The following is a 144179-nucleotide window of genomic DNA, read 5'->3' on the forward strand; positions in this document are numbered from 1 at the left end:
GGCCAGGCAGCTGTACACCTCGCTGAAGAGAATACTTCCTTGTCGAACTGCTCCAAGATGTTCTGTATTTCATAATAGTGGACGAGCTCAATAGTAGAATCTCCCACTTCTTCGCAATATCTGCTTTCCGTTTTGCGCCACGCTTTTCCACTCACTGTCTCAACTTCACCTCCCCTCCGATCAGGAATATTTGTCACTTTTTCTTATGGCTTAGCCATAATTAAGGTTTGGCAAAGACTCATCCAGACTCAAAACGTTAGCTCCCTTCTCTCTCTGCAGATGCTGTCAGACCTGCTGAGGTTGTCCAGTATTTTCTGTTTTTTGTTGGCCACAAGTAGGTTTGGCACGTCCTCTCACAGGTAGGTTGAATATTCGAATTACAGTGAAATTGCAATGCGACAGACTTATGACGATGTTAGTCTAATCCCGAGTTAACAGTGGGCATTGTTCTATGGGATTTGCTATTCTGCCGCAGGAATGGTTGATGACTTCAACTTAACCAGAATTTTCTGTCATCTGAGTCTGACTCATTGCAATTTCACTCTAATTTGATTCTTATTTTCTAAATGGGGAAATGCTTAGGAAATCAGAAGCACAAAGGGACTAAGGAGTCCTTGTTCAAGATTCTCTTAAGGTGAACGGGCAGGTTCAGTCGGCAGTTAGGAAGGCAAACCGCAATGTTAGCATTCATGTCAAGAGGGCTAGAGTACAAGAGCAGGGATGTACTTCTGAGGCTGTATAAGGCTCTGGCAGACCCCGTTTGGAGTATTGTGAGCAGTTTTGGGTCCTGTATCTAAGGAATGATGTGCTGGCCTTGGAAAGGGTTCCAGAGGAGGTTCACAAGAATGATCCCTGGAATGAAGAGCTTGTCGTATGAGGAATGGTTGAGGACTCTGGGTCTGGAATAGAGTGGATGTGGAGCGGGTGTTTCCATTGGTGGGAAAAACTGGAACCAGAGGGCACAATCTCAGACTAAAGGGACGATCCTTTAAAACGGAGATGAGGAGGAATTCTTTCAGCCAGAGGGTGGTGAATCTGTGGAACTCTTTGCCGCAGAAGGTTGTGGAGGCCAAATCACTGAGTGTCTTTAAGACAGAGATTGATAGGTACTTGATTAATAAGGGGATCAGCGGTTACGGGGAGAAGGCAGGAGAATGGGGATGAGGAAAATATCAGCCATGATTGAATGGCGAAGCAGACTCGATGGGACAAATGGCCTAATTCTGCTCTTATTTCTTATGGTCTTAATTAGTTTATCGAGGTGTTTCCAGTTTTTGCGATAGTCAGGACATGTCCTGGGAATACGGGATAGATAATGCGATATCAAAACAAAAATGTGGCAAATACTCAGTAGGCCAGGCAGCATCTGTGGTGAGAAATAGAGTTCACATTTCGGATTCAGATGAACTTTCATTGGTGTGGATGATTATAGATAATGTGTTGACAGCCGGCTCCATTGTTCCATCGAACCTTCAGTGCTGGCACATATTATCTACTAATCTAACTGCAATGCGATTAATTTTCATCAAACACAAAACAAATTGTAACATCACCTCCTCCCCACCCCAGTGTCTGTGAGGAATTGTCTTTCAGCTGACAACGGTCGATGTCAGCACAAAGTAGTCCGGAACCAGCCCAGTTTGTGTGGCTGGGTGAGTGTAACACGCACCTTATTAACCTCACACTATCACCCAAGAGCACAAAGGTATAAGTACAGTACACAAACAACCCCACTTCAGACACTGCGTCCCAAATAGTCCGCCTTACAGCGGCCCCAACTTCTTCTCTCTGATGAAGGCCTCTGTCTGCTCCAGCGTATCGGAGAAGTGATCGTTTGAGTCCATGGTGACCCACAGCCTCGCTGGGTACACCACCCCAAATCGCACACGCCCTGGCTGTAGGAAACAGCCTTCGCCCTGTGGGAGTCCCTCGCCTCTTCGCCAGCTCAGTCCCAATGTCTTGATATATCCGCACAGTGTGCCCGCCCCAGTCGAAACTCCGAATCCTCTTCACCCAATCCTGGACCCTCTCCTTCCGTTGGAAACTGTGAAAACACATAATCACCACCCACGGTGTTTTTTTGCCGGGACGCCCGGTGAGTTCTGCCCAGCTCCGGAATGGGGAGAACATCACATCCCCTCCCACCGAACGGAGAAAACATTTCTGAAAAGTGCTGGGTCGGCTACGAGCCCTCCCAACCCCCCGGCAGCCCCTCCATCCTGAGGTTTAACCGCCTTGACCAGTTCTACAGATTGTCCAACTTCAGCCTCAGGCCCTTATTGATATCTGCCACCATCAGCAACTCGGCCTCCTGCGAGGCAAGCTGTTCCTCGTGCTGTGACAGGGCCTCCTCCACACCCTTCAATGTCTCACCCTGCGCTTTGACCACCTTCGAGGACTTCACCAACAGCTCCCGAATCAGGCCCAAAGCTTCCTCGACAGTGGCTTTAAAGGATTCACCTTGCCCTTCCGCTCAAACTGCCAATCCATTTGCTTGTCAAACGTCTCCAGCTCCTGCACCATCACTACCGCCAACATCTAAAGTCATGGGTGCGGCGGCCATCTTCCCTCCTTCACCTTCCTTCGACAGGCTACCCTCCTGAGATTTCTTTGAAGCGAGCTACTTTTTCGACGTTTTCAACATGACTCCGTCGAGGAACAAACGGCCGTTTGGTCATCAAAACCCCATCGTGTAAAAGAGAACGAATACAAAGTTCCGGCCAGGAGCCACGTTTCGTGCATCGTGCTCCTACTTGATCTCCCCGGAAGTCTCCGAATGGCTTTTTTTAAATAACAAATGGCAATAGTTTCATGGTCAGTGTTAGATTTTTTGTTTAATTCCAGATTTTTATTGAACTCAAATTTCACCATCTGCCATAGTGGGGTTTGAACCCAGGCCACCGAGCGTTATGCATGATCTCTAGATTGCCAGTCTAGTGACAATACCACAATGCCACCGACTCCCAAGGCTCCAAAGATGTGTCTGAAGATGTGGCCACAAACCGGCCTCCCAAACTCCAAGAATGGTGTGAAGTACAGGTACCTGTCCATTCATTGCACACTGACAAATCATTGTGGGCCTGAAGGAATGCTAAACTTCGGGGTACGTTTTTCAGATGAAATAAAATGAAATGAAAATGGCTTATTGTCACGAGTCGGCTTCAATGAAGTTACTGTGAAAAGCCCCTAGACGCCACATTCCGGCACCTGTTCGGGGAGGCTGGTATGGGAATTGAACCGTGTTGCTGGCCTGTTAAACTGAGGCCTCCTCTGCCCTCTTCATTGCACTGGAAAAAGTGCATACGGCAGTTAGATTATCTGGTGAATTCTAAAACTGCAGCTTTTGGGAGTTTGCTGTGTGCATGGTAATGCCATTGAATGTTGAGAGGACGTGTCTAGGTTCTCTCTTGTTGGAGATGGTCATTGCCTGGAACGTGTGTGGCGCACATGGTCCTTGCCACTCACTGGACCAAGTCTGAACATTGTTTTGCTTATGCTGCATATGGGCATGGACTGCTTCAACTTGTGAGGGGTCGCAAATGGTACCAAAGACTCTGCAACCATCAGTGTATATCCTCACTTTTGTCCTTAAGATAGCGGGAAGGTCATTATTGAAGCAGCTGAAGTTGTTTCAGCCAAGGACACTACATTGCGGAATCCCTGCAATGAAGTGCTGGGGCTAAAATTATTCGCCTCCGGCCACCACAGCCATCTTCCTTTGTGCTAAGTAGGCCTCCAACGAGCGGAGAGTTTTCTCCAAATCCCCCGGTTTTTCTGGGGTTCCTGGATGCCGCACTTGGTCAAATGCTGCTTCGATGTCAAGACCAGTTATTCACATCTCGCCTCTGAGCTCAGTATTCAGGCAAAACACAACTGAGCGTCAGTGAGCAGGTTATTGCTGAATAAGTGCCGCTTGATAGTGCTATCAACATCACCTAACATCACTTTGATAATGATTGACAGTAGGCTGGTGGGATGGTAACTGGCCGGGTTCGATTTGCCCTGCTCCTTGTGTACAGGATATAGCTGGGAAATTTTCCACATTGAGGGGCAGATGCCAGTTTTGCAGCTGTACTGGAAACAACTTGGCTATGGGCACGGCTAGTTCTGGAGCGCAAGTCTTCAACACCACAATGGGCCCATGGTCTTTGCAGTATCCAGCTATTTCTTGATATCAAGTGGAGGGAATCAGATTGACTGAGATGCTGGGAATCTCGGCACATCTGGCTGAAGATGGTTGCAAATTCATCCGTTTTGGCTTCTGCGCTGATGTGTTGAACTCCCCCACTGTTCACTGCAGCCTGGGGGCTGGAGATACTCTCTGAAGATTCTGTTTCAAGCACAGTTTGCTGCTGCCATAAATGTTGTATCATAGACTTGGATCAAATGTTTCCCTCTGTGCACCATCTCTGAGGGAAAAGCTAAAAATATTCTGGGAGCATCTCATCCTGATAAATTGGAATTCCAGAGATGAGCTGAGAGTGAATGCCCTCGATATCAAGGCAGCAGTTGACCGGGCGCGACATTAAGGAAGGTCTTGGTAGTGCAGTGGGTAACATCCCTCCCTCGGGGTTCAAGTCCCACTTCAGAAGTCGCTGGCCATGAAACGTACGTTCATAAAGTGGCCAAACAGATTGATTTATCAGCTGTAAACTCTTCAATATGCCTGCTGGCTGGTGGTTAGAGTGGGAGAGTTTCCTGGTTAGCTGTGCTGAAGACGGTAATGGCAAACCACTTCAGTACATTGCCAGGCACAATCATGGAACAATCCAATGGAAATCTATAGCCACAATGCCTTTTGAGAGCCTGGCACAGGAAGGAAGAGTGACCAAGGAGGCCTAGAAAAATTGAGGTCAACGGTTTCTACTAATTATAGTCATACCAAACACAAAGGAAGGTGGTTGTGGTTGTTGGAAGCCAATTTTTTTTTTTAATGCCTCCATTATAATTTCAACCTCTTAGACCATCAGACAAAGGAGCACAATTAGGCCACTCGGCCCATCGAGTCTGCTCCGCATTCAATCATGGCTGATATTTTTCTCATCCCCATTCTCCTGCCTTCTCCCCATAACCCCTGATCCCCTTATTAATCAAGAACCTATCTATCTCTATTTTAAGGACATTCAGTGATTTGGCCTCCACAGCCTTCTGCGGCAAAGAGTTCCACAGATTCACCACCCTCTGGCTGATGAAATTCCTCCTCATCTCTGTTTTAAATGATCGTCCCTTTAGTCTGAGATTATGTCTGCTGGTTTTAGCTTTTCCTTCAAGTGGAAACATCCTCTCCACGTCCACTCTATCCAGGCCTTGCAGTATCCTGTAAGTTTCAATAATATCCCCCCTCATCCTTCTAAAACTCCAAGGAGTACAGATCCAGAGTCCTCAACCATTCCTCACACGACAAGCTCTTCATTCCAGGGATCATTTCAAGCCCATCAGATACCCCGTTGTATCATGTAGATTTCTTCATCACCCTCCCACTGCAGTTGCCCTTTTTAACAGGGATGCCTTATGAGGAGGAAGATGGCGCCCCCCCCCCCCCCCCCCGTGCGTCGCACGTGCTGCGAGGGCTGGAAGATGGCCGCCCCCACTCGAGCACGAGGCTGATGACGCGTCTGCAGGGGGCGGAGTCGGCAGACACGCTGCCACACTGCGGGGTCTGCGGGCCTGTGAGTCTGAGGATCGGGCCTGTGAGTTTGAGTTCTTAGGCCTGGCCAGGCAAACTTTGGCGAAATGTTCTTTTCTTCTGCAGCTGCTGCAGTTGGCGTTGCGGGCCGGGCAGTGCTGTCGGGGGGGGGTTGAGACTAGCCGCAAAAACAGCAGGGTAGACTCCCATGATGGGCGGGCGGCCGCGCAGCACAGGCCTGGGGTAATCTTTGGTCGGGGGCCACCTAAAAAATCTAATCAAAACTTAGAAGAAACTTCTTCACTCGAGATTGATGATAATGTGGAACTTGCTACTAATTAGTGATAATGTGGAACTTGCAACCATTGGCAATAACAAAGCAAATGGTATCGGGGGAAGCTGCTTCAACGTCAGAGAGAGAGGGGATTGGCAGGCTGTGCAGATAGTTAATAAGGGAGGATGAGTGGAGGATAAGTACTGGCATAGACTGGTTGGGCCAGTGTTTTTTAAACTTTTCTTCCCTGGACCCACTTTTGCCAGCCTGCTGACCTCCGCAGCCCATGGCGGCCGATCTTCATGACCCACGGCAGCCAACCTTCGTGACCCATGGCGGTCGACCTTCGCGACCTATGACGGTGAGCTTAGCAACCCCCGTTGGCCGATGTTCACAATCCACGCCACCGACATGCCATGTTTGCTTACCTTTCATGCGAATGTGGAGCCTGCTTGGTCCTCTCGATCTCACTTGAATCATGTTCACAGGAGGAGAGGGCAATGTGTACATCAGGCTTCAGCCAGCTCCTTTGTGAAAACGGAAAATCTAACGTCGCATGAGTAGGTCATTGTGAAGGGCAATAGCAACAAAATGCTTGTTTTACTCAGCACTGGACACTCCTGGGAAATGCTACTCGAGAATGCTGACAGCCTTGTAGGTTTTTGGTGTATTTTTAATGTGGTTTAGTTACTGCAGTGTAAGTCTTTTTTAATTTGGAGTCAGCTGTAAGTTAATAACTGACTCTGGGGTCTCATCCTCAAAAGGAATTTTTCACCCACCACTTCTCTTTCAAAATCTTAAAATTCTCCTCTCATTTGCCAGTACTTCCCTGCATATAACACAGATGGGCTTTGCATCTTTATTTGCATTGGCACAATTGACTAAACTATACCTGAAGAAATCATCTTTATACTGCTTTGTTCCCAAGTTAAGTTTTTTCTTTGTAGGCTGTGATCCAGAGGCCCTGGAGCTCTGTACAGAGCTAACACTAGCACTGTTCTGTCCTACCCTGGACTCTCCTGATCAGCTCTCTCCAGCAGATTCAGTTGTGAGTTCATGGCCAGAAGATAAACTGTCAATTTGCATCTCTGGCTGTTTCTTGTAAGAAAGTTATTAATCTTCAAAGTCCTCTGGCCTTGCTTGCCAGCAGCTAAGAAATGGAAGTAGATGTCCTCTGTGATTTAGCACCAAAAGCAGGTCCATACAGGGCCCTTGACATCACGTGTACGTACAGGGCGCGCTGACCTGCTCACTGCTGCTGCTTCTGGCCGGAAGATTGCACACAGCCCCATTTCTTCTCATTTGAAAGGTGGCAGCGGCTGCCATTCTCAATAAAAATGGTGGTAATAGCCGTTGGGCGCTTCTCCCGCGATTGGGACCATCACTGGAACACCGCGACCGATCGCCCCTCGACCCTCCCAACACCCGCAGGTTGTGAACCAAACTTTGAAAACCCTGGGTTAGGCCACATGGTCTGTTTTGGTGCTGCATATTATACGTGCAAAGGAATGAGTGCGATGGAATACTCTCAACTTGCCTGGAGGAGTGCAGCTTCAGCAGCACTCAAGAAGCTCATCACCAACTAGGACAAAGTGGTCCACTTGATTGGCGCCATAAACATTCACTCCCTCCACTACCGATGCACAGGGTCACCAGCGTGTACCATCGACAAGATGCACAGCAGCAACTCACTTTCAACAGTACCTTCCAAACCTGTGACCTCTACCACCTAGGGGGACAAAGGCAACAGACAAATGGGAATGCCATCACCTCCAAGTTCCCATCTAAGCCACACACCATCCTGACTTGGAACTCTATCATTGCTCCTTCACTGTTTCTGGGTCAAAATCTTGGAACTTGCTCTCTAACAGCACTGTGGATGTACCTACACCAGATGGGCTGAAACAGTTCAAGAAGACAGCTCACCGCTATCTTCTCAAGGGCAACTGGGGATGGGCAATATAATATCCTGGGAGATGGGTGACTATCACGTTGATTGATGAATAATGGTTCATTAAGTAAACTTCTATATACAGGCATGAGCTAAAAGGCGACCATGTTCCAAGACTTCTAACTCCTAACTGACTGGAATCTGTGCTCCGCCCCCAGGGTTCAGATTCTCTGTCCTCATTGGCTGGTTGGGTCACATGACCTTCCGGGGGCTCGCCCCCTTAAAGGGGCATGCTACCACAGGCAACAAATGCTGTTCTTGTCAGTGATAATAATCTTTATTATTGTCACAAGTAGGCTTACATTAACACTGCAATGAAGTTACTGTGAAAATGCCCAAATCCCTGAGAGAACACAAAAGGAAAACATCACCGCTTTGCTGGCCTTGCCTGTTGTGTAGATTTTAGCCTGTTCCATTAAGGGGGCTGGATTGTAAATATGAGGGAGAATCCTCCGCACTGCCCTCACTTTCTGAGGCAATGCATGGGAGGCGCAGTCCATTTTGACATTTCAATCTCTAGTCCTCAGCTGAGGCTTTCTATCTCACAAGAACATTATTCATTTAAATCAGGAAACTAATATCTGTATTGTAATCACTCTTAAATGCTGCATAGCATGATGTTGCTCATAGTAATAAGATTGAAGTCTGATCATTTTCAATCTAGTGGATAGGTTGCCATGGAGACAAGTGTCCTAACCGACAACAGCTGATCTGTGAGGAGGTCACCAAAAGATTAAATTTGCAATGTAGTCACCATAAAATTATGAAAATGTAATCTGTATTTGAATACTAGTAAAGAAAGCAGTCCAATGTACTTCAGAAAAATGCAAATCATTCATTTGCTTCTGTAGCACATTGGAAAAATTGGCCAATGATTCAAGATCAAGTTTGTAATTTAAATACACAATGGGTTTCCTCAGAGATAATCTGCATCCTTAATGAAGTTGTTGAGAGGATATGCCTCAGAGTCGTACAGCAGCATTATTACAAAACTGGCTCAATTATCATCTGTTAGCCACTTGCGTGAGCTTGTGGACTATACCCCAGCGTAGGTCAATAACCAGGAGAGACAAGAGATACATGGGATGGGGAACGGTGCAAGAGTCCCACACTCTTGCTCTTCCCCTGCAGACCTTCAATGTTTTTCCCTTCACGCATTTATCTAACTCCTGCCACTCTTTGTCAAGCAACGCATTCCCAGAACAAAGCCCGTCACTGTGTAAAACAATTTCCCCTTTCATTTGTTTGACAATTATTTTAAATCTGTGCCATCGGGTTATTGACCTTCCCACCGATAGAAACTGTTCATTCCTATTTACTCCAGCAAAACCCCTCTTAATTTTGAACACCTCTATTAAATCTCTCTTTAAGCTTCTCTGATCTAGAGAAAACCATCCCAACTTCTCTAGTTGGGTCACATTGTTCTTGAGGAGTGGAACCAATGTAGGAGACATCCTGTAAACTCTGAGCAAACTCGAGAAGTGTCAATTTACATCATGCCGCCACAGGGAGCACATGTTGGTTCTCCTTTTTAAAATATTTTTATTTTATTTATTTTACTAAGTTAGAGTACCCAATTATTTTTTTTCCAATCAAGGGACAATTTAGTGTGACCAATCCACCTACCCTGCACATCTTTGGGTTGTGAGGGTCAGACCCACGCAGACACGGGGAGAATGTGCAAACTCCACATGGACAGATGAGTGTTGGTTTTCAGCATGCGCCAATCCTCTGTCTACCCTGAGCCAAACCCGTGAGAAAATGCACCAACCAATTCTGATCTCTCTTCGCGTCTGCTTGTAGCACAATGCGAGGTAAACGGGGTCCCCATCTGAGCTTTCCAAAGTTCAATAGGTCACATCTGGAGGAAATTCAGCCTCCTACCTCACAATGCATCTTGAGCAATGCCATGGGAGTTCCACTAACATATTTATAATTCCAAAATTGGACTTTTTTTTTAAATTTAGAGTGCCCAATTCACCTTTTCTAATTAAAGGGAAATTTAGCGTGGCCATCTTTGGGTTGTGGGGGCGAGACCCAGGAAACACGGGGAGAGAATGTGCAAACTCCACACGGACAGCGACCCAGAGCCGGGATCGAACCTAGGACCTCGGCACCATGAGGCAGCAGTGCTAACCACGGCACCACCATACGGCCCCAAAATTGGACTTTAGGTGTGGAAGTAACGGTTACCAGATGGATTTCAAATATTGCAATTCGATAGTTTTGATTGTATAGAAAACATGAGATTATGTCAGAAATGTGTGCTGATGTTACTTGAGAACTTTTTTATAAATCTAAAAATCATTCTGTTTTGAATTGTTGGCAATTTAAGATGTCACTGATTTATTTATGAGCAGTGTGTATTGATATGTATATACCTATATATCCACATATATCTTATTTTCTCCAAATATATACTTTATTCATATTTGTAAGTCTATTACAGAACATTCTAATCTGAATACTCCATAAAATGCAACAAAATCCAATTTCACTCCTGACAGCATGTTCCAATTTGAGGTGCTCAATATTCCTCATATATCTTCTAATCCATTTCAAGGTTCTGACCTGTCACAATACACGGTGTGTAATTGGATGAGTACCTTCATAGCTCCAGTCCTTTAAGATGTCACTTACTCTGCAGAGATGGGGAGCTGTATGCAAGGAGGTGCCTCGCCTGACTTAAGGTGGCATTGTCTTCACTCTGAATGTGTCCTATTGATATTCATGGATCCCTTCTCCAGCAAAAAAAAAGTTTGGCATCATTCCTCTAAAGGTTTAGACAGAATAAATAAAGTGAAACTGTTCCCAATAGCAGAAAGGCCGATACCAGGCAGCAACCTGTTTAAAGTTATTTGCAAAAGAACCAGAGGTGACATTCTTTTATGCTGCACTTTAGCCTCTGGAATGCATTTGCTGATAGGGTGGTGGATGCAGATTTAATAGGAGCTTTCAAAAGAAGATCTAATAGAAAGTTGAAGGAGAAATTCATTTACAGGGATATAGGGAAAGAGAGGAATGGGACTAAGTGGATTGCTCTTTGAAAGAGCCAGTGTCAAATGGCCTCTTGCTGTAATAATCTATGATTCCATGGGCAGCATGATAGCACAGTGGTTAGCACTGTTACTTCACAGCGCCAGGGTCCCAGGTTCGATTCCCGGATTGGATCTCTGTCTGTGCGGAGTCTGCACGTTCTCCCCATGTCTGCGTGGGTTTCCTCCGGGTGCTCTGGTTTCCTCCCACAAGTCCCAAAAGACGTACTGTTAGGTGAATTGGACATTCTGAATTCTTCCTCTGTGTACCCAAACAGGAATGTGGCGACTGGGGGCTTTTCACAGTAACTTCATTGCAGTGTTAATGTAACCCTACATGTGACAATAATAAAGATTATTATTATTTTTATGATCACCACACCACCTTTCAATTTTCCCTGTTCCTTCTCCGCTTTCTCCTGAACAGGAAAACTGTTGCTCAGATATGGTGACTAGGATAACAAAGAACAAAGAACAAAGAAAAGTACAGCACAGGAACAGACCCTTCGGCCCTCCAAACCCGTGCCGACCATGTTTCCCGACTAAACTACAACCTTCTACACTTCCTGGGTCCGTATCCCTCTATTCCCATCCTATTCATGTATTTGTCAAGATGCCCTTTAAATGCCACTATCGTCCCTGCTTCCACCACCTCCTCCGGCAGCGAGTTCCAGGCACCCACTACCCTCTGTGTAAAAAAACTTGCCTTGTACGTCTACTCTAAACCTTGCCCCTCGCACCTCAAACCTATGCCCCCTAGTAATTGACCCCTCTACCCTGGGAAAAAGTCTCTGACTTTCCACTCTGTCTATGCCCCTCATAATTTTGTAGACCTCCATCAGGTCGCCCCTCAACCTCCGTCGTTCCAGTGAGAACAAACCGAGTTTATTCAAACACTCCTCATAGCTAATGCCCTCCACACCAGGCAACATCCTGGTAAATCTCTTCTGCACCCTCTCTAAAGCCTCCACATCCTTCTGGTAGTATGGCGACCAGAATTGAACACTATACTCCAAGTGTGGCCTAACTAAGGTTCTATACAGCTGCAACATGACTTGCCAATTCTTATGCTCAATGCCCCGACCAATGAAGGCAAGCATGCCGTATGCCTTCTTGACTACCTTCTCCACTTGTGTTGCCCCTTTCAGTGACCTGTGGACCTGTACACCTAGATCTCTCGGACTTTCAACACTCTTGGGGGTTCTACCATTCACTGTATATTCCCATCCTGCATTAGACCTTCCAAAATGCATTACCTCACATTTGTCCGGATTAAACTCCATCTGCCATCTCTCCGCCCAAGTCTCCAAACGAACTAAATCCTGTTGTATCTTCTGACAGTCCTCATCGCTATCCGCAATTCCACCAACCTTTGTGTCGTCTGCAAACTTACTAATCAGACCAGTTACATTTTCCTTCAAATCATTTATATGTACTATGAACAGCAAAGGTCCCAGCACTGATCCCTGCGGAACACTAGTCACAGCCCTCCAATTAGAAAAGCACCCTTCAATTGCTACTCTCTGCCTTCTATGACCTAGCCAGTTCTGTATCCACCTTGCCAGCTCACCCCTGATCCCATCTGACTTCACCTTTTGTACCAGTCTACCATGAGGGACCTTGTCAAAGGCCTTACTGAAGTCCATATAGACAACATCCACTGCCCTACCTGCATCAATCATCTTTGTGACCTCTTCGAAAAACTCTATCAAGTTAGTGAGACACGACCTCTCCTTCACAAAACCATGCTGCCTCACACTAATACGTCCATTTGCTTCCAAATGGGAGTAGATCCTGTCTCAAAGAATTCTCTCCAGTAATTTCCCTACCACTGATGTAAGGCTCACCGGCCTGTAGTTCCCTGGATTATCCTTGCTACCCTTCTTAAACAAAGGAACAACATTGGCTATTCTCCAGTCCTCCAGGACATCATCTGAAGACAGTGAGGATTCAAAGATTTTTGTCAAGGCCTCAGCAATTTCCTCTCTAGCTGAACTAAATTACTAATGTACATGAGGTAGCAGAGGGCAACAGTGTGCAGCAGCTACTAGAAACATTGCAATAACTCATCACGGCTCCTTTAAATTTAATTTCTTGCCTGCACCCATAAAGGAAATTTCCTTCCTCATCACTGCCTATGAAAGTCACAGCTGTTTGTTGGTATTTTTGAATCACGGTGTTAGTAACTTTGTGATCACACGACATGTATTTACTCGTGTCTGTTGCTCTATTTTGACCTAAATGGTCCAAGACTAGAGAGGGGGGAAATTCAGTAAGGTTTCCTGCTCCTTTTTTCATTTATTCATTCAAAGCATTGACCAGCATTAATTGCCCATCCCTATTTTCCCTTGAGTAGGTGGTGGTGAGCTGGCCTTCTTGAACCGTGGCAGCCCATGTGGTGCAGGTACATCCACTGTGCTGTTAGGGAGGGAGTTCCAGGATTTGGGCTCAGCAACAGTGAAGGAACGGCCGGGTAACGCCAAGTGGTGGGGAGCCTACATTGCCTCATGGTTGCACCCTGCCCTGAATATCAGATAGACAGGAGATGCTGGGATCCTTGTCCCTCGAGCACAGGTTAAGGGGCGATTTGTTGGAGGTGTTCAAAATCACTAAGCATTTTAATAGGGTAACTGCAGTAGAATTTACTCTCTGGCGCAATTCTATCCGACTTTGGCGTAACATGCGCAAAGTATCACGTAGTTCTGATCAGAAATTACTTCAGCGATTTTCTGTGACTTTTTGCCCTTGTTTAAAAAACCTCACACTGGAAGCTGGGCCCTACCCCAGGGTGAATTAATCACCATTTGGAGTTAAGCTGATTCTGGGGGCCCGATAACACCGTCGTTTATGGCAAGGGGCGGGATTAAACACTTAGCCCCAGGATCAGAGAATCCCGCCCCTTGTTCCTCACTTGTTCTGCAGTTATGACACTTGAAAATCACCGAGACTCTTTGGGCAGAAAAATAATTGACTTCTAAACACCTTCTCCATTCCACTCCTGACCTCAGCCTTGTAGATGGTGAATAGGTTTTGGGGATTCAGGAGGTGAGTAACTGCAGGAGGCCTAGCCTTTGACCTCCCTAGTAGCCACAGTATTTATATAGCTAGTTCAGTTTCTGGTCAATGGTAATCCCAGAATGTTGATAGCTAGGTATGCATTGATGGTGAATGTCAAGGGGTGTGGTCGATTTAGGACTCCTTGACCCGAAGGGCTAATCTTACTGATTAAGCCACCAGAGGAAGGAAAACTATCTTCCTGCAAGACACAGAATCAACTCTCACTGGGGAAGATTACTGACCGCGAGGTTGACCGCATCAGGGCCACATTTGTCAGGACCAGTAGTGGACTCACCCATGCGATTCCTGGCCCAGAGGACTGGAGAATCATGCGGGCCCAGAGAATATGGTGCCCGACCCATTAAGTGGATGCAAAAATTCCTAATAGGAAGGCTTCAGTTGGGGCAGCACGGTGGCGCAGTGGTTAGCACTGCAATCTCACAGCACTGAGGTCCCAGGTTCGATCCCGGCTCTGGGTCACTGTCCGTATGGAGTTTGCACATTCTCCCCGTGTTTGCGTGGGTTTCACCCCCAGAGCCCAAAGATGTGCAGGGTAGGTGGATTGAACACGCTAAATTGCCCCTTAATTGGAAAAAATGAATTGGGTACTCTAAGTTTTTTTTAAAAAGGAAGGCTTCAGTTTTTGTTTGTAATTTTTTATGGAATTGACTACTTTGTTCCAGTATAGCAGCTGGAGAATGTTTTTTTTAAAATGAGGTTTTCATTGCTGAGATTGTAGGATGTTCTAAACATTGTCTAACCCCTGCTGTGTTTGGAATTACTTGGGCCCTGGGTGTTAATAAGAATGTGCCCCATTTTCCAGCACTGGCATTGATCTGCAATGAACAGAAAAATATCTTCAGTACAGATGGAGAATGGCTAGTGAATGGCTGGCACATGTAGTACAAAGGCACTGCACTCCACGATAGAACCGCACATCACAGCAGGCCATTTGGCCCACTGTGCCTATATTGTCTCTTTGAAAGAGCTTTCCAATCAGCTTCACTCCATTTACTCTTCTGCAACCCTGTAAATGTCTCCCTTTCTTATGGACATTCTGTTTCTGTTTGAAAGTTACTATTGAATCTGCTTCCACTACCATTCCAAATTGTTACCACTCACTGTGTCAATTATTGTTTCCATATGTCCCCTCTGGATATTTTACCAATTATTTGAAATGGGTGTACTCTGGTTACTGTCCTTCCTGCCAATGGAACCATTATGGCACGCAATGGGGCTTACTTGGGAGAAAGTGCAGAGGTATTTAATATACCACAGCTTGGTTTTCTGTGTTCGTTCTGAGTTACCAAATTCTATTGTTTCAGAATATTTTTTTAAAATATTTTTATTCAAATTTTCAATATTTTAAAATTTTTACAAAGAATAAACACAAACCCAACACTAACTCCCCCCCCCCCCCCAAATTGCCTCCCCAACGACTTGATGGCAACCAGATCCCCAAATTGTAGGATACACACACCCATCTTTTGTGGATACCCTCATCTGCCACCCACCCCAGTGCAAATTTCACCTTCTGCAAGTATAGGAACGCCATTAGATTCCCCAGCCACGCTGAGGCACAGTGGGGAAAGAAGCTGACCTCCACCCCAAGAGGACCCGCATGCGAGCAATCAATGAGGCGAAGGCTGAGACATCTGTCCCCGCACCCCGCCTGCAACTCCAGCAGGTCTAACACCCCGAGTATGGCCTCTAGCGGACCAAGCTCCAAATCTACATGTAGGATCTCTGACACGGTGCTAAAAAGCGACGCCCAAACTTTATCCAACTTTGGAGAGAACAAAACATATGAACATGATTAGCTGAGCCCCTCCCGCACCATTCACAGCTACCCTCCACTCTCTCAAACAGCCGGCTCATCTTCGCCTTCACTAAGTGCGCCCTGCACACCTCTTTTAATTGAATCAACCCCAGCAGCACGCGCGAGGTTGAAGCATTAACCCTCCCACAATCCCTCCTCCAAAGCCATCCCCACTTCCTCCTCTCGCTTGGCCTTAATCCCTTCCATGGACACCTTATCTTCCTCCATGATCACATCGTGAATCACCAAAATGACCCCACCCTCCAGCCCCATCACCGACAGCACCTCTTCCAGCAACTGGAAAGTTCGGGAAGACCTTTCTCGCGAAGATCCACACCTGCATGTATCTGAAGCCCTCCTCACGTTGGAGCCCAAACTTCACCACCAACTCCTCCAATCTTGCGAACCGCCCCTCCAAAATCAAATCCTTCATCTCCTTCACCCCGCTCTCCTCCCATCCATCCTCTCTGGCTCAAACCCATGGTTCCCTCTTATCAGCATCACCCTCGAGCCCATCCCCAACTTAAAATGCCGTCGGACTTGCCTCCAAATCTTCAGCATGGCTGCCACCGCAGGACTCATCGATTACCTCCCTGGGGCAAGTGGCAGCGGCGTTGTTGCCAGCTCCCACAATCCCGACCCCTTGCAGGATGTTTCAGAATAATTAAATGGCTTACTTTCTTAAATTTTATTCCTTTCTTAGCGTTACAAATCTAACGTGCAGATGGGCAGGACAAGCCCTTATTCCATCCCCTTGCTTGCTCAAATAAAATATTCCAATTCATGGTTCCCACTAGACCAAAGATGACAAGAACAGGCATTGCACTTGATTACATGCTTGACCTTAGCCATAAGGCCAAGAAGGCCATAAGGCCATAGGGCAGCAAGGTAGCATAGTGGTTACCACTGTTGCTTCACAGCTCCAGGGTCCCAGGTTCGATTCCCGGCTTGGGTCACTGTCTGTGTGTAGTCTGCACATTCTCCCCGTGTGTGCGTGGGTTTCCTCCGGGTGCTCCGGTTTCCTCCAAAAGTCCAAAGATGTGCAGGTTAGGTGGATTGGCGTGCTAAATTGCCCTGTGTCCAAAATTGCCCTTCGTGTTGAGTGGAGTTACTGGGTTATGGGGATAGGGTGGAGGTCTGGGTTTGGGTAGGGTGCTCTTTCCAAGAGCCGGTGCAGACTCGATGGGCCGAATGGCCTCCTTCTGCACTGTAAATTCTATCAATCTACGAACGAAATGATTTATAATTAAGTGACCATTGCCCTGTCACCCTTCTTTCATGTCATGCATTTATTTCTGTTAGTGGCCATCAGCTGGCATCCTATCCCAGATACCTTGGTGTCATGTGTCACAGTGCATCTCAGAGATTTCAGGGACACATGGGGTTTTGCAACTCAAATCATCACCATATTTGTTTAGCATATCAACACCTATGAGTTCCACATTCAGTTTTCCTGGAGAATATGGGGATAGAGCTGTGGAGTGGGCCTAGGTAGGATGCTCTTTCAGAGGGTGGGTGCGGTCTCAAAGGGTCAAATGGCCTCCTTCTGCACTGTAGGAATTCTGCGATTCTCCAGTGCCTCAATATCCTTCAAATGGAGGACGGAACTGTTCATGGTACTCTCAGAGTGGTCTAAGAGTTCACATATGTGGACATTAGTCAAGGACAGAAGTCCACGCAATGGACTATTCTGCTGGCGTTCACTGTTTAGGCCCCAGCTCCCTGCATCCTTACTTCCTGTTTAGTCATCCTAGTCATATTTAAATATCAGACCTGCCGTGTCTTGGTGATCCTTTCTTGCTTCTTTATTGAAAATCATTGTTCAAACATGCTTGATGTGTTATTGTGGTAGTATGACTAGGGGTATTACGGTACCTGGGAGTGTGAGCTGCCATTGGTGCAGAGGGCTCGCTGCCCATTGGCCCAAGTATTGTGTGCTTCTTATCCCTATTGGCTAAGAGGAAGGTAGCTCCACCTACGAGGCAGGGTATAAGAACCCGTGTTCCCCTGCAGCCAGGCCATTTCCTGTATGTCTGCTGCCGGGCTCACTTCTTGCTAATTAAAGCCTTACGTTTCGTGTCCATTGATTGTGCATCAGTTATGTCCTTCATTAAATGTTTTTAAGATAAAGATGGATAGTTTTTTGAAGAATAAAGGGTATGGTGTTCGGGCCGGAAAGTGGAGCTGAGTCCAAAAAGGATCAGCCATAATCTCATTGAATGGTGGAGCAGGCTCGAGGGGCCAGATGGCCTACTCCTGCTCCTAGTTCTTATGTTCTTATGTCAAACACTGAGATAACCAACAACACCAACAGCCTCTGACACTGAACTAGTCATATTGGCGGAATTAAATCCAGGTGGAAAATAACAAAAATTGCTGGAAAATCTTTGCAGGTAAGGCAGCATCTGTAGGGAGAGAAAAGAGCTCATGTTACGAGTCCAATGACTCTTTGTCAAAGCTAACAGACAGAGAATGTGGGAAATATTTATATTGTGGAGTGAGAATGAAAGATGAGTCATACCCACAGAAACCCAGGGAAACGGGGTGCTAATAGTCACAGAAACCAAGGGGAAAGAGTGTTAATGGCAGTCCCCAGAGAGAACAAAAGGTGTGAAAGGCCAAACAGCAGAGAAACTAACATCAGAGGGTAAACAGTGACAGATGTAGATGTGGGGGGAGGGGTAGGGGGAAGCGAAGGGGTATGGAAAGGTGGATAAGATGGGGGGGGGGGGGTTATTATATATTAAGAAAGAGAAGAAAGAAATGGGAAAAGACAGTTAAAAATAAATGGGATGAAAACAAACGGGTCAAGGTGGGGTAGAGCTGATCATCTGAAGTTGTTGAATTCGATGTTGAGACTGGAAGGCTGTAGTGTGCCTAACCGGAAGATGAGATGTTGTTCCTCCAGTTTGCGTTGCGCTTCACTGGAACATTGCAGCAGGCCAAGGACAGACATGTGGGCGGGGGAGCAGGGTCTCTTGTTAAAATGGCAATCAACGGGAAGGTCAGGGTTCTGAATGCGCACAGAGCGAAGGTGCTCAGCAAAGCGATCACCCAGTCTGCATTTGGTCTCTCCGATATAGAGGAGACCACATTGGGAGCAGGTGGAAAATATATGTGAAACGACTTTACAATATCGAAAAATTTAGTAAGGGGATAGGGGCTGGAGTTCCATTCCCCAGCTTTCAATTAAATGAAGATTGGGTTTATGAATAGGGTGTGAACCTTTACAACTGAAGGTTGTAGTCTTAGTTCCCACTACTGAAGTTGGAGCATAGAATTGAGGCTGCCACTCCTAGTGAGGGAGTGCTACACTGGAGATGTATTTCAAGCAGAGGTCCTGTCTGCTTCTGCAGTTGAATGTAAAAGATGCCATGGCGCTAACTGAAGAACAGGGGAGATGCCCTGCCCCATATTTTCTCCTCAATCAACACCATCAAAACAAAGCCACTGGTCATTGATCTGATTCCTACCTGTTTTAGCACAAATCGGCAGTTGTGTTTAATAAGCTGCAACAGTAATGACTGTGAAGTGCTCTGGGATGACATGAGAATGAAGCTATATTAAAATAATTTCTAAAATTACTTACGAGATTAAGAGTGAATAAAATATTTATTTTAAAACAGGAAAATTTTTATTTGTATCAAAAATGGCACAGTGGTTAGCACTGCTGCCTCTCAGGGGCAGGAACCTGTGTTCAATTCCGGCTTCGGGTGACTGCCTGTGTGGAGTTTGCACGTTCTCCCCGTGTCTGCGTGGGTTTCCTCCGAGTGGTCCGGTTTTCCTCCCACAGTCCTCCCATGGATTGCTCATGCTGAATTGCCCCATATTGTCCAAAGGCTAGGTGGGATTACAGGGATAGGGCTGGGGAGTGGATCTAGGTGGGTCAGAGGGTCGGTGCAGACTCGATGGGCCAAATGGCCTCCTTCTGCACTGTAGGAATTCTGTGATTCTCCACTGCCTCAATACCCTTCATATAATATGGAGACCAGAACTGTTGACAGTACTGTGAGGTGGTCTAACCAGGAGTTCACATATGTGGACATTAGTGAAGGACAGAAGTCCAAGTAATGGAATATTCTGCTGACGTTCCTGTCTTGGTATGCTCTTGGCGTAGCATAAGCGGCTTCCTTGATGTTCACTCTGGCAAAGGAAGGTTCAGACTTGGAGATAACTTCAACACGTTTATTAAACTATTTACAATTCTCCTACTCGGGTTCGCCTCTACTTTTAATCCTTCTATAGCTACTCAGACTGACAGACCAGTCTGCTACAATCCACGTGGTGGGAGTGTGGTGAATGCAATTCACGCTGTATTGTATTGTGTCCTTGTGGGCTCTGTCTGTGAGCCGTTGCGCGGCTCTGCCCACAGGGGGAGATGAGGAGCTTGTACAGGGCTCCACCCTCGGCTCCACCCATGGTGTCTCCCACTACTGGAAGTATAAAGTGCTGCAGCCATGTGAGCCTGCCCTCAGTTCTTCTGGGCGCAGGCAGGCTCAGTTGTAAGTCTATTAGAACCACAGTTTACTTCCAATCGTGTCTCGAGTGAATTGATGGTCACATCAGGGAGTGATGTTGAATCAACCCTGTGTCTGTACTCACTGAGTGTCTCCACTGGAAAGAGGAAGATCATGTGTACTGTATCCTTTATATATGGGTTGGTGTAATGCCCCCCTGTGGTAATTTCACCTGTGTGTGTATCGTGAATGCCCATTGGTCGTGTCCTATCTTACTGACCTATTGGTTGTGTGTCTGTGTGTCATGTCTCTGGCGCTCCCCCTAGTGTCCCGCTAGACTACATGTACTTACATTAACCCCTTGTGTATCTACAGTAATGCATATCACCACAGTTCCCTACCTAGGCCCCATCAGTGTAGAATGGCCTCTCGGCTCCCTGTCTCCTAACTTGCCCAAGTTACTCTCATGCATCACCCTGGTGCTCAGTCTTACATTAGCTCCCGGCTCCCTCAAATTCTCCTCTTGTGTTTATATCCTTTTTTGGGCCTGCTCCATCCTCTCCTCCAACACTGAACTCTCAGAGAAATCTGTCTTCCCCCTATGTTGCATGCTCCAACACTTTTCCCTCATTACTGGTGGCTATGCGTTCCCCAAATTTAAGACCCTCCTAAATAATAAAATTCCTCTTGGACCAGACTTTTAATTCCTCTCCTGACATCTCGGTAGCCCAGCGGTTAGCACTGTTACATCACAGCTCCAAGGGTCCTGAGTTCGATTCCTGGCTTGGGTCACTGTCTGTGTGGAGTCTGCATGTTCTCCCGTGTCTGCATGGGTTTCCTCTGGGTGCTCCGGTTTCCTTCCAGTCCAAAGATGTGCAGTTAGGTGGATTGGCCATGATAAATTGCCCTTAGTGTCCAAAGAAAAGGTTAGGTGGGGTCACTGGGATATGGTAGAGGAGTGGGCCTAAGTAGGGTGCTCCTTCTGCACTGTAAATTCTGTGATCTACTTTGGCCCGGTGCTTATTTATGTTCGCTAACACTTTATGAAGCATCTTGTTTTCTACGTTAAAGGCGCGATGTAAATGAATTGTTCCAGATGAGCGACTGGAAAGTATTTGTTGCTTTTGGAATTGTACTTTCTGAAGATGGGCACAGAAAACTTTAATGGGAAAATATCAAGCCAACTCTCATTTTTTTAACGGCGGTCTACATTGTGAAATCCAAGTTGCCCAATTCAATTATTTTTGGTATTACAATTTCACTTTGATGCAACATTTATGTTGGTTTACTGGCTAATAGGGCTGGTTTAGCTCACTCGGCTAAATCGCTGGCTTTTAAAGCAGACCAAGCAGGCCAGCAGCACGGTCCGTTCCCGAACAGGTGCCAGAATGTGGCGACTAGGGGCTTTTCACAATAACTTCACTGAAGCCTACTCGTGACAATAAGCGATTATCATTTTCATTTTTTCATAATACAATATTTTACTGCACAAAAGGGACTTTGAATTTTCAGTAGACTATACACGTTTGATGGAAATATCAACCAACAGGAGGGGCTAAAAACGTGACTACCTAAAAGGTTTTAACGACCAGTGAGCAAATATTGCAGTTTTAGAGGAAGCTTTAAATGCAGAGTAGGAAGGACTTGCAAATGAAAAATGCATGAGACATTTGGCTTCCTTCTCTGGTGAGAATTCAGTGTCTAACACCTAACTTAAATGGAAATTAAACAGCTGCTCAACCAATAGCAGCAATGCTTATTTGAATCTACTTAGTGCAGACACCATTCTGAAACTAATATGAAATGCAGAGGGGAAAATAGGCAGGCAAATTAGATTGAGCAGTTGGTTTCTTACCCTTGAAGGTGCGTTGCCTTCTTTGTATGACATCTTGTATGGACTCTAATACTTTTTAATGGATGATTTTGTGCACCGCTAATTAAGAGTATCGGCTCCTGGATCGGGGCCAGGACTCCTGCCAGTCCATAATGGTTAGCACCGTTGCTTCACAGCACCAGGGTACCAGGTTCCCGGCTTGGGTCACTGTCTGGGCGGAGTCAGCACATTCTCCCAGTGTTTGTATGGGTCTCCTCCAGGTGCTCCGGTTTCCTCCCACAAGTCCCGAAAGACGTGGCTGTTAGGTGAATTGGACATACTGAATTCTCCCTCTGTGAACCTGAACAGGTGCCGGGGTGTGGCAACCAGGGGATTTTCACAGTAACTTCATTGCAGTGTTAATATAAGCCCACTTGTGACAATAAAGATTATTATTATTGAGGAGGTTGCGCTAGGGATACTTCCATGGGGTGAGGTGTTTTTGTGAGGTGTCCCTGATTTTTTTTAATTGAAGAAAGAACAAGTTACAGTGTGTTCCTACAGATGATTGTCAGTGAGGATTACAGTAGGGATAAAGACGATAGCATTCAAATTCGGACATAAACCTGTTTGGTATCAGCTGACAACTACTCTTATTATTTATCGATCCCCTTTCTCACAATCCACTGTTTGTGTTACTCATTGTGAGGCAAATCAATGGAAGTTGTACAGGACATGGTCGAAGTGGGGTGTCACAGCAGCACAGTGGTTAGCACTACTGCCTCACAACACCAGGAACCCGGGTTCAAGTCCCACTTCGGGTGACTGAGTGGAGTTTGCATTCTCCCCGTGTCTGCGTGGGTTTCCTCCCAGTCCAAAGAGTTCCAGGTTAGGCGGATGGGCTATGTAGAAATTGCCCCTTAAGTGGCCAGAGCTATGGGGATAGGGCAGGAGAGTGGGCCTAAGTAGGGCACTCATTCAGAGGGTCGGTGCAGACTCGATGGGCCAAGAGATTATTGTTGTTGCACCACGCCACCATGTTCTCTATCTCTCTCCTGTACACTATCTCATCGTTTTCAAGATCCGACCCACTGCGGTCATGTCATCAGCAAATGTGTCGATGGAGTTGGAGCCAAATTGTGTCATAGTTGTGTGTGAATAGAGTATAGTAGGGGGGCTAAGTACAAAGCCTTGTGGGGCACCAGTATTGAGGACCATTGTAGAGGCGGCGTTGTTATTTATCCTTACTGATTGTGGTCTGTGGGTCAGGAAGTGGAGGGTCCAGTTGCAGAGTGAAGAGCCAAGCCCTGTGGTTTGGAGTTTTGATATGAGCTTGGCTGGGATTATGGTGTTGAAGGCGGAGCTGTAGTCAATGAATAGATGTCTGACGTAGGAGTCCTTGTTGTCGAGATGCTCCAGGGATGAGCGTAGGGCTAGAGAGATAACCTCTGCTGTGGACTGGTTGTGGCGGTATGCAAATTGCAATGGATCAAGGCATTCTGGGAGTATGAAGTCGATGTGTCTCATGACTAACCTCTTGAAGCATTTCATAATGATAGATGCCAAGGCCACCGGACTTTAGTTGTTGAGGCACATTGCCTGGATCTTCTTTGGCACCAGTATGATGGTGGCAACCCACGCAGACAAGACACAGGGAGAATGTGCAAACTCCAGAGTCGTCCAATCGAACCCAATTTCTGGCATTTGAGTCAGTAGTGCCGAGCACTGTTCCACCATGACATTTAAATTTATTTAAAATAATGGAAATCATGTTCTCGCTGGCGCAAATCCTGTTATGGCCCTCTTGCGAGATTAGCAGGCTGAACAGGATTTGCGCATGCATCAAACGGGTCTGAATATCTGCGCCCACTGTCTTTGCAATTTGACGTTAAACCAAAATCCTGAGACACTATTTTGAAGAATACCTGGGAAGTACCCAGGCTATTAATTTTATCCCTCAATCAACATTGGTTATCTCACTGCTGCTTGACGGAGCTTGCTCTGCAGAAATTGGTTCCTACATCACAACAGTTATTGTGTCGAAAATACTTTGTTTTTAAAAAATTTTAGAGTACCCAATTAATTTTTTCCAATTAAGGGTCAATGTAGCGTGGCCAATCCGCCTAGCCTGCACATCTTTGGGTTGTGGGGGCGAAACCCACGCAAACACGGGGAGAATGTGCAAACTCCACATGGACAGTGACCCAGAGCCGGGATCAAACCTGGGACCTCGGCGCCGTGAGGCTGCAGGGCTAGCCACTGCGCCACCGTGCTGCCCAAAAGTACTTTATTGGCTGTAAAGAACTTTGGGAGATTATGTTTCAATTTCTTTGAATATAAACTAAATATAATAATAATCTTTATTATTGTCACAAGTAGGCTTACATTAACACTGCAGTGAAGTTACTGTGAAAAGCCCCTAGTCGCCACACTCAGGCGCCTGTTTGGGTACACAGAGGGAGAATTCAGAATGTCCAATTCATCAAACAGCATGTCATTTAGAACTTGTGGGAGGAAACCCACACAGACGCAGAGAGAGCATGCAGACTCCGCACAGACAGTGGCCCAAGCCGGAAATCGAACCCGGGTCCCTGGAGCTGTGAAGCAACAGTGCTAACCACTGTGCTGCCGTGCCACCACCTATGCGTTGCCAGGTTCCATAGTTTAGGTTAAACATGGCACCCTCAAGTCGAATGCCTGTTAATGTTGAGGGGACTAGATAACCTGGAATATTCTGCTTAGAGCACAGGAGGGTCCAGGAGAGATGGAATAGCTGCATTCAAACTTATCAAGAGCTTTAATAGAGCAAATAAGGCAAACCAGCCTCCTTTGACAGGAGGGTCAAAAGCCAGGATTAAGATAATTAGCAAAGGATCCAGTGTGGGGAAGAGAAGAAGTTCATCATGATCCAAAAAAAAATGCACAGCTTGAAAGAATAGTGGAAGCTGATATCGTTGTAACTTTCAAGAGGGAAGTGGATGTACCCTTGAACAGGATAAATAAATGCAGGACTGTGGGGAAAGAGCAAGGGTGTGGGACTAAATTGGATAACTCTTTCAAGGACACATGGGAAGGATGGTGTTGGATGTAGAATTCTTTCAGCTTCCCTATAAACTGTGGGGCTAACCCCTTGATCTTGCCCTAGTTTCCAAAAGAGAACATGTTTACTGAACCAGACAGAACCTGTTGCGGTGGAATAAGCAAATGTTAATCTGGAACTTTTATTTGGTCACGTTTCTCCTTCAACACTCTATACAAATGTACATCATTAAAAAGACTCTGAGCAGTCAATCAGGTCCAACAATCAATACAAAACAAAAGGAAATGATTTGAATATCAATGAACTGAACATAAACACTCTCGGACTGTGATTGAACAGATAACGTAGGAATCAACCAGTCTGAAGACTCGACAGAGGTAGGGCAATAATTCGGAAACTTGAAACGCATGCCTTAAGTTGCAGTTAGCCAGGTCACTTGCATTACTTTGTCCTGCGCTGCAATTGGATGGATATTGATCAATTTGCAACATGCTCACAAATGAAATGAGGGACACTTTGAACCGACCGAAAATCAACTGGAAATATTTTGGGTGCCTGTGAATTCTGCTCCCTATTGGGTTGCTATGATGAAGCTGTTATGAAATATTACAAAGCCTTTGGCCACTTAACTGCTGGCGGGGGGGGGGGGGGGGGCAGGTGCTTAAATCTTGGTCCCATCGACCGAGAGGACAGGGATTATCTAGTTGACACGGAGGAATGACAAGACTCTGGCCAATAAATGCTGGCCTTTCCGTGACACTCCTATCACATGAATATTTTTTTAAATCAAAGAAAATGCATCGTTTGTCTATTAAATACGTTATTTGGTACAGCTTAGATGCAATATTAAAAACAATTTACGTTTTAAATAATTTCATTACCCTCGTTCTAGAGTATGCAGATGTAATGTTTATCCAACTAAAGCACACCTGTTTGACTTTACATTGAGTCTCAGATTCAAGAAGATGGGCAGCATTGCATGATGCTGGGATAGGTGTAGATGTGCGAGTTAGGCGGAGTAGGAACCTCAGACACGTGACTGGATTCACTTGTAGCTAAGCAGTATCCTAATATTTACATTGAATACACGGAGAAACATCAGACTTTGCCATTCATCTTTCTACCAAGTGCTATTGGCTGGAGGTTTGTTCTCAGCAGAAGAGATAGTCTTAGCTTCAGCAGAGGTTAAAAGAAGCAGCAAAGGCACATTAGGATGTCCCAAAGGCACAAAAGCTGTTTTGTGAATACAAGTCCCTTTCCTTCATTCAGTTTCAGAAAACGCTTTGTACCTTGAACATCCCAACTTTTTTAAAAAAGAGACAAACTTGTATTCGTCATTCGGTTAGGAGTAACTTTTCTTAAAGAAACGCCTAATTCCGGGAAGAAAAATGACCCACAATTCGGTGGCAACAGCAACCTGCAATGTGCAGTGTTATCTTGGACCACACACGCAGCAGGGGTCAAATCAAAACAATGGAGTACTAGATCTGCAAAGCTCTTGCCATTCCTTCACAGGAAGTTTCTAAGTAACAAGAGCTTCAGTGATGTGACATTTTAAGCCTGAAGTAGGGAAATCATTGAATGAAAAACAATGCAGAACCCTTCTGTCAGGCTGTGATAACCTATCTGCAAGACTGGTGCTTATGTGCGCCAGAATGATTTCCAAGAATGATATGGCAACAGTTTAAAGGAATGCAGGGCGCTAGAACTTTTTCAAATTTCGAGCAGCTGGCAATAATTCAAGCTGCGACGGTTTTGTGACACTTGGAATTGTACCAGGGCAGTGATGTCGCAAGTCCAAGTTCCTGCCCCCATCTTCTGCCGCCTCCTCCCCAACATGAGCTGCTCAGTGTCTCTCTTGTCCGTCGGCAGCGACGGGAGCTGGCAGCTGAAGGCTGGGCCTTTGATTTGCGTTCTGCTCCCAATCGCAGGGTCCTCAGAAACGGAGCCCGGATCAACAGCAAGTGTCAATTCCCTGAGACGAGAGCGCGTTACCACAATCCTAGCTCTGCATTATGCTGCGACTCAAGGCACTGTTTCAGCATTAATAATTGTCCCTGCCTTCTGAGGTTCCAGATTTCATTGTGTGAGGCCATTTCTTAATCAAAAATCCATCATGGTCAATAGCAGCATTGTATTGAGCGATCGAATAGGCCAGATTCTAATTGATTCAGAGGTTTCTACTGGTCATTTGGGGACCATCTTCCACAATTCTAAAATTTAGTCCCGTTTGTGAAAATTACAAATCGATGGCTTAATTTCTTACAGACGATGGAAAACCTCAGCCCATTTCCCCTCTTATATCCATGTTAAATGGCTTCCTCATTACCTCTTAGAAATGAGAACTCTGGCAGTGTGAGCTTGGCTCAGTCGGAAGCACCAATTACTGAGTCAGAAGGTTGTGGGTTCAAGCCTCAGCCCAGGTCTTTGGCTTACAGTGGAAGGGAATCCCAAAGGGTCGGTATTATCCTAAAGCAGGCTTGCCATCTCCACCTGGCATTACTGGAGGATAGTACAGGCAAGACCAGGAATAAAGCCGCATTGATTCATACAAATCATCAGAACCGCAAATGTACAACTTAACACCTCAAAATCATAGGCGTGCATGAAAATAAATATATATTATTGCATTTGCTACTAGCTCGGACTTCAGAAAGGGACAAGGCGGGTTAGAACAGGACCAAAAACATCAAAGTTACGCAATGCGAGGAGTAGACTCCAGATAAAACATAAATAACCGAGGTATCCAAAAAAAAACTGTGGTCCGCATGGGAATTTAACCTGGAAAATGAAGAGTTTGGCAGATTTTTATCCCCCAAAGGATCAGTGAGGATTCGAGCACTGTCTCCCCCGCCTCTCACTGTGTTGCAAGTCAAGGTCCCTCAATTGTCAATTCGCCCTCCTCCAACCACAGCAGCTCCTGCTGTGCCCTCCTGTGAATCCGGCGGAGCCGCAGGATGTACAAGACGATGGCCAACAGGACCACAAAGAAACAGGCAAAGAACAGGTAGTGGTTGTAGACGAAAGAGACCCGCAGCCAGCTGGAATGATTTGCTTTGCCGGATTCCCGCTGGAGATCCCTGTCATTGGGGAATGGTCGGGTGGGAGGGGAAGAAAAAACAAAGTTATTTTTTTTTCCCCGCGAAAGAATATTGTACGTTTTTCCTTTGCCCTGCAACATTCAGCACAACGAGAGAGAGAGAAGGGAAGACAAGCAAAGAGGATGAGCGGGAAGAGGGGGAACGACAGAGAAGGGGAGCTGGAAAAGAGGGCATCAGAGGATGGGCGAGGAAAAAAGAGAGAACAAGAGAAGGGACATGCAAGGTTAGAGATTAAAAGTGAATAGGTTCTCCATGCGGCAGGAGGTTTGCTCCGTCAGTTTGCTAATCAAAATTATTATCCCAAGGATACAGCGATGCATAATGGGCCAGATGTTGCCAGCAGCCATTCCTTATAAAGTTACAATTGCCCACAGACCTTTCACTAGGCTCTAGCATTGTAGGTTTCTACCTGACAACTGCCCATACAGCACAGTGGCCTCTTAACCGCAGCATCTCATTGGGCACCTGGGACCTTGGCCAACAAGGCAAGCAATTGTAACGCCTTAATGAATCAGACTGAAGAATCATTAATGAGCAGAGCAGAATGTGAACCAGTGAATGTCTGTTGGAATAGTGAATTCAATGTCAAATTAGTGTCAGAAAACAAAATAAAGAGAGGGAAAGAAAAATTGCATTAGAAACCGATATAAATATAAATCAAACAAAAAGGCTCTTCAAAATCTCCAATAATTATTAAAATTTAGGGGATTGAGACTCCATGCTTGCAAAATGTAACTTTCAGTGCCAGAGAGGTTGCTTGGCGTTAAAAGGGAACTTCCACTGAATGGACAAGTCCAACATTTGCTGGCGAGTTTAGTCTGCATCTAAGAGATTAAGTGCAGTAACTTCACTGTATTTCAATGGTGAATCTCATGCTGTTTTTTGAAAGTGCATGATACCTTGGGACACAAAGGTCCTGATTTACACAGTTAATAGCATATGCACGGTCACCGGAAGTTGCTGTTTGATTTTTATGTACAAAATAGTGAAAGTCACTCGCCCCCATGTTATTTTTACTGCAAACCCCAGCCCTTAACGGTACAGCATGCGCACAATAGCATTGCAATTCCCAAATTCAGGCTTCTCAAAGCCACGCTGAGTTTCACCCTTCATTATTTTGTTGATGCAATGAGGCCACATACCTAAGAGGTAGAAAACGAGTTTTATAAAGAATTGCTCCCAGCGTCCATTGTACTTCCTTGTCGTAGACGAGTTGGGCTGTCTTCAGGTTGGAATAGTTGGTTGGAAAGTTAAAACCACTGTGCAATACCTCATGCAACCATGCAGACTTAAAACACTGATATCTGGAAGGTTAGAGAAGGACAGACAATGAAATGCCATAATAAGCTGCACACCGCGCCCTCCCTCCCACCCCCCCCCCCCCCCCCCCCCCCCACCACCACCCTCCAAACAACATTTGCATTGATGCTGTGGCTTTAGTGGAGTAAAACATACCATGATTCAGTAAGAAGATATGTGGTTTTTTTTATCACAAAAGTGCTATCAAGCAGAGTTTGACACGCAAGGAAATATTGAGAACAGGTGAGTAAAGGCTTGATCAAAGAGATAGGGTTTAAGGAGTTTCCCAAGGAGGCGAGAGGGGTTTAGAAGGAATTCCAATGCCTCAAGAAACAACAGACAAATGGACTGTAATGCTCTCAACACTAGGTGTGACAAGCTGATCATTTTATTTGTCTAATTATCTCCACTGTCCCACTTGTAATTATTGAACTTCACAATCTATTGTACGGTCTGTTTAAGGAACAACAGTGACTACACTTCAAAGATGTGGCACGGAGGCACAGTGGTTAGGACTGCTGCCTCACAGATCCAGGGACCTGGGTTCAATTTTGGCCTTGGGTGACTTTGCGGAGTCTGCACGTTCTCCCCGTGTCTGCGTGGGTTTCCTCCGGGTGCTCCGGTTTCCTCCCACGATCCAAAGATGTATGGGTTGGGTGAATGCTAAATTGCCCGAAAGGTTAGGTGGGGTTGCGGGGGATAGGACGGGGGAGTAGTCCTGGGTGGGGTGCTCTTCCAAAGGGTCAGTGCAGACTCAATGGGCCAAAGGTCTCCTTCTGCACTGTGGGGATTCTACTGTGCTTCATTAGCTCTGCAGCGTTTGAAACATACTAAGGCTGTGGAGGGTGCAATGTAAGTGCAAATTCTTCCTTTAAAAAGAAGTTTGGTGTCTACGACGATTTGATTAATCTCAGCTCCCCTCCCTCTCTTTCTAACCTTGGTGGACCATAAGACATAGGAGCAGCAGTATGCCATTCAGCCCATTGAGTTTGCTCTGCCATTCAATGAGATCATGACTAATCATATGTGATAATCCTCAACTCCACTTCCCACCTTATCCCCATAACCCTTAATTCCCTTGCAGCTTAAATAATTGTCGGTTTCAGCCTTGAACACATTCGCCAACCAAAATACTACTGTTTTCTGCGGTAAAGAATTCCACGCGTTTGCTACCCTCCGAGAGAAGAAATTCCTCATCCCGGTCCTAAATGGGCATCTCCTTACTCTGAGATTATGCCCTCTCATCCGAGGGTGTGATTCAACCAAAGCACTGTCATTTTGGGTGAATTTGGCATTTCTTGTCACCTTTTTGGGTGAGGTCCACAGCAATCTTCAACCACACTTCGGAATTTTTAGGGCCTTGGATAGTTCTACCTGGTCAAGCTCACACTTAATTTTTTTTCAACACTGGGGAGTTGAACTCGTTGGTCTCCCACACCACCCCACTCCCCCCTAAGTGAGGTTACCCTGCTGTGAGGTTGCTGATGACCCCCTCCCTTTTCAGGCCTCCCCATCTCCCCTTTTGGATCCCCCTCTATCAGGACCCCCACCATTCACATGCCCAATCTTTATTAGGCCCTTTCATACCCGCCCTTCACCATCCCCACCCTCATCAGGGGCTGGTTTAGCTCACTCAGCTAAATCGCTGGCTTTTAAAGCAGACCAAGCAGGCCAGCAGCACGGTTCGATTCTCGTACCAGCCTCCCCAGACAGGCGACGGAATGTGGCGACTAGGGGCTTTTCACAGTAACTTCATTGAAGCCTACTCGTGACAATAAGCGATTTTCATTTTTTCATTTCATCAGGGGCATGGTGCAACTCAGACCCAGACCCTTGGCAGTGCCACCCTGGCAGTGGCCTTGCCAGCCTGGCTGTGCCATCCGGCAGCGCTAAGGTGCCATGCTGGCAATGCCAAGGTGCCAAGAGAAAGCTCTGCCCTGTCCACAATCACTCAGGGTCTCCAGAGGCCTGGGTGATCTCCCAGCCATTAGGCCTGTCCCACGCCGGATTCAGGTCTCGCTGGTGAGGTCGTTAATTCCTTGGAGAATACGGCGCAAACATATTCAAATGAGCCGTATAGGTCAGTTAAATACATTAATCTACATCTTGAGAGGTCCGGATGAATCTCACAAGACGTCTCAAGCGTCAAGAATCTTCCAAGATTCTCTTGCAAGATTTTTTTTTTTTTAAATGTAGAGTATCTAAATCATTTTTTCCCCCCCATTTAAGGGACAATTCCTTGTGGCCAACCCACCTACCCTGCACATCTTTTAGGGTTGTGGGGGATGAGAACCACGCAGACTCGGGAGAACGTGCAAGCTCCACACGGACAGTGACCCGGGGCCGGGATCGAACCCGGGCCCTCGACGCGTGAGGCAGCAGCGCTAACCACTTTCTCGCGAGATTCATCAACCTCGTTGCGCCACCAGGTCGGGCATGATGAGGTTGTTAAATCACGCCCCTAGGGTAAACAACCTCTCAGCATCGACCCTGTCAATACCCCCGAGAATCTTATGTGTCTCAATAAAGTCACCTGACATTCGTCCGAGCTCCAATGATACAGGCCCAACCTACTCAACCCTTCCTCATAAGGAAATTCCCCCATACCCGGGATCAAACTCGTGATTCTTCTCTGGAAAGCCTCCAATGCCAGTATATCTCTCCTTAGATAAGGGCGCTAAAAATGTGGGGCCTTGATCCATAATTTTTATTTTTTTTTTAAATTTGATACTCAAGATTCCTCTTGCAATTTGCTCCGTGCAAACTTCAAAATATTCCATTCAGTTAATAATTGTTATTTCCTGCCATCTATCTGATTGCATCAATTAGAACAGAACGCTCTAGCAAAGAAACAAATGCTGCAGCAATGTCGCTCTGCAAATGAGTCATCAAGTTTCATCTTAATCTCCTGTGTAGATGGTTACTGCACAAAAGCAGAGCATTCAGCCCATGTCGAGCCTTATCGCTTGTTAAATCACTTCAAGGCACTTCTACAACACAGGGCAGTGACTTGCAATCTTGGGAGATGTGGCAGCGATTCAGTGCCAGCAGCCATTAGATGACTCACCATTGCAGTGTATACTGATTGAGAGCGGAAGTTGGCTAGGACACTGGATGGAGTGCCTGGGGACCTTCTAAACTAATCAGGCAGACAAGACTTCAGTTTCAAGTCACATCAAAATAACAGCCCCCGCAACAGTGAGAGTTACAGCAGGCTGGCTGAGATCAGGGATTCGGTTTGGAGAATTTTGGACCCAAACCATCACCCTTCCATCAGTTTGGAGAGTTAGCTGTTAATTCACGGCTGATTTGGCTGAAAAAAATACAATGCGCTTCTCAAAAAAAACCAGCAAATTAATAAAATCGGTCCTCGAACCTCCCACAAAGAACCAGCTTATTTTACTGGTGCAGCATACGCAAGGCAGGGGCTATACAAACATTCAGGAGAACAAGTCCACAGTCTGAGGATAAAAGGAAGAAGCCAGGACCTTCCCAGGAGGCTAGTGCACGATTGAATGGTCACCTTGTCCAGAGCCTGTGAGAGCCTCTGTGTAGTTGCACTGTATGCAGCTAATGATGTTACATTACAGTCACCGCATGGTCAGGCCGTTCACTGTTATATTAGTATATATGTAATATATTTATTACTCTCTTAAAACAAACTGAGTTGTTAAACGATAGCCGTAATCTTCCAGTAATGATTTATTGAGCAACATAAACTAATCTCGAGTTCTTTTTACTAAACTGGTAAAATAAATAAACAACTGGAGAATATTAACAATTAAATAACTTGATGTAAAACTATGATAACTAATAACTTCTCTCTAGCTTTCTCACGTCTGTTCTCTCTGCAGTCCTGACACACACTCCTCTAAGAGCGGGAAAACATTTATATAGGTCCTGCTGTGAGGCCATCTAGTGTTCATTTGCCTGCATTTGCTTAACATAGTCTGATCAAGGGCAGCACGGTGGCACAGTGGTTAGCATTGCTGCCTACGGCGCTGAGGACCCGGGTTCGAATCCCGGCCCTGGGTCACTGTCCGTGTGGAGTTTGCACATTCTCCCCGTGTTTGAGTGGGTTTCACCCCCACAATCCAAAAATGTGCAAGCTAGGTGGATTGCTCATAGTTCATAGAATTTACAGTGCAGAAGGAGGCCATTCGGCCCATCGAGTCTGCACCGGCTCTTGGAAAGAGCACCCTACCCAAGCCCATACCTCCACCCTATCCCCATAACCCCGCAACCCAGTAACCCCACCTAACACTAAGGGCAATTTGGACCCTAAGGGCAATTTATCACGGCCAATCCACCACACTAAAATTGGCCCTTAATTGAAAAAAATAATTGGGTACTCTAAATTTATTTAAAAAAAACATAGTCTGATCATGTATTATTTAAATACAGAGATTACTACATTCATTATGCAATTCTCAAATAGCGGGCCCAAGTTAAACTGATGACTACACTTTGTTACAGATTGTTCTCTTGACCTTAGCTGCAAAGGAGCCCTGCACATGCATTCTGGAACAGCAGGAGAGAAGTTCTTCTCCTACAACCTTTTCCATTAAGAGAGAGCATGGACGGGAGTTAGATTGTTAGCCTGATTCCTGTACCTAAGTGCAGGGGGATTGTTTATCTGCCCTTTGTGTCTATGTGAAAGTATCTGTATAATTGTAGCCTCATGCTTAAACAGAAACAAGAGACCGCTCTAAATCGTCTCTCCTTGATAGCATAAATGTAGTTGCCTCCATTCAAGATCAGCTAGTTAATGATGGCATTGATCCCAGAACTGACATTCAGGAAAGATTGAACAGGCTGGGGCTCATAACTCTGGGGGGGGGGGGGGGGAAATGGGGAACAGATTGATAGAAATCTTCAAGATTATGAAAGGGAGGGCAGCACGGTGGCACAGTGGTTAGCATTGCTGCCTACGGCGCTGAGGACCCGGGTTCGAATCCTGGCCCTGGGTCACTGTCCGTGAGGAGTTTGCACGTTCTCCCCGTGTCTGCGTGGGTTTCACCCCCACAACCCAAAGATGTGCAGGATAGGTAGATTGGCCATTCTAAATTGCCCCTTAATTGGAAAAAATAATTGGGTACTCTAAATTTATAAAAAAAAACAAAAAAAAAAAAAAGATTATGAAAGGATTTGATTGTGTAGAAGCAGAGATGATACTTTCATTTGTAGGTGAGAACAGAGCTAGGAACAAAAATATATGGCGATTACTAACAAATCCACTAAATAATTCATGAGAAGTGTCCTTATCGAGAAAGCGGTTTGGAATGTGGAAGTTGCTAACACAGGGCTATGGGTTGAGGAAAACAGGGTAGATGCATTTAAGGGGAAGCTAGATAAGCCGACGAGGAAGAAAGGAATAGATTGATAGGTTGTAGTTCAATGAAGAAGAGTTAGAGCAGGTTCTAGATGGGCTGAATGGCTTGTTTCTCTATTGTAAGTACTTTGTGATACAAAACCATTGAAGTTGGACACCAGGTGGCACAGTGGTTAGCACTGCTGCCTCACTGTATTGAGGATACAGGTTCGAACCCAGACCGGGTCACTGTCATTGTGGAGTTTGAACGTTCTTCCCGTGTCTGTGTGGGCCTCACCCCCACAATCCAAACATGTGCAGGGTAGGTGGATTGGCCATGCTAAATTGCCCCTCAATTGGAAAATGAAATGAATTTGGTACTCTGAATTTATATTTTTTTAAAGTTGGATACCAGCCATGGGATATGGTCTCACACAGCTTAGCGTAGGTTACACATGCCATTGCTCTGCTTGAAGAAATTACAATTTTTATTTTCTTTTTTGAACAAGCATGTAGGACTGTGCAGAACCAGGTGTAACCTTAAAATGAGAGCCATGCCGTTCCGAGGGTTTTATCAGGAGGCACTTCCTCACACAAGGGGTACTGGAAATATGGAACGACCTAAAAGGTAGTTGAAGCTGGGAGTCAATTGAAAATGTCAAAATGGAAACTGCTAGGGGGTGCGATTCCATCCCCCCCCCTCCCCCCCCGCAGCGCCCGACACACCTCCCGCTATTCCCAAAGAATGGCAGAGGAATCCCTAAATTCCAATTCACCCAGGCCCGCGGTACCCGACATGATCTGACCGGGCAGGAGTTTAAAGACTTATCTAAACACGCTCAGCCATTCGAAGCTGGAGTCTCCCGGCTCCCGGGAATCGCAGCTCCCACCAGCGCAAAGAGAGGCCGGAGGGAATCACCACTGCTTTTCAAAATTGGAAACCAGTCGTGATAAACACGCCAGGGGCTCGGAGGCCATTGGAGCCCCCCCCCCCCCCCCCCCCTCCCAGGTTGTCAGTGACAGGGCAGGGCAGTGCCAGGCACCCTGAGAGTGGATGGGCCGGAGGTCTGTCGAACGGACATCTGCACTGGTCATTGCTTTGGTGATGAGGGCCTCCTTTTGGTCTCGGGATTGGACAATGACAAAAATCGATCATGTGGCAGCGCTTTGATCGCTGATGTCTCCAGGAAGTCTTGAACTTGTCGTTTTGGCGGAACAGTGTGTTAGTGATGACAAGCTGGTGTTTCGTGTATTTGGTGAGCAGGAGAACCCCGTTCGTTGCAATTTCCAACTACTTCCTTTCCGATGGTTCCTTTCCAGAGTTGGGAATCCTTTCCAACCCAGGTATTGAAGTCCCCAAGGAGGATGACATTATCTTCCTTAGGAATGTTGGAGAGTATGGCATCCAGTAGAAGCCTTCTTTAGACTCATCATTGACATCATGGGTTGCGGCGTAGGCACACACGACCGTTGCCTGCTGGTTCTCGGCAAGTTGTAGACGGAGGGTCCCTTAGGTCCAAGATAATGCCCCCCCCCCCCCCCCCCCCCTTACTGAACCCACCCCCTGCCCTCACCACTGAGACCTCGGACCCTAGACTTACACCTGAGCTCCTTGGAGTGACGGGACTTCCTGTAGTTCCAGCCCTGACCACCGCTCCTGGCTGGCGTTGCTGGGACTGGAGTCGCTGGTCAAACTGATTGGCTGGCAGGTCTCTTAAGGTGCGACTTCCTCTCGAGATAAGGGCAGAAGTGTCGCCTTAAAACAACTAACACAGCTCCCAGCATTAAATTGCTTCAGGCAGCACCATCCTCCCTCCCATCAAAACTGTTTAGATGGGGGGAGGAGGGGCAGGGGAGCCATGTAAAATGCAGCACAGTTTACTCTCTACTTTCTCTCAAAATGTTCCATCGTTTTGAAAATCTCAATTAAATCCTCCCTTAATCACTTTCAGAAAGAAAATAATCTGTTTTAACTCTGCTTTCACATTTTAATGATCCTAATGACTGGTACAATAGCAGTGAATCTTCATGGTACCTTTCCTGTGACTTCAATGCTCCAATTATTGTCTATCCAATAACATGTACAAGTTCAATATCATTTGCCTTTTTTTCAATGTCTGATGGCTTCTTAATGTAAAACCCAGACTCTCATTTACCTTATGATCTTTTCCACTTGTTTTTATAGTTCAGTTAATCAGAAGCTCTGGATGTAATCTCATAGTTAGAATATATATAATATTTCACAGTTCCTATCCCTGTAAACAATTATTTCACTTCTGTTTTGTTGTGGGCCAGGGTTTAAAAACTCCAAAGTACATTATGGAGTTCACCTGACCTATAATTTTGTTGAATTTGTTGGATACAGTAATCTATGTATAACACTTAATGAATTCCCCTTAACTGTTCCAAATCAAAAACTAAATCCCATAAACCAAAAACCCTTTTCAAGGGTGTGGCTCAGCACTCTGCATTCTCACTTGAATAAGACTGGCTTTCCTGGAGATTCTGACCCCGTCTCATCAGCAGGTTTAAACCATTCTGGAAAGCAAACTATATATTTTAAATTACCAAAACAGCAGGTAGCTATAATCAATGTGTTTTTTTTAACTGAAACAAATATTTAAAATGAAATTAGGGAGAGACAGGCCAAAACACTTCTTTATCCTGTCTGAGTTTACAGCAGTCAAAACTGAAAGTGAAATTAAAAACAGCTCACAGAGCCACAGCCCAGCTCCACCCACACAATGACATCACTGAAACATGTGATAAGGCAAAAACCTCTCTTAAAGGTACACTCCCATGACTCTCTGCATTATCCTTTCTTGACAAATACATGAATAGGATGGGAATAGAGGGATACGGACCTAGGAAGTGTAGAAGATTTTAGTTTAGACGGGCAGCATGGTCGGCACAGGCTTGGAGGGCCGAAGGGCGTGTTCCTGTGCTGTACTTTTCTTTGTTCTGCATCTGCAGCCTTTCTGAGCATTCTGCTAATGACGCCATATCCTTTGAAATCCCCCTCACAATTTACCATATCCTCTAAACTGGCATCATTGGCAACGCCAGGTATAATTCCTCCATGTAATTATGCTAAAATCATCAGTTTAAATTGAAAACAAAGATACAGCGCAAACTCTCGGGGCATGACAAATACCATTCTCAAAAACACCCACTCCCCTACCCCCCCCCCCCCCCCCCCCCCCCCCCCCCGAATGTGTGCTCTCTGTTCCTTAACCATCTGACTACATTCCCCTTCATGGTTTACAACACTGGGCTAAATTGCTGGCTTTTAAAGCAGACCAAAGCAGGACAGCAGCACGGTTCAATTCCCGTACCAGCCTCCCTGAACAGGCGCCGGAATGTGGCGACGAGGGACTTCTCAGTAACTTAATTGAAGCCTACTCGTGACAAGAAGTGATTTTCATTTCATTTCAATTTTAATTTCATACCACGTCTTCATTTTTGCATCAAATCTCTTATGGGTCACTTCATCACAAACATCCGGAGTTGCTACATGTACAACATCTATCGCATTCCCACCAATTTGTTCAAAAAAATCAATCATTAGTCAAGTACAGGTTATCCTTTACAAATCCGTGCTGACTGCTCCTGATCAGCCATAGCTCTGTAAGTGGTAACTAATTGCATGCTGTCTTATGGCTCCTAAAGGGTCAGTTGGGTCAGACCTACAGTGTTGTCTCCTACTTGAACGGAGGTGCTGTAAGAGACAATACAGGGCAGTTGGTCTGGACCAATTGTCGATGAGACTTTTAGTCATCCCAAATTTCCCTTGAGAAATTTGAGCACCAAATATACATTTGGGATGATATGAGGTTGTGTGTAGCCTCCCTTAGCATTGTGCGATGCATCCCATCTCGATTTGGTAACCAGATCTAACACTGCCTCCTTCCCATGTGGGTTCAAAGCTTGAATTCACTTGTATTCCTTTTCGTCCTTGAAAGTTTACTTGGGCAGAGATTTATGTGGTTCTGCTCAACCTTCTGCGCCATTAAGATAAGTCTTTGGCACTTACTTCAATCTGTGAAGGTCAGCGTGGGATGAAAACAGATTGAGATCAAACCGCTCTTTTAACGTTATCCATTTGGTAGCACAGTAATCCTTAAAAAAAAACACAGTTGGGCGAAATAAAATTAATTTTAAAGGCTTTTGGTTACCACAAAAACTTGCCATCAGGTTTGCATAGATGATAATGCACGACTATACATTCAATATGGTATTTTTGATATGTTTGCAGGTGCAATGGCAATTTCTAATTGTTGCTTTACTATTCCCTGCTGTTCTCAAATGTCAAATTTGGAACTGCCTTTTGGTGCCAGCCTCATATTTACCGCCTTTTGTTTTCAACCTGACGCTGTATCTCTGATCGACTGACATACTAACAACTGTGCACACTGTCCCCTTCCTATCACCACAGGTTAGTCTATGTGGAAAGATGCTCGGGGTGGAGGACAAGCAATTTGAGAAGACTCTATCCTGAAGCAGGTGTTGAGGGTTTTCTGCAGTTGCCATCAATGTCCTTGATTATCGTGTGAGTTTGGCTGAAGCTTGGTAATTTCTCCCTCTGTCTTTGTAAACTCTCCCGAGATAGACTGCAGTTCGGCCACGTGTGGGAGATACTTCAGAAATTACTGGTTAAAAAAAAAAATCAGGGGAAAATCGTCTGACCAAATTAATAAGATACTTTTAAAGAAGTCATCTTTTCTTTCACACCTTCTCGTTAGCGAGTGATCGCTGAAGAAGAAGATTACTAATGCTATGTTTGAGACAATGAAGATTCCATTCCGAAACCAACTAAGAGCAGAAAAAACTTTTAACCTCGAGTTGCTGCAGTGATCTGTAATGCAAATGCGAGTATATGCGAGTTGGATAAAGTTGAAAGACTGTGCCGTTTTAGCAGACTAGACAATCACTGTTAAGAAGTGAACAACAAGGTAAATAGCGCAGAAAACTGCAACATTAGTCAGAGAAAGTTATATTCAAACGGCTTTAGTCCAAGCACTTCTCATGTACTCTGTCCAGTTCAAGTCACCAATATAGACACTTAAGACTCGTGGATAACTCAGTAAAGGCCTCTAACCATCAGAGGAAATGGGGCTTCTTAGATTGAGAAAAAGGTGACTGAGAAGTCATCCTGGAGAGGTATGCAAGATGGTAAACTCCCAATTCACTGGTAAAACTCTGGATGTCTCCCAAATTGCTGGCCAACATTCCTCCCCCAGCCAACCACAACAAAGACAGATGGTCTGGGTCTGGTCATTCATCCCTTTACTGCCTGTGTAATCATATTCTGCATCAGAAACTGTTCCATCGGCTGTAAAACACTTTGGGATAGCCTGGGAACTGTTTCAATAATATGTCCGTTAAAGGGCATAGCGAAAGGCAGGCCTGGAACATTGCCTCAAGCTAAACTACGACAAGAGCAATAAAAGATGACAACTATTTAAATTCATGAAATGAAAATTTAGTGTTCCGATATCATCGAAACGGTAACGGATTTCAAGGAGGCAGCGAAGCAACAATAACCATTGAATCAGTGAATACCATAATGGCAGGGAGAGAGAGACCAGGGGCAGGAAGAAAAATACATGGCAGCACCTTTCTGGATAGATGAATGAAAATGTCTCAAATAACCTCTCCTATCTATGAAGTGTTACCCACTTCTGTTCAAGAGGAATGTGGAACTCTACACAAGGAGCAGTTGAGGTGAAAAGCATTGGTGCATTAAAGGGGATAAGCACATAAGGGAGAAAAGAATAGTAGGTTATGCTGAGAAGATTAGATGACCGGGGGCGGAGGGGGGGGGGGGGGGGGGGGGATAAGATTAGATGACCCCGGGGGGGGGGGTGATAGAAGACCCATTTAGACCCAATGACCTTCTTTCCAACAAAGGGCAGAAGTGGAATTTTCACGGATTATTGCATAATGTCCAGCACCATTTATGATTCCTCAGAGACTGAAGCAGTCCAGTCCAAATGCATCAAGACCTGGCCAACATTCAGGCTTGGGCCGCTGAGTGACAAGTAATATCCACACCACACAATAGCCAGGCAATGACCAATTCCATCAGGAAGGAAACTAACCACTGTCTCTTGACATTCAATGGCATTACCATCGCTGAATCGGCCACTATTAACATGCTGGGGGTTACCATTGACCAGGAACTTAACTGGACTAGCCGCAATGTGGCTACAACAGCAGGTCAGAGGCTGTGAATTATGCAATGAGTAACTCACCTCTTAAAGCCCGTCCTTGACTGGCACCCCATCCACTACCTTAGGCACTCCCTGCACCGTTGACGCACAGGTACCAGCAGTGTGCATCGTAGACAAGATACACAGCTGCAACTCATCAAGGCTCCTTCGACAACACTTCCCAAACTGGCAACCACTGCCATCGAGAAGGACAAGGACAGGGGATGCATGTGAACGCCATTACCTGCATGTTTCCCTCCAAGTCACACTCCATCCTCACACTTGGAACAATACAACCGTTCCCTCACTGTCACTGGGTCAAAGTCTTGGAACTCCCTCCCTAACAGCACTGTGGGTGTACCTACACCTCATGGACAGCGTCGGTTCAAGAAGGCAGCTCACCACCACCTTTCTCAAGGGCAATTAAGGATTGGCAATAAATGCTGGCCGAGCCAGTGATGCTCACATCCCGTAAAATAATTTAAAACAATAGCCTCTCGGAGCTGTACATGCGATATGTATGTTAGATTTTATAAAATAATTTTTAGACAATGTAAGAGAAGCACTGGATTTCCATACCTGGGCTGCTTTTTTGTACTTAACACCATCATATTGACCTCCCATGCGCAGCACATCTTCAGTACAGTAATAAAACTCAGAGAATCCATAGAATTCACTGTTATAGAAGTCAATGGGTGACTGATAAACTTCATTGAGGGATGTGTTGGCCTCCTTCCCCTTGTTCAAGAATGGTTTGATTTGCTTGCAACACTCGTCAAAGTTCCCGCTTCCTTTCAAGAACAGCGTCTGTTCACCCTTCTGAATAGCGTCAGTTGTTTCAACAGACAAGCAAGGGTCGAGGTAGGGGCTCTCTTTACTCGCACCCCTATGGTGGCCAAGTAATCTGCAAAATAAAGTGTCCATTTTATATTCCAAATATAAATCCAGTGAGTTAAACAGACTTTCCTTCCCCTGTCATTTGTTCCATTTAAATTGTATCTCAAAAATATCACCCATCTAAATTTCAGTGTTGTATTTATACACTGTTTTGTTTCTAACTTGATTTTTGAAATCAATTTATATGTACTTAGCTTGTCCTGATGACATGTGGGTAACCATTAATACATACAAGCCGTCAAAACTTTAATGATGACTGGTATGTGTAAAAGTTGCTTCCTTAAGAGTACCAGTGAAAAATGACTATCGGAAATATGTGGGAAAGCACGGGGAAAAGAAGGGTGGGGCAGATAGAATACATATAATGAATGGTGCTGAATTGGGAGGGGTGGGAAGTGCTCTCTGTGGTTTAGTTCATGTGAACAATATTCCTTGGGAACCACGTCTGAAATAATGTTTTGCTCTGTGAGCGTGGTTCTTTCTATACCAGAGCCGGGATCGAACCTGGGACCTTGGCGCCGTGAGGCAGCAGTGCTATCCACTGCGCCACCGTGTTACCCCTCAATGGAGTTTTTCACCAGTTTCTATGAAATCTGGCCATTTCCCACCCCGCCCCCCCCAATTTTCTGCGCTTCGTGCAGCTTCAAGGCTGTCCTCTGCTGCACCCGCCATTATGTGTGAGCATGAACAGTGACCACTTCACTGCAACGGGTGGAGTGAATATATTGCTGACGGTGCACACACGGAATCAATCTCTTGAATACTTGTCCTCCTCCCCATGTCACCAAAACAAAACCCTCCAAAATAATCCCCTCTCCTTCCATACAAAAGAAAAATGAGTCAAAAGAAACAAATAAATCCCCCTTTTACATTTTTGGATGAACTGTGTTCTCAGAGGGGCAGCATGGTGGTTAGCACTCTGCCTCACGGCGCCGAGGTCCCACATTCGATCCCGGCTCTGGGTCACTGTCCGTGTGGAGTTTGCACATTCCCCCCCGTGTCTGTGTGGGTTTCGCCCCCACAACCCGAAGATGTGCAGGCCAGGTGGATTGGCCACGCTAAATTGACCCTTAATTGGAAAAAATGAATTGGGTACTCTAAATTTATAAATAAATTTTTTTTTAAGAACTGTTCCCAGAGGTGAAATCCGTCAGTGCTTGGAATGGAGAAATGTTTCAATTCTTCCATCTTGCATCACCCAATGGTCATTTGCGTGCATTTAAAACAAGAAATGCTGGATAGGAATCAGGAGCAGGAACTCGATGGGACTCCTGCTTCCTAATTTGGGGCACTGAAGCCATTGATATCCTACCAATCATATCCCAGTTGATGTCAAATAGCCCAAGCCCTCGCCATCTGCATGTTGAGCCACTGCCATATTCAGTATGCTTGCTGTCCAATTTTGGGTTTCTGACAGTAAACCGCCGCCCTATGGTATGCAACATACCTATTTGCAGTAGTGGTGTTATTAGCAATGATATCTTCGTAACGTTGCCGTGCGTAATTCCCACCAAATCCCAGGAAGGTAGTTACATAGACCCTGTACATGTGCTCAGTATGATGCAAGTCACAGCCGAGGTTGAATTCAGCCAATAAACCTTTAGCAGCTTCTTCCTGCAATGATAAACCTACAGCTTAGTCAGGGTGGCATTTGAACAAAAAGTTAAATGAATACATTGTGGAAGATGCAAACAGAAACAATCTCTTCAGTACTTGTCCTCCTCCTTAGGCTATCGAAACAAGACCCTCAGAAATAATCCCCTATCCTTCCTTAGAAAAAAAGTCAAAGTGAAAATCCAATTTTTGTGTTTTTATGTTTTTTTGGATGAACCGCATTCCGAGAGATGAAATCCGTCAGTGCTGGAACGGAACGATTTTTCAATCCTTCATCTAACGTCAGCAGTCAGTCAGTCCCCAAGCTGAAGCTCAGAGCAAAGGTGGCGCCATGTTCTGATTGGATTACTACTCGTTTTAAAAGGGTCTCAAAGCTGAAATTCTTCTTTTTAAAAAAAAGTTCAGTTCCTAAAACATTAGAAAATCTACCCATAAATTTTATCAACACGTCCGCTATGAATTCCTGTGTTTACATTTATACGGTGTTTACATTTATACTGAAAAGTCCCTATGTAAACTTGTTATGCTGTAATGTTACCCTCCTGCCAAAGGTGGCATTGTGGTGCCTCATTTTTGCATCCTCCAATCAGCTCTATTCCTAGTCCGCACTCTTACCAGTTCCACTGGTTGCTTCCTGAACTGCTGAACATTTTGCCATTTAATTATAATATCACAACAGAGACCGCACTTCATCAGACAGAATGGCACTTTGGGAACTCCTGAAGTCATGAAAAGCACCAAATAAACAAAATTAAAGCATTACAGAAGAACAAGGACAGAATGTCTGACTTTAACATGAGGCTCGAATTAAATCTCCATGCCCTAGGACATCTTTCAGCCCTGCTTCATCTGGAGATTGCACAACCAGTGAGTAATGCCACAGGAATTTGACCAGTTTAATATACAGTGTCAGCTGTGTGACCATGTAACCTACATTAGCAATGTTTCCCTCCCCCATTGTTCCCTCGTCAGTTTGTGTTTAATACATTCGGCCAACACTCAAGTCTGACCCTGGACAGAACCTTGAATTGGAATACTGTTATCTACAGACAGACGGTTCAAAACAACACAGAAGGACCATTAGCTCCAACAGCTCAAGCAGTAGTTCTTATCACATCTGGCAAGAGCCGTTACAAACAACATCCCTTTCGCCCAACAGGCTGCAAATTTTGTTCTGCTGTAACTTGCCAACAACAAATATGTACACTGCAGTCCTTGTAATTAAAGGAAAACTTTTTCTTAAATAAATTTGGAGTACCCAATTCTTTTTTCCTCCCAGTTAAGGGGCAACTTAGCGTGGCCAATCCATCAAGTCTGCACATCTTTGGGTTGTGAAGGCGAGGCCCACACAAACACGGGGAGAACGTGCAAACTCCACACGAACTGTGACCCAGGGCCGGGATCGAACCTGGGTCCTCGGCATCGTGAGGCAGTAGTGTTAACCACTGCGCCACACGTATTAGAGGCAAACTTAGCCCAAAGTGGCTGATTCTTCGTCAAGCCAGTTACAAGGGCGAGGAATGGAGGTGTTGGCAAGGGACCCAACTTGTGGCATGATTGTAGACACCAGTTTCAATCTTCCCTCAGATTTAGATGGGAGGAAATTTCTGCTGGTTTGTTACTGAATTCCAGATAAACAGTCTGACAATTGAGGGACAGCGTGGATTGCGAACGGGGCAAGGATGGGATAGAGCGGCAAGGATGGGATAGAGCGGCAAGGATGGGATAGAGCTGCAAGGATGGGATAGAGCGGCAAGGATGGGATAGAGCGGCAAGGATGGGATAGAGCTGCAAGGATGGGATAGAGCTGCAAGTTGTCAGCACACACCGTTTTAATTCAGATGATGTTGCCAAGTGGCAGCAGGTGGATAGGAAATAGGAAGGAGCCAAGGAGAGAACCTTCGGGGGGGCACCAACAGTAGTGGTGCAGGAGCAGAAAGAGGAGCCATTGCAGGGGATACTCTGACCATGGTGAGGTAACTATAAAGAAATGAAGCAGTCTAGGTTAGGATTGTTCTCGCTGGGGTTCAGAAGAATGAGGGGGGTTCTCATAGAGACTTATAAAATTCTAACAGGACTAGACAGGGCAGATGCAGGAAAAATGTTCCCAATGACGATTGTGTCCAGAACCAGGGGTCGCAGTCTGAGGATTCAGGGTCAACCATTTTGGACAGAGATAAGGAGACATTTCTTCATCCAAAGAGTGGTGTGCCTGTGGAATTCATTACCACAGGAAGTAGTATGCTAAAACATTGAATATATTCAAGAGGCGGCTGGATATAGCACTTGGGGAGAATAGGATCATAGGCTATGGGGAGAAAGCAGGATTAGACTATTGAGTTGGATGATCAGCCTTGATCCCGATAAATGGCGGAGCAGGACAGAGATAGATAGGTTTTTTAATAAATAAGGGGATCAGGAGTTATGGGGAGATGGCAGGGGAATGGGGCTGAGAATAATATCAGCCATTATTGAATGGTGGAGCAGACTTGATGGGCCGAGTGGCCTAATTCTGCTCCTATTTCTTATGGCCGTATGGTGTGGCGCAAATCCTATTTGCTCCTCATCAACCCAAGCCTGGATGTTGTCTAAGTCTGCAGAATATGGGCATAGATTATTCAGTATCTCAGGAGTTGCTGAACATTGCGAAATCATCAGTGAACATCTCCACTTCTGGCCTTATGTTGGAAGGAAGGTCATTGATGAAGCATTCTCATCGAGAAGATTGTTGGGCCTAGGACACTACCCTGAGGAACTCCTGCAATTATGTCCCGGGACTGAGATGAGTGACCTCCAATCACCACAACCATCTGCCTTTGTGCCGGGTATGACTCCAACCAGCGGAGAGTTTCCCCCCTGATTCCCATTGACTCCAGTTGAGCTAGGGCTCCTTGATACCACAGTCGGTCAAATGCTGTCTCGACGTTAAGAGCAGTCACTCTCACCTCACCTCTGCAGTTCAGCTCTTCTGTCCATGTGTGAACCAAGGTTGTAATGCAGCCAGGAACTGAGTGACCCTGGCGGAACCCAAACTTAGCATCAACTGAGGAGAGTGGTGGGTGAGGAATGGGAGGGAGAGGGGCACGGGGAGGCGGAGGGGGAGGAGGAGAAGGATAAGGAACGACCCGAGGACAGGGGTGGGTTAGGAAAAGGATAGGGGTGGGTGAGGAAATGGAGGCATGGGTGAGTAGGAAGAGGAGAGGTGCGGGTGAGGAATAGGTAGAGGCAAGGGTGTGGAGAAAGCTGTGCAAGGAGAGGGGGTGAGAAGAGGATAAATTTGGGTGAGGAAGAAAAGGAGTGGTGGGTGAGGAGGTAGAGGAGCGGAGAGGGTAAAAAACAGGAGGTGGAGAGGGGTGGGTGATTGTAACCATCCCAAATGATGTTAATACTGGACAAGACAGATCCCAGAGTGAAACTTGACTTGATAGATCCTAACTTTTGTTTTAGAAAACATGGGGGAAAGTTGCTGAGCAAATTCACAGGAGTCTGATGAACTTTTAACACAAAGAATAAAATATTTATCAAACAAAAAAATATTAACTACATTACATCAGAAAAAAGGTTGGAAAGATCTCAATACACGCACAAGATTATTCAATTTCCCAATATTCCTTGACCCAGAAATATCTTTACAGGCACACAAACCAGTGAAGATTTGGGGAGGCAATAGCATAGTGGTATTGCCACTAGGCACGTAATCCAGAGAGCCAGGGTAATTCTCTGGGAGCCTGGGATTAAACCCAACCAAGGCAGGTGGTGAAATCGGATTTCATTTTTAAAATCTGCAATTAACAGTTTAATGGTGGCCATGAAGCCATTGCCGTTTGTCGTAAAGCCCATGTGGTTCACAAATTTTCCTTTAGGGAAGGAATTCTGCCAGCCTTACTTGGTCTGGCCGACATTGTGACTCCAGCTTCCTATCAAGCCACACAGTTCAAGGAACGGACAATAAATGCTGGTCCTGCCAGCGATGCCCACATCCCATCAATTAATTTTGAAACAAAGTTACCACTAGCTTGACAAAGGCTTGGAACTGGAACACATGCAAACAATTTTCTTCCTCTAAATTCTTGGTTATTCACGCGATGCGTCACCCAATTCGTATCACTCCCCAAGACACCCCGGAATAACTGTACTTAAAACTCTCAGTTTCAGCAGCAACAGTGCAAAACTGATCACATTACCGAGTCCTATACCTGACTATTCAGTTACCCACTGCCCCACTGGTCTTGTACTTTTCTCAGACAGCAGAACAATCCCCATCTTCACTCTCTGACGCACGTTGATCTCTAACCTGCTTTCTCTGGTGTTTCGGTGTCACTTGACTACTGTTGTTAGACGACAGGCCCCAGTTTTTTCTACTTGGTGTTTTCTTCCCTCCAAATAACAGAAACGTTGGCCCCTTTTTAACCCATCTCTGTAACTTCAGAGGTTGCAAAAACCTCATTAAAAATACATCCATATATAAACAATCCCAGAAGGCTGATGTTTCAGCCACAGGTCCAGCAGATATCTATGCACCAGCTCATACCAAACCTTTCAGAAAATGAAACCTGAGTTAACACACACACACACACATACATATGTATGTATACACATATACATTTATTTATTTATATGTTCAACTTAAAAATTATACATTAATCCAAACAGTGAGGAATGGCAGGAAGAGGAGGTGGGTGAGAAACAGAATAATAATAATCCTTATTATTGTCACAAGTAGGCTTACATTAACATTGCAATTAAGTTATTGCAAAAAGCCCCTAGTCGCCACATTCCGGCGCCTGTTCGGGTACACCGAGGGAGAATTCAGAATGTCCAATTCACCTAACAGCACGTCTTTTGAAGCTTGTGGGAGGACACCGGAGCACCCGGAGGAAACCCACCCAGACTCCACACAGTGACCCAAGCGGGAATCGAACCCGAGACCCTGGTGCCATCAAGCAGCAGTGCTAACCACTGTGCTACCATGCCACCCGGTGGGTGAGAAGATAGATGAGAAGGAAGAGATGGAGAGGATAGGGTGAGGAACGGGAGGAGGAGAGGGGCTGTCAAGGAACAGGAAGAGAACAGGAAATACTTGACCCTATCTCGCACCTGACATCAATATATGATGTGGATGCATTGCTTTGTTTTCCTCCCCATATTTCAGGAAAGCTGGTGTGAACTGCTGCGATCTGCACTTAGCTCATGTCACTCCTCGTGGTTAGAATAATGTACTCCCCGAGGACTAGGGTTAGGAACAGGGATTGGCTGGTTGCTAAATATTTCTGCAATGAATCAAGAGAAGCCTGCATTGTTTCCTTTCTCCCTTTGTTGGTGATCACCATGGCAGGCCAAGAAGGAGGAGGTGAACCGCACTGCTTAAACCAAGCGGTAGGTCTGTTGGTGAGAGTCCATCACAACAGCAGCAGTTGACAATTCGGTATTACATTGGCGCAGAACATTTGAATTACAGATTTGGATCCTAATGAGCCCATGGCCAGGAAGGGCAGTAAGCTGGCAGCTATCTGGTTGCCAGTGAGTTCTATGGCCCATGGCCAGGAAGGACGGTAAACTGGCAGCTTAAGCGGGATTCTATCTGGTTGCCAGTGAGTTCTATTCGACAGATAGGGATGATTTTCTTTAAAAACTCTCTGACATAGATTAGAGTGCTTTATACAGAACACAGTTGCTTGCTAAGGTATTGTTTCCCCGATGCAATTCTTTTGTAATCAACTTGTTCTCTCATGGAATCTGGGCGCGGCCGCCCATCCCTAGATGCCCGTGAGAAGGTCATGGCGAGCTGCCTTCTTGCTTTCAAGAGCAGTTACATTCACTATAAACCACGTCCCCACATCTGATTATGGTTATTTGAATGCTAAAATTCCCCAAAGTGCAGTCGGTAGGTACTGCAAAACAAGAGGCTGCTAATGAACCTTGTAATGATAACTTTTGCTCATATTAGCATTGTTTAAGGTAATAAAACATCCCAATAGAGTTTCCAAAGCGTGATAAGACAACATTTGACACTGAGACACACAAGGAGATATTAAGACAGGTGACAAAACTGAAGTTTGCACCCGTTGGACGTGTGCACCTGACGGGTCCGGAAGCTGACCGGAAATGTGCTTCCGGCTGTAATCGACCCCGGAACGCAATTTCACACTGATTCCCAGGCCTGATCGCTGGCATGAGCAACCTGGCCTCCAGGTACCTCGGCAAAGCCAGCCTGGAAGCACCCCTACCAGTCTGGCAGTGCCTGAGTGGGAGTGCCAGGGTACCCCCTGCCCAGAGTAGGACCGCGCGGGGGCCTCCCATGGCCTCAGAGACCGCCCCCTCCCCCGTTTGTGTGGACCAGTGCTAAACAGCTCCATGGCGAGATTTCCCAGGCTCAGTCACTCGTTCCTGGGCCTCGGAGGCCAACACATTTACGTGAGCTTAATTGTTCACTTAAATATTTAAATCTGGATCACGCCAGGCGAGAGCGAGATCCAGGTCGCGCTGTCTCCCAAGATCTTGTTAGATCTCGTCGTGAGGTGTTCTAAGCAGTGCAAGCTTAATGGACTTGTCGCGTCACCGAGACGGGTGGGACGTGGCCGTTTGATTGCAGCCAATGTCTAGGCAGCACATCCAAAGTCACAGTCCCAGGACACAGTCTCTAATTTTATTTCAGCCCTGACATTTAATTCTGTCCTGGATTGAGGTTGCAGCTAAAACCTAAAGACTGTGAACCTAAAACCAATCAGCCTGCCCTCCAGCCAACCATAGAAGCAGGCGGGCCACGTAAAATTCCTTTCAATTGGCCCATTAGTGGGCTAAATTGCCTGCTTGATTGTCGGTGGACGGGCTTCGACTTTCGTGAGCGCCCGCCACCTGAAATATCGCGCGATTACATTGAGACATGCACCTGATGACTTCTCGCATGATTTCATGCACTTCCATGTCAGGCACGCATCTATCTGCCCTAGCAACGTAGAATTCGAGCCTTGATCATTAAGGCAAGATTTAAGGACCATTTTCAGTGAGGTCTGTTAGAGAGGTTTCGGGAGAGAATTCCAGAGCGTGGGGCCTGGACAACTAGGTGGAGTGGCAAGAAAATTGAAGATTCGTACAACGACTGAGTTACAGGAGCATAGGATTTCCAGAAGGTTTCAGAGCTGGAGCAGGTGACAGAAAAGGGAAGGGGAAGGGCAACGGAGGGGTTTGAACAAGGAAGAGATAAAAGCAAAATACCAGGGATGCTGGAAATCCGAAATAAAATCAGAAAATGCTGGAGGTACTCAGCAGGTCTGGCAGCATCTGTGAAGAGAAAACCAAGTTTTTTTTTTTTTTTTTAAATTTAGATTAGCCAATTATTTTTTCCAATTAAGGGGCAATTTAGCGTGGCCAATCCACCTACCCTGCACATTTTTGGGTTGTGGGGGCGAAACCCACGCAGACACGGGGAGAATGTGCAAACTCCACACGGACAGTGACCCAGAGCCGGGATCGAACCTGGGACCTCAGCGCCGTGAGGCGGTTGTGCTAACCACTAGGCCACCGTGCTGCCCGAGAAAACCAAGTTAACGAGTCGAATGTGACTCTTCTTCAGAGGAAGATCGAAATATGATACGTTACATGCTGTCAAAAGTGGAGGGGGGAAGGGGTCGGAAGGAGGAGGAGGAAGGTCTGGAATAGCGTGGAGGATGGGAGAGGTTCAATAATAAAAATGTAAGGGAATAAGAGGCAAACAGAGTTGGTCATAGTTGTAATAAAGAAACAAAGCATTTAGGGGGTGACACAGTGGTTAGCACTGGGACTGCAGCGCTGAGGACCCGGCTTCGATTCCGGCCCCGGGTCACTGTCTGTGTGGCGTTTACACATTCTCCCCGTGTCTGCGTGGGTCTCACCCCCACAACCCAAAAAGATGCACAGGGTGGGTGGATTGGCCACGCTAAATACCCCCTTAATCAGAAAGATTTTTAAAATACCAGCACGTGGCAAAACAAAGAGTCAAAATAGGCGGCAGAGTTCATAGTCTGAAATTTGAACTCACTGTTGAGTCCAGAGGCTGTAAAATACTTCATTGGACGATGAGGAAGAGATACCTTAACTGATAGAAATGGACCAAAGGACAGAAGGGTTTTTGGTAGAAGTGGCAAGTTTCTACCATTCCCCTTGCCAATGGCATCAACTCACTAGAAGACAGTTCAACATCTGGCAGACACCTTCTGGTATCTTCCAGCATGAATCCAGGGCTTTCCAACGACATTAGAAAACCACAACTGATTTCAATTCTGCCTTTGCTGATGCCCACTGCTTCGACATTTTCCAACGGAAATCTGTGCACATGGGATTTAAACAGGACTGTGAAACAATATTTATTTCCTAAAGATTGGAAAGTGGTTTTGTGCATCGGTCAGCGAGCAGGCCAAGAAAGGGAGCCATGGTGTTCATTACTAGTGACCACTGAGATATTCCAAAAGGAGCCGTCCTGCGTAAATAACCTTCATAATGATTCAAATGAAATTAGATACTGACCTGTTCTGTTGAGACAAAGGTTACAGGACTTGTCACCTCATAAGCGATTTGGACAGAAGCTCCACCCATGTCCAGAATGCCAACAGTCCGCTTGCGAATCACAGGGCCTTGGTTGGGATTGCTAGACACAGTTATGGCAACACGTGCATCATTATCTGAAAACAGTTGATAAAGAGGCCGTGATTAGATCAGTGATCTATTCAACTCCGATATGCTTTTCAGTACAGCGTCAATGCAACTTAAAAAACAAATAATTGCTCTTTGGATGTAGGTGTCGCTGAAGAGGTCAGCATTTATTGCCCAACCCGAGGTGTTTTTGAGAAGGTGGTGCAGAGCAACTATCTAGCATTTTCTGATTTTATTTCGGATTTCCAGCATCCCTGGTATTTTGCTTTTATCGCTTCCTTGTGGTGCAGAGCAACGATAATAGGGGCTGTTTAGCACAGGGCTAAATCGCTGGCTTTGAAAGCAGACGAAGGCAGGCCAGCAGCACGGTTCAATTCCCGTACCAGCCTCCCCGAACAGGCGCCGGAATGTGGCGACTAGGGGCTTTTCACAGTAACTTCATTTGAAGCCGACTTGTGACAATAAGCGATTTTCATTTCATTTCATCTTGATCTGCTGCAGTCCATGTGGTGTCGGTACACCCATGATGCTCTTTGGAAGAGTGTTCCAGGAGGTTGATCCAGTGACAGTGAAGGAACAGCGATATTGTTCCAAGTCAGGATGGGGTGCGGTTTGATGGGGAACTTGCAGGTGTTGGCATTACCTTGCATCTGCTGCCCTTGTCCTTCCGGGCGGTTGAGGTCTTGGTTTGGGAGGTGCTGTTGAAGGAGTCTTGGTGAGTTGCTGCAGTATATCTTGTCGCTGGTACACACGGCTGCCACTGTGTGTCAGTGGTGGGGGGGTGGGGCAGGAGTGAATGTTTTACAGTTTGGAAGGCATGCCAATCAAGTGGATTGCTTTGTCTTGGATGATGGAGTGTCATTGCAGCTTCAGCCCCCTAGACAACGGGAGAGTTTTCCATCACACTCCTGACTTGTGCCCTGCAGGTGGTAGAAAGGCTGGGTGAATCAGGATGTGAGACACCCATTGCAGAAATCCAGCCTCTGATCTGCTCCAGCTCAATAAAAACCTTATAGCAGCTCTTATTCATAGAAACTGAGATCATTTTCTTTTTAATTCATTCAGCGGATATGGACATTGTTGGTGAGACCAGCATTTATTGCCCAAGCCAATTTGCCCTTGAGAAGGTGGTGGCAAGCTGCCTTCTTGAAGCGCAGCAATCCATCTTGTGTAGCTACCCCCACAGTGCTGTTGGGAAAGGAGTTGTAGGGTTTTGATTGGGCGGTGGTGACGGCGTATGGTTCCAAGTCAGGATGGGGTGTGACTTGGAGGGGAACTTCCTTCCAAGTGTCTGTTGCCCTTGTCCTTCTAGGTGGTGGAAGTTGTTGCTTTGGATGCCATCAAAGGAGCCTTGGTGAGTTGTTGCAATGCATCTTGTTGGATGGTACACGCTGCTACCACTGTGCATTGGTGCTGGAGGGGGTAAATATTTAAGGTGGTGGATGGAATCAAGCTAGCTACTTTGTCTTGGATGGTGTTGAGTTTCTGGAGTGTTGTTGGAGCTGCACTCATCCAGGCAAGCGGAGAATATTCCATCACACTCCTGACTTTGTAGGGGGTGGACAGGCTTCGGGGAGTCAGGAGGTGAATTACTCGTTGCAGAATTCCCAGACTCTAATCTGCTCTCGTAGCCACAATATTTATATTGCTCGTCCAGTTCAGTTTCTGGTCAATGGTTGTTGCATTTAAAAGTTCTGTTGATGGAGGTTACATATCGAGTGGTGGAAGGTAATAGGGTGAACTGGCGGAGGGTAATTATTAGTTAAGTATACTCAAATGTGTACACAAGTAAGAGTCAGCCAGCACTGAGTAGTTTGTGTGAGTGGAGGAGTAAGCTCTGTGATAAGCAATAAAGGCTCAGGGAGGAATTCTCCCATTTCGAGACCAAACGTCATGGTGGGGGCGGGAACATTGGAGTATTTTCCACTGTGGAGGGTGGAGGGAAAACACGCCAAATCCCCTGGCTCCGACGTAATTAATGATGTATCCATGTGTTTCACACCGTATTTAGTGGCGGGCAGGCTGGTAGTCTGCTGTCATGTCCGGGTGCCACATTGAAAAGGCGTCCAACATCACTGACCCACGATTGAAAGCGGAATTCCCGGGCTTGGGAATTCCACTGCCATTTGACAGCAGAATGGTTGCCCAAGAGTGAAAATTGGAGATTAAGATTTTCTTTTGAGAGGAGTCTGTCATTGGAAGCTCTCTGAAGGAAGGTGACTGAAGCTAGGTCCATGATGACAGAATATGTTTTTGCCACCACTGATTAGTCAGTGGAAACATCGACATATGGACACAGGTTACATCTCTACCAAAAGGAACGCAAAGGATAGATCTGGCACTTTCACTTCCTGTCAGGAACAAGATCAGTTGCACAGTGTTCTTGGAGCTAGATGATCACAATCTGAACAATGAAGATTGTTTGGACATTCTCTTGAGAATTATGGATAAAATGTATATGAAGGATGACTTGTTGAATGCCTATCAAGCTTGATTGGACTTTGATCAAATTTAAATAAATGGGTGATCCTTTCAAAGAAGAATATATCCTGGCGTGTAACTGATTATATACGAGATTGAAAAGATTCTACTTGGAACTTAATAAATCATTGGACTGAGTCAGGATATCAAATATGGATAAGCTTTTAGTTTTAACGGCAGTCAGAATCAAAGGTAGAGATCCACTTTTGGATCAAATGCCCAATGCCTTAAGAAAATAGATTTCTGGGAAATACTTCATCTCTGGCTGTTTTTGGGATGCACATGGGCTGTTCAGCAGTGATACCAAAGATGGGAGGATACAATGCTAGCAGCATCGAGACTGTTCAAATATTGGGCCCAAACATGTGTACAAAACAAGAATTGCAAACAAGACATAGAAAGATCTTTTTGGGAACTGTAATTGACACCACGAGTTGGGCTATTATGCAATAACCCAGGGATGTGACTTCAAGGTCATTACGCATTGAATTGGCCAAAAATTGAGCACTGTGAAGCACTGCTGCATCACAGCGCCAGGGTCCCAGGTTCGATTCCCGGCTTGGGTCACTCTCTGTGTGGAGTCTGCACGTTCTCCCAGTGCCTGCGTGGGCCTTCTCCCGGTGCTCCGGTTTCCTCCCACAAGTCCCGAAAGACGTGCTTGTTAGGTGAATTTGACATTCTGAATTCTCCCTCTGTGGACCCGAACAGACGCCGGAATGTGGCAACTAGGGGCTTTTCACAGTAACTTCATTGCAGCGTTAATGTAAGCCTATTATTATTATTATAAATAAAAAATAGGGATTTTGAGACAATGTGCAAAGTAGGGAAGGTGAAGAGGACAATACTAACCAATCAGAAGGAATCGTATTGGTCACCAGAACTTCAGTCCGGTAATGATTAACCTGTACTGATATCATATTGAGCGAAATACCTTTACTGTTAAGGATTTTTAAAAATTCATTGATTGGGCCAGTGTTTATGGGGTGGGAGGAAGGCGGGATCAGGGCATTCAATTTGATGATCAGCCACAATCATAATGAATGACGGAGCAGGCTGGAAGGGCCAAATGGCCTGCTCCTGCTTATATTTTCTATGTAGGCTTTTATGTATTGACCATCCCAAATTGCCCTTGAACTGAGTGGCTTGCTAGGCCATTTCAGAGGGCTTTTAAGAGTCAACTACATTGCTGTTGATCTGGAGTCACATAGCAAAATAGGAATAGTGAAGCAGACAGGTTTTTACGACAATCGGCTATGGTTCCTTAAAACATTCAAGTCCAGATTTTTATTGAATTCAAATTTCACCATCTGCCATGGTGGGATTCGAACCCCTGTCCCCAGAGGTTTACCCTGAGTCTCTGTACTACTGGTCCAGTGATAATACCACTGCAATAATCCAACCAGTGATAATACCACAACCCCACTGTTTCCCCCAAGTAAACCTTCAAAGCAAAAGGCCTAAATGAAGCTGAACATGATAAAGTGATTATATCTGATAGAATTCCAATTATAATATTCCTTTAAGGCCTATCATCACTAGACAGAACATTAAAGAGGTATTAATGACAGCTGGGAAAAGGAACCTAAAGGAGAAGCAGCAAACTATTGCCAATAATTTGTGCAGCCCTCTGGCCAGAAGTTGAAGATTCTGATAAAGGATGCAGGGGTACTGGATGTGGAATACATGAGACTGGTTGAGGATATAAGTGAAAAATGTGACATTTGTAAAACGTAAAGGAGAATGTCACCACGTCCAGTAGTAAGTCTTCTATTGGGGGAGACTTTGAAGAAACCGTCGCAATGGACCTCAGAAATATGGAAGGAGGAAGAAAAACATTCTCCTACATTTTGTAGATGTAGCAACTAGATTTAGTCTGTCAATGATGATTTTTCGAAATACCAAAAAAAGTAACTATTGATAAAATAATGAATAGGAACGGGGCCGGGAGTACCAGCTAAATTCTTAACGTACAATGGGAGGAGGACAAAGACGAATCTCGGAGTCTGTGTGAAAATTTGAACACCGTCCCCTAGATCTTATGGATTATATACAGCAAAACTACATCCTGATGGTACATATAAAGCTACGGCCATATTTGTAGCTCAGAGATTTGAGGAACAACTGATCGACCAGGAAGTTAAGAGCGGACTCCCCCAAAAGCAAGATAAGCAATTTCATAGAATTTACAGTGCAGGAGGCCATTCGGCCCATCGAGTTTGCACCGGCTCCTGGAAAGAGCACCCTACCCAAGGTTAACACCTCCACCCTATCCCCAAAACCCAGTAACCCCACCCAACACTAAGGGCAATTTTGGACACTAAGGGCAATTTATCATGGCCAATCCACCTAACCTGCACATCTTTGGACTGTGGGAGGAAACTGGAGCACCCGGAGGAAACCCACGCAGACACAGGGAGGATGTGCAGACTCCGCACAGACAGTGACCCAAGCCGGAATCGAACCTGGGACCCTGGAGCTGTGAAGCAATTGTGCTATCCACAATGCTACCGTGCTGGTTTGTGGATTTTCCTAGCCATTTTCGCGACATAGCCCTGGGAACGCAAAGCCATTGAGGCGAAGGAAAAAATACAAGGGGAACAATGTCAAAGAGAAGAATTTCTTAAAGCCTCCAAAAGAAGCTGGAGGTATAGAGGGGAAATTGGGGAGGCTGAACAAGTGTTTTTACGAGCTAAACGATGCATCCAGGCTATGATACGTTTCAGTTAAGTCCATCCTACTAAAAGCTGGTTGTGTTCAGCTAAAAGCAGATCCAGCAATGATTTATTGGTGCGGCGCAGGAAGACCTGCGGGTATTTTCTTAATGATAATTTCCTGCGGCAAGTGAAAGAAAACTGCCAGGAATTCTATCTTCATTTTGTTTATTATTCAGCTCCGAATCATTGCGAGGGTTTCCTGTGACCCAGGACAATGGAGACCGTAACAGTTCATCTAAGCCTCTCCGAACATTCAGTTCCTTTCTTAATCAGATACTTGTCCAGTAATTTTGAAGCCAAAATGCAACAAACTTTGTGTCGCTCGAACGATTCAGACTGTGGACAGACCGAAATCCAACACAGACTAATGGGACAAAACTGTCCTCTCTCTCTCTCTTTTCCCAGAAAGGTCTCTGTAGGCTAAATTATTGGATAAAGTTGGCTAGAATTATAGGTTAAGTGATTTAATTGCATTTTTTAGGATTTTGAAACAAAGTTACAGGGAAGATAATGAGAAACATTTTTATCCTGGTGTTGGCAGAAGAAGGCAGGTAATAATTTGGTTTGTAACTTTAAATTTGATATCCATTGATTTTTGCGCATTGAGGACACTAATGGATAAGGCGTTAAAATAAGTAAACAGTTAGAATAAGGATCAGCCATGAATGGTTTCATTGAATGGTCAACTCACAAACCTGCCTCCCATCCATTGACTCCATCTACACCTCCCGCTGCCTGGGAAAAGTGGGCAGCATAATCAAAGATCCCTCCCACCCGGCTTACTCACTCTTCCAACTTCTTCCATCGGGCAGGAGATTCAGACGTCTGAGAACACGCACGGACTGATTCAACAACAGCTTCTTCCCCGCTGTTACCAGACTCCTAAACGACCCTCTTTTGAACTGACCTGATTAATGCTACACCCCTGTATGCTTCACCCGATGCCGTTGATTATGTAGTTAGATTGTGGACCTTGTGTTGCCATTTTATGTATTTTCTTTTTATTTTATTTTATTTTTATGTACTAAATGATCTGTTTGGGTTGCTCGCAGAAAAATACTTTTCACTGTACCTTGGTACACATGGCAATAAACAAATTCAAATGGGTGTTGAGGGGCAAACTAGGGAACTCTTGTTCCTGGATCAAGGCTCTGTTGATCCTTTTTGGATGGGAGTCTTGATGGACGAGTCACGATTACTTGTCTTTTTAAAGATCTGAAGGATTGTTATGTACTTTTCAAAACAGACACGTGTGAGATCAGGGGTTTCTGAAAGGATATTGGTGGTTGTGCAAACACTTCCTGCAAGAATAACATTTTGGAGACTAAAATGAAGTGGTAAACATGAAACAGAAACTGGCCAAGCCATGATGGGGAAGAAAAACAACTTAAGATTTCGGTGACACTTGTGGAGAAAAACGAGTCAAAGCATTTGATAGAAGCAATGGACAAACGGCAGGAAGGACGAGTGAAGTCCTGGCAGGTAGCCCCGTCGGTTTCAAAATGGTTTGAGAACACAGGAAAAGGAAAATAGCCTTGCAGGGAAGTTTGGAAAGAAAACTGCAGAAAGAAAGGGGGAGGGGGCTGAAATCTGTCGACGGTGAAGCAAAGAGGAGGTAGGGCAAAGAGGGACAGGTGACTGGAGTCCAGAGAGAAGTGTTGGACGTAGGCAAGGATTGGCAGCAGGTGTTGGGTTGGGTTAGGGCCATCCTTACCCAACCCCGTGGACAAATCCAAAACAACCAAGGTGGACTCACCATCTTCAATATGGTCAAATCGTCCAAGAACAAAGTTGATTCCAATCCAGGCATAGACTCCTGTTAACACAATTCTACAAGTCAGTAACAAGATCAGATAAGCAAAATGAGAAAATGCTTCAGCACGCAACCCAGATTAGAGAAGCCGGTATTGTTCTCCATAGACTAGGATCCATAGAATCTCTACGGTGCAGAAGGAGGCCATTCGGCCCCTCGAGTATGCAGTGGCCCTGCTAAGGAGCACCCTAACCGGGCCCACTCCCCCACCCTATCCCCACAACCCCACCAACCCTGTACATCTTTGAACACCGATGATACAGGTGTACAAAATTATGCCGTGTTTGGATAGGTAGACATTAGCTGGTGGTACAAGGAGTCAGAGACACAGATTTAAAGCTTTGGGGGCAGGGGATGCAGTGAGGGGATATGAGGAAGAACTTTTTTTAATGCAGAGAGTGGTAACGACTCAGAACTCACTGCTGATGAGGATGGTGGACACACAGGTGATCAATGGTCACAATAGGAAATTAGATGGGTGCACGGGATGGAGCAGGGGATTGGGAATAACTGGATTTCTCTGCAGAGGGCCAGCACAGGCTTAATGGGCTGAATGACCTCCTTCTGAGTCGCAATTGACGCCCTGAGTTCGGGCACTAGTCAGACACTCTTGAGGGACTTTTTTGGGAGAGGGAGGGGGAAAATGGATGCCTTACTTAATCGCGGTAAAATTACTTCCTGTTGTCGTGTCCTACTTCACCCACAACATGCACATCGTGGAGTCTGATAAGGCGGTTGGGAGGTGGCTGCGAATAGCAGAACGCAAACATAAGGCTTTGAGCAACTGACAGAAACAATGTGAACAGCCTGCCACAGCGAAGGTATGAATGATGTAGATAGGTTATCAAGTGGATGGCTGAAGCCTACGGAATTGTGCTCCATAGACCCAGCACCTTGGCAAGAGGAGGGCAGTGAGGAAATGGGGCAGATACAATAAAATGCGAGGGAAACGAGGCTGTTTAACACCTGTGCACTGCAAACACGATGGGCCAACGGCCTCCTTCTGCACTAACAATTCTCTGGTTTCCAATAGCCTTACACGTGCGACAATCTCAGCTGGATCATGTGGTCCTTCGCAAAGAAAATAGCAAACCTACACCTCCGGGCCCGTACAAGTCAAAAATCTCCTTCCACTGATTAAATCTTTAACTTTTTAGGATCAATACTACTGTCGGTGGAACTTATGAAGGGACATTTTCAGGGCGATTCAGCCAGAGTGATGGAACAACCCAAGCAATTGCGAGGAAAAGTCGATGGTTCACTGCAGGTCACAATGGCCACCGTTAAGCATGGGCTGGTCACATGCACGTGGCCTGCCATTCGGTCAGGTTTCTAGTGGAAGGGTGACTGGGCAGAAATCCAAAAGGTGATGGAGGGAATCGAAAGTACTGCGAAAAAAACACTTAATTTGGCCAGTTCTGACTGCACAGAAACCGTGCACCATCTGAAGATGAGATGCTATCGGGTTTGGCTACATTACTGAGATGAGTAATCACTGCTCACTGGTTATTGGAACCATATTTGGAAAGGACGTGGCGTATTTAATACAAAGTGATTACATCTTTGAGGGAGGGGAACAAAAGGATGGGTGGGGTTGCGGGGATGGGGCAACGTTTTGGGCCTGGGTGGGGTACTCTTTCAAAGGGTTGGTGCAGACTTGATGGGCCGGGTGGCCTCCTTCTGCATTGTAGAGATTCTACGATTCTATGACAATCTAAATGCCAATGGAAACCAGGATACCCCAATGTAAAATAAAAGCGGAAAATGCCGGGGAAAACCCAGCAGGTCAGGCAGCCCCTGTGGAGAGAGACATGGAGTGAACGGTTCAAGTCCAGTACAACGTATCCAAGGAAGGATAAGCTGGCGCTGGAAAGGGTCCAGAAGAGATTCACAAGACTGATCCCTGGAATGAAGAACTTGTCATATGAAGAACGGCTGAGGACTCTGGGTCTGTACTCGTTGGAGTTTTGAAGAATGAGGGGGGAATCTTATTGAAATTTCCAGGATATTGCCACGCCTGGATAGAGTGGACGTGGAGAGGATGTTTCCACCTAGGAAAAGCTAGAACCAGAGGACACAATCTCAGACTAAAGGGACGATCCCTTAAAACAGAGATGAGGAAGGGCAGCACGGTGGCGCAGTGGGTTAGCCCTGCAGCCTCACGGCGCCAAGGTCCCAGGTTTGATCCTGGCTCTGGGTCACTGTCCGTGTGGAGTTTGCACATTCTCCCCCTGTTGGTGTGGGTTTCGCCCCCACAACCCAAAGATGTGCAGGCTAGGTGGATTAGCCACGCTACATTGCTCCTTAATTGGAAAAAATGAATTGGGTACTCTAAATGTATTTTTAAAATAAATAAATAAAAGAAAACAAAGATGAGGAGCAATTTCTTCAGCCAGAATCTGTGAGACCCTTTGCCGCAGAAGGCTGTGGAGGCCAAATCACTGAGCGTCTTTAAGACAAGAGATAGATAGGTTCTTGATCAATAAGGGGATATGGGGTTTATGGGGAAAAGGAAGCAGAATGGGGATGAGAAAAATATCAGGCATGATTGAATGGCGGAGCAGACTCGATGGGCCGAGTGGCCTTATTCTGCTCCTCTGTCTTACGGTCTTAACTCCTCTTCAGAGCTTTCTGAAGAGTAGTGCGGACTCGAAGCGTTCACTCGGTTTCTCTCTCCACAGACGCTGCCAAAGCTGCTGAATTATTCCAGCATTTCAGATTTCCAACATCCGCAGTATTTTGTTTTCACTCGAATAAAGAGCACATTTTCATACATTTGCCCAGCTTAGGGAAGTAAGCTACGCTACCTTTGTGCTGCTGACACAGATACGAATCATATTAATTCTGATGAATAGGATCACTTGCAGTGGTTGGGTCGATTTGAATCAGCAGTGTGCACAGGACCGATGTAGCTGCTGATTGTAACTCTCAGCTCATTAAAACATTGCGATTACTTGCTGGGTGTCACAAAGCCATGGATTCAAATGTTTTGTTTCTCTCACAAAGAGCACTGCAATGTAGGTACCTCGCTGCAGCAAAGCCCAAGGCCTACTTACCACTACATGAGGAAGCACAGCAATTTGGGTCAGTGCCAGACCCATACGGACGGCTGCAAGCTGCAGCTCTGCAGAGCATTTAGCTTCTCTGCCCCCATCCCCTCCTCCCCCCCTCCTCTCCCCCTCCTCTCCCCCCCCTCCCCCCCTCCCCCCCTCCCCCTCCCCCCCCCCCCCCCCCTCCCTCTCCTGAACTCACTCAGCCCCACAGGCTCCAACCGACCCACTCCTGCAGTTGACCCAAGTTATCATTTTCCATGTGGGAACCTGGATAATGGGTGACTTTCTGCTGTCAACAGAAAAGAACAAGCTTTAGGAGGAGGTCAGCAGCAGCAGCAACCCAGGGCTGGGGGGGGGGGGGGGTTTCCTCTTGGGGTGGCGTTGGGGTTAGGGGTGGGGTGTTTCCCGATCTGTGTTCTTATTGTTATATGGGGGGGGCTATCGTATTTTGGGGAAATCCCTATGTATAATTCTTGCGCGTTGTGTTCTTGTTTCTTTTTTCTGTGAGGGGGGGGGGTGGTTTTGTTGAAAATCAATTGAAAACTTGAATAAATATATTTTTTTAAGAAAAGAAAAGAACAAGCTTGCATACCTCCAGTAACGTTTGTGACCTCAGGATGTTCCAAAACACTTTACAGTCAAAAAGGTACTTTTGGGGCAGCACGGTGGCCTAGTGGTTAGCACAACCGCCTCACGGCGCTGAGGTCCCAGGTTCGATCCCGGCTCTGGGTCACTGTCCGTGTGGAGTTTGCACGTTCTCCCCGTGTCTGCGTGGGTTTCGCCCCCACAACCCAAAAATGTGCAAAGTAGGTGGATTGGCCACGCTAAATTGCCCCTTAATTGGAAAAAAAAAATTGGCTAATCTAAATTTATAAAAAAAGAAAAAAAAAAAGGTACTTTTTAAAAAAAAAGTGTTGTCACTGTAATGTAGGAAACGCAGCAGCCAATATGCACACAGCAAGCGCCCACACAACAGCAGTGTTGACTGGCTAATCTGTGTCTTAAGGAGCTATTGGTGTAGGGCTACATGTTGGCCAAGACACGGGGGATTCTTATTAAAAAAAAAAAATCGTGCAATGGGATTTTTTACATTAATACCCGAGAGGGCAGTTAAGACCTCATTGTCACTGTCTCAGCTGAAAGAGTGGTATCAGGAGAGTCAGCCCAGGTTTTTGTGTTCCAAGGACGTGGGGCGGGACTTGAACCCACAAACCTTTGGCTCAGAGGTGAGAAAATTCCTGAACCAGAGATGACACCAAGCTCACATCCTCAGCCAATATTCTCACAGAATCTATAGAATTCCTGTAGGGTCGGTGGCCATTCAGGCCTTTGAATCTACACCGACCCTTTGACATAACACCCTACCAAGGCCCATCCTATCCCCGTTACCCCGTCTAACCTGCACATCCTTGGGCACTAAGGCACTATTCTGGCATGGCCAATACACCTAACCAGCACATCTTATAATAATAATAATCATCTTTATTATCATCACACTGCAATGAAGTTACTGTGAAAAGCCCCTAGTCGCCACATTCCGGCGCCTATTCGGGTACACAGAGGGAGAATTCAGAATCCAATTCACCTAACAAGCATGTCTTTCGGGGCTTGTGGGAGGAAACCGGAGCACCGGGAGGAATCCCACGCAGACACGGGGAGAACCTGCAGACTCCGCACAGACAGTGACCCAAGCCGGGAATCGAACCTGGGACCGTGGGGCTGTGAAGCAACGGTGCTAACCACTGTGCTACCATGCTGTCCATAATCTGTGGACACTAAGGTGCAATTTTAGCACGGCCCCATTCCACTTAACCTGCATATCTTGCAGCTCCCAACAACCTCCTGCCGATCCCTCAACTGGGATCACCTTACACAGCGAAGGCTGGGAGTCAAACTTAGGACCCATTTCCCTGCAGTGATTTGAGTGTAAGCCGCCTGGCGCATCCAACCTCTCAAATTAAAAAGCGTGCCTTGGGCAAACACTTCATACTGCACAGACACTGCAAGTGTTAATTGTCTCACCTACAGACCTGTGAACTAACACGTACACTACTCCTGTGGTGTGGTTCTGGGCTCTAAAAATAACAGGCATGCACATTTGCATTTTAAATTACAAAACATGCATGAATTCAACCAGAGAACCTTGCAAACTGGCTAATTTACGACGACTAACTTAACAAGTCAAACACTGAACTCGCCTGGAACTCTAATTTCATGCCTGGCTACTCTTGGCCTTTTGCTGCTGTGCCTCATGTGAAATTATTTACAGTTGTTCAATTTTTATGATTTGGATGCAGAATCTGTGCCTACTTCCTGATCTGCAGTGTGCCCAATGAGAAACGCAAGCATGTGGGAGAAGCACTGAAATCAGTCATGTCAACTTTAAGGACTGGGACTCGAGCGCATTTTATAGAGTTGTCCTAGATTATAGAACAGGCCCTTCGGCCCTCGATGTTGTGCCAAGCAATGATCACCCTACTCAAACCCACGTATCCACCCTATACCCGTAACCCAAACAACCCCCCCTTAACCTTACTTTTTAGGACAGATTCTATTCTACAAGTCAATGTCCGGGGAACTGGAGGAGGTCATGCCTATTCTGCCATGGAATTAGAATGTGGCGGCTCTATAATCTTGACTCCACAACTCTCATCACGCTGACTTTTTTATTCTACGTTTTAGAGTACCCAATTCATTTTTTCCAATTATGGGACAATTTAGCGTGGCCAATCCACCTACCCTGCACATCTTTGGGTTGTGGGGGCGAAACCCACGCAGACACGGGGAGAATGTGCAAACTCCACACGGACAGTGACCCAGAGCCGGGATCGAACCTGGGACCTCAGCGCCGTGAGGCTGCAATGCAAACCACTGCGCCACCGCGCTGTCCCTCAACACGCTGATTTAACGAAACACAACCACCAGAGCTCTGAAAGTTACAATTGAACTCACAACCCAATCTTTTATTGGGGGAAAGGGAATTCCAGATTTCTATCATCCTTCATGTGATTGAATTGGAAACATCTAAAATCTACAGAAGAACCTGCAGAAGGCAAAACAGGAACAGTTGATCTATCCAGACCCTCTCTCTACTGATGCTAACTCATTTGCTTGGTTTTTCCCCAGCGTTTTTTGTTTCAAACTTCCAACATCATCAGTTCCTTTTGGCCTTTTATATATATTTCTGACACCGAGTACCTGAAATAAGTTTCATTTGTTTTTGTCTGCACTGGTATCTGTCACAACTGGAAAACCGTTGCTCTGCTTAACGCTTCCACACCCAGAACACTACAGAAGTAGCTTCAATTCCTCTAACGTGGAGATAGAGGGAGAGAGATAACCGACTTGCCTAAGGCCAAAGAACTTCAGAGAAGGTTAACAAAACCCAAGGATTGGTGTCTACTGGCTTAAACTGTGCACCTGAGGATGGAGCAGTGCTCCGAAAGCTAGTGTTTGAAACAAACATGTTGGACTTTAACCTGGTGTTGTAAGACTTCTTATTAAACTGTGCAGAATATTGATGAGTAATTTGCTGTTTGTCCAATGAGGGGGGGCCCTACATATTGCCTATCCAATAGAGACCAGCATCTTTTGATTGGGTGTTGATAGTGGAGGATTGGAATAATCTTTATAATAATCTTGTAATCTTTATTAGTGTCACAATTATGCTCACATTAACAGTGCAATGAAGTTACTGTGAAAAGCCCCTCGTCGCCACATTCCGGCGCCTGTTCGGGTACACAGAGGGAGAATTCAGAATGTCCAATTCACCTAACAAGCACGTCTTTCGGGACCTGTGGGAGAAAACCGGAGCACCCGGAGAAAACCCACGCAGACACGGGGAGAACGTGCAGACTCCGCACAGGCAGTGACCCAAGCCAGGAACCAAACCTGGGTCCCTGGCGCTGTGAAGCAGCAGTACTAACGATATAAAATATAAATATAAAATGTTAAGCTGTAATGCTGATTGAATGAACCTATGGACGGCATGGCAGCACAGTGGTTAGCACTGCCGCGTGTAAGGTGAATTCTCCCTCAGTGTATCCGAACAGGGATGTGTTGAAGAGGGAAGTTTCACAGTAACTTCATTGCAGTGTTAATGTACTTCTTCTGACACTAATAAAGATTATCATTATTAATAATACCCACCTTCTTGTTTACCGGAAATCACCTCTGCGTGGGACTCAGAAAAGAGGAAGTCAAATTCGACTGGCACGTCAGTGAAAAGGTCCTCGAGAATGGCACTCTGCTGCCTGGAGAGATGCAACACATTTGAATTCAGATCAGATTTTTGTTCAACATCATTTATTTTTATGATTCATTAACAAATTAAGTTATAGTCCTGAATAATCGCAAGCCTTCTGACGTAGCCACTGAAACTTTAGTAGCAATGTTTTTGATACACTGGGTCCCAGCCGTCAACCAGGCTTTTCAATTTGGGGGGACTCACTCGCTCGAGCGGGGAACCCCATTTGCTCAGCCCTCTGTGTATCAGTGGACTGACTTAAGGTGGCACGGTGACAAGCACGGAGCCTCACACAGTGCCAGCCACCCAGGTTCAATACCGGCCTTGAGTGACTGTGTGGAGTTTGTACGTTCTCCCAGTGTCTGCTCCGGTTTCCTCCCACAGTCCAAAGATGCGCAGGGTACGTGGATTGGCCGTGCTAAATTGCCCCTTAGTGTCCAAACGGTTAGATGGAGTTAAGGGGTTAGGTTGGGGGCATGGGCCTGGGTAGGATGCACTTTTGGAGGGTCAGTGCAGACTCGATGGGCCGAATGGCCTCAGTCTGAACTGGAGGGATTCTAGGATTCTATGAACTTAAAGTAGCCATAGCTCACTGGTGAAAGGCAGGCGTGGCACTCAATTGAGGGGGGAACCAGGCAAAGTGATTTTACAGGTAAATGTTTTAATGGTAAATGGGGGAGGGGCTTGTGTGAAGGTTAAAGAGCAACGCACTGACATACCCCCAACGTAGGCTTCAAAGCTGGACAGTCTGCCCTTGTTGGTACAGGCACAAGTTTTAGATTCTGCCCTCCCCCCAACAAACCCCAATGGCATAGACAGCCACATTGGGCAGCAGAGTGGAGAATTTCCCCTCACAATGGAAAATCTCCAACACAGGTCCCCAGCGAGCACAGATCAGGGGCGGGATTCTCCCCTACCCAGCGGGGCGGGGGGTCCCGGCGTAGGGGAGTGGCGCCAACCACTCCGGCGTCGGACCTCCCCAAAGGTGCGGAAAAGGTGAGAATTTCGCCCCAGGACTTGAGTGAGCTGCACCCTATCATGGATTTACAGAACCTATGCTCTGTTCTTAACGATATATTGCATTTGATTCCGCAATGAAGACTGGAAGGCAATTATCACGAATAAAACCCCATATCACAAATATACGAGCACCATCTACTTGAATGGGGACAGAGTCCCGTAGGTCACAAGATTAGCGGGGTGTTTCCCAGCGCTCGAAGCGCCATGAAACACCCCCGCTATCTAATGCCCGTCCGGGTCGATCGGGAACTTCAGCGGGGAACTCTCTGACGAGGCCACTCGGCCCCACTCTCTGCATTGAGGAGCTCCGTTTGCTGGAACTCAACGGCGCGAGATCCGGACTCCATTTATTTATGTTTCAAATACCTGATATCTCGAGTCCCCCGACCCCCCCACCCACCCTCCCAAGCCCCACCTCACTATAAGGGGGCCCCCGGGCACCCTCGTAGCTTCCCACACCAGGCAGAACACCCCCTGGGCCCGATCACTGCCGCAAAGAAATGCCAGTTTGGCACCTTGGCAGTTCCCACAATGGGCAGGATTCACATTATCATAGAATCGTAGAATTTACAGCGCTAAAGGTGGACATTCGGCCCATCGAGTCTGCACAGCCCATGGAAAGAGCACCCTATCCCCGTAACCCCACTTAACCTTTTTGGGCACTAATGGCAATTTAGCACGGCCAATCCACCTAACCCGCACGTCTTTGGACTGTGGGTGGAAACCGCAGCACCCGGAGGAAACCCACGCACACACGGGGAGAACGGGCAGACTCCACACAGACAGTGACCCAAGCCCAGAATCAAATCTGGGATCCTGGAGCTGTGAAACAACTGTGCTAACCACTGTGCTACCATGCAGTTCCCTGGTTCACTCCCTGGTCTTTGCAAAACAATTATTAGCTGATCTCACAGCAAGTGGCAGGAATGGACCACGTTCCCCCTAGTCGAGATGCTGGCCAAGGTGGCGGTATGGTGATAATGTCAATGCATTAGTAAAACAGCTTTGGGTTCAAATCTCACCATGGCAGCTTAAAACTGAGTGCCCAATTAAGGGGCAATTTAGTGTGGCCAATCCGCCTGCCTTGCACATCTTTTGTGAGACCCGCCCAGACACGGGAGAATGTGCAAACTCCACACGGGCAGTGACCCAGGGCTGGGATTGAACCCGGGTCCTCGGTGCTGTGAGGCAGCAGTGCTAACCACTGCGTCACCCTTGCTGGAATTTAAATGATCATCGGTAGTTGTTAACCAAAAAAAAAAAATGCCCTTTAGGGAAGGGAAATCTGCTGTCCTGACCCGCTCTGGCCTACACGTGACTCCAGGCCCGCAGCAATGTGGGTGGCTCCGAAGTGGCCGAGCTGTTCAAGGGCGATCGGGGATGGACAACAAATTCTGGACTCGCCAGTGGCGCCCACATTCCCTGGGGATTAACTCCAGCTCCAGCTTACCAAACAGAGAATTAACGCTGATGAGCTGCGCACGCACGCCCGTGACAACTTGCCGGAGTTGTGGCCGAAAGGTGAGCTGCACGTTTGGCAGTGAAGGAAAGCTGCACCTGTCGACCTCCATCCTGACGAGAGTCACAACGGAAAAGCAATTATTTTTTTTTTATTTAATGCAAACACGACCAGCAGCGGTCTGGCTGTGAGCACAACACTTCCTGTGAAGGGTCGTTTGTCAAAGTAATTGTTAAACGTGGTCAGCTATTTACTTTACGCAGGCGTGCCAGTGCTATTCGCCTGCCGGCAGTTCCAGTACCTTTGCGGTAGCAGCCTCATTCCAGCAGTGCAGAGGATGTACAACGGTGTCTCTTTGTGTTTCACAACAGGAACATGTCCAGCGGCAAACCTCAGGAGAGGACGGAGATAATCCATGGCTTTCTCCGGGGAGGAGGCCAGTGTCGAGATGCCTGAAATAGCAATGCAATGAAAGTTCGTCAAAATGTTAATTAAGTTTTTGTGATTTAGTAGTCACAGGGGAGTCTGGAAAGGAGAGTCAAACAAATGGTTTATTACCAAAAGTAAAGTTTTTACAAGTACAGTCACAGTCCAAGTTGGGATGACTGCAGCTTCTATTTACTCTGCTAGCCCCAGTACCGTCCCAAAGTTTCAGACGTATACCGCCTGTCTTGGCTTCGCCTCTGCACATCCTGACACTGTTGTACTTCCCCCCCCCCCCCCAATGTTGGGGTACGCGAGGCTGAGGAGGGTCCTGAGTTTCGGGCCCATCAACGGATCTGCCAGCGCTACGCGGCCGCAGTATGCGTGGTCCGATAGCTGAACAGAAACCTTGCCACTCACATCTCAACAGACCCTGTGGTCTCTTTATTATTCATTCCTCTCTTGAAGGTCTGCCCAGCTCGCTCGGCCAGCCCGGTGGAGGGAGGGTGATACAGGACCCTGTGGATGTGCCGCACTCAGTTTGACTTCACAAAGCACTCAAGCTCGCCGCTAGTGAAGGGGGCACCACTGTCAGTGACCAGCACCTTCGGAATGCTGTGGGTGCTAAAGGAGAGCCGTAGCTTCTCAACCGTGGTCTTCAACGTGGTCAATGACATCAGTGGACTTCCAGCCACTCGAATGGGTGTCCACCATGAGTAGAAACAAAGGGCCCGGGGAAATTGGCGTGTATGCGCACTCAAAGGCAGCCTGGTCGGTCCCATGGGTGCAGCGGGGTGGCCGGCTGGAGCTTCTGCTGTTCCTGGCATGTGGTACATTGCTGGGCCAGTCGCTCGATCACGCCATCCAGACCTGGCCACCATCTTCATTGCCAACACCCCTGGGTGTCCGCTGCGTAGATCCTAAAGGATGGTGTCTCAGCCCTGGCGTGGGACCACGATGCGAGCCTTCCACAGGAGCTCGCTGTCTTAAACACTCAGCTCCTGCATTTTGGCTTCAAAGGCCCATAGTTCTTCAAGCAGTTTCCCTTGCTGACCTCTGTGCAAGGCAATGTGGAGTACTTTCGCCAATATCGAGTCTTTCTGCGTCCAGTTGCCACTGGGTGGCGGTGACCGGCAAGGTGTCTATAAAGTTTTTAAAAATAAATTTAGAGTACTCAATTAAGGGGCAATTTAGCATGGCCAATCCACCTACCCCGCACATCTTTGGATTGTGGGGATGAAACCCCCGCAGGCACGGGGAGAATATGCAAACTCCACACGGGCAGTGACCCAGGGCCGGGATTCGAACCTGGGTACTTGGCACCACGAGGCAGTAGTGCTAACCACTGTGCCACCGTACCACCCTTAGGTGTCCATAAAGTTAAGCGACAAAACAACTTTGTTGGCTCTCGGTGGAGACGGGAGCCGTGTCGGCAGCAGGAGCCTGCTCAAAGCGTCTGCAATTTGCAATGCTCGAAGGTGCTAAATGCTCGAAGGTATAAGCGTATGCTGCTAGAACAGAGCCCAGCCCTAAATCCAGGGGGGGGGGGGCTATTGGTGGGATCGTCTAGTCCTCTTTTAAAAAGCCCTAGATTCACAACGGTGAATCAGCTCCCATACACGTACTGATGAAATGTCTTCACCATGAGTACACGATGACCAGCCCTTCCTTTTCTATCTGGGACTAATTGCACTCTGCAGCGGCCAATGTCCTTGACGCAAATGCTATCGGCCGCACTCTTCCGTCAGCCATGCGGTGGGACAACACAGCTGTGATTCTGAAGGCGAGGCGTTGCACATCACCAGAAGAGACTTGGAGAGGTTTTAACGTGTCAATAATCCGGACAACATTAGTTGCTGCTTCATCCTGGCAAATGCTTCCTCCTGAGGCGCTTCCTACACCCACGGTTGGTGCTTCTTCAGCGATGTGTGCAGAGGGGCGAGGATGGTCACTACCCCAGGAATAAATTTCCCGTAATAGTTTACGAGACCCAAGAACGACCGTAACGCTGTTGTGTTTTCCAGAGTGGGGGCTTGCCGTATCACCCGCACCTTCTCCTCTACCGGGTGCAGTCCGCCCCGATCCACCCGATACCCCAATATGTAACTTCCTTGGCGTAGAGCACACACTGTCCTCTCTCGAGGCGGATCCCCACCTCGGAAAATCGGCGGAGGATTTCCTGCAGGTTGCTCTGGTGACCAGAACGGTGTCCAAGTAAACCGCCAGACGCTGTGGCCCTCTCAGAATGTCCTCCACAACCTGCTGAAAAATGGTGCAAGTTTCTCGTTGAAAACCATAATATTCTCAGTGTGCAACGCAAGAAGCAAAACAAATATTTGGAAATAAGAAAACTCGTTTGGGACAATCTCAGCATTATGAGCAACAGCACACGGAGACTCGACTCGACTCATGCTGAATTAGCTGATCCCACTTAGTGTGGAACCAGGATTTAAGCAATCGAACAATCTCTGTTACATTGATGCAATGAATCTGAAAGATATATATGTATAAAACTTTGAACCGATTTAATTGCCAATGTCCATTATAGATGTAACCACAAGAGGGCAGCAAAGCTGCATCATGTATGAGGATACACAATGTACATTACAGGCAGGATGTCCCTTTACTGCGGATTCATCTTATAAGATAAAATAGTTCCATTTACTTTCGACAGTTTTTGAAAAAAACTATGCGCTGAATTTGTTTTCCCAAATTTTTTTTTAAGGAATATTTTTTAGGGGCAGCACGGTAGCACATGAATAGCATTGTGGCTTCACAGCGCCAGGGTCCCAGGTTCGATTCCCTGCTGGGTCACTGCCTGTGCGGAGTCTGCACATTCTCCCCGGGTCTGCCTGGGATTCCTCCGGGTGCTCCGGTTTCCTCCCACAGTCCAAAGACGTGCAGGTTAGGTGGATTGGCCATGATAAATTGCCCTTAGTGACCAAAAAAGGTTAGGAGCGGTTATTGGGTTACGGAGATGGGGCTTAAGTGGGTTGGTGTAGGCTCGATGGGCCGAATGGCCACCTTCTGCACTGTATGTTCTATGATGAGCCTTCACTTGCCCCTCAACCAAGATCACCAAAGCAAATTGTTTGACCGTTTCTCACGCTGCTGTTTTTGGAATCTAGCTGTGCATGGATTAGTTCCCACGTTTCTTCCCATGGCGATCGGTCACCTCATCAAGTGTATTTAGTGTTGTAATGTAGGAAACGGGGCAGCCAATGTGCATAGGCTCAACCTGTTCAACTTTCTTCACAAGGTAAGCCCCTCACCCCAGGGATGAGTTAAGTAGATAACCTGTTTTGAGCAACGCTGACTGAGAGATCAATATCGTCATCCCCACTCTTCAGATAGTTACACTGCGATATTCTACATCCACTCGGAGGGGGCAGGTGGGTCTTAATTTCACATCTCGCCCAAATGATATCCGAGTTTGGAAAAGAAGCTATTCTCTCAAACTAGTTGCGTGGAGAAAGGGGTCACCCGGTACAATATGAAGCCACAGTGTCTCTCGAATCCACGCTGAGTGAGCTAGGATCAGCCGTGGCAGTGGTTTGCGGGAGGAGAGATTGATTCAAGAGGCCTCAATGGAACTCTTCAATCTCACCAACTCCTTTCAAGTCTCTTCTCTCGCCCCTTCCCCACCCAAACGCTCCGACTTGTTTTATTATTTCTGTCTTTGTTGGGAAGCGGTGTCTTTATGCATATGTTATGCAGATACAATATGTTGTGGTTTCCAACGAAAACAAGGTAAAAGCGGCAATCCCATTTGACTTGAAACCCTCCATAGTTGAAGAAGAACCAATGAATTTGACTTTATATGCAAAAGCATGGCCCTGAATCGTCAATTTATTATTTGCTCCAGTAGACTTGGAGCATGCAGCAGAGGAATAAGTTAAGTACAAATGATGGACCTGGTAGAATCAGACAAGGCCGCACTGTATTACAAATCCTGCAATCTATGTTTACCTGTATTACAGCTTCACAACCAGAGGGAGGCAGCAGAGCTCCACAGAAAGAATTAGCACAGATCTGCGACATTGCCCTTGAAACCAAGGGCTTAACGGAAAAGAAACTTGCATTTATACAGTGCCTCATCGCATATCTCAACTAGTTCTTAAATACTTCACACGATGTATCACTCAGTAAATGAAATTTCAACAGACCAGCTGCACTGAGCATCATTCCAACAACTTGCCAGGAAATGAACTTATACCCCTCCTTTTTCTGCTGCTGATGTCTTAGGGAGTGTTGCTGACGAGGATATTGGGAGACCTTCCTGGTCTTTAAATCGTGCTGCATCTCAGATAGTACAGCAGTGGGGCGCCAGCCAGGATTTTGTGCTAAAGTCACTGGGACTTGAACCCACAAACCCCTGACCCCACTGAGTTAGGACTAACACTTCACTCACAAAATAGTTTCCATTTGGCTACCTACGAGCATCAGCTGTTGAAAGTTTCTGCTTGCACTTTTTGCCTTGAGTTGAGTCAGCAAATTGGGTTTCCGAGCGACATACGAGGAGCTCGAGCTCATAACTTGGGCCAGCACTGCAGCGCAGAACTGCAGCAAGAAGGCAGTGGTCAATGTACAGATCTGGAATTCACTATCCTAGAGCTTGATGGAGGCAGATTCAATCATGACTTTCAAAAGAGAATTGGGTCATTATCTAAAGAGTAACACAGGGCTACGGGGAACAGGTGAGGGAGTGGGGCTAAATGCACCTTTTACCTTGCACAGAGCCAGCACAGACATGGCAGACCCAATGGCCTCCATCTGCACTGTAACTATTCTACGATTCATATCGCACTTTATCGCTTCTCTGAAACATCCCGGTCTCTCATGACTCAAACCTCTGGCGACATGGATCAGGTTTCACTGTCTCCAATGCTTAAAAAGATCCCTCGTGCCTTGGTGACCAGAAGTGGATATTATGATGAATGTAGAAATTGTTACATCTTATATTTGTGGCAGTGATGTTATTCAAAGCCTGCGTTAAGGCATGCATTTGTTGCAGTAATATTATTAAGAAACCTAGGTTAAGGTATCCAGACTGTGTGTTTGCTGAATCTGTAATTAAGAAGTCGTAAAAGATGGGGGCATGATTGATTCTAACCATTTATGTATTTACGTATGGAGGGCGAATAGGATATTGCTATGATTGCTGGAGATTCCCTGTATACTTTGTGAGGTCATGTGATATCTTAGTGGAATACAGATGATGTAATTAATGGGAGCAGCCAGGTTTGTCTGTAGTTTTTCAGTTTGCCACAGGATTTGAGTCTGATAAGACGGAAAGATTTTCAGTTGGACAGCAGTTTTGCCAAATACTGTTAGGTTGAGCAGAAGTGTACTAAATTTTCTCTTGAAAGGAACTCTCCAAAAGTCTCTACAGAGCTGAGCATGTAATCTGTTCGTTAACTTTTTTCGGAGTGGCATTTGAGCTGTATTGGGTTGCTTAATTGGAGTTAGTCGCAGGTATATATAGCAAGCTCAAGTTTTACCTTGTGTTTAAGGTCTGTTTAACTGATAATTGTAAAGCTATTTTATTTGATGTTAATGTGGTTAGTTCTGTGCTTAAATTAATATTTGTTTTCATCCCAAAGATCCTTATTGGTCAGAGTCATCACCCCTAGGGTGAAGTATCCTTTCCTCAGTTTTACATATTTAAACAAATTGTTTGGGGTTCTTGTCCGGTGTCTCAATAAATGTTGGGGTCTGGTCCGATACCTTAACAGGGTCTAGCCTGAGCAGAACACTGTCCAGTTTGGTCACGTGTGCTCTATTGTGTTGGCTGTATGAACATAGAACATACAGTGCAGAAGGAGGCCATTCGGCCCATCGAGCCTGCACCAACCCACTTAAACCCCATCCCCGTAACCCAATAACCTCTCCTACCCTTTTTTGGTCACTAAGGGCAATTTATCATGGCCAATCCACCTAACCTGCACGTCTTTGGACTGTGGGAGGAAACCGGAGCACCCGGAGGAATCCCACGCAGACACGGGGAGAACGTGCAGACTCCGCACAGACAGTGACCCAGCAGGGAGTCGAACCTGGGACCCTGGCGCTGTGAAGCCACAGTGCTAGCCACTGTGCTGTCCCATGGTTCAACATTTTGGTACGAAAGCAAAATATTGCAGATGCTGGAAATCAGAAATAAAATCAAAATTCTGCAAATACTCAGCTGGCCGGGCCAGCATTTGTGATGAGAGAGACAGGATTAACCTTTCAGGTAGAGATGACTAAAAAGCTCTGATAAAAGATCTTCTTGACCCGAAATGTTAATTCTGTATCTGCCCACAGATGCTTCCTGACCTCCTGAATGGTTCCAACATATTTTGTTTTAGTTCAACGTTCCACTGTCTTTGCAGGTTGTTGCTCTGCGTTGGCTCCATACGCTGAATGTCAAGTCAAATGTGACTTCCTGGTCTCTTACATTCATTTTTAATGCTTTGATTTAGTTTAATAGCCTGTTTGAAGGACAGCACCCCTGGTAATGTTCCCTTAGTGCTGAATGTAGTGTCTACATAGGTTGTGTTATCCAAGTCTCTGGCATGGGACTTGAACCCACAATCTTTTAACTCACAAAGTTAACAAAATGAATCAAGCGGTCATACAGAACGTGATGACTATTCGTAAAAGGGATGGACACTGGAAGCCAGTAATTAGCCTTCATCAGAAAGCGGTGGAATGGAATGAACAATTGAACATGTGAAATGAAAATCGCTTATTGTCACAAGTAGGCTTCTAATGAAGTTACTGTGAAAAGCCCCTAGTCGCCACATTCCGGCGCCTGTTCGGGGAGGCTGGTTCGGGAATTGAACCATGCTGCTGGCCTGCCTTGGTCTGCTTTCAAAGCCAGCGATTTAGCCCTGTGCTAAACCAGCCCCAACTTATTTTGTGGAGAGTACAGAACGAACATTTTGAGTCTAACAGCTCGTCGTCAGAGTGATGAGGAGTCGCCCGGCTCCAACGAGGAGTCATCCAGACTTGAAACGTTAGCTCCCTTCTCTCTCCACAGATGCTGTCAGACCTGCTGAGATTGTCCAGCCTTTTCTGTTTATGTTTCAGATTCCAGCATCCGCAGTAATTTTCTTTTATCTGAATAACATCTGCGCTGTCCAAAAAAACTCTCCTTTGCCATGGAAACACTCCTGTCGGGACGTACCCCCTAAGCCTGATCACTGGCACTTTCAAAGCCTCTTCCCTGTTACATGCGGCACCCGTGACCTGATTACCTGGTTTGATTTTCTTAACCACCGGTTTCCTGTTTTTGTCCTTCATCTGCCGGATGTCGAGCAGGTCGTGAGGGTTCCCATTGTGCTGGGGCCAAAAGTACACAAACACCCTGGACCCACTGCTTCCACAGTCTATCACCACTCCATAGTTTAGCTCCTCATCATTGGTATCTGTTGCTTCCATGTCTTCAATTCTGGCCATAATCCTACATAAAGAGAAAGATGTGTTTTAAATGCAGCTTATTAACTCAAACGTGCAAGATGCCGCAGTGAGGGGGTGGGGCGGCACGTTGGCGCAGTGGTTAGCACTGCTGCCTACGGTACTGAGGACCCGGGTTCGATCCCGGCCCCGAGTCACTGCCTGTGTGGAATTTGCAAATTTTTTTTTTCTAAATTTAGAGTACCCAATTCATTTTCTCCAATTAAGGGGCAATTTAACGTGTCTAATCCACCTACCCTGCACATCTTTGGGCTGTGGGGGTGAGACCCACGCCAACACACGGAGAATGTGCAGACTCCACACGGACCGTGACCCAGGGCCGGGATCGAACCAGAGTCCTTGGTGCACTGAGGCAGCAGTGCTAGCCACTGCGTCCCACCGTGCTGCCCAGAGTTTGCACATTCTCCCCGTGTGTGCATGGGTCTCCCCCACACAACCCAAATGGATGTGCAGGGTAGGGGGATTGGCCACGCTAAATTGCCCCTTAAATGGGGAAAAAAAATTGGGTACTTAAAATTTACTTTTGGATAAAGGTGCCGCAGTGACAGCAATATGTTGTATGGATACAGTCGCGTGGTTCTATCGTTATTTGTCAGTCATTCCAAAGCAAATGACATGTTTCCTTCTTTATAAAACCAACCAATTAAAAAATATATATTTTCCAATTAAGGGACAATTTACCGTGGCGATGTGCTCTGTAGTCACATACTTGCCAACGAGCACTACACAGGCTAACGTGTGAGAAGTACCCACTGGTGCGAGATGTGAGATGTCATAGGTAGAATACGCTTGTTGGAGAGCAGAGGTGAAATTGGGATTTGTGGGGTCGGGGAGCAGGATGGTGAGAATGAGGTTTAGGCAGCACGGTGGCGCAGTGGTTAGCACTGCTGCCTCATGGCGCTGAGGACCCGGGTTCGATCCCGACACTGGGTCATTGTCTGTGTGGAGTTTGCACATTCTCCCCGTGTCCGCGTGGTTCTCACCCCCACAACCCAAAGATGTGCAGGGGAGGTGGATTGGCCCACGCTAAATTGCCCCTTAATTGGAAAAAAAATGAATTGTTACTCTAAATTTATTTTTAAAAAGTGAGAATGGGGTTCAGAAGAATCAGAAACCTGGAGAAATTGACAGGTTAAAGAACAATGCGCCAAGGATTTTCATCTCTTGCCAATTGTCTGGCAGTGCGGGGGAGAGAGGCGCTCAGATTTTGATAAAGCACTAAGTGATACGAGCTCTGTCGACGCTCCCATCATGATAACAACGTCTGAAGGGCCTGTATTAACTAGAAGAAAATTGATATTGAATATTGCTTATGGCGTAATAAGTTTAAATCTCCAAAGCTTTCACGTTAGTAAGTGGTGTCAAAAGGTGACTATTCGTCTCCAGGCACCCCCCCGCCAAAGAACTAAATTGCTGCATTAACCTGTATTAAATTTCAACCAAAGACAATCTTGCCCTTGCAAGTTGTTGGTTCAACACCGCGTCAATTAGTATCTGCTGCCGACAGACTGCAAAAAAACAAGTGGGAACTGCTTCCGATTACTCCCGTCTGATCATTAGAAATCGAGTGTGTGTTCACTGGTAACACTGTTTATGCCCAGTGTAATTTGTTACTGTAAGCAAAAAATTTCACTTTCCTGTTGCCACATGAGAAATTCTATACCCCTCGGTTATAAGATGTTGCGCAGTGTTGATGTAAATCATATTAAGTGCGCGCAGATTGACCCTTATCGGCACATTTTCCTTCAATTTGGCCCATTTATGGCACATGGGAACTGAAGGGCAGCATCACTACAAAGTGCGTAGCTCATCATACTTCAGGAGCAAAGTACTGTTAAGTATGGTGTGCATTAGCAAGAAACCAACAGTAATCAATTTGACTGGTTATTTGGTTTCCGGATTCAAATTGTTGAAGGAATAATGCAGGGTGAAATTAGTCAATCCTGGCAACAGAACAAAATCTCGTTTAAAATGCAGAGGTCGGTAAGATACTTGTATTTAATTCAAACTGTTAAACTGTAAATGCAGTTTGTTGAGATTTTCCCCTCCAAGTCTACATTATCGGCATCTTCCTTCCCTGTCCCTGCCAGGCTCCAAATGCACTCTCTTACTCTAATTCACGGTGAAGAACCCTTCAGTTACCTCTTCGTCTTAAGCCAGATCTACCTGGCTCAGGTCTTCACCCACCCAAGCCAGGTGGCCATCTAATCTCATTCTCTATCTCATTCTTTACAACCTTGATGTTTGTTCTCCGTTATGAGCCACGCCCCCAACGCTGCACAATTAGAAATAAATCACAGAGCAACTGGTCAGCAGAGCTTAGGTGATTGCACCTGCCCGTTGCGGTTAGTCAGAATTCTTACTCTGATTGCAGTCGAACACTTTGAACTTTGACTGGTACATGACAGTCCAAAGATGTGCAGGTTAGGTGGATTGGCCATGATAAATTGCCCTTGGTGTCCAAAATTGCCCTTAGTGTTGGGTGGGGTTACTGGGTTATGGGGATAAGGTGGAGGTGTTGACTTTCGGTAGGGTGCTCTTTCCAAGAGCCAGTGCAGACTCGATGGGCCGAATGGTCTCCTTCTGCACTGTAAATTCTATGATAAGTGGGCAGCATGTTGCTTGCTGGTGGGGGCAGCATGTCTCCAAGTAGCTGAACCTGCCTCTGACTCACCCCCCCAGGGCCTCGGTGACACCGTTCCCATCGTCTGTTGATGGAAGGTGTCCTGATACAAAGCTGTATAAACATTGCCGATCCCTGCTCGTGAGCTGCCCGCCTCCTCACTCACTTTTCACAGGGGCCCGGGGCCAAGACAGTTCTAGAAAATTCCTCAGCCTGAGACCTCAGGTCAAACCGTCAAGAAAATTGGCGTAAAAATATTTCAGAGCTCATGAGGAGGAAACATTGCTTCACACAAAGGGCAATGGAATTCTGAAATTCTTTCCCCCAAACAGCTGTTGAGGCTCGGCAGCTCAGATGGATAGATTTTTATTTGGCAAACGTGTTAAGGGGTATGAAGCCAATGGAGTTGAGATGGGGGTAAGACATGATCAAATTGAATGTATGTACAACAGGCTCGTGGGGCTGAATGGTCTGCTCCTATCCCTACATTGATAGGAACATAGAATATACAGTGAAGAAAGAGGCCATTCGGCCCATTGAGTTTGCACCGACCCACTTAAGCCCTCACTTCCACCCTATCCCCATAACCCAATAACCCATCCTAACCTTTTTAGACACTAAGGGCAATTTATCACGGCCAATCCACCTAACCTGCACATCTTTGGACTGAGAGGGGAAACCGGAGCACCCGGAGGAAACCCACGCAGACACGGGGAGACCGTGCTGACGCTGCACAGACAGTGACCCAGCGGGGAATCGAACCCAGGACCCTGGAGCTATGAAGCCGCAGTGCTTGCCACTTGTGCTACCGTGCTGCCCTCAGAGGGAGTAGGCTATTGGGCCCATTGAGCTTCCTCCCCCATTCAAACAGATCAGGGCTGATCATAGATCTCAACCACCATATGGCCCCACTCTCCCCACCTCCCACAATTTCATTAGTTTCCAGAAACCTATTGATTTCTGTCCTCAACATACTCAATGATTGAGCTCCCACAGCCCCCTATGATGACCAAGCTCAGCAACGATGGCTAATTAAAATTACTTAACATAAGATTGCATTCAGAAGCACACATTTAGCATTTACAAGTATGAATACAAGTATGCATTGAACACTCAACAAACGACACTTGGTAGAAAGGTGGCACGGTAGCACAGTGGGTGCTCCCAACATGAGATTTTGTTTATTGAAACAGCTGGACATCAATCATTACTGGAAACATGCACTTGAGAGCAAACTGGTACTTTCCTACACTGATACCCTGGGCACAGAGCTGCCTTCAATAGGAGGAAGCCGTTCCCATCAAAACACAGCAAGAAGGTCACTGTCAGATGCAGCAATAAATTGAGGATTTTACGTAAACTGTCACAACTGGGAAAGAAAATAAAGGGCAGAGCGACAATGTGCGCCGATGGGTCTAGATTGCCCGAGGAAACGTTCTCTGGGACACACATTTAGGGTATCCAAAAATAGGTCATCGCTTTTCCGAGAGCGGAGGAGCTAACAATAGCTCATCCTTAATCTTGCAAAGCCTCTCTGTGCTTACCTCAACCAACAGGAGAATGGAAAAGAACAAACACAGTATGCAATTCTCTGAAGGGGTCACAGGTGACTTCCTTCTAATTACAAGGGTAGGAATAAGTAGAAATGTTTTGAAGCCAGCATATAACTTTTAGCTTGGTATCACTCCATCATGTAGCATATCTCCAGCAGCAGTGTGAATAAGTTGGAGGTATTCATTTCCAAGAAGGCAGTTGAAATGCAAGTTGATTTACTGGATTAATGAGAAACAGGGTTGAGATTACAGAGAAAGTTAACATGATTATATTTTTCACATGGGAAATCAGGTGAAGTGCTGTTTAAACGCACTAACATACAAGATACTGAAGGGGCTCGACAGGGTAGATACTGAGGGGCTGTCGCTTCTGCTGGGGAATCTAGAACAAGGGACGGAGCCTCAAGATACTGGGGTGGCCATTTAGGGCTGAGATCAGGAGGCATTTCTTCACTCAGAAGGTTGTGAATCTTTGGAATTGTTCACGCGGATGGTTCTGGTGCTCCATCTTTGAGTAACTTTAAGGTTGCGATCAATAGCTTTTCTTTCAATCTCTCAGGGAATGGAGAGATATGGCAAGAGGAAAAGAAATTGGTGTTGAAGTGGATTAGCCACGATTGTATTAAATGTTGGAACAGACTCAATGGGTCAAATGGTCTACTTCTGCTTCTATTTCTTAACTTTTGATTAATTGATTTGATTCATTGTTGCATGTACCGAGGTACAGTTAAAAGTATTGTTCTGCGTATAGTCCAGACATCGTTCCATACATGAAAAAACATAGGACATACATAAATACACAATGTGAATACATAGACATAGACATCAGATGAAGCATTCGGGGTATAGTACTACTAAGTAGAGAGGATGGGTGGAGAGGTCAGTTCAGTCCATAAGAAGGTCATTCAGGAGTCTAGTTACAGCGGGGAAGAAGCTGTTTTTGAATATGTTAGTGCTTATTCTCAGACTTTTTTATCTCCTGCCTGATGGAAGAAGTTGGAAGAGTGAATAACCTGGGTGGGAGGGGTCTTTGATTATGCTGCCTGCTTTCCCAAAGCAGCGAGAGGTATAGACAGAGTCAATGGATGGGGGGGGGGCGGGTTTGTGTAATGGACTGGGCTGTGTTCACGACTTTCTGTAGTGTCTTATGGTCTTGGGCTGAGCAGTTTCCATGCCAGGCTGTGATGTAGCCAGATATGATGCTGACTATGGTCTGTAGAAATTGGTAAGAGTCAATGTGGACATGCCAAATTTCCTTAGTTTTCTGAGGAAGTATAGGCGCTGCTGTGCTTTCTTTGTCATTGTATCGATGTGGATCAGATTGTTGGTGATGTGCGCACCTAGGAATTTGAAGCTATTAACCGTCTCCACCTCGGCACATTGATGCAGACAGAGATGTGTACGACACTTTGCTTCGGGAAGTCAATGACCAGCTCCTTAGTGTTGCTGACATTGAGGGAGAGATTGTTGTTGTTACACCACTCCACTAGGTGCCCTATCTCCCTCCTGTACTCTGACACATTGTTGTTCAAGATCCGACCCACTACAGTCGTGTCATCAGAAAACTTGTAGATGGAGTTGGAGGCACATTTTGCCCCACAGTCGTGTGTGAATAGGGAGTGTAGTAGGAGTCTAAGTACACAGCCTTGCGGGGCCTCGGTATTGAGTTTATCATGGAGGAGGTGTTGTTGTTTATCCTTACTGATTGTGTTAGGAAGTTGAGGATCCAGTTGAACGGGGAGGAGCCAAGTCCTAGGTTTTGGAGTTTTGATATGAGCTTGTAAACACCGTGCAAATTGTCCGTTTGGCACACAAGGTGGATTAGGGCAAAGCTTTCTAAAATGTGCACCAAAATTTGAAATCAATCAAAGCCTACGTCACAGAACATTACCAACAAGTAAACAGCTAACAAAGGCATAACTGCTTTCTCAAAATAGAATGATGTAGGTGGCAGCGTAAATAAGGCAAAGTATTAATACTGTGACAATTAGAGGATTTTAGGAATATTGGCTTCTAAATATCGGGGCAAATTAAAAGCCTGAGGGTACAGTGTGTGATTACAGTGATCATGGTTTTAAAAAGGATTTTGTTTCACTTCTAGAGAACAGCAGGTGAAATTGATGAAGGAATGTGTTTTTCAGTCTAGGCTAATGGACTGTGGTTTGACTGGGGAAGTCCCTGGGGAGTTATTGTGCTTTTGCAGCCTGCAGAGATCATTTGTTTTTTTTAGCTTGGGGTGATGAGGTCATGGCTGGGTGGAGCACAGAAGGGCAGAGTTTAGAGAAACTGAGAGAGAGAGAGGAGCTGAGTTCTGATCTGACTGACTCTGAGCCCACCATTCTTTCCAAGATCGGATAGTTAAAAGAAAAGAGCAACAATATTTTAAAGCAGAGCAGTCTTGTCCAAAGACAAGGAAGAGGCTGAAACAACCCGGTGGAAGCAGCTATTTGAAGATGTTAAGCTAGGGTCTGCAGGGGTTCCAACCGGAGCCAAATCTGTTCTATAAAGCAAGAATTATTCTATGACCTGCTAATTTGAAGATGGATTAAGAGCTGAATGTTTCTTTTTTTTGTTGATTAATGGGAAATTGTATACTTGTGTTAAGCTGTTCTTTTTGGGTGTGAAGTTAAAAGTCTAATATTGCATTCATAATAAAGTCTTGTCTTAAAAATACCAAAGCCCATGGCAGCCCGGTGGCACAGTGGTTAGCACTGCTGCCTCACGGCACCGAGGTCTCGGGTTCGATCCCGGCTCTGGGTCACTGTCCATGTGGAGTTTGCACATTCTCCCCCTGTTTACGTGGGTTTCGCCCACACAGCCCAAAGATGTGCCGGGTAGGTGGATTGGCCATGTTAAATTGCCCCTTAATTGAAAAAAATTAACTGTGGAGAGATAAATGGTGGCCACTACAACCAGAAGAATTTCCTCATCATCTGGAATCTTAAAGCTGAAACATTAAAGCAGGTAGACAGGATTTGGGGTTAATGTGTGATGCAGGCGACGGCACTTCTGACAATGCAGCATCGGCTCAGAACTGCATCAGAAAGTCAACCTAGATCAACTATTAGATAAGAACAAGGTCGACCCCAGGTGGTTCACTGAGTGTGTCAATACTTACTGCCTGGATTCACGAATGAAGAACAGCCCCTTAGGTGAAATGCTAGAGTTTCTTGCCATGCAGGATCTTAATGAACATGGATCTTCAACCTCAGGAAAACATTTGGGAGATTTCGGATCAATAAAAATTTCTTCTGGATTCATTTGAAACAAAACCTATCGCTGAATGTCTCCCTAATTCGTGCATAAAGCATAGTGAGAACAGAACACATTTGAGAAACGTCCTAATAAGATTGATAGGATTGGGTGGCCTTCCTCACACGCTCTATTTTTAAACAGAATTAGCCTTCAGAAGTTTCATTTCTGCTTTACTTCTTCCCCAAGGTTAAATCCAGTCGTATTTTCCAGTCAATGTAGAGTTGACGATTTTGATAGCCTTGAGCTCCAACCCTGACCCCATAATTGATGGCCCAAAAATGTTCCACAACAAGCGCCAACGCAGGATATCGTCCCAACCCTTTACCGCTTTTCATGCGAGACAGCATTAAACAGAATTTGCAGCGCTGATACAGGCCATTCCGTTGAATAGGCCCAAGTGGCTGCTTCTGCTCCACAAGAGACTCCTCCCACCCGTATTCACCTAACCTCATCAACATAACCTTCTGTTCCTTTCTACTTCATTATCTGGCTTCGTCTTAAATGGATACATTCAAAATAAATTGCATTTGATGCCATCTGGGTGCATTCAAGCTGGGGTTTCGAGAATTTGAACCAGATAACGAGCGAGATGATATTAAAAAATCTTTGGGAGGAGGACGAAGAAAGGATGCACTTCGTTCCTGGAACATTCAATGCCCCCAACTCGGTCATAACGGCCCCACAAACATTTGTCCTGCTCAAAATGAATTTTGACCTAGGGCGGCACGGTGGCGCAGTGGTTAGCACTGCTGCGTCACGGCTGCGAGGACCCGGGTTCGATCCCGGCCCTGGATCACTGTCCGTGTGGAGTTTGCACATTCTCCCCGTGCCTGCGTGGGTTTCAACACCACAACCCAACGATGTGCAGGTTAGGTGGGTTGGCAACAATAAATTGCCCCTTCATTGGAAAAAACAGACAACCACATTACTCTGTACCTGGAGTCACATGTAGGTGAATTCAGGTAAGGACGACAGATTCCTTCCCTGAAGGACATTAGCGAAACCAATGGGTTTTTACGATAATCGACAATCGTTTCATGGCCACTTTTTTTTTTTAATAATTTTATTGAAGAGATTTTTTACATGAAAATATTTACCCCCCCTAACCATAGACTATTACACAATATTCCCTCTTAACAGATATCCCCCCCCCACCCGACCCCCCGCGCGCGCTGTCCCTCCCCCCTCCCCCCCCCAAAAAACAAACAAGGCAACAATTAACATCAAACATGAACTGCGAACAAATTTGTCCGCATTACAACCTTGAATAACCCACCACACCCGTTGTTGCCACCCCCCCCCTCCCCCCCCGGGTTGCTGCTGCTGCGACCTCTGCACCCTATCTTTGAGCCAAAAAGTCGAGGAAAGGCTGCCACCGCCTGAAGAACCCTTGTACCGACCCTCTCAGGGCGAATTTGACCCTTTCCAACTGGATAAAGCTTGCCATGTCATTAATCCAAGTTTCCACGCTTGGAGGCTTCGCGTCCTTCCACTGTATCAGTATCCTTCTTCGCGCCACTAGGGACGCAAAGGCCAGTATTCTGGCCTCTCTCGCCTCCTGTACCCCCGGCTCCACCCCAACCCCAAAGATCGCTAGTCCCCATCCTGGTTTGACCCTGGATCCCACCACCCTCGACACCGTCCTTGCCACCCCCTTCCAGAACTCCTCCAGTGCCGGACATGCCCAAAACATATGGACATGGTTCGCTGGACTTCCCGAACACCTGACACATCTGTCCTCACCCCCAAAGAACCGACTCATCCTTGTCCCCGTCATATGGGCTCTATGTAGCACGCAGGCACGGGGAGAATGTGCAAACTCACACACGAGGAGGAAGAATTAACCCTCTCCAGGGCATCAGCCCATGTCCCATCTTCTATCTGCTCTCCCAGCTCCCCCTCCCACTTGGCTTTCAGCTCCTCTACTGATGCCTCCTCAGCCTCCTGCATTACTCTGTATATGTCCGATATCCTCCCCCCTCCGACCCAGACCCCCGAGAGCACCCTATCGCTCGCCCCCCTACTGGGGAGCAAGGGGAACCCTTCCACCTGGCGGCTAGCAAATGCCTTCACCTGCAAATGTCGAAACACGTTTCCCGGGGGGAGCCCGAATTTCTCCTCCAGCTCTCTCAGGCTCGCAAACCTCCCATCTACAAACAGATCCTTCAGCTGCCTGATGCCCACCCTGTGCCAGCTCTGAAGTCCCCTGTCCATGTTCCCCGGGATGAATCTATGGTTCCCTCTTAACGGTGCCTCCATCAGACCTCCCACTTCCCCCCTGTGTCGCCTCCACTGCCCCCAGATCTTGAGGGTGGCCGCCACCACCGGGCTCGTGGTGTACCTCGTGGGAGGGAGCGGCCATGGCGCCGTTACTAGGGCCCCCAGGCTTATGTTGCCACAGGACGCCCTCTCCATTCGTTTCCAAGCTGCCCCCTCCCCTTCCATCATCCACTTGCGCACCATCGACACATTAGCCGCCCAGTAATACCCCGAAAGGTTGGGTAATGCCAGCCCTCCACTCTCCCTACTCCGCTCCAAGAAGACCCTCCTCACCCTTGGGGTGCCATGCGCCCACACGTAGCTCATGATGCTGCTCGTCACCTTTTTGAAGAAGGCCCTAGGGAGGAAGATGGGCAAGCACTGAAATAAAAACAAAAACCTTGGGAGGACCGTCATTTTAACGGACTGCACTCTGCCCGCCAGCGACAGCGGCACCATGTCCCACCTTTTAAATTCCTCCTCCATCTGTTCCACTAGCCTAGAGAAGTTCAACTTGTGGAGAGTCCCCCAGTTCCTTGCCACCTGCACCCCTAAATATCTAAAACTCTTTCCTGCTCTCTTCAACGGGAGTCTCCCGATTCCCTCTTCCTGGTCCCCTGGGTGTATCACAAATACCTCACTCTTACCCAAGTTTAGCTTGTACCCCGAAAAGGCCCCGAATTCTGCTAGCAGTTCCATCACCTCCGGCATTCCCCCTTCTGGGTCTGCCACGTATAGCAGCAGGTCGTCCGCGTATAGCGATACCCGGTGCTCCTCCCCGCCCCTTGTCAGCCCTCTCCACCCCCCTGAGCCCCTCAGTGCCATCGCCAACGGTTCAATTGCCAGTGCGAAGAGCAGGGGGGACAAGGGGCACCCCTGTCTGGTCCCCCGGTGGAGCCCAAAATACTCCGATCTCCTACCATTCGTCACTACACTTGCCGTCGGGGCCGAATAGAGCAACTTCACCCATTTAATAAATCCCTCCCCAAATCCAAACCGTTCCAGCGTCTCCCACAGGTACTTCCACTCCACCCTATCAAATGCTTTCTCCGCGTCCAATGCCACCACTATCTCCGCCTCCCCCTCCACTGCCGGCATCATGATGACGTTTAGCAGTCTCCGCACGTTCGTATTAAGCTGCCGCCCTTTCACAAAACCCGTCTGGTCCTCGTGTATCACCCCTGGCACACAATCCTCTATCCTGGTAGCCAGGATCTTTGCCAGCAGCTTGGCGTCCACATTCAGGAGCGAGATAGGCCTATATGACCCACACTGCACGGGGTCCTTGTCCCGCTTCAAGATCAGAGAGATCAGTGCCTGCGACATTGTCGGGGGCAGAGCCCCCCCCTCCCATGCCTCGTTGAAGGCTCGCACCAGCACAGGGCCCACCAGATCCGCATATTTTTTGTAAAATTCCACCGGGAACCCGTCTGGCCCCGGCGCCTTCCCCGACTGCATATGCCCAATCCCCTTGACTAGCTCCTCTAACCCTATCTGCGCCCCCAGCCCCTCTACCAGCTCCTCTTGGACCTTGGGGAACCTCAGTTTGTTCAAGAAGCCCTCCATCCCCCCTCCCCTCGTCGGCGGCTCTGACCGATACAGCTCCTTATAGAAGTCTCTGAAAACCCCATTTACTTCTGGCCCCTTCTGCACTATGTTCCCACCCCTCTCCCTCACTCCCCCAATTTCTCTAGCCGCATCCCGCTTGCAGAGCTGATGCGCCAGCATCCTACTCGCCTTCTCCCCATACTCATAAATCGCGCCCTGCGCCCTTCTCCACTGTGTCTCCGCCTTTCTGGTGGTCAACAGGTCAAACTTAGCCTGCAAACTACGCCGTTCCCCCAGCAGCCCCTCCTCTGGTGCCTCCGCATATTTCCTATCCACGTCCAGAAGCTCCCCCACCAGCCTCTCCCTCTCCTGTCTCTCCCTCCTTTCCCTATGTGCCCGTATGGAGATCAGCTCCCCCCGGATCAGCGCCTTCAGGGCCTCCCATACCATCCCCACCTGCACCTCCCCCGTGTCATTAATGTCCAGATATCTCTCAATGCTCTTCCGGACCCTCTTATACACCTCCTCATCCGCCAGCAACCCCACATCCAGACGCCACAGCGGACGCTGGTCTCGCACCTCTCCCATTTCCAAATCTACCCAGTGTGGCGCGTGGTCTGAGACCGCTATGGCCGAGTACTCCACTTCCCGTACTTTCGGGATCAGTCCCCTGCTTAATACAAAAAAGTCAATTCTATAATAGACTATGTGGACATGGGAGAAAAAGGAATACTCCCTCGCCCTCGGCCTCCCAAACCTCCAGGGGTCCACCCCTCCCATCTGCTCCATAAACCCCTTTAACACTTCTGCCGCTGCCGGCCTCCTACTCGTCCTTGAACTCGATCTGTCCAACACGGGGTCCAGCACTGTGTTGAAGTCCCCCCCCATGATCAGGCCCCCTGCCTCCAGGTCCGGAATGAGGCCCAGTAGGCGCCTCATGAAGCCAGCGTCGTCCCAGTTCGGGGCATACACGTTAACCATCACCACTTTCTCCCCCTGCAGCCTACCCTTCACCATGACATATCTACCCTCTTTATCCGCCACCACCTCCGCCGCCACGAACGACACCCTCTTCCCTACCAGGATCGCCACCCCTCGGTTCTTTACGTCCAGTCCTGAGTGGAACACTTGTCCCACCCACCCCCTTCTCAGGCGGACCTGGTCCGCCACCTTCAAATGGGTCTCTTGTAGCATTGCTACATCCGCCTTCAGCCCCTTCAAATGCGAGATTACTCTCGTTCTCTTGACCGGCCCATTCAGCCCCCTCACATTCCAAGTGATCAGCCGGATCGAAGGGCAGCCTGCCCCTTTCCCCCGCCGACTAGCCATATCCTGCCACCTGCTCGCCCCGAGTCAGCCCTCCCTTTCTGACCCGCTCCCCATGGCGATGGCGCCCCCCCCCCCCCCCCCCCCCCCACCCCTCCAGTCCTCAACTTCTCCTCCCTGGCCTTTTCAGCAGCAACCCGGTAGCCCCCCCCTTCCCCCCTCCCCCTCCCCCCCCCACCCCCCACCCCCCTCCCCCCCCAGGCTAGGACCCTTCCTAGCCGCGACGCACCCTCCATAGTACTTCCGTGAGTCAGCTGGTTTACGCTGACCCGGCTGCCCCTGCCACACTCCGGCTCCTCCCGGCATGGAGGGACGTCCCCCCCCTTACCACCCCTCCTTGACCCCGCTCCAGCGCGGGAAAGGGAGCCATTGCTGACCACGCCCCTTACTCCCACCCCCCTCCCTCCTCTGCCCCGTGCGCGGGAAACCAGAGGAAAGCCCGCGCTTTCGCCCTGCCCCTCCCCGCCCCTCCATCTTCAGTTCCACCCCCGTCCCCGATCTCCCACCAATAAATACAAAACAACCAAAAACCCCACAAGAAACACATACCCCCGGCACTCCCCCCCCCACCCCGCCCTCCCACCATAACATTATAAATAACAGGAAAAAGAGAGAAAAAACTGGTATAGAGAACAAAAAGGGTCCAAAAATACGGCCAAGTGAAAATCCAACCAACAGAAAGCCACGTGTCCAGCTTAAAGTACCAGAGCGGCAACGACCGCCAAGTATCCCCTGGTTCTAGTTCGAGTCCAGCTTTTCTTCCTGGACAAAGGCCCACGCCTCCTCCGGGGACTCGAAATAGTGGTGCTGGTCCTTGTAGGTCACCCACAAGCGCGCTGGCTGCAGCATCCCGAATCTAATTCTCTTGGCATGCAGCACCGCCTTCGTCCGGTTGAACCGGGCCCGCCGCTTTGCCACCTCTGCACTCCAGTCCTGAAAGATCCTCACCGTCGAGTTCTCCCATTTGCTGCTCCTCTCTCTCTTGGCCCACCTCAGCACCCTCTCCCGGTCACTGAATCGCTGGAACCGAACCAGCACCGCCCTCGGGGGTTCGTTTGCTCTTGGCTTCCTGGCCATTACTCTGTAGGCCTCCTCCAATTCCAGGGGCGAAGGGACGGCCCCTGCCCCCATCAGTGAGCCCAGCATTTCTGCCACATACCCCTGAAGGTCCGACCCCTCCAGCCCTTCTGCCAGGCCCAGGATCCTCAGGTTTTTCCGCCTCATGCGGGTATCCATCTCCTCCAATCGGTTTTGCCATCTCAGGTGGTGTGCCTCGTGCACCTCCACCTTTCCCACGAGGACCGTGGCCTCCTCCTCCCTCACAGTCATCTCCTGCTGCAGCTCCCGAATTGACGCCTCTTGGGTCGCCTGTGCCCCCATCAGCCTGGTGGTCGTCGCGTTCATCGACTCCAGCAGCTCCACTTTCAGCTCCGTGAAGAAGCGCAGGAGAGCGGCCTGCTGCTCCGCCGCCCATTTCCTCCAGTCCTCGGGTGCGCCGCCGGCCGCCATTTTGGATTTCTTCCCCCGCTTTTTTCGGGGAGCTGCTGCCGCTTTTTTTCCTGCCCCACTTCGGGTGACGACCATAAATTTGACGGGGTTCTCCTCTGGGAACCTTCCCCCACCGGGAATTGCCGTTCCAGCGCCGTTAGGGGCCCTCCAATCGGCCCGAAAACACCTTCCTAACAGGAGCAGCCAAACGTGCGACTTAGCTGGTCATAGCCGCAACCGGAAGTCCTCATGGCCACTTTTTAAACACCAGATATTTTTTTATTGCATTCAAATTTAACATCTACATTGGTGGGATTTGAACCCGGGTCCCCAGAGCATGACTCTCGGTCGCTGGATTACTAATCCAGCAACAATACCACAAGCCACTGCCTCCCTTAGAGGGATGAATACTAAAGATACTCATTCCTTTTTTATGGTCTATGTTTTTTTGTATCAGTGTGTACCACGACCACTGGCTGATCACCCTCCCCCTCCAGAATGACATCTTTGCCTGATATCTATACCCACACATTTTTGCCATCTTTACTATCGTTCGCGTAAATCAGCCAGCTAAACTGCTCAAGGCCGAAGGATCACAGGTTCAATTCTCCGTCTGCGGCATGAACTGATCACAACAGGAATGAAGGCAACAGGCACAACAACAACTGGCCACAACACTGCAGGGTTAGAAAGGCTAAAATAGATGACCCACTCTGAATTTCTGTCTGGTGTGCACGTATTTCCATACCTTTGTATGGGTGTAGATCAAAGGATAAGACTGCGCTTCACTACAATGTCACCTCTGTTTGAAAGGCCTCCCAACCCTCAATCCAAACAATTCTGAGGGCCACTTGAGACCAAGTAGTGGAAGTCAACCCTCATCCCGGGAACCACGCCTGGGAAAGAGTCAACATCTCAGGGAGCAAATTGGGAGAGAAAGGGAGGTGGAGGGAACTTAAAAATACTAATTTGTGCAAGCATTTAAAAACGATAATCGTATTACCAATAACAAAATGGCGTACATCAGTGGCATCATGCTCATTCTTACCTCACAGATGAGGCAGTTATAGACATAGCAATTACTGCTGATCACGTCAAAGGGAAACTAAGTTTGCCAAAGATTTGAAAGAATCGCGACACAGAAAGCTGAAATATGGCTTTTGGCTCACACCCTTATGGGAAGTGTCACACGATAAGGAATAACACCAGCGACTTTTGATCAAGATCGCTGATTGAGGGCGGCACGGTGGCACAGTGGTTAGCATTGCTGCCTACGGCGCTGAGGACCCGGGTTCGAGTCCTGGCCCTGGGTCGCTGTCCGTGAGGAGTTTGCACATTCTCCCCGTGTCTGCGTGGGTTTCACCCCCACAACCCAAAGATGTGCAGGACAGGATAGGTGGATTTGCTACGCTAGATTGCCCCTTAATTGGAAAAAATAATTGGGTACTCTAAATTTTAAAAAAAAAGATCGCTGATTGAACCCTCTTTGATCGGATGTTGGGCCTTGTGGTGAATAATACATAAGCGTGATTGAGTTGGAGGTGTAGGAGGTCAGTACAGTATGGTCAGTGGGAGACTGGAGGGGGTGCAGGTGGTATTAGTAAATGTGTATGCGCCAAATTGGGATGATGCAGAGTTTATAAAGAGGATGCTGAGGAAGATACCAGACCTGGACTCGCACAGATTGGACATGGGTGGAGACTTCAACACAGTTATTGACCCTGGCTTAGACCGGTCAAGCTCAAAATCGGGCAGGGTGCCAGCAATGGCAAAGGAACTAAAAGGGTTCATGGAGCGGGGGGGGGGGGTTCCATGGAGATTTGGGCAGCTGAGGGTGAAGGAGTTCTCCTTCTACTCACATGTGTATAACGTGTACTCCCGGATCTATTTCTTCATTTTGAGCAGGGTCTTACTGGCAGGGGTGGTGAACACTGGGCACTCAGCGATCACAATCTCAGACCATGCTCCACACTGGGTTGACCTGCAGGTTATTAAAGACAGTAACCAGCGCCCAGACTGAAGGTTAGATGTGGGACTTTTGGCTGATGAAGGGGTGTGCGAGCGGCTGAGGAAATACATTTAGAACTACCTGCAGGTCAACAACACGGGAAATTTCAGCAGCGATGGTCTGGGAAGCACTGAAGGCGGTGGTTAGAGGGGAACTGATCTCGATACGGGCCCATAGGGAGAAGGTGGACAGGGCAGAGACGGAACGACTGGTTAAGGAGATACTACAGATCGATAGGTACGCGGAGACCCCAGGGGCAGGGCTTTTAAGGGAACGGTGGAGGCTATACAGGCGGAGTTCGGCTTGTTAATCACAGGGAGGGAGGTGGAGCAGCTGAGAAAGGCAAGGGGGGCGATTAATGAGCATGGAGAGAAGGCCAGCAGAATGCTTGCACAACAGCTTAGAAAGAGGTAGGCAGCCAGGGAGATAGGGACAGTAAATGACGGAGATGGGAATCTGGTTGGAGATTCAGCAGGGGTGAATAAGGCGTTTAGGGATTTTTACAGTAGGCTGTATTGGTCGGAATCCCCTACGGGGCCGGAGGGGATGAGGCACTACTTGGAGGGGCTGAATTTCCCAAAGGTGGACGGGGAGCTGGTAGAAGGGCTGGGGGCCCCCGGGTTGGACGAGATAGTGGAGGGTCTGAAGACCATGCAGGCGGGGAAAGCCCCGAGGCCGGACGGGTACCCAGTGGAGTTTTATTTCTTTTTTTTCATTTCATACCCTATTCATTTTTTCCGATTAAGGGGCAATTTAGCGTGGCCAATCCACCTACCTTGCACATCTTTGGGTTGTGGGGGGCGAAACCCACGCAAACACGGGGAGAATGTGCAAACTCCACACTAACAATGACCCAGAGCTGGGATCGAACCTGGGACCGTGGCGCCGTGAATCTGCAGGGCTAACCCACTGCGCCATCGTACTGCCCTACCCAGTGGCGTTTTATAAAAAGTTCTCTGGGATATTGGGGCCGGTGTTGATGAGGATATTGAATGAGGCAAGGGAAAGAGGGGTGCTGCCCATGACGATGTCACAGGCCACGATTTTGCTGATTCTGAAGCGGGACAAGAACCCGGAGCTGTGTGGGTCCTATAGGCCGATACCCCTGTCATGTGAGAGTGCCTTTAAGAATTGGATGTTTAAGAAATGTACCATTAAGTAACGAGGCTGATCATATTACTGAAGTGATGTCACAAGGGGGGAGCTGAGCTCACTTCTGCTTTTTGGGTGTTTTAGTTTCAGTTTGAAGAAAGCTTGGATGTGGCTGTGAGCTGCATTGCTGGTGATCTCTGCCATGAAGGACTATCTCTTAATCCTTTGGTGAAATCGGAATTGTAAAATGGTCTCAGAATTGAATATAAATCTAATGTGTTTCTGTTTGAAGGATTTGTTAAGTCTTTTGGATGTGTAAAGGAACAGTTTTCAGGATTGGGTAGTGTATTATTTTCGGGGTTATCTTTGAGGTCAGGGGTGTTAAGAGATCCAATGTTTATTTAAAAGGTTATTTTGTGTTCATGGAATAAACATTGTTTTGTTTTAAAAACCACGTGTCCATAATTGTAATACTACACCTGGGGAACAAGCCGTGTGCTTCAAAAGCAACAATCCATTAAAGGTAAGGGTTGGTTGAACTCCATGATACGTTTTGGGGTTCTGAAAACACCTTTCCCATAACACCGCTGTTGAATGTTGACGCCAAACTGTTGGCCAAATGTTGTCCTCCAGGATTGAGGATTGTGTTCCGGACGTTATTGGGGAGGACCAGAAGTGGCTTGTCAAGGGTAGGCAATGTGATCATGATGCCCCCAGAAGGTAAGGAGGTGGAGGTAGTGATCGAAATTGAAGCAGAAAAGGCTTTTGATCGGGTAGAATGGGATTATCTGTGGGAGGTACTGGGACGGTTCGGATTTGGGCAGGACTTTATTGACTGGGTCAGGTTGCTGTATCAGGCTCCTGTGGCAAGTGTACGGATAAATAGGACAACATCGGACTATTTTAGACTGCACTGGGGGACGAGACAGGGGTGCCCCCTCTCTCCACTGTTCGCGATACCTATAGAGCCGTTGGCAATTGCTCTGAGAGTCTCAAGGGGCTGGTTCGGAGGGGGGTTGGAGCACAGAGTCTCGCTCCATGCAGACTACCTGCTTCTGTATATATCGGACCCATTAGAGGGGATGGAAGAAATCATGAGGATTTAAGGGGAATTCGACTGGTTTTCGGGTTATAAGCTAAATATGGGGAAAAGTGAGATGTTTGCGGGGGGACTGGAGAGGCGATTGTGGGAGCTGCCGTTTAGATTAGTAGGGGGAAGCTTTAGGTACCGAGGCATTCAAGTGGCGCAGGATTGGGACCAGCTGCATAAATTAAATCTGGTCCGGCTAGTAGACCAAATGAAGGACGGTTTTCGCAGATGGGACACGCTCCCGTTGTCATTAGCTGGGCGGGTGCAGACGGTAAAGATGACGGTCCTCACAAGATTCTGTTCGTGTTTCAATGTCTCCCCATCTTTATTCCACGGTCCTTTTTTAAACAGGTCAACAAAGTGATCTCTGGCTTTGTTTTCGCGGGCAAGACCCCACGGGTAAGGAAGGTAATGTTTGAGCGGAGTCGGGGAGAGGGCGGGCTGGCGCTGCCAAATTTTAGTAACCATTACTGGGCGGCGAATATAGCCATGATCAGGAAGTGGGTGGTGGGGAAGGGGTCGGCAAGGGAGCGTATGGAGGCAGCTTCATGCAAGGGCACCAGTTTGGGGGCGTTGGTAACTGCGCCTCTGCCGTTCCCGCCGACACGGTACTCCCAGCCCCGTGGTGGCGGCGGCCCCGAGAGTCTGGGGGCAATGGAGGAGACATGTGGGAGCAGAGGGAGCATCGGTCTGGTCTCCAATCTGTAATAATCACCGGTTTGCCCCGGGAAGTATGGATGGGGGTTCCGGATATGGCGGAGAGCAGTGATTGAGAGGTTGGGGGATATAGAGGAGAGCTTTCCGAGTATGAGGGCGCTGGAGGAGCAATTTGGGTTGGCGAGGGGAAACAAATTCAGGTATCTACAGGTGCTGGACTTCCTATGTAAGCAGGTGTCAACCTTCCCACTCCTACCGCTAAAGGGGATTCAGGACAGGGTAGTTTCCAGAGGGTGGGTAGGAGAAGGGAGCATCTTGGACATTTACAAGGAACTTAGGGGTCAGGGGAGACGCAGACCGAGGAGCTGAAGCAAAAGTGGGAGGAGGAGCTGGGAGGAGAGATAGAGGATGGTCTATGGGCGGACGGGTTGAGTAGAGTCAATGCGTCCGCAACATGTGCCAGGCTCAGCCTGATGCAATTTAAGGTCATTCACCGGGCTCACATGATAGTGGCCTGGAGGACAGCACGGTGGCCTAGTGGTTAGCACAGCTGCCTCACGGCGCTGAGGTCCCAGGTTCAATCCCGGGCCTGGGTCACTGACCATGTGGAGTTTGCACATTCTCCCCGTGTCTGCGTGGGGTTCGCCCCCACAACCCAAAAATGTGCAGAGTAGGTGGATTGGCCACGCTAAATTGCCCCTTAATTGGAAAAAAATATTGGGTAATCTAAATTTTTTTTAAAATGACAGTGGCCTGGATGAGCAGATTCTTTGGGGTGGAAGGCAGGTGTGCAAAATGTGTGGGAGGACCAGCGAACCATGTCCACATATTCTGGGCATGTCCGAAGCTTAGGGGATTTTGGCAGGGGTTTGTGGATGTCATGTCCACAGTGTTAAAAACAAGGGTGGCACCGAGTCCAGAGTGCCGATTTTCAGGGTGTCAGAAGATCCGGGAATCCAGGAGGAGAAAGAGGCAGACATTCTGGCCTTTGTTTCCCTGGTAGCCCGGAGACAGATACTATTAGCTTGGAGGGACTCAAAGCCCCCGAAGTAGGAGACCTGGCTATCGGACATGGCTAGCTTTCTCTGTTTGGAGAAAATCAAGTTCGCCTTGAGGGGGTAACTGTTCGGGTTCGCCCGGAGATGGCAACTGTTCGTCGACTTCTTCACGGAAAATTAAGTCAGCAGAAGAGGTGGGAGGGGGGGTTAGTTTAGCTTAGAGTAGGGGTTAATAAATGTGGGACCAGTAAGTGAGGGAGATGGCTTTTGCACAATGCTTATAATTTCATGTATATTGTTTATTGTGTTGTTATTATACCAAAAAATACCTCAATTAAATGTTTATTTTAAAAAGAATGGCTAACAATGACTGCAAGGCATGGCAGGAGCCTGTCTCGGAGCTGTAGCTAGAGATGGATAGTGACAAATCTTCTCTGAGAGGTCGAGATCTACCTGGCAGAGATAGGGGTTATTTTTTTTTTAATGTATTTTATTACAAACATGTTTCAAAACATGTTACAGCAAATAAACACCCCGGGAACATACTTCCCAATAATCAACTATACAGTCTGTACAGATTTTTCCGCTTTTCCACCCCCCCTCCCCCGCAATGAAAAGCCCCTCAAACACGGTCACAAACTTCCCCCACCTTCCCTCAGACCCCCCGAAGAGCCCCTTAACTCATACTTTATCTTCTCTAATCGCAGGAAGTCGTACAGGTCACCCAACCAAGCCGCTACTCCTGGTGGCGATGCCGACCGCCACTCCAGCAAAATTCGCCACCGTGCAATCAGAAAGGCGAAGGCCAAGACATCGGCCATCCTCCTCTCCATGAGCTCCGGCTTCTCTGAAACCCCAAATATCACCACCAAATGGTCCGGGTCCACTCCCTCCTCCACTATCCTGGCTAAGACCACAAACACTCCCGCCCAGAATCTTCCCAATTTTCCGCAACCCCAAAACATGTGCGCATGATTCGCTGGCCCCCGCCCACACCTCTCACACTCATCTGCTACCCCCTGAAAGAACCCACTCATTCTCACCCGAGTCATATGCACCCTGTGCCCTTAAACTGTATCAGGCTCATCCTTGCACTAGGGGAGGTCCCGTTTACCCTTCGCAGTGCCTCACTCCATACTCCCCAATTAATCTCCCCTTCCAACTCCGCTTCCCATTTCTCCTTATCTTCACCACCCGCTCGCCTCCCTGCTCCCCCAGCCACTTATATATATCCCCAATTCTTCCCTCCCCTTCCACATTCGGAAGCAGCATCGCTCCAGCAGGGTGTATCCCGGCAACCTGGGGAACCCCCTCCAGACCTTTCGCGCAAAGTCCCTACCTGCAGATACCTGAACTCACTCCCCCTCAGCAGCTCTACCCTCTCCCTTAGCTCCTCCAGACTGGCGAACCCTTAGAAATCTGAGTTATGGCCATGATATTTAACTCCCACTGTACCGTTCACAAACAAAAAACCTTCTTCCCTGGTCAACGCAATACATAGATTCAAATCCATCCAATTCTTTACTGTAACAATTTTTGTCGCAATTTTTGTGTCAATTTCTTTTTTGATATAAATTATAAAGCCTACATTTATAATGGCAAAATAAAATGTGATGTATATATATACAACTGTTTATAAATATGAGAAATGGCAATAAAAAGATTTTTTTTTTAAATAATGGCAAAGTCATCAATTTTAATACACCATCAGATTGCTACAATTCTCGTAAAAGTGCTGTGAAATTTATTTCATTCACAATATTTTCTTCAAAAAATGAAATTTTGAATAGCCAAAATAAAGGTTTAACCAAAACTGTTCGAAGGTATTTCAAGATGATTTGAAGCAGTTAAGAATACTTATCAAAAGCTAAATTGAGGTTTTTCTTAAAGTGCGTTGTCGCTCACAGGTTAGACAGAAGAGAGAGAAAGAAACAGTATTTCCTTGTACACATTGCTTCAATTTTCAAAAGAAAGCTGTTAATTTCCTCACCTGCTTTTATAGAACAAGTAAAAGTCCCAGATGACCATAGGCGGCTTCCCCTTCTGCTTTTGAGGGGGAGAACTGACTGGTGGTTTTACCTGAGGATCACCATACCTCAGGCGAGGGGCAAGGTTGATAAGGCAGGGCCTTCTATATTCCATGAATGACCCCAGCTAGTACAGGAATTGAACCCGCTCTGCATCATGAACCAGCTGTCCAGCCAACTGAGCAAAACCAGCCCCCGTGCTTTTATATAAGGTCAAAATCACGGGTTAGGTCTGGTGAAAGAGGGGACAGAGTGAGAGGAAGAACGAGACAATAAACAAAGAGAGCAAGGCGAACAGGCACTTTCTTTCCTCATTCACATCTCAAAGCAAATAAGTGTCGGAGGTAATCAGAAAATAGCGTTAAGGAGGTGGTAGGAAAAAGCGCGAGGGTGAAGCGGCTGCTTACCATTTGCAATTTGGGGCAACAGGTCTGAGTGGGGGAGGTGGATGCAGTGGGGAGGTATCATATGTGATAGCACGGGGAGAAGGCGGGGGTATCGATGGCAACTCAGAAAGTGAAGCGATAGGAGTGAAAGCGTGGTGAGAGAAAATATGGACACAGCAGCAGAAAGCACAAGCAAATTTTTTTTTTGGGGTGGAGGGGAAAGAAGAGATGGAAAGGGTCCAGCTGGTGACACATTGTTCCCTCACAGAACCTAGCCCAAATACAGACGAAAGGTTGTTGATGTCTCCTTTCACCATCCCAACCAAGTCCCAGACAAATGGAAAGAACAGGCAGACTGAATGGCAAAATAAAGAATTTTGTTTTTATTACTTTATCAGAATTACAAAGCCAGAGCTCAGGGTGTGGACAGGGGCAAAGCCCCTAATCCAGCTCCTTGCCTGCTCCAACAACCAATTCAAATTGAATCCAATTCACGGCCCCCACAAGAGAGACATACCGGGCGCGATTCTCCCAAAACGGGAGAAATCGTAAAGCTGGCGTCAAACCCGGGCGGGTTTGACGCCAGCGCGCCCCTTCCCGACCGGGAACCGATTCTGGTCCCCGGTCGGGGCTAGCAGCCCGACGCCGTAGGCTCCGGCATGACGGGCTTAACGAATATCGTTAAGCCCGCTTGCCGGAGTTAGCGCCGGCTGACGCGTCATATGACGTCAGCCGCGCATGCGCGGATTGGAAGACTCCAACCCGCGCATACGCGGATGACGTCATCGCGTATTTGCGCGAAACCCGCGCATGCGCGGGCCGGGTTGCCCCTCAGCCGCCCCGCGAATGGCTACTGCGGGGCGGCGGAAGGAGAAAGAGTGCGCGGGCATCGGGCCCGCTGCCCGCGATCGGTGCCCACCGATCGCGGGCCCATGGCACCCTTGGCACGGCCGTGGTACTGCCGTGCCAATCGGTGCCATGGTTATGAAAAGCGAGTTTGTGACGCCGTTTTTACGAACGGCCAGACCAGGTGTGTTTGCCGTTCGTAAAAACGGCGTAAAGGGCTGGGACTTCGGCCCATCGAACAGCTGTGAATCGCTGCCGGCCGTAAAAAAACGGCGGCAGCGATTCGGGTCGGGAGTTGGGCGGGGGGTGGGGGAGAATAGCGGGAGGGCGGGAAAAATGTCGGGAAGGCCCTCCCGCTATTCTCCGACCCGTCGTGGGGGTCGGAGAATTTCGCCCACCAGATCCGAGCATTACATCTGATCCCCACGCTCATCTTAGCCAAAAGGCCGAGAAGGGATGCAAAATAAAGAATTAAGGGAGAAAATAAAAGAGACAGATCAGAGAGAAATGATAATACAAAGAAACTAGGAACAGAGAGACAACATTCGTCAACTTATAATATGTAGAGCCATGGTAGAACGGCGAGTAAAATTCAAAATCTGACACAACACATGATAACGTTTTACTTTATAAATGTCTATGTCCGTGGGCGGCACGGTGACGCATTGGTTGGCACTGCTGCCTTACGGCGCCGAGGACCCGGGTTCGTTCCCGGCCCCGGGTCACTGGCCGTGTGGTTTGCGCATTCTCCCCGTGACTGTGTGGGTCTTACCCCCACAACCCAAAGATATGCAGGGTCGGTGGATTGGCCACGCTAAATCGAGTGTAAACATAACTCAGACTGCTGTGGATGCAATTTGATCTCAAGCTGAAAAGAATAGTAAGAGGATTTCAGCCAGGCATCCAACTTGGACCTGGAATACAGTCGAAGGGAAATACTGGCAACATGAAACAAATGAGTCCAGGACAAACTCCTGAAGGAGCTCTGCAATCTCTCACCATTTACACTGGTTTACATTTCAAACTAGTCATATTGGCTCGCGGTGGGAGTGTTCGCCTGACCGTCGCGCTTTAAAACCAGGAACTATGCTTTCTTCTTTGGCTATGTCGGCGGCACGGTAGCACAGTGGTTAGCACTGTTGGTTCACAGCGCCAGGGTCCCAGGTTCCATTACCGGCTTGGGTCGCTGTCTGCGCGGAGTCTGCACGTTCTCCCCGTGTCTGCGTGGGTTTCCTCCGGGTGCTCCGGTTTCTTCCCACAGTCCAAAATGCGCAGGTTAGGTGGATTGGCCATGCTAAATTGCCCTTTGTGTCCAAAAAAGGTTAGGTAGGGTTACGGGATAGGGTGGAGGTGTGGGCTTAAGTCGGGTGCTCTTTCCAAGGGCTGGTGTAGACCCGATGGGCCGTAAATGGGCCTTATTCTGTACTGTAAATTCTACGGTTCGGTGTCAGTCCTATTTGGCATATTTTTCCAGAACAGGCCAGTTTCGTTTGCATTAAACACTTGCTCTGGTAGCCTCAATGCAATCCTGCAGCACCTTGGGGAGACTTTCCCTCCAGCTTACATGGTCAATCAATCCATCCTCTACTGGCTCAGAATCCACTGGAAGGCAAAGGAGAGGCACCTACTGCACCATCTTCATCATCATAATTATCAACGGTGATACTCTTTTCTACTATTTATGTATTGGTACAATTCAAGCGCCTAATTCCTAATCATTGGACCATTAATCCTACTTCATGTCTTCTTATTGTCCCTAGACAGTGCAACCTTCTGTGCAGCACTCCCAACCAACCTTTACAAATACCAACTACTGGCAAATTAAGTCCAAACATTAGACAGGCCACAAGGCGTTGTCCGGGATAAGCTGGCACATGATCAGATACATGTGTACATTTCATGGTTTTATTATTTCAACAGAAGCATTCACAAATCGGTTAAAACCGCCACTAAATAAAAAAGGACAGGGGAGTGTCAAACAAAGCTGTTAATTATTTGCCTGCTACAGTCAAGAGTAACTTCTAGCCTTACGAGAGATTCTACTTACTTTTCCAGCTCTTTGTCCCTGAATGGTGGCCTCCAATGCTGATATTCCACAAAAATAAGAAAGAACAGTAGACAGAATGTGAAGAGGATACCGGCAAACACCACTTTCTGCCGGGCTGTGGTGTTTCTGGGGGAGAGGCTGAAGTGCCACGATGCAGGAAACAAACAGGAAAAACAAACTCTGAAAGAAAATTAAAACGGTAAGATTTTAATCCTTTAAAAAAAAAACAAGACGTATAATGGTAATTATCGCATGTCACATCACAATGAAAAAGACTTGCATTTAGATGGCACCTTTCACAACCCCAAGAATTTACAACCGATTGAGTACTTCTAAGTTGCAATGTATGAAGCAAGGCAGCCAATTTGTGTGTAGTAAGTTCTCACAAACAGTAATGAATGAAATTACCTGGTATCTGTTTTAGATATTAGTTGGGGGGTAAACATTGGTCGGGACTCTGGGAGCTGGATTTTATGCTGCCCCGCTGACACGTTTGAAGTCAGGGGAGGCACGGAGGGCTTTCCTTCTGCAGATCTAACCATCCCCAAACTTTCCGAACTTTTATAGGGGCGAAGGGGAGGTGGCCGGTGGCTACCCGCTCTTGGGCCTATTGAGGCCCTTAGGTGGCCAATTATTGACCAAAAGGGCCTCATCCTGTCCCCACTGGTATTTTACCCATGGAGGAGGGGGAGGCCCATGTCAAGCCAGAAGCCTGGCAGCTTTAGCAGCACAGGCTGGTGTTGGGCAAGGACGTCAGTCTTTCATTGGGGCCAGCATTCCGGGCCTCAGGGCGCAGTCCATTAGGCTACGCCCACCAAAAAACAACGAGGACGCGCAACTCTCAGCAATCAGTCCAAGCTCCACCGCAACCATTACTGCCTCGGAGTTCACGACCCCACTGGGGATCCCCATCCACCATTTGGGAAGCCCTGGCATAGGGCAATTAATTCAGGATGGGTAATAAATATCAGCGTTGTCAATGTCACCCAAGGGTGAATAATTCCTTGTACTTGTCATGCTTTGTCAAGCACAGTCATGTGCCGAAAATCATTAGGAAAGTCCTGCATTGTACAGAGAGTTCTAACCGCTGCTAAGATAAGCTGGCATTGTGGTTGGCAGGGTGCCATCCTATTCACCCACGGCACTTCCTGCGACCATGGGAAATTCTTATTTTAAAAAGCCGCAGAGTAAGACAAAACCTAGCCTCATGACGTAAATTAATTTAAAATAATTGGATTTGTTTGGATCCTGCACAGAAATGCCGGCAGTCATTACAGGTGGGCCCATGATAGACTGCAACTGGCAGGTTCCAGTGCTGTCAGCTAGCCATTGGGTTGTACTGTACTGGAAAGCTGCTGCGCTGCTTCATCCAGCGTGCTCAGAAAATCCATAGAATCCTTACCGTGCAGGAGGAGGCTTTTCGGCCCATCGAATCTGCACCGACCCTCCGAAAGAGCACCTCACCTCGGCCCACTCCCACCCCCGTAACCCTACCTAAACGTAGACACTAAGGGGCAATTTAGCATAGCCAATCGACCTAACCTGGACATCTTGGTACTTGTGGGAATTTAACTTTCTCCCCATTTCCGTTATCCTTTGAGATGTTCCTGAACCCCACGGTTTACCACTACATCAGATAATCAAAGTTCCAGTGAGGTTGCTTATCCCGTACTGCTACCATCAATTAGAGATCATTACTCTTTCAAATATCAATAGTTTCATCATTGCCAGACATACATAAGGCCATGATATAAAATATGTCCCTTTTTTTAGACTGAGGAGAAAAGGCAGAGTAATCCTTCTGACCTTCAATTATCAAATCGAATTTGTTAAATCATGAAGAAAAATGTAGTCCAGAAATATTTAACATGCTGCAAGACTTATGAAGGAGTTGCACAACTTACCTAGCCATATGGTAAAGGCACAGCGTGTAGGAGGGAAGGACCTTGATCACACGGTTTCTATGTTAAGCTTCTTGCTGGTGAATGTCACCTCGACATCTTGTGTTAATAGGTGCACGCTGCTGATAGCATGGGTCAGACCTGCCTTCTTTTGCAATGCGCAGCTCAAAGGTTAACTGAAAAGCACATTGAGAGAGAGGGAGGGAGATAAACAAAGACCGAGGGAAAGTTAGAGCACACAGCAGATGATAAGCAACCATAAATATATCAATAAAGATGTAACACTGAACAATCTCTCCATTTATTTTTTTCCTGCCGCAATTGTACTTGACCGATGCAGGCTTTTGGAGTCATCCATCACTAAGCTGTTGGCATCTGCAAGGTTCCACTTGCCATTTTCTGTAACAGAAGGACGGCTGAGCTGTGGCACTTCTACCACTATTGCAATACCTCATCACTTAAGTCAACCCTTTTAGTCAATTAGACATTTCGGATTGGTTTTTTTTTCAATCTGTGCGCGAATTTTGTACTCCGTACCAATACATGGATCACTAAAAGGCGTACGAAAGGAAGATATGCTAAATCCATATCAAACTTTGGTTAGATCAGACTTAAGAGTGTGTGCAGTTCCAGTCGCCATATTATAAAAAGGATATAGGAGGTACTGGAGAAGGTGCCTGAAGATTTACAAGGGTGGGCAGCACGGTAGCACAGTGGTTAGCAAAATGGCTTCACAGCTCCAGGGTCCCAGGTTCGATTCCCGGCTTGGGTCACTATCTGTGCGGAGTCTGCACGTTCTCCCTGTGTCTGCGTGGGTTTCCTCCGGGTGCTCCGGTTTCCTCCCACAGTCCAAAGATGTGCAGGGGTAGGTAGATTGGCTATGCTAAATTGGCCTTCGTGTCCAAAAAAGGGACAGTGGGGTTACGAGGATAGGTGGAGGTGTGGGGATAGGGTGGAGATGTGGACTGAGGTTGGGTGCTCTTTCCAAGGGCCGGTGCAGACTCAATGGGCCAAATGGCCTCCTTCTGCACTGTAAATTCTATGATATCAGAAATGCCCAGGCGTAAATATGAGGCAAGGATTGACAGGCTAGGCCGCTTCTCTCTTGAAAAAATTCTGAGTGGTCTAATCGAGGTCTAAAATTATGAAAGGTTTTAATAGAGTGGATACGGAGGGAATAATATGGGGAAGAGTGTAACTAGAGGAAAACAATAAAAGATAATCACTGAGACATTCAATCAGGAATTCAGAAGACATAGCTTTGCCCAAAGAGAGGTGAGAATGTGAAACCCACTACCACTGAGAGTGATTGAAGATAACAGCATAGATGCATTTAAGAGAAAATTAGACAAACATGCGAGGGATAGATTGTTCGGATGGGAGACATAGCAAAGATAGGAGGCAGATCGAGCGAAGCATAAAGACCGAGATGGAGTGGGTGGGCCAAATGGCCTGTTTTTGAGGCATACATCCTACGGACACCTGAGCGAGCATATTTTTAAAGAGTAAATAGTGGACTGAATTCTCAATGTACCCCAGCCACGAGTTCGCTGATGGCGCGATCCTATATTCCCGCCACTTGTCAATGGTATTTCCCATTGAAGCCGCCCCACGCCGCCAGGAAACCCACACGGCCGGCAGGAAAAGCGAATCGCAACAGCCGCAGAATTCCGGCAAACGTCTCCTACGTAATTCTACATGAAATCCAAGTCCTTCCATTTTGGAATGCCGATTCAAAGCCTCGAGCACTGTGCGAGGTGACAAGTCAAACTGCCTCAAATGTAGTTCATCAGTTTGCCTCTGTCTGACATGTCCCACTACAGAATGGCTTTTGGCTGCCTGACAGGCAAGGAAGGGCTTTTCGGCCTGTCTGAAGTGCTGGCACCCCGGTCTCCCACTGAGTTCCCATCACCCTGTCTCCACCCTGTTGCATCGGAAAACTGGAGGCCAACTTAAAAACCCAGACCATTCTCCTTTGCCTGCTGCAAGTAAGGCTCTTAAGCCGAATAGGCTGCCCACCATGAGTGAGACCTGGGGTCCGAAATCTGCCTCCACCAAAATGGTCTATGTTGGGAAACCCGAATGCCAGGCAGCACCAGTATTTTCGAACCTCGTCTGCCTCCCTACGAGGTCCTGAAAATCCTGCCCTGGTCTCTTAAGGTGATTCAACCACTGCACCACACAAGTACATTACATTGCAGGCCCTTGCAAAATGCATTTTGATAATGATCACCACAGGTTTATTGAACTGTAGTCAGCAGTTCTAATCGGAAAAGAAAAGCTGGTGTACAGTGCATTATCAATAGACTGGACTGCAAAAGTTAATGACTGTACCATTCTTAATCTATTTTGCACTGCCCTAATCAAATCTCAACCATGAACCATGACATCAACATTCGAACATGACTGCTATACATTCTGAAATGGGAAACTGGGATTAAAATGACACAGACACCAACAGTATTGATTCAAACCAGGCTCGACAACCTCTCAGCACAAGATCAGTCTTTTCATTTCAATTTATCTTGGAAACATCAGTGAGTTGTTTGGACATGAGTGAAGAATGATTTCAATATTGCTGAAAAGACAGTCATGTGACTGAAGCTTTTCATCCCACATTCATCATCAGGAAGAATGGAGTACAAATTATTGGGATCGTTTGCAATTTGGCATTCTTGCATTTGAACCTGATGAGTGCAATACAAAAAGCTTTGTCAACATGTCTCTCATTTTAGCAATATTCAAATGAAAAAGAAATATGCTGAGCTGCTCCCCCATATCCTTTCCCCTGAAACCTGGACTGCATTTTTCCATGCCCTGCAATTCATTGCTCATCTGTGTTCACCCCTTCCCTCTCTTGTGCTTTCCACCTCATTCCATTGTTTCCTAACTGCCCTCAAGTACTAACCCTTCCCTCTACCGAACCCATCCTATCATCCCTTGTCCTTCAGCTCTCTACGCTCTCCCCCCATCACCCCATGACCCATGATTACCTCACGTTCATCCATCCCCCAGCCCGTCATCACTCCCGAGTGCCTCCCAGCATGACCATCTCCTCCCTCAGTCATCATCTACCCCTTCGCCATTGACCATTCCTCACTGACCAAATCCACTGATCACCCACACTCTCCTTTGCCCCAGTAATCACCACCCCAGTGACCATCTCCCCCGCTGATTTTCTCCCATGACCCTCACCCCCTCCCCCATTAAACCCATCACTGACCCTCTTTCCCCATTGACATATCCCTCCCATCAACTCTTATCACTACCAATGACTCCCTCCCCCCAGCCCTCCCTGCTTCCCCAATGACTCCCTCCCCCAGCCCTCCCTGCTTCCCCAATGACCCCTCCTTCCCCAATGACTCCCTCCCCAGCCCACTCTCCTTCTCCAATGACCCCCTCCACAAGTGACCCCCTCTCCTTCCCCAATGACCCCCCTCCTTCCCCAATGACCCCCTCCTTCTCCAATGACCCCCTCCTTCTCCAATGACCCCCTCTCCTTCCCCTATGACCCCCCTCCTTCCCTATGACCCCCTCCTTCTCCAAAGACCCCCTCCTTCTCCAAAGACCCCCTCCACAGGTGACCCCCTCCACAGGTGACCCCCTCTCCTTCCCCTATGACCCCCCTCCTTCCCCAATGACCCCCTCCCCCTCTCCTCCAATAACCGCTCCCCTTCTCCAATGATTGCTCCCCTTCTCCAATGACCGCTCCCCTTCTCCAATGACCCCCTCCTTCCCCAATGACCGACTCCCTCCTTCCCCAATAACCCCCTCTCCAAGTGACCCCCTCCCCAAGTGACCCCCTCCCCAAGTGACCCCCTCTCTTTTCCCAATGACCCCCCTCCTTCTCCAATGACCCCCTCCTTCCCCAATGACCCCTCCTTCCCCAATGACCCCCCTCCCCCTCTCCTCCAATAACCGCTCCCCTTCTCCAATGATTGCTCCCCTTCTCCAATGACCCCTCCTTCCCCAATAACCGACTCCCTCCTTCCCCAATAACCCCCTCCCCAAGTGACCCCCTCCCCAAGTGACCCCCTCTCTTTTCCCAATGACCCCCCTCCTTCTCCAATGACCCCTCCTTCCCCAATGACCCCCCTCCTTCCCCAATGACCCCCCTCCTTCCCCAATGACCCCCCTCCTTCCCCAATGACCCCCCTCCTTCCCCAATGACCGACTCCCTCCTTCCCCATGACACCCTCCCCAAGTGACCCCCCTCTCCTTTCCCAATGACCCCCCTCCTTCCCCAATGATCCCCCCTCCTTCCCCAATGATCCCCCCTCCTTCCCCAATGACCCCCTCCTTCCCCAATGACCCCCTTCTTCCCCAATGAGGACCCCCTTCCCCAATGACGACCCCCCTTCCCCAATGACGACCCCCCCATCCCCAATGATGACCCCCCTTCCCCAATGGTGACCCCCTCCCCTTCCCCAGTGACCCCCCTCCCTCCTTCCCCAATAACCCCCCTCCCTCCTTCCCCAATAACCCCCCTCCCTCCTTCCCCAATAACCCCCTCCCTCCTTCCCCAATAACCCCCCTCCCTCCTTCCCCAATAACCCCCCTCCCTCCTTCCCCAATAACCCCCCTCCCTCCTTCCCCAATACCCCCCTCCCTCCTTCCCCAATAACCCCCCTCCCTCCTTCCCCAATAACCCCCCTCCCTCCTTCCCCAATAACCCCCCTCCCTCCTTCCCCAATAACCCCCTCCTTCCCCAATGACTCTCTCCCCCTCCTTCCCCAGTGACCCCCCTCCTTCCCCAATGACCCCCCTCCTTCCCCAATGACCCCCCTCCTTCCCCAATGACCCCCCTCTCCTTCCCCAATGACCCCCCTCCTTCCCCAATGACCCCCCTCCTTCCCCAATGACCCCCCTCCTTCCCCAATGACCCCCCTCGTTCCCCAATGGCCCCCACTCCTTCCCAATGACCCCCACTCCTTCCCCAATGACCCCTCCCCCTCCTTCCCAATGACCCCTCCCCCTCCTTCCCAATGACCCCTCCCCCTCCTTCCCAATGACCCCTCCCCCTCCTTCCCAATGACCCCTCCCCCTCCTTCCCAATGACCCCTCCCCCTCCTTCCCCAATGACCCCTCCCCCTCCTTCCCCAATGACCCCTCCCCCTCCTTCCCCAATGACCCCTCCCCCTCCTTCCCCAATGACCCCTCCTTCCCCAATGACCCCTCCCCCTTCCCCAATGACCCCTCCCCCTCCTTCCCCAATGACTCCTCCCCCTCCTTCCCAATGACCCCTCCCCCTCCTTCCCCAATGACCCCTCCCCCTCCTTCCCCAATGACCCCTCCCCCTCCTTCCCCAATGACCCCCTCCCCCTCCTTCCCCAATGACCCCCTCCCCCTCCTTCCCCAATGACCCCCTCCCCCTCCTTCCCCAATGACCCCCTCCCCCTCCTTCCCCAATGACCCCCTCCCCCTCCTTCCCCAACGACCCGATCCTCCCCCAGTGACCTGTTTCCCTCTGACCCTCACTGACCTGGCAGGGTCACTCTCCATCCGCCAATCAGCATCGTTTGGGTGGGGGGGCTCCCGGGCCCGTTGCCAGGACACCGGCTCCCGCGCGCGCTCCGTCCGGCAAGGCCAACGCCGCCGGAAAGCGGCCGTGCCACGTAACCAGGGCGACGGCGGCGCCGCCTCCGTGTCGCAAAATAGCCCCACCCCCTCCTCCCCGCGCGGCTGGGAAGAGCTGCTTTCCGGCAGCGGGGTTGCTCAGGGCCAGGTGCCGCCTGGCCGGGCCTCACTCACCCCGCAGGGCCCAGAGGAGCCCTGCAGCCTCTCTGGGCAGCCCCTGGGCGGCTCGGAGATTTCCCTGGCGCAGAGTCTTGTCTATTTCGCCTCTCATGCTTCTCAACTCCACAGAATGTCAACCCAGTTAATTTGCTCGGTTTGTCATCGACTCCCTCCGGAGCCCAAGGAGGCCATTCAGCCCGTCGAGTCTGCCTCGCCCATCTGAAAGAGATCCCCACCCAGGCCCACTCCCCCGCCTCTCCTCCTAACCCCACCAAACCTGTAGACACTGAGGGCAATTTAGCGCGGCCAATCCACCTAACCTGCACATCTTTGGACTGTGGGAGGAAACCGGAGCACCCGGAGGAAACCCACGCCGACACGGGGAGAACGTGCAGACTCCGCACAGACAGTGACCCAGCGGGGAATCGAACCTGGGACCCTGGAGCTGTGAGGCAACAGTGCCGCCCATTGTCATCACAGGACAACCTCACAACCCAGACATGACCCATCAATTGTTGGAGTGGTCAAAATCATGGCTGCGGAAGAGGCCAGAGTTAGAGGAGTGTAATTATCTCAATTGTACGATTTGAGAAGGTTACGGGAATGGCAAGGGGCAAGGCTATGGCAAGATTCATGCTCAAATGATGAAAATTGCCACTGCCATGGAGTGAGCAGTTTGCTGGCTCCCGTTCTAGGTGGTATTTATTTCCCCGTCTGAAGGCAAATTCTTTTGATGGCAAGAGGTGCAGGTGTACCTGTGGAAGGTGTCACTGCTTTGGTGGATGGATCCACAAATTAGGAGTGAAACGAGAAGAAAACAGCTGCTGGAACAGGAGAATCTTTGTGGTGCATCGCAGGAGAAGAAGGTGGGAGGGCATGGGACCTGTTCTGCCCACCCAGTGGTCAATGGATCAGCTGGTGGAGTTTTTGAATGCAAAGCGGCCAGAAGAGGAAGGAGGCCCTGGAAGTGCGGCCAAAGTGGTGGAGCAGATCAAAGCAGAGATCACGAGAGTGGATCAGAGGCTGGAGTTCCAATACCAGGCGATCCAAAAAGTGGAGGAGGCGGTGGGGGAGCACAAGGAGCAGTTGGCCTCGCTGGTTGGTGGCTGAGGTGGGGGTAATGCGGGAGACCCAGAAGAGGCTGAAGGAGAAGGTTGGAGGATCTGGAGAATCACTCCAGAAGACAATATCTGAGGATAGTGGGGTTGCCCGAGGACATCAAAGGTACAGAGGCCAGTGCGTATGTGGCCAAAATGTTGGAGCATTTGATGGGGAGGGAGCCTTTGACCAGCCCCTGGAGGTCGACCGAGCGCACGGGGCGCTGATGAGGCCGCAAGCCGCCAAAGGCGATGGTGCGGTTGCGCCGCTTTCTGGATAAGGAGAAGATTCTCCGATGGGTGAGGCAGAAGAGGAAGTGCATCTGGGAATGGAATGAGCTTCGGGTGTATCAGGGCTTGGGTGCAGAACTGGCAAAGAGGAGGGCCAGGTTTAACCGGGCCAAGGCTGCCCTCTTTAAGAAGGGGGTGAGGTTTGGTGTGCTGTACCCAGCCCGCCTCTGGTAACTTTCCAGAAGTGTGAGTACTCGTGAGTGCTATTTTGACACGCCAGAAGAGGCGATGGAGTTCATAAGGCACAATAGACTGGAGGAGAGTGAGGACATTGAACTTTGGAGGAGTTTGTGAGAGTGTTTCTTTGTTAGTTCTCTGAAAGTGTTTCCCTTTGAAGTGTTTCCTTTGTTTTGATGGTGAGGTTTTTGGAGGGCAGGCCTTTCATGGGGTAACATTGGGGGGGGGGGAGTGCATCTTTTGCTGCTTTTTGGGGAGTGTGGACAGGGTGGGGGGAGGTTGAAGGCCCTGGGTGGGGGCCACCATGCTAGCTGGGAGTGCTAGTTAACGGCAGTGCAGTGGGGGGTTGTCAGGAGATGGGCGCAGGAAGGGTAGATGGAGTTGATGTTTTGTTAGGGGGAGGGTTGCTGACAAGGGTGTGGTCGATGTGGCACAGTTGGAAAAGGATCGACGACAGTGGACATCCGAGGATGGGCCTGGAGGGCAGCGTGATACAGGCGGGGGCTGGTCGAAAAGGGATATGGTTGATGGCAGGTGAGGGGGGCGGGGAGCCCCCTGACCAGCTGGTCGCATGGAACGTGAGGCGACTGAATGGGTTGGTCAAACGGTTACATCTGTTCGTGCACCTGAGGGGGTCTGAAGGCAGATGTGGCCTTTTTGCAGGAGACGCACTTAAAGATAGGGGACCAGACAAAGTTGAGGAAAGGATGGGTGGGCCAGGTAACCATTCAGGACCGGACATGAAGGTGAGGGTGTTGGTGGTGCTAGTGAATAAGCAGGTGGTGTTGAAGATGGGGAATATTGTGGCAGATTCGGGGGGGGGGGGGGGGGGGGGGGCGGTGGGTTTTGTAATGGTTTGTGGGAAGCTGGAGGGGATATCGGTGGTTCTGGTAAACGCGTAAGCCCCAAATTGGGGTGATATAGATTTCATGAGACAGGTGCTGCAGAAGATCCCTGACCTCGACTTGCACCGGTTGATCATGGGGTGGGAGGGGGATTTTAACCATGTTATTGAGCCGAGTTTGGTCGAGGTCGATGAAGGTGTCGGCAGTGGCGAGGGAGTTGAAGGAGATCGAGCTAATGGGTGGGACCTGTGGAAATTTCTGAAGCCAAGGGCGAAGGAATCTCGTATTTCCACGTGCCCTGGGTGTACTCTTGGATTGACTTTGTCCTGGATGAGGCGTTGCTGGTGGGACCGTTGGCTTGGAGTATTCGGCGAGAACTGGGTGGATTTGCGCGTGGACCGGCGGTGGGAGCTGGATGTGGGGTTGTTGGCGGATGAGGAGGTATGCGAGCAGGTGAGGACTGCCATTCGGGGGTATGTGGAGTGAAATGATACAAGTGAGGTTACGGCTGCAACGCTGTGAGAGGAGCTCAAGGGGAGGTCAGGGGGAGTTTATCTCAATTTGGGCGCTTAGGAAGAAGGTGGAACAGGCAGGGATGGCAAGGCTGGTAGACGGGACCCTGAGGGCGTTTGGAGGTATTCGGAGGCCTCAGAGGCAGTTCCTCCTGATGGGGTCGGTTGATGGGTTCACTCGGAGGTGGAAGCCGTTCTTTAAGGAAGATTGAGGAGTCAGCAAGGGGTGGGTAAGGGGGTTAAAATAGGGAAGGCAGAATGGGAGAAGGGGGCGATGGTAAGAGAGTAGGTGTTGGTTATTTATTTATTTATTTTTTTAAATTTAGATTACCCAATTATTTTTTCCAATTAAGGGGCAATTTAGCGTGGCCAATCCACCTACTCTGCACATTTTTGGGTTGTGGGGGCGAAACCCACGCAGACACGGGGAGAATGTGCAAACTCCACACAGACAGTGACCCAGAGCCAGGATCGAACCTGGGACCTCAGCGCTGTGAGGCGGTTGTGCTAACCACTAGGCCACCGTGCTGCCCTGGTGTTGGTTATTTATAATGTTGTATGATTTTTCTTCTGCTTTGGTTTATTTTTATGAAGATGCCTGAATAAAATATATTTTTTGAAAAGGATGGAAATTGTAAAATTGACACTTAGCCAGACTCTGAGGCAATGTGAGTGAATGAGGACACCGCAATCTTTTTTTTTAAATATAAATTTAGAGTACCCAATTATTTTCTTTTCCAATTAAGGGGCAATTTAACATGTCCAATCCACCTACCCTGCACATCTTTGGGTTGTGGGGGTGAAACCCACGCAGGCATGGGGAGAATGTGCAAACTCCACACGGACAGTGACCTGGGGCCGGGATCGAACCCGGGACCTCAGTGCTGTCAGGCAGCAGTGCTAACCACTGCGCCACCGTGCCGCACAGGACACCGCCATCAATTGGTGACTTTGAGTTAGGATGCGGACAATAAAGTTCTCACAGAATTGAAGTCGAGGGAGGATGTTACACGTGAGGTAAACATCCACCTATCAAAGTAGTTGAGTCTGAAGGTAACTCGGTATAAGGCTGGGATTGTTCAGGCATTCAGCTGATTTTCAACAAAGAAGTAGGAGTATTGTGACCTTGTCATTTGTGTCTCCGAAGTCCACCATTTAGATTTAATGTGAGTGTTTCTATTGAAGCTGGTGCATTAAATGGGTTTAATGCTAAATGCCTGGAGAAATTATGAAGTCTAACATTTCAATAGGGAAGGCTTTGGAGAGAAGACATGCCAGAATGATAGTAGGGATGCAGGACTTTGGTTATATGGTGAGATGTGGAGACTCTCGCATTGTTCTTAGAGCAGAGACGTTTAAGAGGGGATTGATTAGAGATGTTTGAATAAAAATGTTCAAAATTCTGAACAGTTTTGATAGAGTAGGTTTACCTGGAAAGTAGGTGATACCTGGGAAGAGAGGGTTGTTTCATGAGGATAGGTTAGGCTTGTTTCCACTGGAGTATAGAAGATTGAGGGGTGACTTGATTGAAGTACATAAGACGCTGAACAGCCTTGCCGAAGAAATTATGTTTCTTTTTGTTGGTCAGTCCAGAGCTGTTTTAAAGTTAGGAGTTGCTATTAGGACTGAGATTAGGAGAATCTTTTTTTCTCTCAGGCGGTTGTGTGACTTTGGAACTCTGCCTTGGAAGGCAGCAGAATGGGGGTCACTGAATATCTTTAAGGCAGAAATAGATAGATATTTGTTGGGCGAGGGAGTCAAAGGTTATCGGGGGGTAGATGGGAATTTAGAACTCGAAACAAACGTCAGCCGTGATCTTATCAAATGGTGGCTGAATGGGCTTTATGCTGCTATTTCGTACGTTGTAAGTAAAAAGGTGCTTTCACTGGTGGACGGTTGGAAAACAGGGGCCACAGATATACCGTAATTAGCAAATAAACCAGAGGGGCATTGTGAAACAAAACGTACATGATCGAGAATGCGCTGCTTGAAAGGATCGTGGAAGCAGATTCAATAGCGACCTTCCAAATGAAGTTAGATATATACTGTACATGTAACGGAGAACTTGGCAAGGCTTTAGGCACTGGAGGGTAACGGGAGAATGAGACTAATTTCAAAGAGTTGGCACCGTCATGTACCAGCCTCCCCGAACAGGCGCTGGAATATGGCGACTATGGGCTTTTCACTTCATTGAAGCCTACTTGTGACAAGCGATTTCCATGATGAGCTGAATGGCCTCTTTTGTGCTCTTTGCAAAAATTGCAGGAAAAGCTGATGTGAATATTTTCCCACTGACCATCCTGACACGCTTAATCATGAAGCACAATAAATGGCGACATAGATGCTGTCAACTCAACTGAAATTCAAGACTTTAAGCGGCCATTTACTTGAACAAAGATGATTATATACTTCTAGAAAAATTGCACCAGTTCAATTTTCGAAATTACTTTCATTAAAATTCAACGGTACGCGTGAGCAAAATGACGAGTTCAGTTAATATCCAAAATGTCTGAACGGTGCTGGTCTTCAAGTGGTAGCTATCCTTGGATACCATACCTAAAATGCTATTTTTCAGAAGAACATAATAAATAGGAGCTCGACCCCTCGAGCCTGCTCTGCCACTGGATAGCTGATCTACTAACCCCCTCCTTCACAACCCCCATATCCTTTGATTCCCTTTGTCTCGAAAATCTATCAATCTCTGACTTGATTGTCATGATGTTGTGCAACGCTCCGAAAGCTAGTGATTCCAAATAAACCTGTTGGCCTTTAGCCTGGTGTCCTAAGCCGCCTTACTGTGACTTAATTGTATTCAGCAACCCGGCTTCCACAGCTGTATGGGGTTGAGAATTCCAAAGATCCATAATCCTTTGCCAGCTGAGCCTTAGTTGGTAACATGCATGTCCTCCCGGAGTCAGAAGATGGTGGGTTGAAGTTCCAATCCAGGACTTGAGCCCAAAAGCCATGAAGAAAATGCTGCACTGTCAGAGGTGCCTTCTTTCAGTTGAGATGTCGGCTTTCTCAGCTGGGTGGAAAATGTCCCATCGCAGTAATTCAAGGCAAAGCAGGGGTGTTAACGCAAACAATGTCACTAAAACAAATTACCTGGTAATCATCACATTGCGGGTGCTTGCTGTGTTCAGATTGTCTGCTGTGTTCCTACATTACAGAAATGGCGAAACGTTTGTCAAATAAATTTAGAGTACCCAATTATTTTTTTCCAATTAAGGGGCAATTTAGCGTGGCCAATCCACCTATCCTGCACATCTTTTTGGGTTGTGGAGGTGAGACCCACGCAGACGTGGAATGTTCAAACTCCTCAGGGACATTGAGCCGGGGCCGGGATCAAACCCCGTCCTCTGCGCCGGGAGGCAGCAGTTCTAACCAAGAAATGGCTAAGCTTTAAATGTACTTCATAAGCTGCCAGGTAGTCGTGAAAGCTATTTAAATGTAATTTGTTTTTTCATTTCAGTCTTGAATGGCCGATTGTGGCCCCTTGTTCTAGCCTCTCCTGCCAGGGGAAATATCCTCTCAGAATCTTCCCTGTAATGCCCCTTGAGAGGTTCATATGTTTCAATGAGTTCATTTTTCTAAATTCTACAAAATATTGGCTTTGTGTAATCGGTTTCTCCCTGTAGAACAATCCTCTTAACTCAGAAATCAATCTAATGAACCTTCATGTATGAGTCTAGAGTGCAGTTACCTATAAACAGCCACATGTCTTGTCAGCCAAACAGAAGATAAGATGACCTCTCCATTTATTAGTGAATAGCAGAAGCTTTATTTATTATAGTGATGAACAAACTGAAGGTTTGAGATCGAATAGCAGCCTCTTGTGTATATTATAGGGAATAGCAGTTCTTATGTAATTATAGAGAGCAAGAAGGAGCACTGTGTATGGCAGTCCCTTTTTCATGTGCAGATATAAAGGGTAGCACCTTATGTAGAATTATGGGAAGGCGCAGCACAGAAAAGGGCATTTGGCCGCATCTGATCTGTTACTGTTTTGTCAGATGATCTATTTGGGGCAGCATGGTAGCACAAGTGGATAGCAATATGGCTTCACAGCGCCAGGGTCCCAGGTTCGATTCTCCGCTGGGTCACTGTCTGTGCGGAGTCTGCACGTTCTCCCTGTGTCTGCGTGGGTTTCCTCCGGACGCTCCGGTTTCCTCCCACAGTCCAAAGACATGCAGGTTAGGTGGATTGGCCACGATAAATTGCCCTTCGTGACCAAAAAAGGTTAGGAGGGGTTACGGGGATACAGGGGAAGTAAGGGCTCAAGTGGGTCGGTGCAGACTCGATGGGCCGAATGTTCATATTTTTTATTTTTATTACTTTATCAGAGTTACAAAGCTTGAGCTCAAAGAGTGTGGACAGGGGCAAAGCCCCTAATCCAGCTCCTTGCCTGCTCCAAAAACCAATTAAAATTGAATCCAATTCACGGTCTCCACAAGAGAGACAAACCAGATCCAGAGATTACACCTGATCCCACGCTCATCTTAGCCAGAAAGCCTACTCACAATTCGATTGTTCCATATTTTCAGGAAACTTAATTTTAAAAGAGTTGGTGATCTCTGATTTAACAGTGTTGGCAGCGGATTCCACATTCTGACCCCATGATATGAAAGGATATTTTTCAACCTACCCGTCAAATTATTTGTGATACTCCTAAAATTGGTATCCTTTTGATCCCATCTCACCAACCCGTGCAGGCAATCTATCTCCAATTATTTGATAAGACCATAAGACATAGGAGCAGAATTAGGCCATTCGGCCCATCGAGACTGCTCCGCCACTCAATCATGGCTGATATTTTTCTCATCTCCATTCTCCTGCCTTCTCCCCATAACCCCTGATCCCCTTGTTAACCAAGAACGTATTTATCTCTGTCTTAAAGACACTCAGTGATTTGATCACCTTTTCTAATCTTGAAGACCTCCGACAGTTGAACTCTTCATTCCCAGCTTTAACAAAACTGTTCTAGATCCTCAAGCCTCTCTCTCTAACTATAGCCTCATATACCCCCAGGTAATATCATTTGCTGCAACGGTTTAATGTATCAAACGAGGGATGGGCAATAAATATCGGCCTGTTGCCCCCGACGTGCATATCTTTTTTTTTATAAATTTAGATTACCCAATTATTTTTTCTATTAAGGGGGAATTTAGAGTGGCCAATCCACCTACTCTGCACATTTTTGGGTTGTGGGGGCGAAACCCACGCAGACACGGGGAGAATGTGCAAACTCCACACGGACAGTGACCCAGAGCCGGGATCGAACCTGGGACCTCAGCGCCGTGAGGCGGTTGTGCTAACCACTAGGCCACCGTGCTGCCCTCCGACGTGCATATCTGAAGAATTGTCAAAAATGTATTTCCTTGCGGGAAAGGCCAGGCCAGCATTCATTTCCCATCTCTAATTGCCCTTGAGCTGAGTGGCTCCCTCGGCCATTTCAGAGGGCAGCTAAGAGTCAACCACATTGCTGTGGTTCTCAAGTCACATGGAGTCACGGTCATAGAGCACAGACGATGCCCTTCGGCCCATCAAGTAAGCCAGACTAGATAAAGATGGCAGATTTCCTTCCCTAAAGGACATTTATAACTAATTTATTCAATAAAACTCTTTCATCTTCATGTTTTTATCTTCCTCCAGAATCTCAAACCTGCACTTAAAATTCCAACCACATCCTAAGGCCTTGCACACGCTCAACATTCGCACCATGTTTTTGTTTTCTGTTCCCACAGATACAAAATCAGGGATTTTTTTTAAATGCCTCTTTTTAATCATATTGCCACCTTTCATGAGCTTCTGCACACCAAGGTATCTCCGCTTCCCTAATATATTTAGAATTTACCATTCTTTCTTATTCTTACTTTCAAGTGTGTTAATTTACACTTTAATTCAGTATGCCCAGCTGCATTCACAATCCAGTTATATAAAGTGATAAAATTGAAAAACTAAAGAGACATATAACTATTAATGTGTAGTAGACTTCTGTGTTTGTTATAGAATCCTTACAGTGCAGAAGGAGGCCATTTGGCCCACTGAGTTTGCACCCACCCTCTGAAAGAACACCCACATAGTCCCAACCCCCTGCTTTATCCCCGTAATCCCACCGAGGGGCGATTTAGCATTGCCAATCCATCGAACCACATCTTTGGACTGTTGGAGGAAACCGGAGGAAACCCACACAGACACTGGGAGAATGTGCAAACTCTACATAGACAGTCACTTGAGGTCAGAATCGAAAAATGAATTGGGTACTCCAAATTTATTTTAAAAAACATTGAGTCTCCTCCGGCAGAGTTTATGCTACTGGCTTGAGGCCAGAGTGATGGAGATGGCAGAGCGGATTAGTGATTAGTCCAGTAGTCATTTGCTCTGGTCGTGGCGTGAGTGATGCAGACATCTTTGCAGTCCCTTGCTCAGACGAAGATATAGTCTATTAGGTGCCAGTGGAGAGGACGTTTTGCCATGAGGTCTTCTGCTTGTCCCATGGCAGAGCAGGGTGGTTGTGATGACCAGGTCATGTTCTAAACATTTTGTCAGGAGGCGGACCCGTTGGCAGTTTCTTTCCCCACGCCTTCCCTGCCTAACACCCCCTTCCAGAGCTCTGCGTCCTTCCCGACTCTAGCATTGAAGTTGCCAAGGAGAATCAGCTTGTCTTCTTCTGGCATGCAGTTAGTTGGAGTAAAATGCCTCTTTTGTCTCGTCCGTTGCATCTAAGCTTGGAGCAAAGGCACTGACGGCGGTGACGTGCTGTTTCTGGGCCAGTGTGAGCTGTAGGGTCATGAGTTGTTCAATCCCCCCCACAGGGCAGTTCATTGAGACATCCAACCAACTTGTTTTCTACAGCGAAGCTGACCACATAAAGACAACATTCTTCTGGTTTGCCTTTCCAGAAGAACCTTGTTCTTTAAGCTGGCCATCTCCTGCCAGTTGTGTCTCTCTCAGGGCGGTGATGTCAATGTGTCAGAGTTCCCGGCTATGATGGCAGCGCAACGTTTCGGTCTATTGCTGTTTGAGTTGTCCATAAGGATCCTGACATTCCAGGCCCCGAACTTCATTTGGGTGGGATGGGTGGGGTTGGGTGGAAGGTGCCTATGCGTGGATTCTTTTGATGTGCGGTGGTGCTCCTCTCCCCTCGCTGCTGCTCCTCTGTCTCCGCTGCTCCTCCTCCCCACCCGCTGCTGCTCCTCTCCCCGCTGCTGCTCCTCTCCCCACGCTGCTGCTCCGCTCCCCCCCGCTGCTGCTCCTCTCCCCCCGCTGCTGCTCCTCTCCCCCGCTGCTGCTCCTCTCTCCCCGCTGCTGCTCCTCTCCCCCCGCTGCTGCTCCTCTCTCCCCGCTGCTGCTCCTCTCCCCCCGCTGCTGCTCCTCTCCCCCCGCTGCTGCTCCTCTCCCCACGCTGCTGCTCCTCTCCCCCCGCTGCTGCTCCTCTCCCCCGCTGCTGCTCCTCTCCCCCGCTGCTGCTCCTCTCTCCCCGCTGCTGCTCCTCTCCCCCTGCTGCTGCTCCTCTCTCCCCGCTGCTGCTCCTCTCCCCCCGCTGCTGCTCCTCTCCCCACGCTGCTGCTCCGCTCCCCGCTGCTGCTCCTCTCCCCCCGCTGCTGCTCCTCTCCCCCCGCTGCTGCTCCTCTCTCCCCACTGCTGCTCCTCTCCCCCCGCTGCTGCTCCTCTCCCCCCGCTGCTGCTCCTCTCCCCCCGCTGCTGCTCCTCTCCCCCCGCTGCTGCTCCTCTCCCCCGACTGCTGCTCCTCTCCCCCCGCTGCTGCTCCTCTCCCCCCGCTGCTGCTCCTCTCCCCCCGCTGCTGCTCCTCTCCCCCCGCTGCTGCTCCTCTCCCCCGCTGCTGCTCCTCTCTCCCCACTGCTGCTCCTCTCTCCCCACTGCTGCTCCTCTTCCCCCGCTGCTGCTCCTCTCTCTCCGCTGCTGCTCCTCTTCCCCCCGCTGCTGTTCCTCTTCCCCCCGCTGCTGCTCCTCTCCCCCCGCTGCTGCTCCTCTCTCCCCACTGCTGCTCCTCTCCCCCCGCTGCTGCTCCTCTCCCCCCGCTGCTGCTCCTCTCCCCCCGCTGCTGCTCCTCTCCCCCCGCTGCTGCTCCTCTCCCCCCGCTGCTGCTCCTCTCCCCCGACTGCTGCTCCTCTCCCCCCGCTGCTGCTCCTCTCCCCCGCTGCTGCTCCTCTCCCCCCGCTGCTGCTCCTCTCCCCCCGCTGCTGCTCCTCTCCCCCCGCTGCTGCTCCTCTCTCCCCACTGCTGCTCCTCTCTCCCCACTGCTGCTCCTCTTCCCCCCGCTGCTGCTCCTCTTCCCCCCGCTGCTGCTCCTCTCCCCCCGCTGCTGCTCCTCTCCCCCCGCTGCTGCTCCTCTCCCCCCGCTGCTGCTCCTCTCACCCCGCTGCTGCTCCTCTCTCCCCGCTGCTGCTCCTCTCCCCCCGCTGCTGCTCCTCTCCCCCCGCTGCTGCTCCTCTCTCCCCGCTGCTACTCCTCTCTCCCCGCTGCTACTCCTCTCTCCCCGCTGCTGCTCCTCTCTCCCCACTGCTCCTCCCCCCCCGCTGCTGCTCCTCTCCCCCGCTGCTGCTCCTCTCCCCCCACTGCTGCTGCTCTCCCCCCACTGCTCCTCTCACCCTTCTGCTGCTCCCTGTATAGTATGGAGGATAACAAACCTTGGATAGACTATAATACAATAGATACTGGGCATACCGCAATGTAACAGTCTCAATGCCTTGCAGTATAAGCACTATGGTCTGTGTATTACAGAGGATGGCACCACATTTATACATTAGAGGCATTAGACTGCCTGTTACATACTCTATTCAGATAGCAATAACAAGTTGCATTGATATTGTGTCCTTAATGTAGTAAGACATGTGAAAGTGCTTCATAAAGGCAGAATGAAACAATGAATGCCAAAGAAAGATCTTTAGACAGTGTATTGAAAGGCTTAGTCAGAAAGGTGCATTGTAAGGAGGGTCTTCAAGGAGGAGATGAAAGTGGAGGAGATGGAGAGTGGAGGAGGTTGAGATGGAGAGTAGAGAAGGTGGAGATGGGGAGTGGAGGAGGTGGAGATGGAGAGTAGAGAAGGTTGAGATGGGGAGTGGAGGAGGTGGAGATGGAGAGTAGAGAAGGTTGAGATGGGGAGTGGAGGAGGTGGAGATGGAGAGTAGAGAAGGTTGAGATGGGGAGTGGTGGAGATGGGGAGTGGAGAAGATGGAGAGTGGAGGAGGTGGAGATGGGGAGTGGAGACAGGAAGAGCAGTTTAGCGATAGAATTTCAGAGAGCGGGCTGGTAAGCAGTTGCTAACTGGTGAGATGAAGGTTGGTGTGAGCACCAGGTTAAAACGGAAAATGCTGGAAACACTCAGCAGATCAGGCAGCATCTGTGAAGAGAAAGATCGAGTTAACATTTCAGGTTGATAACTTTTCGTCAGGAGAGGAGAGACTGTGTGAGGCTAGTTTGAGAGGAACAGTGAGTGGAGAGAGGCTGTAATGATGGGGAGACTTTGTACCATAGGGATATGAATTTTTAATTTTAAAAAAAAATTTAGAGTACCCAATTATTTTTTTTCCCAATTAAGGGACAATTTAGCGTGGCCAATCCACCTCGCCTGCACATCTTTGGGTTTTCATAGAATTTACAGTACAGAAGGAGGCCATGCGGCCCATCGAGTCTGCACCGGCTTCTGGAAAGAGCAGCCTACCCAACGTTAACACCTCCACCCTATCCCATAACCCAGTAACCCCACCCAACACTAAGGGCAATTTTGGACACTAAGGCAATTTATCATGGCCAATCCACCTAACCTGCACATCTTTGGACTGTGGGAGGAAACCGGAGCACCCGGAGGAAACCCACGCACACACGGGGAGGATGTGCAGACTCCACACAGACAGTGACCCAAGCCGGAATCGAATCTGGGACCCTGGAGCTGTGAAGCGATTGTCCTATCCACAACGCTACCGTGCATTTTGCCCTTGGGGGTGAGATCCATGCAGACACGGGGAGAATGTGCAAACTCCACACAGGCAGTGACCCAGCACCGGGATTCGAACCTGGGTCCTCAGCGCCGCAGGCAGCAGTGCTAATCACTGTGCCGCATGCCGCCCGAATGAATTTGTAAATTTAAGGGATGGAGAGCTAAAATGGGCTGGTGCAGCCAGAGGGGGAGGGGGTATTGGACGATTGACAAGTGAGATTTCACATGATGATTGGATCGATCTCGGCAGTCGCTGCTTCCTGTGGCTGGCAAATATTTCAGAAAAGCCGCTTCCATTTTTGCATGAATGGTTCAGTCTGTCACACTGGACTAGCCATTCCAGCTCTTCTCGAGATGAGGCTGCCGGCGTAATCAGGCAGGAAATGTCGGCGCACCAACTTCAACGATATATTGCAGACAGGGCTCCCAAGCCAAAAGGTCCATTAGGGCCTAGGACAGAGAATCTATCCAGAATCCCTGCTTTAATCTGATCACGCTTTTCCCATGTGTGGGTGCAGACACTGACATGTGTTGACAACATCTTCAAGTGTATTACATTAAAAGTGGGGGAAGTGGGCGAAGCTTTATTTAGTAAGACTCTGAGATCCCTGGATAGGGAATTAAGATAACATTCAGTGTAATATAGAAAAAAAACTTGCATTTATATATTGCCTTTCACACGCAAAAGCACTTTGCAGCCAATTAAATACTGTCGAAGTTGAGGGCGTGATTTAACGGAAAGATTTCTCAGTGTAATTTTGGGCGTGATTGGTGGGGTGATTCTCGACAGCCACGTTGGTGTGATCGCAGCCCGTATTTAACAGCTCTTCGAGCCGGAAATTTGCCCCAACCATGAGCTTCTCGTCATTACTGGCTGTCTCGCAGTCTGATTCACCAGACTGGCACCTCAGTGTCTCGCCACTATCTCAGCATCACTCCCAGTCAACGCACAAGCACGGCAGCGCGCAGAGCTGCTTCTCGCTTTGGCGATGCCGACCTAGCCAAGCTTCTCGAGGCCGTCAATGCGGGTCGAGACATCCTGTTCCCCCCCCCCCCCCCCAAAGGAGGTCGGAGGACTCGTCGCAGGGTCACCAATACGACCTGGGAGGCAGTGGCAGCGTCTGTCAGTGCGGGAAACGTGACCAGGAGGACCTCCGTCAAATCTTGGAAGAAGTCCGACAACCTCCACCGAGCGGCAAGGGTAAGTTACCACCTCCTGGCATCAGTTTCGCTTGCTGCACCCATCCCCCCTCCCAATGTCCATCTGATTGGGCTGGGAAATCTGGACTCATTCACCTCTTCCCCCCCTCCACCCAAGAGGCCACCATCAAGGGGTCACAGCTATCATCATCACCTTCCACCAGCACAGAGACATACACCTCAAGGGACGACATTAGTGGACAGGCTTCTGGGCCACAATCTGTTGAGCCCCACACAGTTACTAATGCACAAGGGAGTCAGCATTTGAAGGTCTGCCAGATCCCAGGACTCAGCTGAGCCCCAGTCAGATGCTGAGCCTCTGGACAAGGTTATCCCACAGCTGATGGAGATAATAGGACACACCGTGACATTAGGAGGGGATGTCACTAACACTTCAACAAGTGCATCGCCTTTTTTTTTAAGAGTACCCAATTCATTTTTTCCAATTAAGGGGCTTTTTAGCAAGGCCAATCCACCTACCCTGCACATCTTTGCGTTGTGGGGGCGAAGCCCACGCAGTCAAGGGGAGAATGTAAACTCCACATGGCCAGTGACGCAGAGCCAGGATCGAACCTGGGACCTCAGCGCCGTGAGGCAGCAGTGCTAACCACTGCACTACTGTACTTCCCATCGAGTGCACAGCCAATTGGAGGACTCCCAAAGGCTACGGGTGCTGGAGATGGTGCCGACAATGCGTGGTACCAAGGCTAACGTTGCTAGGGTGGCGACCACAGTGGAAAGCCAGCAGTACGACCTCCAGGTCTTGAGTGGTGATGCTCAAGGCATGGCTCAGTCAGTGACGATCATGGCTCAGAGCCTGAACATCATGTCCTCGTCGCTGAGGGACGTGTCCCAGAGGCACAGCAGAGCGTAGCCCAGTTTCTGAGAAGCATCGCTGAGGGCGTCAACACTATGATGCAGACAATGGGGAACCGCGAGGACTGAGGCCTCTGGAGCTTACTCCTGCTGCCCCTCTGCCCCATGGAGACCCCTAGGGCCCTACGGGCATCATCCGAGATGAGGAAACGTTGGTGGAAAGGAGGGGAATGGAGGGAAAGGGCGATCGGAATTTTGAGCCATCCAATGCACCGCTCAATGTCAGCATGGGTGGCAACATCGGCCTTGTTATATCGGGCCTCCGCCTCAGTCACTGGCCTCCACACTGGGATCAGCAACCAGAATCTCAGCTACCCCTTAACCCCTAAGACCCAACCCATCATCCTGGGGTGGCTCTCGAAGACGCTGGTGATCTCCGCGTGTTCCAGGGTGCAGCTGTCATGCATGCTCCCTGGGAAGTGTGTACATACGTGTACGATCCAGAGGCGGCGGTCGCACACGAGCTGAACAGGGAGTGGAATCCTTCCTGTTTCTGAAGGTCACTCCCTGATGCCCCAATACGTAAAAGGCAAAATGCCCTGGACCTGGGGCATCCTGGTGATGTCGGAGAATGCTGGAGCACGGTCATCTTGCCAGCCCTGGCCTCAACTTCATTGAAGCCTACTTGTGACAATAAGCGATTATTATTATTGTAGCCTTTTCCCTGAATGTATCCAACAATAACACTGAGATGGGGAGTGTTTTTCACTGTTCATGACATTGTTTACTGTCGTCTATATGCACTTCCCGCCAAGGTGTGACAACCAGCCCTCTCTGCACTGCACATGTGGCAGTTATATTCCTATCCCACCTCCTAGCTCGCACCAGACCCATCTCTGCCTACCCATCCATCTACAAGGTCGGCCCTGCTCGGTGAGCACATGCACATTCCTTTTTATTTGTCCCTCGGATGTAGGTATCACTGGCTGGCCCAGCATTTGGTGCCCATCCCTAATTGCCCTTGAACTGAGTGGCTTGCTTGGCCATTTCAGTGAGGGGGAAGTTCGGAGTCACATGTAGGCCAGACTGTGTGGGTCTGGAGTCACATGTAGGCCAGACTGGGTAAGGAGGGCAGATTTCCTTCCCTGAAGGAAATTAATGAACCAGATGTTTTTTTACGACAATGTGTTTCATGGTCGCCGTTAGACTTTTAATTCCAGATGTTTTTATTGAATTTAAATTTCACCATCTGCTATGGTGGGATTTGAACCCAGGACCCCAGACCATTACCCTGGATTACTAATCAAGTGACAACACCACTACGCCACCACCTCCCCATTTCTCAGTACCCTGGCAAGAAGCAGCAGGGTAGCATGGTGGTTAGCATAAATGCTTCACAGCTCCAGGGTCCCAGGTTCGATTCCCGGCTGGGTCACTGTCTGTGTGGAGTCTGCACGTCCTCCCCCTGTGTGCGTGGGTTTCCTCCGGGTGCTCCGGTTTCCTCCCACAGTCCAAAGATGTGCGGGTTAGGTAGATTGGCCATGCTAAATTGCCCGTAGTGTCCTAATAAAAGTAAGGTTAAGGGGGGGGGGTTGTTGGGTTACGTGTATAGGGTGGATACGTGGGTTTGAGTAGGGTGATCATGGCTCGGCACAACATTGAGGGCCGAAGGGCCTGTTCTGTGCTGTACTGTTCTATGTTAAGTGTCAATGGATCCCCAGGTTTCCATGGTCGGCAGTTAGAGAAACACTTGCCTTTGACACTGCCCGCTTCTGCCTCCATGGGTAATTCCTGTCCGCTCCATATGTCTCTTCCTTTATAAAATTCCAGGTTAATGGCATACGTGAGCCTCTAAACAGATCTGCAATAAGAGTAACACCACAGCTCATTCTCGAGATCAGAGGAAGGGTCCAAAATAACTTCCAATAATATTAAAAACATAGTGATGAGATAGATCCTGCAGTTCCAAATGCACTCAGTCGAACTGTGATGAATGGGCCATCTGATAATGTAAATATTTTTTTAAAAATAAATTTAGAGTACCCAATTATTAGTTTTTTCCAATTAAGGGGCCATTTAGCGTGGCCAATCCACCCAGCCTGCACATCTTTGGGTTGTGGGGGTGAAACCAACGCAGACAGGAGGAGAATGTGCAAACTCCACACGGACAGTGACCCAGGGCCGGGATTCGAGGTCCTCAGCACCATAGACTCAGTGCTAACCACTGTTCCACCGTGCTGCCCCCTGATAATGTAAATATAACCTTTCCTGTTTTTTATTCTGCAGGATCACTGTGCATTTATAGGCTTTATAACTTTCATTACCAAATTTCCATCCTCTCCTCGAATAAAATGCACATCAGATAATTAAACCATGACATTATGACCTAATTTACGTGTATGTCAGAGAGAGATCTGGCTCTTGCTTTCAGTCAGTGACAAGATGCCAACGATCATAGGGGCGATCTTCAAATCCTAGGCGCAGGTGCCAATGAGTCAAGTGACTGGTTTATCGAATCATTCCTATGTACAATGAGGTTGATGCGCACCTTTACCTGACCCTTGGACAGGATCTTGACTGACAAGACTGCTTTATTTTAAATAGAAAATGCTTTATAACTCTCTCATGTGTATCAAACTTGGTTTGTTTTTTTTGTTTATTGCCAGAGATATAAAAAAAGAAGCTTTCAAAGAGATTACAGTCATCCTGTCTGTCAGCATCAAAGGCCCATCTCATCACTTAGAGTGTCCGACTTGACGTGTAATAGCTAAATAAAAATATAAAGGATTCAAGACTTGACTTATGTTTATAAATAACATAGCGAACAGCAGTGATATAACACTTAACATGAAGCTTTCTGGCACCAAATAATATTTTTATACCCTGGCGCTATCTTTTTGAGCTTTTTTCCCATTGCCTCCTCTTTTCCTGCAATCATAAAACACATCTGGAAAATGACATGTCCCATCGCTGTTCAGACACCCCATATGAGGATAGAATAATGAGCTAATTATTGTATCTTTACAACGTACAGAGTGTTCAATATACACCAATCGTGTAAAGACGCAGAGTTGATGGATCAAGTGGCTTTTCACAGAATCACAAAGAAGACCATTTGGCCCTTTCCGCGATGCTAGCTCTTCGAAGGGGATATCTAATTAGTCCCACTCCCCTGCTCTCACTATCCAAAGCCCTCAAAAAATATTTCCTTTTCAACTATCCAGATACTTTAAAAAATAAATTAGTATCCATTTATTTTTCCAATAAAGGGGCAATTTAGCATGGCCAATTCACCTACCCTGCACATCTTTTAGGGTTGTAGGGGTGAGACCCACGCAGACATGGGGAGATCTATTCAGTTATTTATTAATTACTAGTAGATTTGGTCCCACTGCCCTTCCAAGCAGCATATTCCAGGTCTCAACAACTCACTGGGCAAAAAGATGCTCCCATTCCCCCCCCCCAAACACACAAATGTTTTAAAATCAATTATTTCAATTAGTGTCCTCAGGTTACTGACCGTCTTTCCATAAAGCTAAAATCCCCCATCCCCAGTAACATTCCAGTAAATCTTCTCTCCTTTTCTCAACCCACATCTTCCAATGTTTTTATGCTCTTTATCCTGATCCCAATCAATCCATGAGTCTCAGTCTGTTTGGTGCAATCCCTCATTTCTCTTAGCTATTCCATCCATCCAGTAGCTAGATTGCCTGCAGAATTGCCCTTTATGATATTTGCTGTCTGTTCCATGCCCTTAGGACTGAGCTTAGGAGGAACTTCTTCACCCAAAGGGTTGTGAATCTATGGAATTCCTTGCCCAGTGAAGCAGTTGATGCTCCGTCATTAAATGTTTTCAAGTTAAAGATAGGTTGTTTTTTGACGAATAAAGGGATTAAGGGTTATGGTGTTCGGGCCGGAAAGTGGAGCTGAGTCCACAAAAGATCAGCCATGATCTCATTGAATGGCGGAGCAGGCTCGAGGGGCCATATGGCCTACTCCTGCTCCTAGTTCTTATGCCTCCTTCCTAAGATTCACAAAGAACATGGAGATGACTTTTTTTTTTGCCGCACCAAAATTTGTTCCTTGCTATTTATTTTCAGGACATGGACACGCGTGACAAGTCTGGTAATCGTTGTCGCTATTGACAGGAAAACTAGCCTGCTTGAGGTTCTGGTAGCACTCTCAGGCTACACAATGCTGAACTGGAAATAAAAACAGAAAATGCTGGATAAATTCAGCAGGTCTGGCATCATCTGTCAGGAGAGAAACTCAGTTAATGTTTCGAGTCCACGTGACTTTTTCAGAGCTGAAGAGGGGTTGAGATACGATGGATTATATAGTTGGAGAGGGGGATGGAGGAGGTGGAGCAGAATAGAAGGTCAGGGGAGGTCGGAGCTCAGGGGAGGCTGATAAAGATGTCAGGGACACAAGATAAAGTGGGTGTTAATGGTAGCGTTAAGGACTAAAGAAGGTGGTGAGAGAGGTATAAAGGTAAGGTAGCTGTACTGGGAATGCTCGTTTGCTTAAACCCTACCCAACATTGAGAACATTTGTCCTCTGCCTATCTGTCCCACCCTGCTCTGTTTTAACAAGTCCAAAACCAGCGGCCTTTTCTCAGCCAACTGGCCGAACTCTGAGGCGCTAATCTTGCGAAAAGAGCTCTGAAGATGGGTGGGACACGTCATTCATATGCCAGACGTCAGACTTTTGAAGCAACTGTTCTGCTTGGAACTTGGGTCATGGCAGGAAAGGCAGCGGAAATGCTTTAGGGATGTCCTCAAAACAAACGGTGAACCAAACCTGTCAATTGTAACCGAGCGAAATGGAGAAGGCTCCTTCAGTCAGGCATCGAACACATCGAGATACTTCATCAGAAACGTGCAGGGGTGATGTCGGGGCATTGGAGGAGGCGCACAGACCTCCAAACAAACCCATCTCCAACCCTTCAGTCACCGGCTGCCCCACAAAGTTTGCAATTCATGCAGTGGACTTGGTGGCCACCGTCGAGCTGAATTGGAAGCAAGTCATCCCGATCCTAAGGGATTGGCTCAGGAGGAATGTGAAATGAGACTTCCTAGCCTGGTTTTGGATCTACACCTTGCAAGTTTATTTAATCTCTCCGAGATTGTCCATTCCCCTATCGCTGTTGTTTTATTCACAGATGGTAGGCGATTCTTCTTGTTAATCAGTGACCTTTTATCACTTGTTTACCTGATGGCGGCCACCACATTGGGGTGCCGTATTGGCAGCCTTTCAGTACCTCACCCCAAGGGGCCATCCTTGAATCATAGAATCCCTACATTGCAGAGGCCATTCGGCCCATCAAGTCGGCACTGACCCTTCTAAAGATCACCCAGCCTATGACCAATTCATACCTTATCCCTGTCACTCTGCCCAACCTTTGGACACTAAGGGCAATTTATCATGGCCAATCCACCTAACCTGCACAGCTTTGGACTGTGGGAGGAAACCGGAGCACCCGGAGGAAACCCACACACAGTCACCCGAGGTCGGAATCGAACCCGGATCCCTGGCACTGTGAGGCAGCAGTGCTAACCACTGCGCTGCCGTGCCGCTCTAGACTACTGAATGTCGGCAGACTATTTCACTCTATACAAAACAAAGAATTTGCATTTATACGGTGACTTCCACAACAGAAGGATGTCACAATCCGTTTTACAGCCAATGAAGTATTTTTGATGTGTCGGAAATCCAGCAGTCAATTTATGCACAGCAAGCTCCCGCAAACAGCAAGGTGATTAATGGCAAGAAAATTTTTTTTTTTTTTTTTTTTAAATTTAGATTAGCCAATTATTTTTTCTAATTAAGGGGCAATTTAGCATGGCCAATCCACCTACTCTGCACATTTTTGGGTTGTGGGGGCGAAACCCAATGGCAAGAAAATTGAGGTTATCTGTAAATTATCACACACTTCAACCAGTTTATTATTAAAATGTTTTACCCAGGTGCCCTTATTTGAGAGAGGAACAAAGGACAAACACAGATTCAACCTAAATGTATCCACAAACACAATAAGTTCGTTATCCTCCCCAAATATAATATGCCCAAAATTCTAATGCTCCCCGTGCCAATAAACTTCATCGAGCTGTGGATCCAATCCTCTGGGCCTCAAGTCATCTCGGGGCCCTCGTCTGGGAAGATGGGTCTCGCTCACCTCTTCCGTCCGTTCTCTGGTCTGCCGTCGAGTCTTCTCCGCTGCCTCTGCGTCGAGGCCTCGTTGGGGAGGGTTTCCGGGTGTCTTGTTCTCAACCCCCTCTTCGCGCTCTTCCAAAAGTTTCTCTGGCCCTCAGCCAATGAGATCACTGGGCGGGGGTCGCAACATCCAATGGAGTTGCCGATTGCAACCTTGCAGGACACCAAGGACACACCCCCAGAGGTCCATCCTCAGGTGTATTGTCTGCAAGTAACCATACCTTATGCCTTATACGGTAACGGGGGGGGAATCTGGGTGCCAGAAAGTCTGGCTTCATCCGGACAATCCACAACAATCAACCCATTTGAATGGGGCTGATTATCTTCCGATCTCCTGTTTACGGGACAGGCCCAGACTTGCCCTGGCTGTCTATCTCTATTCGAACTTGGCTGATAGAATTCCCATCAGGCCTGTCTTGACTGTGGGTTTAATTGAAAGCGTCCAGTTGTATAACAGGCCTAAGATTCAGGCCGTTGGCCATTTTAACCTCATCTGTGGTTGTTGCAACCTGATACAAAGAGACGATGCTGGAAAAAGTCGGCAGGTCTGGCCGTACCTGTGAGGAGAGAGAATTAACGCTTCAAACGAGTCTGACTCTTCATCAGAAGCGAGAGTTCAGTTCTGAGGGCTGAGAACCTCTCTTTAGGTCTGATGAAGTGCCAGACGGCCTCGGAACGTTAACCCTGTTTTCTCTCCTTACAGATGCTGCCAGACCCGCTGAGGTTTTCCAACATCCTTGGTTTGTTTCAGAATCCATTATGAGCGATGTGCGTGAAGGGAAGTACACTGGCCGGAGGAGAGAACACAGCGGACTCAGAGGAGCAACACCCCGGCTCTCCTTCCAAACAGGGCGCTGGGATATTTTAAGTTCCCCTGATGGAGCAGGTGGGGACTCATTTTAACAGCTGATCTGAAAGAGGGCACCTTCGAACAATGCTGGCCTAGATTTTTGTTTGTGTTCGCGCGTTTGAGGTGGGACGGGAACCCACAACGTTTGCAGGAATATCATCGCCAGGTCTCATGCTGTTCCCATCCAATGCAGCATCTGTTCCAGCGGAAGTGACAGGATAGCAATCAGTCCTGGAAACTCTTGATGGTTCATGCTCTCACCCCCCCCCCCCCCCCCCCCCCCCCCCCTCCACCCCCCCTCGTCCACCTCTTCCGGGTGCTCTGGTTTCCTCCCACAGTCCAAAGATGTGCAGGTTAGGTGGATTGGCCGTGATAAATTGCCCTTAGTGTCCAAAAAGGATTAGGTGGGTTCCTAGGTTACAGTGGAGGCTTGGGTGGGGTGCTCTTTCCAAGGGCCGGTGCAGACGTGATGGGACGAATGGCCTCCTTCTGCACTGTCAGTTCTATGATGTGAGGACATTTCAATATTTTTAGGCCTGCTTTATTGCACAGGAATCAGCCTTTTGGTTTTCTATTTTGAGGCATTTATTGGAATAAACCTTCCAGTTGATTTTTTTTGGGGGGATTACCTAATCCCAAAGCTGATTTTGAGTCAAAGAATAGATTTTATCAGAAAAGTAACCAACGGGATCATAACCAGCAGTTATTTGACACATGTGTCCACATGTGAAGCTGGTATCTGCATTCCTCAAGGTACAAGTCAGAAATACCTCGACTTACAGATCCACAGCCAGATAGCCATAAAATACAACATAGCTTAGTGCAAACAGGCGTGACTAAACACAGGTCTGGAAAATCTCAAACTTTGCTGGAAATCGGAGGGGTTTCTGTTTCAAATCACCCAGTTGTTTTGGGAGAGATGGGGGTAGGCCCAAACTGCCTCGCCTGTCAGTTCATCTGCTCCTTCCAGCTTAACGCCGTCCAGCCTGATCGCGGCTGTAAAGTGCGCGGCTGAAATAATTGGAGCCACTTTAAAGAGGCAGTGCCGCCAAGCACATCCGAATTAAAGAGAGGGGCCTCACCGACAGCACCTCATTTCAAGAGGGAGTCTCAAATCGGGACCTCGTTTTCAAGGGCAGCAGTGTCGGATAACCCAAGCCCAAGATTCAGGGTGGGAGATATAGGAGGGATGTCCGAGGTAGGTTCTTTACTCAGAGACTGGTTTGGATGTGGAATGGACTGCCTGCTGTGATAGTGGAATCGGACAGTTTAGGAACTTTCAAGCGGTTATTGGATGGGCACATGGAGCACACCAGAATGACAGGGAGTGGGATAGCTTGATCTTGGTTTCGGACAATGCTCGGCACAACATCGAGGGCCGAAGGGCCTGTTCTGTTCTGTATTGTTCTATGTTCATTGGTTAGATGGTAAAGATCTCACTGCAGTACTTTGAAGAAGAGCGGGAGAACGTTCCCTGCTCGCTGGCCACCCCGCCGTCGTTACACATCATCTGGCCGTGATCTCTGTGACATTTATGTGACCTTGCTGCATAAATTGGCTGCCACGCTTGCTACGTACATCACAGCAGGGACTACACTTGGCTTATTCTGCATTGTTTGTAAAGTGCTTGATGGCCATGAAAGGCACTATGGAAATGCAAGTCTATTTTTAAAAGCTAAAATACTGCCATTAGAACGGCTTTAAGGCAGCTCACGTTTCTGACAGCACAGGGACATCCTGACCTGCCGAGTATTTGCAGCATTTTCTGTTTTTATTAGGAGGTGGGGTGTTGCTGAGATCAGTGAACGATGAGGCAGCAGGTTCATCGGCAGGGGTACAACAATAGCAAATGTCAATTTGTACCGTGTTGGACACATTGGGAGTCACACAAGCTCTCTTCACAGGCAGGGATAGCAGCTGAAGATTAAACTCACGCAAAATGAGTAAGTCAAATGATGGTGGAAATACACAGCAGACCCATCGGGATCTTCAAACAATATAAACAGGCAGTTAACGCAAGAGAAAAATACTACAGATACTGGGAATCTGTGATCGAAACGGAAAACAGATCGGGCAGCATCTAAGGGGAGAGGGACAGAGTTAACTGTCTCAGGTCTCTGAGTTCTGATGAAAGTTCACAGTGGTTAGCACTGCTGCCTCACAGCTCCAGGGACCCGGATTAAATTCCGGCCTCGGGTAACTCTGTGGAGTCTGCACGCTCTCCCTGTGTCTGTGTGGGTTTCCTCCGGGTGCTCCGGTTTCCTCCCACATTCCAAAGATGTGCGGGTTAGATGGATTGGCCGTGATAAATTGCCCCAAAATGTTAGGTGGGGTTTCGGGGCGAGGGTGGAGGTGTGAGCTGAAGTAAGATGCCCTTTCCAAGGGCTGGTGCACAAACGATGGGCCGAATGGCCTCCTCCTGCACTGTCAATTCTGTGGTTCTATCTGAAATGTTAACCCTGTTTCTCTGACGACAGCTGTTGCCATACTTGCTGCTTACTGCCAGCATTTTCTGTCTATATAACAGAGGCTTCATGTTCCTGGAGCCAATACCTGTGCCAATACTGGAGATAGCCACGCTGCTTTATAACAGCAACCACTTATACTTTTATAGCACGGTTATCATCCCACAGCTTTTCAACAGAACAATTGGAACCACATAAGGAAATACTAGGATTGATCTGCGGAGGTAGGCTTTAAAAGAAGTGTCTTTAAGGAGTGATAGGTGAAAATGAAATGAAATGAAAATCGCTTATTGTCACGAGTAGGCTTCAATGAAGTTACTGTGAAAAGCCCCTAGTCGCCACATTCCGGCGCCTGTTCGGGGAGGCTGTTACAGGTTGGCAGAGTGATTTAGGGAAGAATTGCAGAACCTAGGGCCAATGGGGGCGATGTGTTGAAAATTGGGAATGGAAAAGAGACCAGATGCGGTGGAATGTAGATAACTTGATGAATTGTAGGACTGGAGGAGGTAAGTAGACAAACTGCGGATAGCATAACATTTAAAAGGTGCCTTTATTTACACAATTAGTAGATTTAATAGATTTCAAAATAATTTATTTTAAATACCGTAAAAAGATGAAAAGGTGCTGGACCATCTAAAAAGGATTATCTCTCTCTTTCTGGCTGGAAATTGATTGGATGGCAGATAATATTAACCTGACCTGGCGGAAAACTGACGTTCTGTTGACTAAATTCAAGCAGGAGTGGAAATAGGGTGGGTTAGGTTAAATATACCCAGAGGAATTTAAATGTGTTGATGTTTGCTGGTCATACTAGCAGTAGCCACCAGAGGGTGGCATTGCACTGCTTAACAGAGTCATCCTCTTTCATTGCAAATTGATGTCATTGAACAGATGGTTGAATGAGGATAGTTTTATGGTCTGGCTGCTTCTTGTGAAGGAGCACAATTGAAATCTTAGAATACAGCAATTTCCACATTTTGAGGTGAATGATCTCTGTCAGACTGGAGTTTAAAAACACAATATGGATGTAGAGCTGGAAAAATCTATTTACAAGCCACCCTCAGTAATTTCTCTGTGCACAAGAACTCCAGTGGAAATTCAAAATACAGTTTAAAATAAGTATAACATTTCAGGAAAAGAAGGCCAACAGTTTCAGAACTCTTGTAGTAAGAGTAGGGTATAACAGAAAGAGTGTTATAACAAAGCTCTACAATGAGGGTAGGGTGTAACAGAGATGGTTACAACTGAAAGTGTTACACATGAGGGTAGGGCCTGGAGGGTAAGGGGCTGGTTTAGCACAGTGGGCTGGTTTAGCACAGTGGGCTAAACAGCTGGCTTGTAATGCCAGCAGCGCAGGTTCAATTCCCGTACCGGCCTCCCGAACAGGCACTGGAATGTGGCGACTAGGGGCTTTTCACAGTAACTTCATTGAAGCCTACTTGTGACAATAATAATAATAAATAACCGCTTATTGTCACAAATAGGCGATTATAATAATTGTTTATTGTCACAAGTAGGCTCCAATGAAGTTACTGTGAAAAGCCCCTAGTCGCCACATTCTGGCGATTATTGTTACCTGAGGAAGACTTTGCCACACATGTCAATATGATGTCAAAGGGATAGTGAGTCGCCTTTGTCTGGGTAGATGCTTTGCCATGCAGTGTGCAGGTCAGAGACCTAATTAAATGATTCTTTATCCCGTTCCAGTGAAGCCCTGAGTCAGGCTCCAAGTTTGGTCTTGTCCTGCTTCGCTGGAAACCCGCTTCACACTTTTCTACCCCGCTGTGCGTAACAGCTGGATCCACTTCCGAAAGACACTTTTTCAAATTATTCCCTCGTGTCCCTTTGAGTTTTAAAGCGAAGAATGTTCATGAGCTTTGCTTGTGTCTGGCATCTTGGGAGAAATTACCCTGAGCACATAATCCAGGCTGACACTCTCAGCACAACACTGCTGGAGGCGCTGCCTAGGGGGTGAGACATTAAACCCAGGCCTTTCTGTCCTCGCAGGTGAGTGTGGAATGTCCCAGGGTACCATCGCAAAGAAGAACAGGGCTGTTCTCCCCGGTGCCGATATCTATTCCTCCATCGACATCATTCCAAAAATGTAACTAGTCGTTACCACGTTGCTGTGTGTGGGATCTCGCTGTGCGTAAATTGGCCGCCACGTTTGCGACTCCTCGACGGTGACTATGTTTCAAAAATACCCCAGTAGCTGCAAAACCCTAACCCCCAACCTTCTCTGAACTTTGGCCTGGTGAAGTTTGCTATAGAAATGCAAGTCCTGCCTGTTTTAACAGGACATTGACGTGTGGCCAGGGTGAACACTCAACGAATATCTGAGTTCACACAAGTGAAATGAAATGAAATGAAAATCGCTTATTGTCACAAGTAGGCTTCAATTAAGTTACTGTGAAAAGCCCCTAGTCACCACCTTCCGGCTCCTGTCCGGGGAGGCTGGTATGGGAATCGAACCGTGCTGCTGGCCTGCTTGGTCTGCTTTAAAAGCCAGCGATTTAGCTGAGTGAGCTAAACCAGCCCCTGGTCATGTCCCATCAGCGTTCCTCCAAATTGTTTGGCTGTCTGGAAACTTCAATCACTCCTATTGGTCACCTTGTTCTCACGTTGCTTTTATTTTGTCATTTTACCGTGACCAGGATGTACGTTTTGCCACCTATCAGCAAGTTAGACCCAGCAGGCCCGGATGTATGCAAGGCCACATCTTTACCTTGCTGCCTGCTGGTTGTGCTTTAAGAAAGGACTTGCAGGTAGATGTTCGCCTTTCACCAGCTCGAGGTATGATAAGCCCTCTACAACCAACAAAGTACTGTTGTAATGCAGAAAACCTGGGCGGTAAACTCACTCACAGCAAGATCCCCTGCAAAGCAGATCATCTGTTTAGGACATGTAATGTTAGTTGAAGGATGAATATTAACTCAAGACTATTCCTTTGCTCTTGGTTGAGATGCCAGAGGGCGGCGATCTTCCGTGGCGCTGGACATCATCGAGAACTTTCTGACAAGGTGAAGGGAGAAGAACAGTGACCTGACATACCCTCGAGAGAACGAGTGTCAAGGAACTGACTCCCAGTTGGACACAACTCCTCCAGCACACGGGTGAAAGGGACTAGATCACTCGGAGGGTGGTGAATCTTTGGAATCTGTACGCCGGGGGGGGGGCTGTGGGAGCTCAATCATTGAGTATGTTGAGGACAGAAATCAATAGGTTTCTGGAGACTAATGAAATTGTGGGAGGTGGGGAGAGTGGGGCCATATGGTGGTTGAGATCTATGATCAGCCCTGATCTGTTTGAATGGGGGAGGAAGCTCAATGGGCCCAATAGCCTACTCCCTCTGAGGGCAGCATGGTAGCACAAGTGGCAAGCACTGCGGCTTCACAGCTCCAGGGTCCCGGGTTCGATTCCCCGCTGGGTCACTGTCTGTGCGGCGTCAGCACGGTCCCCCCATGTCTGCGTGGGTTTCCTCCGGGAGCTCCGGTTTCCTCCCACAGTCCAAAGACGTGCAGGTTAGGTGGATTGGCCGTGATAAATTACCCTTAGTGTCTAAAAAGGTTAGGTGGGGTTATTGGGTTACGGGGATAGGGTGGAAGTGAGGGCTTAAGTGGGTCGGTGCAAACTCAATGGGCCGAATGGCCTCTTTCTGCACTGTATGTTCTATGTTCCTATCAATGTAGGGATAGGAGCAGACCATTCAGCCCCACGAGCCTGTTGTACATACATTCAATTTGATCATGTCTTACCCCCATCTCAACTCCATTGGCTTCATACCCCTTAACACGTTTGCCAAATAAAAATCTATCCATCTGAGCTGCCGAGCCTCAACAGCTGTTTGGGGGAAAGAATTCCAGAATTCCATTGCCCTTTGTGTGAAGCAATGTTTCCTCCTCATGAGCTCTGAAATATTTTTACGCCAATTTTCTTGACGTTTTGACCTGAGGTCTCAGGCTGAAGAATTTTCTAGAACTGTCTTGGCCCCGGGCCCCTGTGAAAAGTGAGTGAGGAGGCAGGCAGCTCACGAGCAGGGATCGGCAATGTTTATACAGCTTTGTATCAGGACACCTTCCATCAACAGACGATGGGAACGGTGGGGGGGGGGGAGTCAGAGGCAGGTTCAGCTACTTGGAAACATGCTGCCCCCACCAGCAAGCAACATGCTGCCCACTTATCATAGAATTTACAGTGCAGAAGGAGACCATTCGGCCCATCGAGTCTGCACTGGCTCTTGGAAAGAGCACCCTACCCAAGGTCAACACCTCCACCCTATCCCCATAACCCAGTAACCCCACCCAACACTAAGGGCAATTTTGGACACTAAGGGCAATTTATCATGGCCAATCCACCTAACCTGCACATCTTTGGACTGTGGGAGGAAACCGGAGCACCCGGAGGAAACCCACGCACACACGTGGAGGATGTGCAGACTCCGCACAGACAGTGACCCAAGCCGGAATCGAACCTGGGACCCTGGAGCTGTGAAGCACTTAAACGTAACCCTTTTGTTCCCACTCACAACACTTAGAACATAGAACATAGAACAGTACAGCACAGAACAGGCCCTTCGGCCCTCAATGTTGTGCCGAGCCATGATCACCCTACTCAAACCCACCCTATACCCGTAACCCAACAACCTCCCCCTTAACCCTACTTTTTTATTAGGAAACTACGGGCAATTTAGCATGGCCAATCCACCTAACCAGCACATCTTTGGACTGTGGGAGGAAACCGGAGCACCCGGAGGAAACCCACGCACACAGGACGTGCAGACTCCACACAGACAGTGACCCAGCCGGGAATCGAACCTGGGACCCTGGAGCTGTGAAGCATTTATGCTAACCACCATGCTACCCTGCTGCCCCCAAACTTGTCGTCCCCCTTTTCTTTGTTCTTTGAATGAGGCAAACCAATCGAGATTCAATATCTTGCTCTGTACAGAGGTGTGGGGTTTTTTAAAATTTAGAATACCCAATTCATTTTTTCCAATTAAGGGGCAATTTAGCGTGGCCAATCTACCTACCCTGCACATCTTTGGGTTGTGGGGGCAAACACGGAGAGAATGTGCAAACTCCACACGGACAGTGACCTGGGGCCGGAAGAGGGATCTAGATGTTAGAACAAAGAACAAAGAAAAGTACAGCACAGGAACAGGCCCTTCGGCCCTCCAAGCCTGTGCCGACCATGCTGCCCGTCTAAACTAAAATCTTCTACACTTCCTGGGTCCGTATCCCTATAGTCCCATCCTATTCATGTATTTGTCAAGATGCCCCTTAAACGTCACTATCGTCCCTGCTTCCACCATCTCCTCCGGCAGCGAGTTCCAGGCACCCACTACCCTCTGTGTAAAAAACTTGCCTCGTACATCTCCTCTAAACCTTGCCCCTCGCACCTTAAACCTATGTTCTCGTTCAAAAACAAATACAGGATGGCACGGTGGCACAGTGGTTAGCACTGCTGCCTCACAGCACCAGGGACCTGAGTTCAATTCCGGCCTTGGGTGACTGTGTTTTCACGTTCTCCGCATGTCTGCATGGGTTTCCTCCGTGTGCTCCGGTTTCCTCCCACAGTTCAGATATGCGCAGGTTACCCGGATTTGTATTAAACATTTCCCTTAGTGACCAAAGGTTAGGTGGGGTGGAGGGGTGGTGGTGGTGGGGGTGGGGAGGGGGTGGTTGGTTGGGGGGGAAGTGAGTGGGCCTGGGGTGTTGTTTCCAAGGGCTGGTGTAGACTTGATGGGCCAAATGGCCTCCTACACTGTAGGGATTCTATGATTCTATTAGAGAGGTGATGAGGGAAATCCCGAGCTTTAGGGTCTCCGCAGCTGACCATTGGGGAGTGCTGATTAAAACCAGGGATGTCCAGAGGGGCCATAACTGGAGGATTATTCAGATGCCAGAGCATTGTCGGCTGGAATAGATTACAGAGCGGAGGTTACAGGGAGGAGGTTAGAGAGAGGTTACAGGGAGGGGGTTACAGGGAGGAGGTTAGAGAGAGGAGGTTAGAGAGAGGAGGTTAGAGAGAGGAGGTTACAGAGCGGAGGTTACAGGGAGGAGGTTACAGAGAGGAGGTTGCAGAGAGGGGGTTAGAGAGAGGAGGTAACAGAGGGGAGGTTACAGAGGGGGTTACAGGGAGGAGGTTACAGAGCAGAGGTTACAGAGGGGAGGTTACAGAGAGGAGGTTACAGAGAAGAGGTTACAGAGGGGAGGTTAGAGAGGGGAGGTTAGAGAGAGGAGGTTACAGAGGGGAGGTTAGAGAGAGGAGGTTACAGAGAGGAGGTTAGAGAGGGGTGGTTACAGAGAGGAGGTTAGAGAGGGGAGGTTACAGAGAGGAGGTTACAGAGAGGGGGGGTTACAGCGAGGAGGTTACAGAGAGGAGGTTAGAGAGAGGATGTTACAGAGAGGAGGTTACAGAAGGGAGGTTACAGAGAGGAGGTTACAGAAAGGAGGTTAGAGAGAGGAGGTTAGAGAGAGAGGGTTACAGAGAGGAGGTTAGAGAGAGGGGAGGTTACAGAGGGGAGGTTACAGAGAGGAGGTTACAGAGAGGAGGTTAGAGAGGGGAGGTTACAGAGAGGAGGTTACAGAGAGGAGGTTACAGAGGGGAGGTTAGAGAGAGGAGGTTACAGAGAGGAGGTTACAGAGGGGAGGTTACAGATGAGAGGTTACAGAGAGGAGGTTAGAGAGAGGGGAGGCTGCAGAGAGGAGGTTACAGAGAGGAGGTTAGAGAGAGGGGAGGTTACAGAGGGGAGGTTACAGAGAGGAGGTTAGAGAGAGGGGAGGTTACAGAGAGGAGGTTAGAGAGAGGAGGTTAGAGAGAGGAGGTTACAGAGGGGAGGTTAGAGAGAGGGGAGGTTACAGAGAGGTTAGAGAGAGGAGGTTACAGAGGGGGGTTACAGAGGGGGGGGGTTACAGAGGGGAGGTCAGAGAGAGGAGGTTAGAGAAAGGAGTTTACAGAGGGGAGGTTAGAGAGGGGAGGTTACAGGGAGGAGGTTACAGAGAGGGGGTTACAGAGAGGAGGTTACAGAGGGGAGGTTAGAGAGAGGAGGTTACAGAGAGGAGGTTACAGAGAGGAGGTTAGGGAGGGGAGGTTAGAGAGAGGAGGTTAGAGAGAGGAGGTTGCAGAGGGGAGGTTACAGAGGGGAGGTTACAGAGGGGAGGTTACAGAGAGAGGGTTACAGAGAGGAGGTTAGAGAGAGGAGGTTAGAGATAGGGGGTTACAGAGAGGAGGTTACAGAGAGGAGGTTACAGAGAGAGGGTTAGAGAGAGGAGGTTAGAGAGAGGAGGTTAGAGAGAGGAGGTTACAGCGAGGAGGTTACAGAGAGGAGGTTACAGAGAGGAGGTTAGGGAGGGGAGGTTAGAGAGAGGATGTTACAGAGAGGAGGTTACAGAAGGGAGGTTACAGAGAGGAGGTTACAGAAAGGAGGTTAGAGAGAGAAGGTTAGAGAGAGGAGGTTAGAGAGAGAGGGTTACAGAGGAGGTTAGAGAGAGGGGAAGCTGCAGAGAGGAGGTTACAGAGAGGAGGTTAGAGAGAGGGGAGGTTACAGAGGGGAGGTTACAGAGAGGAGGTTAGAGAGAGGGGAGGTTACAGAGAGGAGGTTAGAGAGAGGAGGTTAGAGAGAGGAGGTTACAGAGGGGAGGTTAGAGAGAGGGGAGGTTACAGAGAGGAGGTTAGAGAGAGGAGGTTAGAGAGAGGAGGTTACAGAGGGGAGGTTAGAGAGAGGGGAGGTTACAGAGAGGTTAGAGAGAGGAGGTTACAGAGGGGGGTTACAGAGGGGGGGGGGGTTACAGAGGGGAGGTCAGAGAGAGGAGGTTAGAGAAAGGAGTTTACAGAGGGGAGGTTAGAGAGGGGAGGTTACAGGGAGGAGGTTACAGAGAGGGGGTTACAGAGAGGAGGTTACAGAGGGGAGGTTAGAGAGAGGAGGTTACAGAGAGGAGGTTACAGAGAGGAGGTTAGGGAGGGGAGGTTAGAGAGAGGAGGTTACAGTGGGGAGGTTGCAGAGGGGAGGTTACAGAGAGGAGGTTACAGAGAGAGGATTAGAGAGAGGAGGTTAGAGAGAGGAGGTTAGAGAGAGGAGGTTAGGGAGAGGAGGTTAGAGAGAGGAGGTTAGAGATAGGGGGTTACAGAGAGGAGGTTACAGAGAGGAGGTTACAGAGAGAGGGTTAGAGAGAGGAGGTTAGAGAGAGGAGGTTAGAGAGAGGAGGTTACAGGGAGGAGGTTAGAGAGGGGAGGTTACAGAGGGGAGGTTACAGAGGGGAGGTTAGAGAGAGGAGGTTACCGAGAGGAGGTTAGAGAGGGGAGGTTAGAGAGGGGAGGTTACAGAGAGGAGGTTAGAGAGAGGAGGTTACAGAGAGGGGGTTACAGAGGGGAGGTTACAGAGAGGAGGTTACAGAAAGGAGGTTAGAGAGGGGAGGTTACAGAAGGGAGGTTAGAGAGAGGAGGTTAGAGAGAGGAGGTTAGAGAGAGGAGGTTAGAGAGGGGAGGTTACAGAGGGGAGGTTACAGAGACGAGGTTAGAGATAGGGGGTTACAGAGAGGAGGTTACAGAGAGGAGGTTAGAGAGAGGAGGTTACAGAGGGGAGGTTACAGAGGGGAGGTTAGAGAGGGGAGCTTAGAGAGGAAGTTATAGAGAGGGGGTTACAGAGAGGAGGTAACAGAGAGGGGGTTAGAGAGAGGAGGTTACAGAGAGGGGGCTAGAGGTAGGGGGTTACAGAGAGGGGGTTAGAGAGAGGAGGTTAGAGATAGGGGTGAGTTGGGGCGTGGGGAGAATGAGGTCGTGGAGGAATTTGAAAACCAGGATGAAAGTTAGAACACCGTGGCATTGCCTGACTAGGTCAGTAGTTATAAAAAGAGAGACTTACATTTTCCCAGCGTGTTTCCTGAGCACTGGGCCTCTCAAAGTACCTTGCAGTCAGCGAAGTACATTTTGAAGTGTAGCCACTGTTGTGATGTAGGAAATTAGGCAGCCAATCAGCGCACAGCAAGCCCTCACCAACATCAATGTGATAATGACTGGGTTAATTGTTAGGGATTGACAATAACTTGGATAAAAGAAAATTACTACGGAGGCTGGAATCTGTAACCAAAGAGAAAATGCTGGAAAATCTCAGCAGGTCTGGCAGCATCTGTAGGGAGAGAAAAGAGCTAACGTTTCGAGTTCAGATGACCCTTTGTCAAAGCTAACAGACAGAGAAAGTGGGAAATATTTATACTGTGGAGTAAGAATGAAAGATGAGTCATAGCCACAGAAACCCAGGGAAACCGGGTGCTAATAGCCACAGATACCAAGGTAAAGAGTCATGATGTGGAGATGCCGGCGTTGGACTGGGGTGAGCACAGTAAGAAGTCTTACAACACCAGGTTAAAGTCCAACAGGTTTGTTTCAAACACGAGCTTTCGGAGCACGGCTCCTTCTTCAGGTGAAGAAGGAGCCGTGCTCCGAAAGCTCGTGTTTGAAACAAACCTGTTGGACTTTAACCTGGTGTTGTAAGACTTCTTACAAGGTAAAGAGTGTTAATGGCAGTCCCCAGAGAGGACAAAAGGAGTGAAAGGTCAAACTGCAGAGAAACTAACATCACAGGATAAACTGTGACAGATGTAGATGTGCAGGGAGGGGAAGCAAAGGGGAGAAAAGGTTAGGAAAGAGGGAGAAGCTAGGGGGGAAATATATATAAAGATAGACATGAAAGAAATGGTAAAAGACAGTTAAAAAGAAATGGGATGAAAACAAATGGGTTAAGGTGGGGTAGAGCTGACCATCTGAAGTTGCTGAATTCGATGTCAGGCCGGAAGGCTGTAGCGTGCCTAACCGGAAGATGAGATGTTGTTCCTCCAGTTTGCGTTGAGCTTCACTGGAACATTGCAGCAGGCCAAGAACAGAAATGTGCACATGGGAGCAGGGTCTTGTGTTAAAATGGCAATCAACGGGAAGGTCAGGGTCCTGAATGCGCACCGACCGAAGATGCTCAGCAAAGCGATCACCCAGTCTGCGTTTGGTCTGTCCGATATAGAGGAGACCACATTGGGAGCAGCGAATGGAATGGACCAAATTGGAAGAGATGCAAGTGAAACGCTGCTTAACTTGGAATGAATGTTTTGGGCCTGGGATG

The 144179-nt window shown here is 48.0% G+C and overlaps 1 protein-coding gene across 1 annotated transcript; it reads right to left on the reverse strand.

Annotated features, from left to right (window-relative positions):
* Positions 1–25221: 25221 nt before the first annotated feature.
* LOC119979345 (ectonucleoside triphosphate diphosphohydrolase 4-like) lies at positions 25222–109521 on the reverse strand. The gene is made up of 13 exons (XM_038821444.1): positions 109388–109521; positions 103909–104081; positions 102005–102184; positions 76582–76787; positions 69222–69372; positions 66345–66448; positions 59086–59145; positions 52009–52163; positions 43340–43506; positions 41575–41899; positions 38817–38902; positions 29316–29477; positions 25222–28152 (listed from the first exon to the last, which is right to left on the reverse strand). The coding sequence occupies exons 2-13, from the start codon at positions 103914–103916 to the stop codon at positions 27945–27947; spliced, it is 1812 nt and encodes a 603-aa protein (XP_038677372.1). The 5' UTR covers positions 103917–104081; positions 109388–109521; the 3' UTR covers positions 25222–27944.
* Positions 109522–144179: the final 34658 nt, after the last annotated feature.

This window comes from Scyliorhinus canicula, chromosome 16 (assembly GCF_902713615.1).
Source record: "Scyliorhinus canicula chromosome 16, sScyCan1.1, whole genome shotgun sequence".
NCBI lineage: Eukaryota > Metazoa > Chordata > Chondrichthyes > Carcharhiniformes > Scyliorhinidae > Scyliorhinus > Scyliorhinus canicula.

What these genes read in the sequence shown, in the direction of transcription:
- LOC119979345 (XM_038821444.1), bottom strand. An exon ending in AGTACAAAAAAGCAGCCCAG is followed by an intron (nt 38,903 to 41,574) that starts GTATGGAAATCC and finishes TTTTTTTTTAAG; the next exon opens with GATTACTGTGCTACCAAATG. An exon ending in ACTCGTTTTCTACCTCTTAG is followed by an intron (nt 28,153 to 29,315) that starts GTATGTGGCCTC and finishes CCCCAATGACAG; the next exon opens with GGATCTCCAGCGGGAATCCG.